General features: G+C 36.8%; 15 protein-coding genes across 19 annotated transcripts; 6 read left to right on the top strand and 9 right to left on the bottom strand.

Moving 5' to 3' along the window:
* The first annotated feature begins 4,205 nt into the window (after window positions 1–4,205).
* On the top strand, window positions 4,206–6,285 carry LOC137716507 (serine/threonine-protein kinase-like protein At1g28390). The gene has a single exon (XM_068455966.1). The coding sequence runs from the start codon at window positions 4,571–4,573 to the stop codon at window positions 6,107–6,109; it is 1,539 nt and encodes a 512-aa protein (XP_068312067.1). The 5' UTR covers window positions 4,206–4,570; the 3' UTR covers window positions 6,110–6,285.
* A 15,896-nt stretch (window positions 6,286–22,181) lies between these two features.
* On the top strand, window positions 22,182–23,357 carry LOC137717101 (zinc-finger homeodomain protein 2-like). Its single transcript, XM_068456411.1, has one exon. The coding sequence runs from the start codon at window positions 22,393–22,395 to the stop codon at window positions 23,203–23,205; it is 813 nt and encodes a 270-aa protein (XP_068312512.1). The 5' UTR covers window positions 22,182–22,392; the 3' UTR covers window positions 23,206–23,357.
* A 5,004-nt stretch (window positions 23,358–28,361) lies between these two features.
* LOC137711162 (GEM-like protein 1) lies at window positions 28,362–33,029 on the bottom strand. The gene is made up of 4 exons (XM_068450373.1): window positions 32,560–33,029; window positions 32,301–32,402; window positions 31,073–31,344; window positions 28,362–28,897 (listed from the first exon to the last, which is right to left on the bottom strand). Exons 1-4 carry the CDS (start codon window positions 32,891–32,893, stop codon window positions 28,700–28,702), a joined length of 906 nt encoding a protein of 301 aa, XP_068306474.1. The 5' UTR covers window positions 32,894–33,029; the 3' UTR covers window positions 28,362–28,699.
* A 6,055-nt stretch (window positions 33,030–39,084) lies between these two features.
* Window positions 39,085–42,614, top strand: LOC137707919 (transport inhibitor response 1-like protein). Its single transcript, XM_068446866.1, has 3 exons — window positions 39,085–40,104; window positions 40,413–40,935; window positions 41,015–42,614. Exons 1-3 carry the CDS (start codon window positions 39,479–39,481, stop codon window positions 41,783–41,785), a joined length of 1,920 nt encoding a protein of 639 aa, XP_068302967.1. The 5' UTR covers window positions 39,085–39,478; the 3' UTR covers window positions 41,786–42,614.
* Window positions 42,615–53,554: 10,940 nt separating this feature from the next.
* LOC137707900 (pyridoxine/pyridoxamine 5'-phosphate oxidase 1, chloroplastic-like) lies at window positions 53,555–59,224 on the bottom strand. The gene is made up of 14 exons (XM_068446844.1): window positions 58,826–59,224; window positions 58,530–58,727; window positions 58,386–58,424; window positions 57,885–58,052; window positions 57,672–57,777; window positions 56,993–57,156; window positions 56,602–56,844; window positions 56,412–56,500; window positions 56,150–56,200; window positions 55,949–56,039; window positions 55,617–55,721; window positions 54,421–54,491; window positions 54,105–54,200; window positions 53,555–53,866 (listed from the first exon to the last, which is right to left on the bottom strand). The coding sequence occupies exons 1-14, from the start codon at window positions 58,964–58,966 to the stop codon at window positions 53,800–53,802; spliced, it is 1,629 nt and encodes a 542-aa protein (XP_068302945.1). The 5' UTR covers window positions 58,967–59,224; the 3' UTR covers window positions 53,555–53,799.
* Window positions 59,225–59,509: 285 nt separating this feature from the next.
* On the bottom strand, window positions 59,510–61,528 carry LOC137711012 (uncharacterized). The gene is made up of 5 exons (XM_068450207.1): window positions 61,018–61,528; window positions 60,817–60,915; window positions 60,682–60,723; window positions 60,452–60,581; window positions 59,510–59,872 (listed from the first exon to the last, which is right to left on the bottom strand). The coding sequence occupies exons 1-5, from the start codon at window positions 61,498–61,500 to the stop codon at window positions 59,694–59,696; spliced, it is 933 nt and encodes a 310-aa protein (XP_068306308.1). The 5' UTR covers window positions 61,501–61,528; the 3' UTR covers window positions 59,510–59,693.
* A 10,801-nt stretch (window positions 61,529–72,329) lies between these two features.
* LOC137710745 (bet1-like protein At4g14600) lies at window positions 72,330–75,509 on the top strand. Its single transcript, XM_068449867.1, has 5 exons — window positions 72,330–72,446; window positions 73,172–73,328; window positions 73,403–73,526; window positions 74,306–74,362; window positions 74,658–75,509. Exons 2-5 carry the CDS (start codon window positions 73,291–73,293, stop codon window positions 74,814–74,816), a joined length of 378 nt encoding a protein of 125 aa, XP_068305968.1. The 5' UTR covers window positions 72,330–72,446; window positions 73,172–73,290; the 3' UTR covers window positions 74,817–75,509.
* LOC137727282 (uncharacterized) lies at window positions 75,093–76,176 on the bottom strand. The gene is made up of 2 exons (XM_068466151.1): window positions 75,910–76,176; window positions 75,093–75,485 (listed from the first exon to the last, which is right to left on the bottom strand). Exons 1-2 carry the CDS (start codon window positions 76,174–76,176, stop codon window positions 75,093–75,095), a joined length of 660 nt encoding a protein of 219 aa, XP_068322252.1.
* An 8,692-nt stretch (window positions 76,177–84,868) lies between these two features.
* On the bottom strand, window positions 84,869–89,266 carry LOC137707871 (serine/threonine-protein kinase PEPKR2-like). 3 transcript variants are annotated; one of them, XM_068446820.1, is made up of 4 exons: window positions 89,011–89,266; window positions 87,765–88,644; window positions 86,312–86,608; window positions 84,869–85,548 (listed from the first exon to the last, which is right to left on the bottom strand). In XM_068446820.1, the coding sequence occupies exons 2-4, from the start codon at window positions 88,543–88,545 to the stop codon at window positions 85,187–85,189; spliced, it is 1,440 nt and encodes a 479-aa protein (XP_068302921.1). In that variant the 5' UTR covers window positions 88,546–88,644; window positions 89,011–89,266; the 3' UTR covers window positions 84,869–85,186. The 3 variants fall into 3 exon arrangements, with proteins under 3 accessions (XP_068302921.1, XP_068302912.1, XP_068302907.1); XM_068446811.1 differs by having other exon boundaries at window positions 87,765–88,562; XM_068446806.1 differs by having other exon boundaries at window positions 87,765–88,565; window positions 89,011–89,265.
* A 4,999-nt stretch (window positions 89,267–94,265) lies between these two features.
* Window positions 94,266–99,062, top strand: LOC137749511 (phosphoribosylaminoimidazole-succinocarboxamide synthase, chloroplastic-like). The gene is made up of 12 exons (XM_068489613.1): window positions 94,266–94,622; window positions 94,809–94,910; window positions 95,107–95,236; window positions 95,595–95,687; window positions 95,764–95,852; window positions 96,034–96,114; window positions 96,557–96,646; window positions 96,749–96,838; window positions 96,941–96,991; window positions 97,078–97,124; window positions 98,550–98,607; window positions 98,692–99,062. The coding sequence occupies exons 1-12, from the start codon at window positions 94,305–94,307 to the stop codon at window positions 98,752–98,754; spliced, it is 1,212 nt and encodes a 403-aa protein (XP_068345714.1). The 5' UTR covers window positions 94,266–94,304; the 3' UTR covers window positions 98,755–99,062.
* Window positions 99,063–99,684: 622 nt separating this feature from the next.
* On the bottom strand, window positions 99,685–102,520 carry LOC137713993 (pentatricopeptide repeat-containing protein At5g27460-like). 2 transcript variants are annotated; one of them, XR_011065349.1, is made up of 4 exons: window positions 102,214–102,520; window positions 100,741–102,013; window positions 100,402–100,572; window positions 99,685–100,236 (listed from the first exon to the last, which is right to left on the bottom strand). XR_011065349.1 is itself a non-coding variant. In XM_068453359.1 (2 exons), exons 1-2 carry the CDS (start codon window positions 102,508–102,510, stop codon window positions 100,781–100,783), a joined length of 1,530 nt encoding a protein of 509 aa, XP_068309460.1. In that variant the 5' UTR covers window positions 102,511–102,520; the 3' UTR covers window positions 100,654–100,780. The 2 variants fall into 2 exon arrangements, 1 of the variants encoding a protein (XP_068309460.1); XM_068453359.1 differs by lacking the exons at window positions 99,685–100,236; window positions 100,402–100,572 and having other exon boundaries at window positions 100,654–102,013.
* A 171-nt stretch (window positions 102,521–102,691) lies between these two features.
* LOC137744907 (chaperone protein dnaJ 1, mitochondrial) lies at window positions 102,692–110,534 on the top strand. 2 transcript variants are annotated; one of them, XM_068484724.1, is made up of 20 exons: window positions 102,692–102,853; window positions 102,942–103,047; window positions 103,139–103,207; window positions 103,313–103,404; window positions 103,830–103,913; window positions 104,090–104,128; window positions 104,435–104,590; window positions 104,681–104,722; window positions 104,812–104,899; window positions 105,942–106,006; window positions 106,160–106,222; window positions 106,313–106,385; window positions 106,844–106,935; window positions 107,184–107,255; window positions 107,643–107,699; window positions 108,493–108,541; window positions 108,626–108,695; window positions 109,386–109,481; window positions 109,936–110,105; window positions 110,261–110,534. In XM_068484724.1, the coding sequence occupies exons 1-19, from the start codon at window positions 102,827–102,829 to the stop codon at window positions 110,033–110,035; spliced, it is 1,440 nt and encodes a 479-aa protein (XP_068340825.1). In that variant the 5' UTR covers window positions 102,692–102,826; the 3' UTR covers window positions 110,036–110,105; window positions 110,261–110,534. The 2 variants fall into 2 exon arrangements, with proteins under 2 accessions (XP_068340825.1, XP_068340833.1); XM_068484732.1 differs by having other exon boundaries at window positions 109,900–110,105.
* A 330-nt stretch (window positions 110,535–110,864) lies between these two features.
* Window positions 110,865–114,585, bottom strand: LOC137709447 (purine permease 3-like). The gene is made up of 2 exons (XM_068448540.1): window positions 113,729–114,585; window positions 110,865–111,473 (listed from the first exon to the last, which is right to left on the bottom strand). The coding sequence occupies exons 1-2, from the start codon at window positions 114,452–114,454 to the stop codon at window positions 111,057–111,059; spliced, it is 1,143 nt and encodes a 380-aa protein (XP_068304641.1). The 5' UTR covers window positions 114,455–114,585; the 3' UTR covers window positions 110,865–111,056.
* A 7,963-nt stretch (window positions 114,586–122,548) lies between these two features.
* LOC137727272 (uncharacterized) lies at window positions 122,549–123,000 on the bottom strand. The gene is made up of 2 exons (XM_068466141.1): window positions 122,844–123,000; window positions 122,549–122,760 (listed from the first exon to the last, which is right to left on the bottom strand). The coding sequence occupies exons 1-2, from the start codon at window positions 122,998–123,000 to the stop codon at window positions 122,549–122,551; spliced, it is 369 nt and encodes a 122-aa protein (XP_068322242.1).
* A 4,177-nt stretch (window positions 123,001–127,177) lies between these two features.
* LOC137714579 (purine permease 3-like) lies at window positions 127,178–130,066 on the bottom strand. The gene is made up of 2 exons (XM_068453767.1): window positions 129,157–130,066; window positions 127,178–127,792 (listed from the first exon to the last, which is right to left on the bottom strand). Exons 1-2 carry the CDS (start codon window positions 129,874–129,876, stop codon window positions 127,394–127,396), a joined length of 1,119 nt encoding a protein of 372 aa, XP_068309868.1. The 5' UTR covers window positions 129,877–130,066; the 3' UTR covers window positions 127,178–127,393.
* Window positions 130,067–141,404: the final 11,338 nt, after the last annotated feature.

The following is a 141,404-nucleotide window of genomic DNA, read 5'->3' as shown; positions in this document are numbered from 1 at the left end:
CTCTACACACAAAGGCCATGCACAAATTCTTAATCTACGCGAAACCCTTTGAAACCTTTGAGAAAACACTAACTTCCTTAACTTCGTCAACACACATTTGGTTTGGATCAACAACATTGTGTTGACAACCAACGACATCTTCAATTTGGATTAGCAACAACCGTAGAATCAAGTAATCAATGAGCATCTTCAATTTGGAGCAACAACATTGCTTCGAGTTCGACTGCTGATCTCTCAAAGTCTCTGTCAATAAGGATTTTTTGGCCTTCTTATTGAAAGAGGTCATCGCATTAGCCTCTCGACGAACTGAGGTGTTACCAGGTTACTTAATGTTTGGTACATTGAAAGCCGAACCTTATTTGAACCTCACAATGACTAGTAGGCTTGTCTTCATGCTCTATAACCTAAAGGCCAAGACGTGTTCCTTTCTCGGTCATGATCACTTAGATACATAAGTCATAAGTGCGTTTGACACAACAATAACATTCATTATACTCGCCAGCCAAGCTCGGTAGCGAGTTGACACACCCACATTCATAAAAAAGAAGTAGTTAGCTTGTTAACTATTCAGGTTGCGCACCATGTGGACTAAAAAAAATTTTAGAGTCAACAATATAACATGCATAGAATAAATAAAGCGTTCAACCGTACATACTAAAAGATTCGAGTCATAAGTTAGTTTTCTTGGACGGGACTGGAAATCCAACTTACTGTTGTTGTTTGGTTGGAAAAATACGAAGCCATAAGTTAGTTTTCTTGGACGGGACTGGAATTCCAACTTACTGTTGTTGTTTGGATGGAAAAGTACAAATGGTTTCATGGTCAAAACGCAGAAGGCCCCACTCCCAAGTCCCAAACGCAAGTAGTTCATCCCACGTTTTGGAGTGCCGTTAAAGCCAACTTCATCATGCCTCCCACTCACGCTTATGTTTCGTTGTGTTCTCTATTTTTTTTATTTGGGTTTTTATCCATACTTTATTTGAAAAGATCCAAGTTATAATCCAAAGGGAAGGTCACATATTTTTACTTGTTTAGTAAAATTCTGTTAAAATGGGGTTACTGACAATTATAAAAACGATCGTGTAAGACATAAAAATTTGGGTTGGAGAAACCGACCAAAGTTATTAGCTATACCAAAGCATATACATTGATGAGAGAAATTGGTACACTAATTTTGTTAGAATATCAAATGCATGATTGTTCATGTAAATTCTTGTTTTGAATACTATAATTCTTGATCATTTGGAAAAAAGGAATGAGAATTGTATGACAAAAGAAACTTACAAATAATTTTGATTCGCTTCATTTGGCATATTATTATGTAAGAGCACTTATTTTGATTGATTTAATATATGATACTCACATTGTGAAATAAATCGTACAACTTTGTAACGGATCTACTCCTTTGAATTCATTTTCACACAACGATTTCCTTCAACCAACTACATGCCTATGAAGATAACAAGCACGCAACCATGAGAGCAATTTTTTAAGGGATGTGTTATCCACACACTCCGTTTTACTTCTCATATACCCTTAATAATTTATGTCCGTTGATCTTCTTCAATTCATCCGATCCGATGACCGAAAATTAAAAAGGTGTGTGAGAAGTAAAATGGGGTGTGTGGATATCACATCCATTTTTTAGTGTACTGGGAACACGACTTGTACATTACATGTTATAATATAAATGGTTGGAAATTTTATTTTCAAGTATCCAACTACTTGTATTACGACACTTATTGTACCAAAACGTATTACTTGTACATTGAAAAATCCCTCCAACCACAGACTTAAAATCTTCATCCAACGTACAAGTGACGAGACACCAAAATTGTGTGAGACGTGCACATTCTTAGATAGCTAGTAACAATTTCAAAACATTTCTTCAAATTAGTGAAGCTATATTTATGCATCTTACCTCTGTTAAATTTCATCCTTTTTTTTTTTTAACAAATGATATTATCTACACTAAGGGAGTGAGAATTTAAATTCATTTTTTGACAACAATCGAACTTAAAATCTTTCACTTACAAATGAAGATGAAGTTTCATACAATTTTTTCTTGAACATAATAAAAGGGTACCTACTAACGAGAGAATACCTCAAGACAAAAGGTCTCCTTTGTCCCTAAAATAAGGTGATTGAATTGATGAGCGACTCATAAAAAACATAGCCGACTCTAATAAGTAAGTTAATGAATCATGAGTAGGAGATGAATTACCTCGTTTTGTCACTATTCCGTACCTCCCCCATAAATTAAGTTGCCCTCTCATCTCACGGTCTCACCGCCACCCCCTTTATCCACTACTCATAGTCTCGTACTATCATGTATATCATGTTGAAAATGTACAAACACAATTTATTACAATGTGATTGTCTCTGTCTCACCTATCATGCACGGAAAACATCAGGGTCCCAGACTTCTTCTCTCGATCCTATATCTTGGGATGGAAATAGTAGTACCATTATCACAACTTATGATTAAAGCTAGGTAAACCGACTTTTAAAATCACGTTTTTTAATTATAGATGTGTTACAAATTAAAAATTAAATACTTTAATCGATACTTATAATACTTCAATCATCAACAACACATCATGTGATCTGTTTATCATTATTCTACAATCATATTTGTTTGGACTGCTCTCGCTATGTGATGATAAATGAAATAGTGTTAATTCTGAACAACATGTTTGTTTGGAAGTTCAATTAATTTATGATTAGGCTCCAGAACAATCCGTGACCGCTGCCGATAATGCTAGGGGAGTATCAAACAAAAGCAAAGAATGATACCAAAGTAAGTAATTAAGATGCTGAATTGGAAGTGATGGCTGCATTTGTTTGTTTCAACCTTGAATTTTTATGGATGGTGGTTCGAAGAAAATATAACCAAAAAAAAAGGGTAAGATGGATTATCAATCAAATCATTCGTAAAATCATAGACGGTGCTACTTTCCTAAACCAACCTACCAAATCATCCGATGACTGAATTTATTAAATGTAAACTGAAAAATGCATTTCAATCCTCCATGCTTTTTTATTGGAATTCAAATTCTACCAACTACAAAATAGAGACTAGGCACCATTAAGTCAAATTTAGGCTTATATTTCCCAAGGCTTCTTGAAATTTGAATTTTCTTTCTTTTTTGAAAAGACTTGAAATGTTATTTTCATTGGTCTAAAAATTCCTACTTAAGCATTAACTGGCTAGGCATCATTTATATTAATCCTTAAAAGTTTGAAAATTAAGAAATGTGCCTAGACCTACTTAAGCGTCGGTCTAACCGCCTAGACTACGACTCTCACTTAGACAGAAAATCATATAGCTTTCATTTTGCATTTTATTTTATTAATAAGTTGTAATAGATTTGTTAAATGTTTGGATGAGCACTAATTATATCCTTATTTCTTATGTTTTCAATATGTTCTAATACTTTATAATTTATATATCATTTTCTTTTGCAGTTTTTGTATCACAATACAATTATATGTTTCTTTAGAGTATTAATAAGCACTTATTTATATAATATATAATAAATTTATTTGAATTTGCCTATTCCACCTAAATCCCCGTCTCACCTCACCTAGCCGCAAGGCCCCAACCTGTCATCCGATTAGTACCTAACGCTTTTTAGAACCTTGGTTATTTTAATATCACTCTCGCCAACGGAACAAAATTGTTCCACTTTCCTCCTAGAACTTAATAATCTTCGTCCCACGTTGGATTCTATCAAGTTTGTTAAATGTTGCGATTACTATATTATTTCCACATAAGAAAAGTTATCATAAAGGAGAATTCAGATAATGTGAAACAAAAATTGAGTTCTATAAGAAAATGAAACAATTTAAATTTTAGGGGAACTGAGACTAAAATCTAAGTTAATGTAGCATGGCAACAATTAAGAATCAAATTTTAGTTCATCATGAGGTGTCTTTTAGAAAAGTAGATGGAGCAAAAAAGCATATCCCACAAGGCCCCAACTTCGCGGGATTTTTTAATATGACGGTAACACAAAATAGTACACTACGTGTTCTTATAGAAATGGTAGGTTATGTGTGTTAAAGCTTAATAATTTAAAAATTAAAAAATTTTACTATTTGCATAAAAACACATGATGTATCATTCGTGTTCCCGTTACAACTAAAAAATTTTCCCCAACTTCTTCATTTAAATAGTTAAAGACCAACAACCCCAAGAAATTCCTCACAAAGATGCACACTTTTGCATGTAAAAAAACCTAAAATAATAAAAACCCACTTGCCAAAAGTTCAAAATTTGCACACTGCCTGTTTGAATTGCTTTCACATCTTTCCTTTCTACCCCAAAACCAAAGGCTGTAAAACACATAACCATAGTCAAGGACTTTAAGCACCGCAACCCCCATCCCTCTTTGCAGTAATGGCTTTTGGCGCTCTCCACCACCTCCTCCTTCTCCTCCCACCTTTACCTTTATCACCTCCCTCTCCTCCTCCCCACTACCTCGAAAAACCCACCAAAAGCATAAGCCCATCATTCTTTGCCCCATCAGGTATTTGATTACTTGTCACTGAGAGATTAACAGCAAGCATGGGTTTCCTCTCTTGCAATGCAGAGTCGGCAATCGCCACCTGCGATCCATACAACTGGGACCGCAAGAGAAAACCCAGAACCCACAAAACCCAACACATCAACAAGCCCATTAAGATCAGACACTTTTACTACGACGACCTCGTCGCCGCCACCAATGGGTTCGCCGCTGACAGATTTCTGGGCAAAGGAAGCCACGGAAGTGTCTACAAGGCCATCCTAGACGACGGCAGCCTCGTCGCCGCCGTTAAGAAGACGAAAACCACGAAGCCGTCGTCGTCGGCGAGTCTTCACAACGCGGAGAACGAGATCGAGATCCTCTCGAGAGTTCACCACCCCAGGCTCGTCAATCTAATCGGATTCTGCGCCGATGGAAGAAACGATTACGACACTAAGTTGCTCGTCGTTGAGTACATGCCCAACGGCTCCCTCTACGACCTCCTACACTTAAACTCCCAACCGCCGGGTTGGACCAGGCGAGTCCGGTTCTGTTTACATGTGGCGAGAGCAGTTCAGGCGCTCCACTCGTCGAACCCGCCCGTCATCCACCGCGACATTAAATCGTCCAACGTTTTGATCGACAAGGACTGGAACGCGCGGCTCGGCGACTTGGGGCTGGCGTTGAGGGGACACGTGGAGGACGTTCGGGTTAAGTGTACACCACCGGCGGGGACGTTAGGATACCTCGACCCGGGCTATCTTGCGCCGGGGGATCTGAGCACCAAGAGCGACGTCTTCAGTTTCGGAATACTCCTGTTGGAGATTCTGAGCGGGAGAAACGCCATTGACGTGAACTACAGTCCGCCATCGGTGGTGGACTGGGCCATGCCGATCATAAAGCGCGGCGACTTCGCCGGAATCTTGGACCCCAGAATCGGACCGCCGTTGGACCCCGCCGTGATCCGCCGCGTGGCGGTGTTGGCTGCGAAGTGCGTGCGATCCTCGGCGGAGAGGCGGCCCACAATGGCGGAGGTGGTCGAGTGCCTCAAAATCGTGAGGAAGAGAGTCCACGCGCCACCTATCTGGAGCAGATTCAAACGGCGGGTGAACGCGAAGCGCGTGGAGAATAAAAACGATCGTCATGACCACCACTCCGGCGAATACGAAGAGGTTGTGAACGTGAAGAGCATGAGAGGAGGGAGTAGAAGGAAGTTGAACGGGAAGGTATCGAGTGTGTTGGGCGCAGAGTGCGAGGGTGAGGAGGACGCGATGATTGGTGGTCGCGTGGCGAGGTCAAAGTCAATTGGGTCGGTGAATGAGATTAAGGCGGGAGGAGGCGGGAATCGTGGGCGGAAGGGAGCAGGGGGTGGGGTGGCGGTGAGGGTGGCGCCGTCGGTGGTGAGGCTGAACAAGTCGAGGTCAACGGGGTTATTGAATTTGAGAAGTCCGAGGGTGGTGCGTCATCACAAGAGAGGGTTTGTGTTTGAATTTGGAGGGAGGGAGGTTGATTCGGTGGAACTGGATATGTCAAAGTGGGTGATTAGTTTGGATAATCATAACAGTGAGAAAATGCTTGAGAAACCACTGGTTTCTATCTGACTGATGATAGTTTAATGAATTTTTGTGTTGGAAATTGTAATGTTGTTCAAACTAAAAGTTAGGGTTTGTAAAATAAGTCCCAAGAGGTAATGTGGTGGTGGTACATGCTTTCTTGATTTACTCAACATGTTGTATCCTTGTAGTTTATTCTCACGAGAAAAAAGAAACTCTTACAAGTTGCATTTTTGTATTTGGCTTGTATATATTAGAAGAAAAATGTTACGGATATCTAAAAATGCATTAAAGGATAGGAGAGTGGATTAATTCTCAATGAATAAGCAATAATGTGATTCATATTCGTTTTTGGCGAAATCAAACCTAAGATGTTTCACTTACGAGTAAAGAGAAACATTACTAGACCGTATTACTAAGTGACGATTGAGCTTCTTTTTTAATGATCTAAAGAATGAATCCAACCATCAACCGTCACATCTAACATCACATTTTTTATAAAAATTGTTCAAACGAGAGTTAATTAGTTATCTGTTTATGATAAATAAATAGACAAATACAATATTTTCAAAAGATGAGGACATGAAAAATCATTGAAATTGTGTTATCTTGACAACTAGTTATAAGTAGGCTCCGCACAATTATATAGTCGATATTCCAAGTCAAACTAAGCAATGCAAGTAGGGAGACAAAGTTTTGCACAATTATATAGTCAATTTTTTTAAATACTATAAAAACCCCAAGAGGCAATGTATATACTTCAAATATCAAAAAATTGTTAATGGTCCAATCAAGAAAATTACTTAATTATCTAATATTGATTAAATCTCTAGATTTGGAATTACTCTTTCTAATAGGTCTTATGAATTTACAGAGACAACTCCCAAGTGAACATAGCAAACACATGCATTGTATGCATAAATTAATCAGCAGCATTCTGCAAAACCAAGAAAGATGACTGACTGTTTGGTAACTGGAGTAGGTCAGTCTCTGAAAACGGAAAACCAGGCAATGGCGCAATAGCTTGAAAGTTTTCCCGATTTGTGGCTGCTATCATGCGTTTGCCTACTCAGTAATCACTTGCCAAATGGTCCACCGAGGCATCGAGGCATCCCGCATTCAAATGCAAGCAACGGTCACATCTAAAAGCGTTGGCACCACTCCAAAAACTATTTAATGCAGTGCCCGTCAGCCATGCCTAAGGTAAGATTCTGTTTTTGTCTGTTGGATTTGATCGCAGTTAATGCTTCTTCTTCCGCATTGGATGCTTGTTAATGCCTGCCAATATGGAAAGTCGCTTGGAGATGGATTGTTTGTCATCCCATTTCTATACTCTTTTTATGCTTTTTTATTTGTGTAACCACGGTTTAACTACGTTAATATTTTATAGTAATTTTTTTTATAGAAATAATAAGATAAAAAGTAATAGTAATATTAAATATTGACGTGAATTAACCGTGACCGTACAAATAGAAAAGAATGAAAATACATGAAAAGTGGAAGGGCAGAGAAGCCAGATCGTTATTACTCATGTTTTTCTAGCCAAATGCAGGTCGATGTCTACTTGACGGTCCACAAAAATTACAAATAACCAAAGGAAAATACGAAAATATATGTAGGATATTATTTTCGAGATACTTTTAGTCAAGACCTCACTTTTTAGGAGCCAATTTGTTCGATAATTGCAAGTATATCTTATTGTATCTACTGGTCCCTCGTATCATTCCATCATTTCACAGATGAAGCTTTTTAGGGAAGAGGTTTTTATTTTTATTTTATAAAATAGGGATTAGTTGTGGAACTCACACCAAATCAAACTTCTACGATCCAAATCGTCTATTTTTTAAGTTGTACCTTTTAGATTATTCTTACAAAATATTAGTCAAATAAAAAATATTTGAGATATCTAATTGAGTTTAAAGAAATTAAAGAACACTTTATTCTTTTAAGAAACAATAAAATTTCATTGTGGCAATTAAATATGAACTTTAACTTACGATCAAGCTAAATGTCATAACACATTTCTCCATACTTTAGCATTACTAAACAATTAGAACATAACCACTCTAGGATAAGGAGTGCTTCGGTCACCCTCAAACTCGGGGTCACTCTAAGATTGCATTATTAGACTGTATAAGAGTTTTTTTTTTTTTTTTTTTTTTTAATTTATTTAAGGAATCGATAGTAATTTTCTTTAAAATAACAAAAAACCATTACAGTGAAACAATATAAAGAAAGCTCATTAGGATGAGGCATAGTCCTCCAAAAGTACATCAACTATAATACTATGAGGGGACGTCATCTGTTCACAAGAATGTTCCACAGGTAGTCCAAAACGAGCAACCCTGTGAATCGCAACGTTGGCTTAACAACGAATGTGGGTAAAAGGCACTTTCATGACTGAGGAATATAGAAACTTGATGCCTTCCACAACTTGGCCAATATAGTATAAGTTAGTAGAAGAATCACGCAAAGCTTCCACAATCTGAAACCAATTGCTCTCATAAAGGAAGTTTGTAAAACCCCTGTTCATTGCCCAAATCAAACCAAACCTGACAGCCACCACTTTCGCCTGTAAGGGTGTCAAATTATCCGGCTCATTTCCACACGATGCTGTCACAAAAACGCCTGAATTTCATCTCGCCATTCCAGTTGCCGTCAAAATTTAATTTCAGGTGGCCAGAGGGTGGAGCTTTCCATTTCGGTGTGATGCACATAGATGGGTTGGTGGGGGTGAATATCTATATTAACAATCACGAAACTGTGCCGCCAGTGAAGAGTGCGCACCACCACGACATCAGGAATTTCACCTTCTTCGGTCCAAAGTTTTCCATTTCGAGTGCCCCAAAATTGCCTAACCAATCATCATTGCAGATTTGAAGTGAGCAAAATGGAGTAGATCAGCGATCTTCATAGCACAATCCAGAAATTATGCGGAGGATGAACCTCGTTACAAAATCCCTAAATGAGATGACATCCCGATGCACTTAGCAAACAGACAGTCCTTCAAAAGATGAAAAATTGATTTTGTATGATGGTTGCACAACACACATGCCAAGTCCGTAGGAATATGCCGCTTCCCTAGATTTTCCCTAGTAGGGATAATGTTTTTACAAAGCTTCCAGAAGCAAATCCTCACTTTGGGGGGAACATTAGCCTGCCAAACGTTAGCCTAGAATTTAGAGTTGTAACCCGAGGTTGCGGAGAAGGAAGCCTCATTGTTTATAGGATTCAACCATTCCCGAGAGATGTGGTAAGCACTTCTCCCTGAGAAATTACCACTCTTCTCAAAATGGCAGATTAAATGGTCAGCAGCACGGCAAAAGCTCAGAGGTATTGCACGAATCACTTCACTTTGGTCTCGAAAAAAAGGGACCCCAACAATTCCACGTTCCATGCCCTTATCGTATGAAAAATGAGTTGGAGGCGACTAACCGGTTCAAAATATCACATAAATCTTTTGGTAAAAAAGAGTAGTTCATAACATATGTAGAAATAGCTTGAGCAACGGCTTTGACAAGAAGTTCCTTTCTAGCCGCACTTAGAAGCTTCCCATTCCAACTCTGTAACCGTTTCCAAATACGCTTCTTAATATAAGCAAGAGTTAGATTATTTGTGCAAGAGAAGTTTTTTATTTCCTTTTATTTTAAAACCCATATTTTGGTTTTTATTTTATTTTATTTATTTATTTCATACATTGAGTGCAGTGTTATATTTTTTCGACCCCGAGTTCGAGTGTGACAGCTTTGGCCTCATTTGAAATTTGGAGAAATGAATTTTTTTTTTCTAGTGCTAATTAACATAAGTTCATCCACTTAGTGTGAACTAACCCATTCTTCCCAACTAAAAATTAGCCCACGACCTTAAAAACTCTTAAGACAAAGTTAATCAATTTTTTTTTATTTTATGAGTCGAGCGATAGTATTAGTAAGTTAGATGTTAGATTAGCCACCGACGGGGTTCGAATCCACACCATCATACAAGGGCGCAACACGTTTCTACCACTGTGATTAATGGCCACTTGCCAAAGTTAATCAAACATAATAAAAGCAAAATGAAAATTATAGCTCACTCTTGTAGAAACTCCCGACTCCACTATTGCTTAAGCAATTAACAACATTAATTAGTCATTCATATAATAACGGAATGAGATTGAAACGTAAACCTTTTACGAAATTGAAACGAACAATCTTACTAGGATGGTAGATGTCAAGCCCGTCCATGAAGTCAAGACTTTTAGGTTTGCCTTTCCTTGTCAAATATTGTAATTGAACCATACACATGCTCAATCTAAGTTTAAGCTATTCTTTATTTATGGGTTATGTCTACCGGGAAGAAATGTTCAAGAATGTGGCACATCTCACTTCAAAAGGTTTGTTCATGCATGTGCATCTCATGTCTACATTTATGCTACATTTTGACTAGTTATGTTGTCTGGGTCAAAATTCCTCGCTGATGTCCAGCTGGCTGGGCACACAATTTAAGATAACCTAAATGGGTTGACTGACAGGTTTTATACGAGATTGAATTTTCAGCTTTTGATTTGCAAGGATTGTTCTCTATGTTGACAAGTGTTCCTTGTCCTTGTTGCTAAAAATAAGCATCCTTTTTTTGCTTAAAACCCCTGCTTCTCTCTTTTTTTTCTTTTGGAAAGAAAGTTTATAATTTTGAGAAAGTTTGTTTTCCCTCGCCATCTCAGATCTCCCTAGGAGTATCAAGCCTTTTCTTTGGGTAATATTCTTCTTTGAATATTTGTATATCTCCAAAAATGCTTGTTTAAATCTTTTATGCTCAATTGTTTTGGTTAGGAAATTTTACATTTTCAAAGAGTGTTTTTTAAACCTTGGGTTGCCTCTTGTGTTCTTCATTAGAAACCCTAGCCACAAAACCATGTTCATGAATTAAACACCCACTCATTGTAGAATAGGGTTGCATTGTTCTTCATGGTTTTGTTTTAACTTTGTGGTCAAGTTCTTCAAATTTCAAATCTTTAAACTGACTAGTTTTGGATTCTCATCAGTTTCTTCCTTCAAGTATTTGTTTGGAGAAACTAACTGGTCATTGAATCCAGATTTTTTATAACCATCATTGTCATATCATTTGCATTGGTTGTGTTGATATCAATGCCACAAGGTGAAGAGCTCAGGAGGAGCTGCCACTTCGTGAAGACCGAAGGAGTTTTCATCTCGTGTAAGGCAAGTTTGTACAAAGGTAAAGTTGCTCCATAGATAAGGATCTAGGAATTGAGCTTGTGTGGTCTTTGTACAAACCTTGTTTACACTAGTGGATTGGACTCAGTGGAGAGTCCCCGATCTTTAAACCCAGAGGTGGGTTTTTCCGGCCAAAAACTTCTTGCGCTCCAAGTCTCTTAAACTTGTCCACATATCTTACTTACTTGTATATGTTTCATGCATCCTATGAGTTGTTTTTTGATATGTGTTAGCTACCAAGTTTACAATGCATATTATGAGCAATGAACTGAATTGTTGTGATATGCACAAATTGTACTACTTATTTTATCCCTAAAAAACGACATTTTGTAGTGATATCTTTGCTTTTAGTTGAAGTCATTACATGTTTGTATTTTTGGACTTAAATGAAAGAAATTTCATGGTTTTTTGTTTTGACGGCCAAATTAAGGAGATGAAAAAGATCCTATTATTTTCTTGTTTGTCACATATGTTGGTAGGCATATTGTCCATGTTGTGATATGTTTTTATCATAATAATGTTATGTAGTATGACAAATTAAGAGAAAAGTAGAGCATTTGTCTCACATGGGATTCTTCCTTATTCTTTTCATCAGCATGTGACTAGCACAAGTAAGGGTTGGCCTACTTTTCATTCAAACCAACAGAAGAGAGGCAAGTCTATCTTTAATCCAATTTTTCTGGAGCCCAGCCGCCGACACTCTAGCAGCAGAGGAAGAGATTTCAATCGAGCAAAGATCAAAGAAAGATGGAGAATCAATCTCTTAATTCCATCTTCAAGTCAGGGGTCTTCACCAAGAGTATAAATATGAGAATTTGGATGCTGAGTTGGTTCAATTGGTGTAGGGATTTGATCACTTTTAGAATTAGAGGATGCCCATTTGGGAAAAATACAATTACCGTTTCGAAACAACCAGGGAATCAAATAGGGCACTATGAAGGCTATATCTGCAGCGATTAAACCCAAGAGGCACAAGGTAATAAATCGGTGATTATGTTTTTGTCGGTTACAGAAAGTAAATGAATTAGAAGGGGGAAGAGAAAGGAAGGAAAATGAGTGGCTGCTTGGCATTAATTTGGAATATTTTTGCTGATCATTAAGGATATTGAAGAAGGCATCGGCAGAGCAAGAAGAAAAAAAACAAGGAGAAAAGGAAGAAGGTAGACTAGAGGTGCGGCAAAGCAGGGGACTTTTGAGGCTTTTTCTAAACTAAATTTTCTTCTTATTTCTTATGGATTAAGTACCAATTTCGATTATGTTTGGGAACTAATTTCATTTTGCTAGGGCTACGATGTAGCCTAACTATGAATTCTTAATTTCTTAGTTTAATTATTTATGAATTTTCATTCACTTTGAGTATCATTTTGCTATGCTTATGAGCTTAATTTTAATCTTGGTGATTAGCTACCACTTGGGTTTGAGTTGAGTCTATTTGATGCGAGTTAACACAGATGCCATGTTGTTAATTCGGTTTAGCGTCTTGCAAATGGTACCATGAATTTCTTGTTGTAAATGCCATACACTAGGTTTCATGCGGTCTTTTAGTTAGTTCCCAAATTGTTAATGAACTTGTGTGTGTTTCGTAGTCTAGATGCCAGAGATTATTAGCACATGTGAGTATATGTAGTAATCTAGATGCCATGGATATTATATGAATTAGAGGAACTAGACCGTCAAGTTGGATGTTTATTCGTTAACAATTAATTGTTGGAATTAAGTAGAATTAGTTATGGTGAATCGGATGCTCTAGTGTTTTTCACCATTTCAAAATTCTTATTCAAATCATCAATTTTTCTATTCCAATTCAAGTAAAACTTAAATTTAGTTAGATAGTTGGAATTACATTCAATCTTAGTTGGAACGATCTTGTGCTTGCCTACTATATTATACTACGATTCGTACACTTGCGAGCATTAAATTTTGGACTTAATTGGGTTGATTTCGATTAATCTAATTTTAACAACAAGTTTTTGGCACCGTCGATGAGGATTGAGCTCAAGAGGAGCTGCCACTTCATAAAGACCGAAGGAGTTCATCTCATGTAAGGCAAGTTTGTACAAAGGTAAAGCTGCTCCATAGATAGGGATCTAGGAATTGAGCTTGTGTGGTCTTTGTATAAACCTTGTTTACACTAGTGGATTGGACTCAATAGAGAGTCCCCGATCTTTTAACCCAGAGGTAGGTTTTTCCTGCCAAAAACTTCTTGCGCTCCAAGTCTCTTAAACTTGTCCACATATCTTGCTTACTTGCATATGTTTCATGCATCCTATGAGTTGTTCTTTGATATATGTTAGCTACCAAGTTTACAATGCATATTATGAGCAATGAACTGAATTGTTGTAAACTATGATAACTTGTAGTGAGCTTAGTTTGATTCATAGGTTTGGATTTGATTAACTGACGAATCTGTACTTAGTTGACTAGTGAGCTTGACTAGTTAATTCAGCATACTTTGTTTCATAATTACTTTGTCATTGCTGTTTGCATAATGAACTGATATGTAAATGTGTTCAAGTTTATGAATTTTTATTGTGAAACTAATCTAAGCAGACTCTGATTAGTTGGATGTATTAATCAGCTGGGATTTGTTATTGCAACTACTCTTTATATTATTGACTAACTTGTAACTAGTTGGCTAGTTCATTTGACTAATCTACTGTGCAAAGTTAAATTTTTATTTTCAAGATATTTCGCCCGATACCAATTTCACTGTCCTAATCCTAAATAATCCATCGTATCCCTTACACAGAAAACATGACCAATGAACTCTTTTTCTCACATAATGTGAACTTTTAACCAAAACTGGATGAGGTTGGTGTCGTTGTGTAGCCCTTAATTTAAGGAGGCTCAATTTTGTCTAGGTATAGCTTAGGTTTGGGAAGAAATAGGGTTCTAAAATCCTGCATGGGCTAAACCAAAAATCATTTTTAGGATAAAGAGGAACATAATCGAACCCAATAGCAAGGCCCAATTGTGTAGGAGTGGAAAGACGAATGGGCTGACATACATACAAAAGCTAACGAATTTTTTATCTATCATTGAGTTTTTAACGAGTTTGTGTCGTGTCAAGTTATCTCAAACCGACTTGTAACGTCCAATAATACACAAAAGATAAAGAGCTCGCTTGGATGTGCTTTTAAAATGGTTAAAAGCGCTTTTAGAAAAAATGTTTTTTGGTTCTAAAAGCACTTAAAGTGCTTTATGCAAGAAGCACCAGTTATGTGCTTCTTCCAGGAAACACTTTAAGTGCTTTTCCAAATTTTACTTGCATTTTACTAAGGATTGGTTCTAAAAGCATTTTCACCAAAAACACTTTCAGTCATTTTAAAAGTATATCCAAACAAGCACAAAGTGTTTTGTTCAATGCACATCAAAATTGTAAATTTAATTCAATTACATAACAAAACAAAAGTAGTTTCATCCCCGTTAGATCAAATAATCTGACTACTCTCATTTTATTGTGTAACTGAATTAAATGTGCACTAGAGAATGTCTCCTTATGATGTCATTTCAATTTACTTTGACACATTGGATATGAGATTCAAACCAAACTTATGATACTCTTAAATCTTGTATAATAAATTCGTTGTCAACTATGCATGGCTAGCTTTTGTTTTACATGGAACAAACAAATCACCCGAGACAAATTAATGTTATGATTAATTATGGTACAACATATTTGAGACAAATTAATGTTACAATAATTAAAAATGATTAATTGGTAAGCTAATGTTATACTGACGTGAAGAAGCCATCAATTAATTTCTTTTTTTTTTTTTTTTTTTAAGATGATTAATTGGTAAACGTATTGTCTTAATTGTGGATCAAAATTTGATAAAAATTTGATAAAAATTTGACAATGAAATGAGGGAGGGGGAGGGCCCTCTCAGAGAGAGTTGGGATTTGGGAGGGGGCACAGAGAGAGGGGAGATGGGTGTGTGAGGGAAGCAGATTGTCTGCCCTCTTGGTGCTCTTTTAATCTTCTTTTATTTTGTCTGGTCACGGTTAAGCCACGTTAATATTTTATATTATTTTTTATAGAGATAAGAAGATAAAAAATAATAAGAATATAAAATATTGACGTGACTTAACTGTGATCACATAAATAAAAAGGGATAGAAAGATCACCCAAACAATTAGAAAGAAAAAAAAAGATGTGGCAATGTTTCTCTGGATTTGATTAGAGAAGGAAAATATCAAAAGGCTGCCAAAGGTACGGAAATGGAAATGAAGACCCTAACCCCTCCACTCCTTTTCTCTATCTTGTCACTGTTCCTCAAGACATCTTGTCTCTTTTTCATTCTCTCGAAAAATTATACCATTGCCTTATATATCACATATATTAAAATTTTAACCGTACGGTTTGGTTACTGAATCTTTAATCAAAGATTTAACGGTAAAAAACTCTTATTTACTCCATCTTTTTATACTCAAATATCTCTCACCCACTTCACACGCACACAATTACACTGTAAAATGGTTGGTGTGACCCAAACACTAATCTACCCTGCGTTACACTATGTTTAGAATTAATGAGTTTGCTCTGTTGTTATGCTCATAAAGTGACATACAAATAACTAATTGTTAAAATCAATCCTCCACACAAACAATTACTTTTAAACATACATATAAGTCAGTGCATTCAAGTTCACATTAATCAACGACTACAAAATAGACAAATGCTGGCTAGACTCTAGCATTCTCTCCTCCATCACACATATTCACTAATATTTTGTATAATTAACACACACACACACACACACACACGCACGCACTCTCTCTCTCTCTCTCTCTCTCTCTCTCAAAGTGCCCAAATGTTGAAAAGTAGTGAAAGGTGTGGGAGGGTGTTTCCTGGTGGCTGACAGGCATTGCATCAGATATGCGCACAAGCAAACTAGCAACTAGCAAAGCACGCTTTGGCTTTGGCTTTCAGGGGGCCGGGAGGGAATCACATGACGCTCCGATTGCGTCACCTAAAGCTAGGAATTCATCTCATTTACATTTAAGTCTCTTTTCCTTTTATTTGAAGTAAGATGTTTGAAGTTTGATTCTTATAAATTACGAATTAGATACTTAATTATATTTCAAAAGCTTTCACAACCTTTAAATAAATTAATCCACGTACAGGGTTTGCATGCTCAACAGTATTTATCATAGTTCTACTTGGAAGTGATTTTATTGTTCCCTTGTTGGGGGATTAATAGTTTGAAATTTGCGAGGTCTTAGACGGTAGATTACAGATTTGAAAGCAATTTAACCTAAAATGTTTAAGCTTAATAAGTTCATAAATAAATGTATGAAGTATTACAATATATTCTCATATGCGTATGGACCCTCGAGAAATGTTTGTGTCACGTGTGAGACTATAGAGGACAAGTCCACATCAACCCTAAAGTAGTTCTTCATACTCCCATGCTGAGAGTAAGTGCAACGGACGGTCGAAGAGTCCAATCCTGCAGAAACCAATCCAATGCAATCCAATTATTCAAACTCCAAAGTTGTGTCTTTCTTATCCTGCTAAACTGCGCTATGATCGACAATCTTGAATTATATATATTCATGCACATGTTATTGAGAATGAATCTCACGTTGATGGAAGGAAGAATCTTGTATAGACTTATAAGAGGTTGGATTACTTCACATATTGCCAATTGGTTTTATGGTGAAATCTCAATTTTCTTCATGGTATCAGAACATGTTGTCCCACATGTGAAGCCAAACGACCACACACACTTCACGTCATCCCGTTATGTTGTCCACGTGTTAGATTTGAAAATTTGCCACATGTGAGGGAATGCGTTGAGAATGAGTCACACGTTAATGGGATGAGAGACCTTGCATGAGTTTATAAGAGATTGTACTAGCTACTCCTCATATTACCAATTGATTTTATAGTGGAACTTTTAACTTTCTTCACATGTAACACGCATTGCATGCCTATGAGTAACAGTTAAGAAGCAACTCACTTCATAACATGATTTGAACACCACTTAGGCTGATGGTTTTGTCATTTTTTTAGTTGGAATCTCATCAGGATCGTTGTGAAAACTTCGCGGGATTGTTTATCTCATAAGAATTCTCTTTGATCTTGAAGGAATGCCGAGTAACTCTGTGTGTGTGTGTGTGAGAGAGAGAGAGAGAGAGAGAGAGAGGAAACAGAAGATGGTTATAGAGTACATTGAATTATTTTGTCCTTTGAGCAAAATCTAATGGATTGCGATTATTAATAATCATTGCTTTAGTTATCTACACTGTAAGCTAAATATTTTACAATACTTTTGGAAAAAAAGAAAAACTAAAGAAATTCGAATCTTACTTATGAGCGTTAAAATATGATTAGCCAATATTATTTGTAGACTTTCAATAATATGAGTTGATTGATGTTACTGCATCCAGTGTGAGTTCAATAAATTAATAAATATGTATCAGTAATTAGCGGATAAAATCTGAAGTTTGGATGACCATAAAATATAAAGTGTAAGCGTAAAAGGAATCTTAATATTGGAACAGATTACCACAGGAAAAACACTAGTAGTATGACTCAACCTCAACAACAGCATTTGCCAAATCTATTTAGCTTTGACTTTGGAGGAAACTAACAAAAACATGAGGGATGGAAACTAGGCCAAAGCTAACAGAGGAATACAGAAAATTAGCAAAGACAGCCCAAGGGTTGTTTTCAACTTTATAGTTTATACTGCATTACTATGCAAAAGGAAATGTGAAGGAGTTTTTTTTTTTTTAACTTTGGGAAAGTCTATTTTCTTTTGAATTTGGTGGGTCTATGTACGTGTTTCCTTCCATTCTATTGGTCCTCTCTATTTTTTTTTTTTTTCAAATAATATTTGCGTTTTCTTTGGGGAAAGCAAATATTCTTCTTTTGAGTAACGTATATTAACCATATAAATTTTATAATTTGGATAATTTAATTCCTTAACCTTCATTTGAAGATCATTTTTACCAAAAATTATTCAAATTAGAAAATCGTTTAGTCATCCAAATGTATGGAACAAATCAACCGTGTGAGTACCAACTACTAAGTGACATATTCATGATGAACCGTTCATTTATTTAATACATTTGAATGATTAAACGATCTCTCTCTGCTTTATATAATCTTTTTGTATGAATGATTTTAAATGAAGATTAAAAAATTGAGATGTCTTAATTATAAAGTTTATACAGCCAAGATACATTATTGTAAAAGATAAAATATGTGCATTCCCCATGTCGGAAACGCAAGTATTATTCAATTTTTTTTATATGAGCATTTGAGAAATTTGCAGGGTCCATGGCCAATGTTGGACAGCTAAACATGTCTGGACGGTAATTGGGTCTCATCCTCTTCTCCACAGACCCTACAAATATATATTCTCCACTCTCATCCTTCTCCTAATTAAATTATGTTGCACCGCTAAAGCTCCTTTGCAGCACCGCCACACAAAGTGTTTTGATTTGTTAGGGACCTTCAACTGCCATACACTCCTCCACCATGAGCTGACTCCATGGAAGAACTTTGGCTCACCTTAACTACGAACTGTTAATTGATTTGAAATTTGCAGGGGCCATGACCATGGAAAGCAAGAATTATTCAATTTAGTTCTCAAGCTCACTTTAATTACTTCCAAAAGAAATTATAAACCCCTAAACTCAGTCATGCATGCCGAAAAATTCTAATATTGAGAGTACAGTACTGTAAATAAAGTCCGTGAGAAATCAAAGCTGGGTCGAATAAGTTTTAAAAGTTGTTGGGAGAAGAAGACGTCACATGAATATAATGTCTGAAAATGGAGGGCACGTAGGCAGCTCCCGAAAATGCCGACAATTTAAATCTTCCCATGTAAAATCAGTGTCCTCAGCAAATCACACCAGCCTCTGTAGCCAATCTTTAAAGCAGTAAGCATTGTAGGAGCAACCCCACCTCTCCCTTGGTTCTTGATCCACATCCAGCCTAGCTGGATCACTTATTTGATTTGCCTCATCTTCCGTTATATTTCAACTCATTGATTAACTTAATATATATTGGAAAATTTAACTAAGTACATCATATACATAATTAATGTGACCAGCTTTTTCCCCACTCTTTTTTTTTTAGTGGTTAGTGCCCTATATATTGTGGTTGGTCAAGTTGCAATAGATATTGAGGGGCTAACCCATTATACTCAATTCGAACTAGGATCCAATTTGATCTTGATCGGATTCAACCTCTGTAGCATGAAGATTAAATTAGTTCAGATTTAAATGAGTAGCATAAAAACCCTAGTTGCTAACTAGCTAGGATCCAATTTGGTATCTTCCCCTCCTTGTTTGTCCTATCTTGAAATCATTTTCAATTTTTCATCTTCCAGTTGTGGTCAGTCATTAGCTTTGGCGAAAAGAGTCTTTGTGGTTGTCTCTCTTCCAATATGTCAATGAGAGATTTAATTTGTAGCATTTACGGCTTACATACAAGTCAAACTCGAATCTTTGAGCAGCGACTGTTGTTCAGAGTTATAAGGTGGTCGTTTCCATTTTTCTTTTGAGTTTGTGTGCATTTGAAAAAAAAAATCTTATTAAGGGAAGGGGGAGGGTTTGAAATTATTACAATAATTTGGAGAGGGAGGGTAGTTTCAAACCTGGGACGTATGTGTGAGAACCCAATACCATATCCACTAGGATACTGGATCACAAGCATTTGTGTATGTGTGCATGGAAAGAACTATGAGGATGAAGCTACATTTGTTGGTGGTGATTCATAGAAGTGCTTCTTAATTTGCTAACAATTGCAAGACCAATAGTGGGTGGTGCAGTGTTTTCCTCGTGATGCCTTTACGATGGTTCTGCAACTTGCAAGGTTTAGCACTTATGAGTATTATCTTTCTTGTTGATTAGATGTGGGTCTTTCATGGTTGAGAAATTGTATTGTATTTCTAATGAGTTTGTAATTGAGAAATTGTGGTGTTTCTTTTAGCATGTGCAAGCTTGGTTACATTGACATGTCCTATGTACGTTTATAATCATTCTTAATCAACCCCAACTAGTTCAGTAGTGATTACCTTAGTTCGGTTACGATTGTTTCCGTCATTTTTTTAGTGCATTATGAGTAAAGCTGATCAAATTCACTGATATTTAAGCTTAGCGTACTCATGTGATGTCATGCACTGGATTTGTTTTTATTTTCTTATTTAAGAAAAAGTAGTTCCTTTTGGTGCTTTCTCAATTTTGAAAAAAATAATGGTATATATGTATGTAACGGCAACATGACTTGATATATACGACGTGGTGTTATATGTCCACACATACTACAACACGCATGGTGGACCACACACCTTCGTTCTAGTCAATCTTTTACGTTTTGTTAATCGATTTATCTTTCTTCTTTTGTTAGGTAATTTATATTTTTTTTTCTTATCAAGTTGTAATTTGAAAATAACGAATAAATTTATTTATTGGTGAGAAGAGAATAACCAAACAGTTACTGAGACTATATTAGAAGAATGTGCAAAAGTCTCACTAACTTGTTGTTGCCATTTAGTACCACAATCTAGTGGTATTCCTCTTCACTTAAGTGAGAGGTCTAAAGTTCGATTTTCGCTAAAGGAGAATTTGAACTACATTATTGCTAGCTCATTATGAAGTTTAGCCCTCTCCCCCCAACTTAGTGTAGAAAATATCCTTTGTTCGGAAAAAAATAAAATAAAATAAACAGCTAACCTTATTTATTTTTTTTCATTACACTTGTAAACTCAATACCTTCCAACAAAGTGGAGAGAACTGTCATTAGGGTTGAATTTGCATTGAACCCCTTCAAATATCTTATCCCTGTTTCCAAACATGAACCTTGCAACATATGCCACCTAAATCACTGGTTTCTGCCATGAGAGAATACTGGTTAATAAGTGGGTATTCCCCACTCTCTGCCATTTCCTTTTTCTATTTTCATGCTAATACTGAGAAAGTGATTCCTAATCTCACTTTTACCACAAAGATAAAAAAGAACAAAATAAAAGACTGTTTCTACATAAAAACGAAAACGCAAAAACCCAAAACAACCAATCAAACTCCATTCTCCTACCAATACAATTACCCAAGGAATAAATGACAAGAAAAAAAAGCAGAGGCTACCAAACAAATCCCAAAGAAAATAACCTTGGGAAAGGTTTAAAGAGTTAAGGCCTTCCATAGTAACTGTAAAACTGAATGTGATGTCAATAATATAAAAATCACAATCATACAATAGATCAAAATATACGAGTGAGTGATTCTTATTTTTGGTTCAATATATCAAACACATGAATAGCGTGATTTATTTGTAATAAATGACACATATTTGAAAAATAAAAAGAGAACAACCAATCATAAATTAAAGAAAAAGAAAAAAAAATGGTCCCACGATTATTATATAGAACTCCTATATAGCAAACTCGCATCACTCTGACAATAATGTTATAGAAATTAAACTCAGATCATCTGATTTTTATATATAAGAATCAAAGCACTTAAACTATTGTGCAACGCCTAACCACTCGTTAGGATAAAATGAAAGCAACTTAAAGTAAATGAAAGAGACAAACTTGAGTTTTGTCAAGTTGATTAAAACAGTGTGCTTCATTTTCTCTACTTACTTTTAAATTCTCTTCTACATAACTTAAATAAATTAAATATAATTATTATATCATTTTATAAAAAACAAAAAGAAAAAGAAGGTAAAGTGAATGAAAGGGAAATGTTTGGAGTAAGACTGGGGAATTGGAAATGTTTGGAGTAAGACTGGGGAATTGATGGCCACACTCTCCACCTTCCTCTTATCTTCTCCTCTCTAAAAAAAGTAACCATTTTACAAGATAACAAAAAAAAGATAAAAAAAATTAACAGTTATTTGAAATTAAAAAAAAAAAAAACTAAATAATTATTTACTAATATGTCATACATAACACTTGGATGTAATACAAACCAACATTTAGCAGTAGTCATGTACTTTTGTCTGTCTCCGGTTGAGGAAGCTTTTTTGTTGTTGGTGTTGATCGTCATCTTTATCAGTTCATTGGGTTCACCAGCAACCATGTAGATCTTCACTTCTCCTTAAGAATTCTGAGAGAGTGAGAGAGAGAGAGAGAGAGAGAGGACATAGAGAGAGAGAGAATGGAATTTGACGAGCACGAAGAGCAAGACGAGGAGATGGAGTTGCAGGCGGCGCCACCAGGTTACGCCTCTGTTGCGGCGAGTTCCAGGCCCAAAATGGGGCCCACAGGCGAGGGGGCTGCCCCCAGCGCTCGAAAAAGGGGAACCGCCGCAACACCCAACTCCACCACGACCACCACTGCCGTATCCACCATGGTCAGGTACAGAGAGTGCCTCAAGAACCACGCCATCGGCCTCGGCGGCCATGCCCTCGACGGCTGTGGGGAGTTTCTCGCTGCGGGAGACGAGGGCACCCTCGATGCCTTAAAATGCGCCGCCTGCAATTGCCACCGCAACTTCCACCGCAAGGAGCCCGAGGCCGAGTTAATTCATCACCAACAGGGTGCCGGTGGGTCCCACCTCCTTCACCACCACCACCATCCGCACCAATTCTCCTCAGGCTACTATCGCCCGCCGCCACCTTCGGGCTATCTGATCACCTCGCCCCACGCAAGGCCGACACTGGCCTTGCCTGCCGCATCAGGCGGCGGCGGAGGGTCTCATAGTAGGGAAGAGGGAGAGGACGTGTCGAATCCGAGTTCGAGCGGCGGTGGAGGAGGATTCGGGATGAGCAAGAAGAGACACCGGACAAAGTTCACGCAGGAGCAGAAGGAGAAGATGCTGGAGTTCGCGGAGAAAGTTGGGTGGAGAATTCAGAAACATGACGAAGCAGCGATTGAGGAGTTTTGCTCAGAGAACGGAGTGAAGCGCCATGTGTTCAAGGTTTGGATGCACAACAACAAGCACACTCTTGGTAAGAAATTAGTGCCCTAATTAACCAAATTTTATTCCATTTAATGCCTACTTAGCTTAGCTAGGTAGCTAGCTCAGAGAGAAGAGAGGTCTTGCAGTGTACTAATTACCCAGTTAATTAATTAAATTATGATCGTGTTATGATTAATCGTTAGCTTTAGTACACTTAATTCATGATCATGCAAGTAGAATGATGATTTTCTTTACTTTAGTGCTGATTATCAATGATGATTTAATTAACAGGCTAAGCTTTTTGTTTTTGTTTTTGTTTTTTGTCTGTTTTTTGAAATAATTAACATGGTAAGCTTGGTTAGCTAGGGTTTCATCACTTAGTTTCAACAAAAAAACAGTTTCATCACTTGGTTCTAACTAAATTTCCTTTCGTCTAACTAATTAGTGTTATTAGTATCTGGATTTGGTGCTAATTAGCTAATATATGTACTGATTAAGACCAACACTAACTTGTTCTGACATGTTTTACGCAGTGCACATGTTCTTACTGTGATATAACATTTGCCCTAAAAATCCAAAACGAAATGCCGTTTAGGGCAGTTTTCAATTTCGAGTAAAACAACAGAAAAAAGAAAAGGAGAAAACCAACATAAGAGGGAAAGCTTATATAACTTAAGCTAAACTGGGTTGTGATTAATTAATGAACTCTCATTAATCACATGATTAGAGACCAGAGAATTCCTAAAACTGCAGTCTAAACGTGTAATACTAATAAGCATGCACAGCAAAGCTGAAAGCTGCTCTCTGTTTTTGTTTTGTTTATTAAATTAAATTTATTATTCTGGATTACTTCTGCGGTTTGGGTTTTCGGAAGTTCATCCACATTTGTCATCTTATCCTTATTTTCGTCCATGACCACCGCCTTATCTTAGCTTGACCCTCTCTCTCTCTCTCTCTCTCGTATCACTTTCTCTCTCTTAGTAATTTTGGCTCAACCTTCATACTGCATTAATCTCTGGACGCTTCCAGCTGAAAACTGAAAGAAGCTGATAAAATTTCACCGATTTCTGAGCTTACCGGACACATGTGATCTCATGCATTGGATTTGTTTTAATATCTCTATTTTCATTTTTGACAAAAGAAAAAGGAATTTCTTTTGGTGCTTTTGTAATTTCCAAAAATTAATTAAATGCATGTAACGGCAACATGACGTTGTACAGTGCGACGTGGTGTTATAAGTCTACATTACTAGAACATGCATAGTTGACCACATTTTTGTTCTAGCAATGTTTAGCTTATCTTTTACGCGTAGTGTTATAACTGCCTTCCTTTTTTCCTAATCATAAATGATCGATATATTTATTTATTAGTGAGAAGATACATTGCATTCTTATGTAGGTCAATATAAATTAGTGTGGAATATCACTAATACTAAAAAAATTGTATTCATATTTCTCTTGTCTCGATTAATTATCAAAATTCTCTTTAGCTAGTAACTTAGACAAAAGTTTTTTTTACAAGTCTTTGGACTACGCCCGAACAAGTATAATCAATTAAATATTAAAAAAAAAACAACTAATTATTGATCTAGTGATTATTTTCTTCCATTGTTAGAAGAAGTATGTAGTTTAAATACCCCACTCACATTGATAAATAATTTTGAAGGAAATGAGCCATAAATTATTTTGGTTTTTACTTTAAGAGGGCAAAAAGTTCTTTAACAATTAAAAGAGTAAAGGGTTGATCGTGGAAAGCCTTAATTTTAGCAGCTATGGAATTGGAATATATGAAGGATAGATGATTTTTTTTTTTTTTAATATTTTATGTTTTCTCTGATTAATTTTAGCAGTTCAATCTCAAGTTCCTAATTGATATGTTCACGCTGACCAAGAATCTGGTCGACGAAATTAAGTTGCATGAACAACTGAATGAGTACGCTGTCTACAATATAAGTTTCCAAGACCTAATTAGTTTCTTGACAGTCAATTAACACGACAAAAATTAATCTTTCAAAAATTTTATGAACCAACAAATTCTTAATTCCAAATTTTTTTTTTATAGAAATCACAGAAACAATTACGTTCTTCTTAAATAAGTGGTCGATTTCTTAACAGTTTTCACTGCAAGCTCTCTTCCAGTTTGGAGTACTTATAACCAAAGATAGTACTGTATGTATAAATGTAGGGCACCGCCATCCTCAAGAGCCAGCATAATCATTAGGTCAGATTCACAATACATCATTACGTTGAACGATATCGTGGAATAATTACACACTTCCAGTATCTGCATATATGTACCTTTAAATAAGATATGCATCGTTAGTAGACAAACAAGTGTTGAATTTTCTTTATAGGCGGATTTGTTATTGATATTGTTGATCCTACGAACTTAAAATTATCAGTACGTGGTGGATATGGTTGTTGATATTGTGTTTGCAAGTAAAGTTAACTGTAACGTAGAAGAATCATTTATATAGGATAAGACACACATATATACATGATATATTGAAATATCTTTGAAGTTGTATCTAAGAAATAAATGATTTGGACCAGAAAATCACATTCTCGACAAACCCTAACAATATATATCCTATATATTTCCAACATATCAAACATGCAAGCATGTCGTATTGATGTATAAAAATACAATGGTGAAAATATATGTTAATTAAAGAAATAAATAGTTACGTAAGTGGTGGAGTGGAGGGTTGAAGGTGTTGGAAAAATTGTGTGAGGTCGTGTTACTTGCAGCTGCTGCTTTATTCTAAACAGGTGGGCTCTCCATCTGTGTGCCTCTCTATCCAAGGATCTGATCACAAAATACAAACGGGACTGACATTACAGCTAATATATATTTGTTTATATGGGTTTTATATATAAACGAGAAACATCATTGTATGTGTTTTTGTTTGTGGTAAAAGAAGAAAAGTGTTCCAGTAACTAAAGTGCGCATCCACGAACGATTCATTATGATTCCTGATTGTTGATATATGTAGGCTCGATTGGGAGACTTTGCATGCATTTACTGTTAAAAATGAGTTTAAACAATTTCTTTTTTTATCGTAAGAAATGGACATATTTTCAATACAGTAACTTCTTAATATCTGTAATAGGTCATACTTAAGCCTCGTTTGGTATTACTTTTACCACCATCGTTTGTCACTGCAGGCGTCGCCACAATCCCTATTGTCACTCTCACCATTATTAGTACCATCACCACCACCATCGTAGCCACCACCCCTACCAATATGTCCATTGTTATCATATACATAGTTATAGCATTTTTATATTAAAATTTATCAAACACTTTTACACTGTTATTCATACCCGCATCGTTTTTAAAATACAGTTTATCAAACAGTTGACTGGTATATTTTATAGTTGATTATTCTAAAAGCATAATAAAAATAGTTTTTTATTTAAGTGATCAATGAAATGTATCGTATATACACATAATCTAAATTGAATTAGACCTATATTATATACACATTTCTTCCCAAAAGATACAAACCGGATTTAGAACATCGAGCGTAAAGACAAATACTCATAACCACTTAAATATCAAGCTTAGTGTTTTCTTGTGCATTTCAAGGGGCCTCAATTGTGATTTGATTGTTAAGTGATCAATGATCATATGCACACATACTACTCCTAATTATCTTTTTTCTCAGAAGAAAAGAAAGAGATATAAAGCCGGAGATAGAGAGAAGTGGAGTAAGTTGTTGGGGAAGGGAAAGTGGAAGTAGAGTGGCCCATATTTGCTTGCATTGCATTTGGTTTTGATTAAATTGAGGGCAAAACAAAAGAAAGAAAGTAGCTTGTGTTTCAAGTGACTTCAAATTTGAAAGACTAAAAAAAGAGAGTGTGTCCATTTGTCCAATAACTTATTATTTCCTCATTTGGACTGACAACTTAACATGCCTCCATAATCCGTGACTGTCGGTGCTTAGAAGAGATCAGTGACCCACTCACTCAACTCACTCACTCACTCAATCACTCTCTCCTTTTTCTTTTCATTTTTCCAAATAATGTCAACTCAGGGCTTTTTTTTTTTCCTGCCGCCTTGGACGTAGTTGCTCCTTCCATAACCACACAATTCCACGATGCCTCATTCTTCAGAGAATCAGAGCAGTTTATGCAGTTGTGTAAATGCATCATCTCATGGGCAATGATTTCAGCACGCCATTTTTTACACTACGCATATTCCCTGTTAATTTTAACGGTTAATTTTATTTTAGTTGCTCAATTTAACGGTTATAAAATTAGAAGAATGTCTATGAAGTGAAATTATTTCCTTCTGATTATCTTATCCCCTATTAGTATTACTAATCTATGTACTTGTAATGTCAGGTTCATGATGTTGTGGTGAAGCATAGCTATCTTCAGCCAAAAATGAGAAATTAAAAATAAAAAAAAATTTAGAGATTGTTTGGTGGTGTTTTTGAAATGTTTAAAAGAAGCGTTTGACAAAAACACTTTAAAAGTTTCTCAATTATAACATTGTGTAAAAAGAAACTTACACTTAGAGAATACCTTCGACACAAGACGTTACTGCAAGTGTCATGACACCGTGGCAATCCATACCAATTATATAACACCATGTAAAAAGAAAAATAATATTATATTATTAACACAAAACGTTACACAACAGTATACTCACACAATGAAAGTTATCTGATTAACCAAATGGTGGACCCTACTACGTACATTGGTCAATCTTTAAGAAAAAATTCTGGCCAATCTATGGGCTAAGGCTTGGCCCCAAGTCTAAGTGTATGCCTTGCAGGTGCAGGTGTAGTTTCTAAAAAATGGACCTCATGGACCACAGTCCAGACTAGGCCTTAGAGCAAGTTCACTCATCAGTTTTTGCCATGGCTAGTAGATCGCAAAGTCAATCCAACATTCACCTCCACCCACTTCTTCAACATTTAACATTTCTTCAAGCCATGGTTGATGGAGCCTTGGCAACCGCCCTGTCGATTCTAGCCCCAAATCCAAATCCATGACAGTTACTATTCACAATGGATGGAGAGTAACAACCATAGTAACGTAATCATAGCAACCTATTCTAAATTAACCTCTTCCATTAAATAATTAGTAAATAGTAACCGTCATGCTAATCACAATTGGTAAAGAGCGGTAAAGGAGAGCCATTACAATTTAATGCCAAGCTACAGTCATCTTCCTCATTTGGTAGTTCTATAGAAAACAAAATTGCTTACATTCAGAATATGCAAGTTTTCATTCTTTCGTACCGAATTCTCAACAAATAATAGTCTGAAAATATCATGTAGATAATCACAAATGTCATTTACAACATATAGACTCGTCTAAAACCTCCAACGTCCCAAATTCCGTTAATCGCTATAACGGAAAAGTAAAGCCGTAATCTGTGGGTTCCGACAAGAAACATAGCACAGCAATTCCACGAACAGAACAAAAATACATACAACATTCACATTATAGCTCATGGATTCCATATTCAGGAGATAATACATCTACATAGATGTTTTCCCAACATTATGCCTCTTCCGTGACATGGCAAATAATTGGGCTTACACTCGTTATGCACTCTGGGGCTCACTCTGAGGGTGAGGCTGCACTACTTCTTGAAGATGTTTCACAGCACTATCGTAGTGCACAAAGCTCATGAACCAAAACTCATGGTTGTCAACAGAGACAACCTGGATGTACTTTTCAGCTGCTTTCACTTTGCTCGTTGATGGATTGACTGCCTTCAGTTGATGTAACGGAATAATCACCTACATATGACAGGAAATCATACCAGATTATGTTATAGCTAACAAATAACATTCTAAAATGATGAAAACATATAAAGCTTTGATTTCACTACTTGTAACCCTTAAATAAGAAAGCATGGCATTTTACGTACGGTTTGGCTTTATAATGATGCGTAGATGACAGAATGTAGGGACGTGAACATGCAAGGTTGAACTGACGCTGAAAAATGTGTCAAAGAAATAGCTGGCTTGTTAAAAGCATATTTGGAAAAAGATTTGTGTTAAAAAAAACAGATCCTCTCTCTTACAAGGATTGTCAGAGTGCACCATCTACAATAACAATGACAATAACCAGATTTTGATTGTTATCCAAAACAAGCACAGGTTCAGCAGCAATTAGACAACTAAAGGGAAGAAATTAAAATATAGGATCGTTCCCAAATCCCAGTAAATGATTTTCAAGATGTTCTATTCACCCATTAACTTGCTTGGCCAATACTTTCAAATTTCAATTAATATAAATCCTTTCATCCTCTGTTCAACCTAAAAGAAGAATTCAATCACCAAACGCTTTAAGCCTTTCCACCTACTAATATCACTCGAGTTTAACCTAAAAAGGAAGGATCCTTTTAGTTGTATTCCTAATGCCTTTCATGATTACATCATTCTCAAGCAGCAGCCTTCCCACCTCAAAAAAATTCTGCACTCAAGTCTCAACATATAAGTTATAACTAGGTATCTCACGACTAAGTTTTCAATGTAATAAAAAGGAAAGATCATCCAACATATCATACTCCTAAACTAATGTTAGAGTTCCTATAAAATCTAGTTAAAAAATTCGTAGCCCTCACCGAGATTGACCCATTAAAGTCCAGCACCACACCAAAACCATCAAACAATAGCTACACCTGACAATATGTATTGTGATAGCAATACTAAACAAAATCTAGCAAAGATTAGAGTCGGAACAGAAAATGACAAATTAACGTAAAGTGACATCATACAAATAGCATGTTTCTTTTAATAACTGTTCATACAAAGCAACACAAGGTTGAGTTACCTAACCCCGGATTTTGATTGTCATGGTCAAGGGTTGTGTTAGATCCTTATTACTTCATGAAACATGATTTCCTTTTCAGGTAAAACCAACAATGATTTCCTTTTCAGATAAAACCAACAACTGAATTGTATTGACACCTATAGGTTGGGGGTTAAATATTAACAACGGGATATATTGCTCACAAGGTCAGAGTTACACAAACACTAAGCTAAAATATGGTTGGGGGAATGGCCTGGCTATGTTAATGTGTATGTGACACTACCTACCTGTGTGTAACACGTGGTCGACACCGCTTGAAATGTAATGACACCTCTTGGAACTTAATGTAAACAGAAGAAATACCGAGTCACTCAACTTGAAATCATTTCTGGCACATCGCCATACACCATTGAATCAGAAGGTGATGTCATTGATTGAACCAAATCACCACAAAATTCAAAACCTAAAAAGTGCTTTGTTTATTTTTTCCTTCTTTTGACTCAACTAGCTCCTAACTGGAATACAAAATTGGAGGCAATTACTACTACAACATAACAAGAAACCTATAGATTACATGTACCTCTCCCTGAGGTTAGGTGGAATTACAGAAACCTCCTTCTTACTTTGAAATTAAATTAATCTCCCTTAGGGATTTATGGAAAAAGTGATCACTTGTATGTTTATCATCACCTCTATATCTTTCAGATTAAACTCAACAGGGAAGTGAAATCTCTATTTTCAATTATAACCTACCTCAGTGGTAAAATTTATTTTACACCTACCAAAACACGAGATTGGTATAACTTCTCCAACAGAGCGGAAGTTTCTTTAATATCACTAACCTCAAGAAGTTAGGTAACTTCCTCTATATTTTAAGGGAATTGTTATTGGCACTTCAAAATTCTCATTTTGCACTCCAAACTTTCTATATTTAGAAGGAAGTATACACTTGTTAGGAGTACAAAATGAGAATTTTGGCGTGCCAATAATAGTTCCCTATTATAAATAACAAATAATGTATTATGCAAGGGGAAAATCTGAGAGGAATTCAAACTGCACTATCACCATTGGGAAGCATAAATGGCTCCTAAGTCGTAACTCCAAAAAGGTGACAATCGGTGCAATAGCAATGAGCAAACAAAAGTAATCCACTATACCTTATAATAGCTCCATTCAGTGCCGTCACCTACTTTGTATGAAAGAGGATCGTCACTGCAAAATGCAAGCTTTGCTGATGACAAAAATAGAGTTCCCATTACTGGACCAGCAGATGTAGATAAGTAGCAAGCAAATGTCTTTCGAAGTTGCTCCTCTGGGACAGTCTCAAAATTTTGTCGAAAGATCTTCTCATAACCACCTTCTGCCAGTACTTTAGTGCTCTGAGCAATTCTTGTCACAGCAGCATCAGCAAAACTTGGTCCTGTCTTCACTAGTTCAGGGAAACAGCAGTACATCCATTATTTCTCACTAAAAAAACAGTAGTAAAACTACTATGAAACCCATAAATCAAAAGAGATTCATGGTTCCTGCCACTGTTCTAAAAATCTCCGCCTAGCAACCGTCCCGATTAATCCGTAGGCATTTGAAAATTAAGAAAAGGGGCCTAGACCTACTTAGGCGCCCGACTAGGCACCCACTTATGTCGCAACTCTCACTTAAACAGAAAATAGATAACTTCCCTTTTGCATTTTATTTTTTTTAATAAATTGTAAGAGATTTGTTAAATACTTGGATGAACCCACATTATATTCTGGTTTCCATGTTTTCAATTTGTTCTAATGTTTTCTAATCTATATGTCATTCTATTATGTATCCAAATACAATTATCTATTTTTAAAGTATAAATAAGCACTTATTTATACGATATATAATAAGTTTACTTAAATTTGCCTAGCCGCTAGGCCCCAGTCCGCCGCCCAACTAGCGCCTAGCATCTTTTAGAAAACCTTGGTTCCTACTATAACCACTGCAATTAGAACTAAATGTCCGATTAAGAAGAGTCACAAAAATGAAGACTCATGATGATAATGTAGCAATCAAGAAGTCAGTGAAAACGTAATCTAGAGGCAAATTCCTAACTCTAACATCCACTCAACTTAAGACACCATTCCTGATGCCCTATTCCCAACATGCAATATTGACACCATTCCCTCTTCTATGCACAAACCAGAGTGCTACGCTTAGAATGTTTGCAATTGCTTAATCGTTTCGTAAAAACACAAAGACCACAATTTAACAGCCTAGACATAACCTCCGGTCGTGGCAATCAATCACATTGGCTAATGCAGATTCTAGTGCATGCACAAAACAATTATCATTGCAAATTCACATTAAAAACACAACACTCAAAATAACCAGTTAATTAAACAGGAGTTGAATACTTACAGTGTTGCCACATGTTGCCAGCAAGATCCTCAGCCTTCTTGGTGGCCTCCGCAGCCTTCTTTCCCCATTTTCCAAGCGCATCTTTCACTGAATCCATCGATTCTAATAACCACAACAAACGATACAATATAATACAATACGAGACAAACCAATCGTCATTTTCCAACTGCCACAGTAACACTCACAAATGCATCATTTCTTCAACAAAAACCCTAACATATCAAAGAATCGAACACACAAGTGTTGGTTGGTTACTCACTCTTGACGGAGGAGGGGGGAGGCGGCGCAGGAGTGGCAACGTAGGGATTGGACTCCGCCGGCATGGAGGTGGCGGCGTCGCCGGGGATCGGACCGCGAGCCTCGGCGTGAACCACCGGATCGGACACCGGTGGAGACACAGGCGGCTGCACCGGCGGACCCTCCGATTTCGGCGGTTCAGAGGCGATGGAGACGGAGGTCCAAGTTTCGGAGTGGGGAGGCGGAGCGACGTCATTGAGGTCAAGCTTAGGGTATGGAGCGTAGTCTTGGGAGTGAGATGGTGGTGGTGGGTGATCAGGTGCAGGTGGTGCAGCTGCCGCCTTGTGGTCGCTCATATTGTAGTGATTGGGAAAATGGAATCTTTGTCTTGTTTGGGAATTCAAACGGCTTGTTCGTCTGCGAGAAGACAACTGGTGCGACCAGATTTGGTTTGGCTTTGAGGGGAGGAGCGTTTTATTTGGGATCTTGGATTTGGACACTGTCTGTCATAAGACGGAATTTTGACAGTCCATCTGTGTGGTCAAATAGTCAATAGATCTTGGGCTTTATATCTCAAGGCCCAAATGATCTTCCATGCTTATGGTTTTACTCTGAGTCTTGAGCATCAACTTTTTTGCCACGACCAGCAGTAATGTTGACTGAAAACGCTTTTAGCCTTTTGTAGAGGCAATCTCAATTAGGAGAAATTCTAGTGTCAGACAATCAAATCACGTCAATCGTACGACCTAGACACAGAAAAACCATACATGCCTCATCCCATTGATTTTCAAGTCCACCGAAACCCTTAACGCCATCCTCCCCTTTCTATTATTTTTTTTAAATGAATATGTTGTCGATTTTGTTGATTTAGAAACTATAAAAATTCTAATTGCTTATAATAATATACGGTCGATATGTCATCGAAAACAAACTTGACCTCACTTTAGAGAAATGTACTTAAATTAAATTATGAAGGAGGAACTTCAAACATGATAACTCTTCCAACATTGAGAATATCAAATACCAATAGAGCTATCAAGGTTTTTTTTGTTTATCGAGATGGACAAATGCAGGCCAAACCTAGACAGCAATGGAAGCATTTCTTCCTGATATCCGGAAGTGGACGTACAGCATGCATAGACCTATCTCTTTCCTCCTCACCGTCACGGACTCATACACATGCATAGCTCAGCTTCTGTCATTTTCGTAGCCATGCGCACCTAAAAGCCTACTCATCCAAAAGCTGATCGTCCGATTAGCATGACTTCTAGCTCCATGTAAATCCAAGTAATCACATATCAGTAAAAGTTAAACCTACAAGAGAAAAAGCTCGCTTCTACTTTTGACGATGCTTCCCAGCCAACGTTTGCAGATGAGCACTAGAAAAATTAGCTGTCTTATCACAACCTCAATTTTCAAAAAATAAAATATAAAATTGCTGCTTCAATAATTCTCAGAGATTAGGGTTTCGTTTATTGGTTTTCTGACTTTTGTCCAGTGCAATAATCAGTATTCAGCAGCAGCGACGACTGTAATGTTTTTAGAACTGTATGGTATACAGAAAAAATACTCGCGTGCGAGTAATCTCATTGAAATAGCTAGCCAGTAGTTAATTGTCTTAGTGATCGAGAGTTCGTGTTTAATCTCAGTGCACCCAGATTAAATGGAAGCGCCCCTCTTTTGGTGTAGGATTCTTCTTTGGTTGGGTGAAAACAATAATAATAATCCTATTGAAACAACTATATATACAGAAGCTTGTCTGCCATATCCACACCAGAAAACAAAAAAAATGAAGTTTTTGGGAAAAAGGAAACCTGCTAGTGGATAAGATCTCCTCCCAGAAGATTTACCAAGAGATAAAACCTATGATGCCACTTTGTGCCATTATAATTTCTACTTGTTCGTAGACTTTTACATCGGTGCATGGTTTCAACCAAATTACAGTTTATGTATCAAGTTATATTGCCTACATATACGTAATTAGAAGTTTGTCTATAATTACTTATATACATAACCTCGATGGAACGTTTACATATCCAGAATCAGAATAAGAATGATTGGAAATGAAATTGAAATTTAAGGCGTTCCATTAAAATGAGTATGAAGTTAATTCATGTTGAAATGTATATGAACTTTCAAGAATCAAAATCGAAATCAGTACTACCAAAAATAATAATTAAGGATATGGTTTGGTGTGAAAATATTTGATTACCGTTACTCAATTTCATTCCCAAAATCCTTACCTGAATCCCAGTTGTACAATGGAATCGTTGGAATTACGAGTGAGCAGTTCATATTTCAAGTAGATAAGCATATAACTTTGCAGATGTACACTATTGATGATTTAGAGTTGGAACTAGACCGTGCATGTCAGAAAATAATGTGTTTCTGTTCCTAATCAGGACAAAAGATAGAAAGTAAAAATAATGATTTTGTTATGTAAGCTAGCAGATTTACTTATCAATACCCTAAATCCTCTGAGCTGACCAAAAAGAATTACGAGATACAGTAGTCGTTCCGAGACCTACTTGTAAAAAGCGCATGTGAAATTTTTTGGGATCTTCTGAATGTTTGACGCTAGATTCATTGTGCTTATTATTAAGTGTTCGATGATATGCTTACTTGTCAGATCTCAACAAGCTACATCAACATTCTTAACAAGATGCGACAACACCATTTGGTATGAAGTCTCAACGTTATTTAGCAATTGTATCAATAGAACTCACCAGAGATTCTCAACCGCACTCGGCAAATGTCAACATTCCGCACATTAAGTGCTTGATCAAATACCTCATTGAAAAATTTGAGAAAACATGTTAATAGTTCTGGATTCACCATGTTTACCAAAAGCAGCGGCTGCAGTGCTTTATCTACACACGGGCTGTTTAGTGGTTTGCCTGTTTCGTGTTTTGCAGTTAGCTAAAGCTTCATGATCCTTCATTGTAATTTTTAGCACAAAATTCAATGAATTTATAGATCCAAGAATGATGTGGTCCTTTTTAATTTTATACAGATGTAAATGTACGAAAAACAGCACTTTAAGCAGGGTCCCCTACTCACATGGAATTGGGGGAAGTAGCTACAGCCTATAGGAGCCTTGTGAAATCAAATTAAGCAGGTTGTTTTCAACTAACTCCATTTACGGTATTAAATTGTTTTTTATTTCTTTTAGGCCATCTTCAACTCATAGAATAAAACTTAATAAGCTTTAAAACTTCCTAAACCATCTCCAATCATGTGCTAAAATAAGCCATGAGGATAAAATATATCTTTAGACTAGATTTGTGCCATGACTTTAATCTAGCTTAAATTATTTTGGACACATCACACTGTCATATTTCAAACTTTTTTTGTTTTGTTTTTTATTTATAATCTAACGACTATGATCAAATGAGATCAAATCTAATGATAAAAAATAGATTTGATGGTCCAAAATTAAATCTAACGTCTAAAATTATTTAAGAAATTATTTAAATCAAACTTAACTTAAAACTTTATAAATACATGTGTGTTTATATGATTTTAATTACTTATCATTATTTAAATATTTAAATATTTTTATATTATAATGTTCATAATAATAAATTAGGATAATTTACATAAATTTTATTTTTAAAAAAGTTACCGAAAAAATAAAGTTAGGCTAAAATCATTGTTGAATAATATCGGTCTAAAATTTTAAGCCATAAGGGTTGGAGGAGAAAAACAATTTCTGGGTTATGGCCTAAAATTTTTTGGCTTAAATTTTGAAACTTTATCCTCAAGAATTGGAAATGATCTTGGTGCAGATTAGACTAGTGATATAGCTTGTGACATTTCTTCATGATCAAATGAGAAATGTATACTGTCTAGCTAACTATTGATGAGGCTCTTGTATTGCCTTTAAGGAAATGAGTGCAATAATCACCTCCAAGGATCCAAGAGTCACCGGATTTTTTCCCCTTTATGACACATGTGTAAATATACATACTAATATCTTACTCGTTAGAAAAAAAATGACAATTAGAGCGAGCTTATACCTTAAAAGGGTGATGCTATTTAAACACCATTTTTACCCTTTACTACTTTTTTAATTTTCGATCGTCGAATAAAATAAATTAAAGAAGATTAATAGACAAATGTTAACAAGAGTTTGTGAGAAGTAAAAAATGTGTGTGAATAGCATTACCCTTTAAAAAAAAGGCTTATTAATTGATGCTCCCTGAAACTGTCATTTTGTCTCAGTTTACTCCTAACATTGGTTTTGTGTCACTTTGCCTCCTGAAACTAAGATTTTCAACTGTTTTAGTCTCACTGCACATATTCCGTTAAAGAACTTTAAATGTAAGGGTATTTTAGACAATTTTAGTTTAAATACATTTGTTTACCTCTAGTCTACACACTAAACTATTCTTAATTCCTTTTTTTTCTTTTTTTTAATACAACGATAGAGTTCAGCTAAATCACACAATGGACAACCTAATTTGGTATCAAATTCGCCATTTACAAGATTTGAATCTAAGACCTCCCACTTCTAAGCGAAGAGGAATACTACCAAACCGTAGTACTAAGAGACTTTAATGCTTTTATTTTAAAGCAATAAAGCCCACCACTAAGCACCACCACCCAGCCTCCTTATCACGACTCCATGTTCCTCCTCTCCCCATCCACGACCAACTAGCCCATCGGATATACGACGCCTCCAACCTCCCAATCCCCACCACTCATACTTTTTTATAACCAGTTTGAGCTTTTAGTTTGATTAGTGTGATTCGAGTGGGTAGATTGTTTGATTTTGAGAAGGAAAATATGCATTTCAAGACTGGTTTCATTTTCTGCAATTTTAACAACTCTAACTCAAACCCATGAGTTTTGGGTAATTTTTTAAAATAATTATTCCGAGCAACAAAATCATTATAACTAGCCCAAATTGAGACCAGAAATTTTTATGACTATGAGAAGGTTATTTCCTTATAGAGTGTGACTATAGAGATGTTTCACTGTATATGCATTTGCAAGTTACAATAAATACACTGCTTATGACGGAAAGATTTTTAAGTATGATAGACACATCTTCACATGGTGACAGATCTCAATAATCGTATCACTAGTTTCATAATCCCAACAATGATTTATATCCTATCACTGGTCTCAAGTCTACAAACCAAACGGACTTTAGTGAATAAAAGGTTTGAACTTTTGAACTTCCTTTTTTGAATACAAATATAACTAACAACTAAATGTTCAAATTTTCTTGGTACGATCCATTCATCTTAACTAAGAAATCATGCCGGGAAGTCAGATTTGGCTGCTAAAATCACATGCTTCCTCTCAATTTTTTACCAAAAAAACAAAAAAAAAGATAGAACAAGATCTATGCAATGACTTTATCGTTTCATCGATTAAATGTAAAACGACACGACTTTGTTTTTTCCTTTTTGTCAAGTATTAATAGTAAGGGTAATTAGATAATTATCAACATGCAAATTGCAAGGGCTTAAAGTTGTGTGTTGATAAGGATAATACGTACGACCATTGACATTTACATTTCAACCCCAAATCGAAAACATGGATCTTCAAACACGCTCCTCTTGTACTAATACGCGGCCATTGTCAAGATGCCCCAATGAGAAATTTGTACTTGCATTATATCAACGTCACAACAAAAATCATAGGGTTTTTTTTTTACCTTTCTTATTTTTTTTTTCTTTTTCCTTAAGAGTTTGTTTGAAAATGTTTTTAAAATGATTGAATTTATGAAAGTGTTTTTGGATTCCATGAGCACTTAAAGTACTGTTTCAGAATTCACTTGTATTTCTACTAATGATTGAATCCAAAAACACTTAAAGTAAATGCTGCTTTTTGGTGAATGTGTTTTTAGATTCCAAAAACATTTAAAGTAACTTATGCTTTTTGTAGGAAACACTGCAAGTACTTTTACAGGATCAACTTGTATTTCTACTAATGATTGGTTTTAAAAACACTTAAAGTAACTTATGCTTTTTGGTGAAATAATTTTGGAATCCAAAAGTACTTAAAGTGACTTATACTTTTGCAGGAACACTTCAAGTGTTTTTCCATGATTCACTTGCATTTCTACTAATGATTGATTTCAAAAGAACTTAAAGTAATTGATGCTTTTTGGTTAATGTGTTTTTGAATTCCAAAAACACTAAAAGTAATTGATGTTTTTTTTGCAAGAAGCACTTCAAGTGATTTTTCAATATTCATTTACATTTTTACTAATGATTTATTTCAAAAAGCACTCCCTTTAAAAACAGTTTCAATTATTTTAAAAGTATTTTAAGCGAGCTCTAAGAGAATTAGCAAGTTCAATACTAGTTAAAAACTCATTTGAAAAGTATTTTTAAATAATTGAAAACGATTTTATATCCTCAAATAACATTATAAAATATAAAATATTAGAAGAAAAAGAGAGAAAAAAGACAAGGGTTTGTAAAGGGAAAACCCCCAAATAATGGAGAAGTATGGAGAGCCATTGGATGGGAAGGATATTACAGATAAAACTAAGAGAGAGAGAGAGAGAGAGAGAGAGAGAGAAGAAGAGAGAGATAGACATAGAGATAGACAGAGAGAGAGAGCATGGAGAATCCCAAAGCTCAGATAGACACTGAGACACAGACAGCAGAACCCTACTGTTCACTCTCGCCTGTGACCAATTAAACCAATCCCAACCCACCATCTCCATTTCTGCATATCACCCACCTCCCTCCTCTGTCTCTCTCTCTCTCTCTCTCTCTCTCTTATCAAATCAAAACCCCCAAATCCAATTCACTCCCTCATGAGAGCCCTTAACATGATCTGAATTAAAAAGTTCACCAAAAAAAGGAAGAAAAAGATTCGATTTTTGATATTTTTATCTGATCAAAAACCCAAAACTCAGATCACCATCCCAGTTTCAGAGTCTGTTAAGAGGGAGAGAAGTGAGAAGGAAGGGCTTTATGAGTGAGGACCCATCAATACCTTCATCCTCCTCATCCCAAATGTCCGAGGATGACGACCGATCTCCCCCCTTGGATCTCATCGACGGTCCAATCCCCTCCAGCAAGTCCCGCAACTGCTCCGGAGTATCCGGCTCCGGCGTAGGTACCTCTGTCGAGTATACCGTCCCCTACCAGGACCAAGTCCTCGAGAATGTTCTGGAAAACGTCCTCTGCTTCCTCACCTCCCGCCGCGACCGCAGTAGCGCCTCATTGGTCTGCAAGTCCTGGTACCGCGCAGAGGCCCTCACCCGATCCGAGCTCTTCATCGGCAACTGCTACGCTGTCTCTCCTCGCCGGGCCACGGCCCGGTTCACCCGGGTCCGGGCCGTGACCATCAAGGGCAAGCCCCGGTTCGCCGATTTCAACCTCATGCCGGCCAATTGGGGGGCTCACTTGGCACCGTGGGTGTCCTCCATGGCCAAGGCGTACCCTTGGCTCGAGAAGCTCTGCCTGAAGCGGATGTCCGTGACGGATGACGATCTTGCCCTCTTGGCCGAGTCGTTTGCTGGGTTCAAGGAGCTGGTCCTAGTTTGCTGCGACGGGTTCGGGACTAGTGGGCTCGCCGTCCTCGCTAGCAAGTGCAGGTACTTTGCTAATATCTTAATTAGTTTCAGATCAATATTTTAATTAAGTTTTGATTAGTGTAAACAATGGTGGGTTAGATCCGTGATATGGGTTTTAAAGTAGAAAGGTTGAAGCTTTAATGGGTGTTATTGTTTGGATCTGATTAATGCTTTTAGATCTATTTCGGGTTTCGGGGTTTGTTTGGATACTATGCTTTGTCGTTGTTCCATATGAAGTATTTGAATGAATGAAGTGGAATAATGTGAAATTGCAGTGGGGAATCGAATAGTGAGGTTAATGTGTGTGTGTGTGTGTGTGTATTTTGCAGACAGCTTAGAGTGCTCGATCTGACTGAAACCGAGGTTATGGATGATGATGTAGATTGGATATCTTGTTTTCCGGAGAGTCAAACTTGTCTCGAATCCCTGATGTTTGATTGTGTGGAATGCCATGTAAATTTTGAGGCATTGGAGAATCTAGTGGCTAGGTCACCTTCTCTGAAGAAACTGAGGTTGAACCGGTATGTTTCAATTGGGCAGCTTTACCGCCTGATGGTTCGAGCTCCTCAACTGACACACTTAGGAACGGGCTCATTCAATTTAGCTGAGGGCATGGCTCAGGGTGATCAAGAATTGGATCAGGGTGATCAAGAACTGGATTATGTCTCTGCTTTTGCTGCTTGCAAATCGTTAGTTTGTCTATCTGGGTTCCGGGACATCTTGCTGGATTACATTCCTGTAATTTACCCTGTCTGTAGTAATCTCACCGCTCTGAACTTCAGCTATGCAAACATCACAGCGGAACAACTTAAACCAGTCATATCCCAATGCCACAAACTCCAGTCTTTCTGGGTATGCGTTCTGTGTAATAATATGTAAACACTCTGGAGACAATTGACTTTTGAATTTTAATATTGATTTCTTTGTGCAGGTACTCGATTCAATATGTGATGAAGGACTTAAGGCAGTGGCTGCAACTTGCAAGGAACTGCGTGAGCTTCGGGTTTTTCCTGTTAATGCTCAGGAGGATGCAGAAGGCCCTGTTTCTGAGGTGGGTCTCGAAGCAATTTCTGAGGGTTGTAGAAAACTGCGGTCTATTTTGTATTTCTGTCAGCGAATGACAAATGCAGCTGTAATAGCAATGTCAAAGAATTGCTCAGAACTTGTGGTGTTTCGTCTTTGTATAATGGGGCGCCGCCGGCCTGACCATGTTACTGGTGAATCTATGGATGAAGGTTTCGGAGCAATAGTTATGAACTGTAAGAAGCTTACCCGCCTTGCTGTGTCTGGTTTATTGACCGATCGAGCATTCAGCTACATTGGACAATATGGAAAGTTGGTTCGAACTCTTTCAGTTGCCTTTGCTGGCGATAGTGACTCAGGGCTGAAATACTTGCTTGAGGGCTGCCCTAAATTGCAAAAGCTTGAAATAAGGGACAGCCCATTTGGGGATACAGCATTGCGTTCTGGTTTACATCACTATTACAATATGAGATTTCTTTGGATGTCTTCGTGTTCGTTAACACTTCAAGGTTGTTGGGCGATTGCTCGAGAACTGCCTCGTCTCGTGGTTGAAGTGATGAAGAGTGAAGAAGGGGGGGAAATGGGTGATAATTTTGATATACTATACATGTATCGATCCCTTGAGGGTCCCAGGGATGATATTCCGCAATTTGTTGATATCCTGAGACCTGGCATTTAGCTTGAAGCTGTTTCATCTTCTACTGTGGTGGCTTCTGCGCAAGTTAAACGGATGTTTGTTGGGGGAAAAATGTTCTGCGGGTGACTATTATATAACCCGTGAGATGGTTCCTGCAGTGGCTCTTGAACGAAGATGAGTAAACAACTTACGGTCCTGGCCTGGGGCTGTTGCAATGACGATCAGGTGCCACAATTGCAATGGCATTCAAAGCACTTTCGACCGCATTTCGTCTCTGCTTTGGTTCTTCCAGAGAACTCGGAGGAGGGGTGCTGATGCTGAGGATCAATGGCTCTGCTGGGTATTGGATTACCCAAATGTTGTATTGGTACGCTTCTAAATTTCATGTTTGTTTTTGCTTCCATATTCATTTGATCATAAACAAAGGCTGCCGGAGGGGCGAAGGGAGGTTTTCAAGCTGATTAGAGACTGACAAGCTATCCATCTTCAGATGAACAATATTGTTTATCTTTTGTTGAGGAAATGGAGATAGGTCTCGAAGCGGACGACTGGAAAGAGTGAATTTTCGTGCTCCTCTCCGGTGCCCCGCCGGTAGAGAAGTAAAGGATAGAGAGAGAGCTTAGTCTGTTTATTTTGATTCAGACGGTAGTTTAGTTTTTAAGCTGTAGACTGATACAATCTTATCTCATTCTCTCTCTTGCCCCTCTCTTTCTCTCTCTCTCTCTCTCAGTTTCGAAGTGTTAGTTTCTTTCAGATGTGTTGTTGTAGCACCTGACTGTTGAATTTATTATTGTTATTGTTAGCAAATGTCGATCATCTGGTTAATAAATGCCAAAATATGCATGGACCATGTCTTGCCTATTCTTTTTTCCTTGAATGTGTAATGATCAATTGACAGCGCAATCCTAAATGATTTGTGTATCGATGGAACTCGCCGCGGTGTGGGAGTTTCCGGCTAAAACCCCACCCCCAGATCGAGTGATATCAGGCGGCTACCGTCGGTCGGGAACCTGGTCCTGAGATCTCAGGTGCAAAGGAAAAACCCCTAATCCGTAAATTGCCGTACAAGAAACCTTTACTTGCTCGTTGCTCCAATTTGCCTGAGGAATAAGTTTTGCGCTGACCTGTATATAGTTAAGAGTGGGGCCCTCCATCTGATGACTTGTCACTCCCCAGTGATTACGTTACAAAGCAAGCCAACTCTAATTACTCACCAACTCCTCTCTAATTTCTCTATCTCGTAATTAAAAGAAAAAAGGGAAAAAAAAAAAAATTTCTATGTGCCTTCTTTGTTGGTATTCCATCTAGCAAGATGGTAAAAGCGAAGTTGGAATCTGACTCTGCAATTGAACAAGTGATTGGTAAACTTCAATTTTTCTTCTGGAAATACTTAGTTTAGAAAATAAACAGTGAAAATTGAATCGTTAGCTTTAAGAAATTAAACGGTAAACTTCAATTGTTGAAAAAGTGATAGTCCGAACTATCAAAGACAAACCCATAGTAAAAATTAGTTAATGTGATGCCAAGCAAAGCTTGTTTTACTTTCGTGTCAAGGCATTTGAAGCTGAACTCTCACTTGTTTTAGGGTTCATACAAAAGGCAATTGGTTTCTTGGTTTTATTAGTTGTCATTCTGATAGATCATGATAATATATGACGGTCAGTTGGGATCAAATTGCTCAGGATAAACGAGTTTCATGTATAGATACTTTTCCTCCAGTACAAACGATAAAAGAAGATCGAGTTTGCGTACATTGGGTTATCCACAAGACAATGCAGCATATGGTGGGAATAGTGACAGCCAAAGAACGAAAGAATGATAACCCTTGCTTTTTGATTGTGTCATTCGTTCTAAGTTTGCTTTTATTTTGATAACCTTTGCTTTTTGATTATATCATTCGTTCTAAGTTTGCCTTTATTTTTCCTTTTTCCATCAACCATCCTTGTCCCCAGAGAAAAAGTGAAGACCCCAAAAAATAAAAACAAGAAAAAAAAATTGATAGGGACCTTGCGGAAGGACGAGGAGTGACACATCAATCAATCTCAACCGTCCATTGCATTAAACGACCCCTTGTGATTGACCCATCTCACCTACTTGCACACATCAAGCCCCATCACCTTTTTAGACACAAAACTTCACCAAATTAAATGGCCCTCGATCAAATAAGCACACAAACCCATTTGCTTAGCACACCCACACAAAAATAAATAAATAAATAAATAATAGTACGGGTTGGCAACGAGGACAATCGAGACTTGTCGTTTCTTTTTTAAGAATATTTACGTAGAATTAGTTTATAGTTAAGTAGCTTTTGATTTAATAACGTATTATTATTTAAATGTTTTATAATTCATTGTTACGTGACGTTTGAATTTAATAATGCATTGTTATGTATAAGTATTTATTCACATTACAATGCATTAGACGCCCCAAAATATCGTAATGATTGTGAGGCCATCTCCAGTTATAGAGGGATAAAGAATACTACAAGGCTGAATTTTTCCATCACCAACCATGTAGGCCTACATCTTTCCATCTTAGTTTGAATGCACTTGTTGGGGTCCCTAATTCTTTTTATCAGATTCATTTTGGCTGGAACAGGATTTTCCACAAATTTAAATTAAAAGTGGCCTACAACCTTTGACTAAAAATGACCCAATTTTATGTAAGCTTCCCTCGACTCTTTGAGGCTAATTGGTGAGGAAATTACCTAAACAAGAGGGTGGCCCACAAAACTGATGATTGAGTATGTGGGTCATGTGTACGGCATGAGAGCTTGCTGGGATACCATTTATTAATGTTTTTACCAATTAATTCAACAATAAATAATGAAAGTTACAAGTTATTAATATAATCATGCATTTATTAACAATAATATCATTGTTGTTGTTATTAAGGGAGTGGTCGGAACTCGGAAGGCAGAGAAGAAGCTACCGCACAAAACAACTAATTGTAATTGGCAGGTGTTGGAATCCAGTGTGCGACACTCCACACTCATGTGATTGTGGGTGTGCTCTTGGTCTGTTTGTGATGGAAAAAAGAAAAAATAAATAAAAGTCGGTGAAGCCAAAAGAATTAGGGTTTTTCTTAGTTTTTAATTTTTTTGTTGATAATTTTATGTTTAAGTGAAAGGTTTTAGATTCGATTCTCGTCAAAGATGAATTTAAATCACATTATTGTTACTCCATTATAAGATTAAGCACACATTTATCTTCTTTAGTGTAGATAATACTGCCGGTTCAAAAAAAAAAAAAAAAAAAACTTTATTTGTGTTAAGCACATTCATTGCTGAACTAAGCACGAGGTCAACCACTAAAGTTCTTTTTGCACCACTTGATTAAGTTTTGCCCTATAGTTTCTAACCAATCTTACTTTATTTTTGTTTTTATGGTTTGTCCACCATGCTCTTCTTGATCGGACCTGTTCCATAACCCTAATTAGTAAAGCTCTTAAGAACAATCAATTAAAGGTTATAGTTTTACACCGTCGATGACGCTTAGTCTTATAAGCACATGAAGAGGAACTCACTCTGATATGAAATTCACAGTCTCAACACTACTAACATGGACATATATATATATATATATATGTGCGGGGTGAATAAAAAAATAATCTCAAAAATTTTCGAGCGACACGTAGAATTTTGAACAAGAAGGATTTTCCACGCGCATTTAATGAATAATAACGGCTCATCAAGGAAGAGTCAAGGGTGATTTTTATGGAATTTATTCAAATTCCCCTCATCATTCCCTCGTTGATTTTATTCAATAAGGTAATCTCCAAAACTTCCTGTTTAATTAGGGAATAATTACCATGATAATTGCAAGATTCACATAATATCTTGCAATAATTCACCTGATTCCACCATATATGTCCGACCATTCTCCACCCAAAGGGCCGCCCACCCTCCTATAAATACACCACTTATCTCATTAAAATGCTAAGTTATATGCTACCCACAAACTCTTAAATACATTCTTTTTAGAATTCTAACTTTAACATTGGAGATTCTTCGGCCAAAGCCCTTCTCCCCCTCCCCCCAATTCATCGTGGGCACGGAAGGCTTTTGGTCATAATCAAAGGTGTTATTATTTTGCAGATGTATTTTCATCAAAGAAAGTGACAGTAGAAATTTACATCCACATGCGGTGTGTTGGCTTATAGAAATTATAAGACGGAGTCTAGAACCAAATAGTATCTTAAACATCCGACTGCTACTTTTGCAATACCTTCGAGGAGTTGGTACTTAACCAAGTTTATCAAACGTGAGTTAGATGAGTTTGTGACTAATATTAAAGATCCAAAGTACTAAGTAAAAGTATGGCAATCTAATTTTTGAGCATCATGTCTGCTAGGGTTTTACTAAGATAACTTAAGCTATTCAACTAGGAGTGTTCCCGAGAGGCTTCCAGTTGTAAATTACTTTCAATATAATAAGACTTGAACTCTGGATCCGATCATGGAGTTGATAATTTAATTTTAATAAGATTAAAGGGTATGCTCTTTTAGAATATTTAAGAATGCGTTTGCCGACATTTTACCTGAACAACAACTAGGTTATTTATTGATTTGAATGACAGTTAAAACTAATATTTATATATTATTAAAATTAATAGGGGTTGGTACAAAATTTAAACTTATAATGCTTGAATTTACAGCTTGCTCATTGTGGTATTTTTTAAAATGGTAAATCTCAGTTTACTACTCTTAAATTTTGTGGTTTTCAATATTTAGTACATGAAGTTTTTTTCGTTCAAGGTCATATCTAAAATGTTAATTTTGGGACAGTTTCATACATCCGTTAGTCTGATTGTTAAATCTCTCGTTTACTAATCACGTCGTAGTTATGTGGACAATAACTAAACGCCACGTGCCTTGCCTTAAGAGGTTCACGTAGAAATTAAAATTTGAATATTTTTTTTTTTTGGTCATCTTCTACGTCCCTCGATCTTCCCTTCCTCCCCTATCCCTCCATTCTCTCCTCTGCACCAACCCACCAAACCCTCATCTTCTCTCCTCTTCGACTCGTCATACACCCACCATTCCCCCTCCATCTTCGACTCCACCCATCCACCCACCCACCCAACCCTCCTCTTCTCTTCAACGGCCTTCATGAGCTCGAACCTCCGACCCCTATCTACCTGATTTAACAGCGGTGGAGAGCCACAGGGTGCTAACCAAAACTACAACCCCTTCGCCGCCGATCTTCTGGATCCCGGAGCTCCTCCGATTGCAACTGGTTCTGGTGTCTTCTCCAACACCTTCGCCTGCTCCTGGATCTCCGACGCCTTTGCTCGGGACACCAAAACCCTCGCCAAGACCCTCCAAAAGCCCTCTCCAGCAACACGAAATATTTGACCCACAAGACATTGGAGTCTGGAAGCGATGGAAGAAACAGATTTATTGGGAGAGATGAAGTGGGCTTTGGCGAGGTTCTGGAGATGTAGCGGCGGTGGGGGAGGGGGTGGCAGCTGCGAAGAACAAGGAGGTTGGAGATCTCATAGCGCCTTGGAACGTATTGGGTCTTGACGAAGGTTCCAGCTCCAAAAATGGCAATCTTGGTGCCATTTTTCAGAACTCAAATACAGCTTTTTTTTTTTATCTGCTTTTCTTGAAAATCTAGCAACTGGGATAGAGCCAAATTTTTTGTCTTTGGCGATAAGGAAATTGGCTGAGATGATTTTGGGAAGATGGTAACGAGTTAGGGTTGGGTGGGTGGAGTCGAAGATGGAGGGGGAAGGGTGGATGTATGACGAGTCGAAGAGGAGAGGTGAGGAGGGTTTGGTGGGTTGGTGCAGAGGAGAGAATGGGGGGATAAAGGGATAAAGGAGGAAGGGAAGGTCGGGGGAGGTAGAAGACGACCAAATTTTTATTTTTATTTTTTGAATTTTTAATTTTCATGTGGTGTCCAGTCATTGTCCATATAGACGCCAAATCATTAGTTAACAGGAGACTTAATAGCCAAACTAACGGATGTATGAGTTTGTCCCAAAATTAACACTTTAGGTATACCTCTAGGACGAAAAAAACTTCATATACTAAATGTTGAAAACCACGAAATTTAAAAGTAATAAACTGAGATTTATCCTTTTAAAATTGTCTCTATCTAATCAGTAGTTAAGAGCTCCTTATTCGTATGTTGAAGTTTTAGTATCAAAGTGTTCACGCATGGCTGCATGCAAGCAATTAATGCAATACGTTCTAATTACAGATATATGATTGTATCTAAAAAATTACATATAATTAAAAGAAAATTAATGAGAATGGTTTGAAAATTTTGAGTTTTAACGATAAGGAAAAAATAAAGGGTAAAGTGAATAATACAAAGATTGATTTTTTAGTGTAAAAATATGATTTTTCGTTAAAGTGAACAGTACCATAAGCTTTTCGTTAAAGTTCCCTGTAATTAATAATTAAAATCCAGAAGAAAGCTATCAAGTCGTTTACATACTTTCTCTATAGTTAATCTATATCCAAGTGAAGACTTCAGACCCCAGCCAGAAATTAGGTTTACATCAAAACATAAAATTTGTTTGTATTTGATTGTTGTGCCCACACAATTTAAAAGAGAATTGGTTAAACATCTATTCCCTCACTTGGAGTTTGGATTTGGTTTCCACATCTTACAATTTAGCAGCAACATATGTCATGTTTGGTTTGGACACTGTTTGTCACTTAAGAGGTTACTATTTTATACAAAAACGTTGCACGTGAATAGGAAAAACTCTGAGACATCTATCTGTATTCACGTGCAACATGTATATATAAAAAGGTGAACGCTAAGACACAGACAGTGGCCAAACATGGTGGAAGCCAAATCCAAACTCCAAAGTGAAGGAATGGATGTTTAACCAATTTTCTTTGAAATTCTGTGGGCATATGTAGCGATCAAATACAAACTATGTTTTGATGTAAACCTAATTTCTGGCTGAGGTCTTCAGTCTTCACTTGGATGTAGATTAATTATAGAGACAGTATATAAGTGACTTGATTTCAGACAAAACAAAATATAAATGACTTGATAGTTTTCTTCTTCTTTTTTTTCCACTTGATAGTTTTCTTCTGGCTTTTAATTAATTTGCAAGAATTAATCATATGTAACTATTTTAGTTACAATTTTATGTAATTAGAACATATTGCATTTCTTGCAAGCACCCATGTATACGGAGGAGCTCTTAACTACTGATTAGATCGAGACTACTTAAGAAAAAACCTCCGCACGGATGACTTATTTAAACAAAGGGAGCATAGAGTGAGCTGTTAATTCAAACGTTATAAGTTTAAATTTATCTCATGAATATGTACACAAAGACTAATTGTAGAGATTTTTTTAGGTTAATGATGAAAAGAGAATCGAGTTGAAGGTATGTTGAGAGTTATTTGAACGGTATATCAACCTATTGAATGTGAACATAAAATGTCAGTATCGTCGCCGAGTGAGTGCATTTTTGACGCAATGAGTGGTGCATAATTATTTCGAGAGTCTACTAAACAATGTGATTGATCTAAATATGCATTTGATAAGTCATTTGTGGGTATTCGTACTCAATAATGTACTTTTGAAGGAGGTTCAAGCACCAAATTTAAAGTAGGATTTTCCAAAAAGCAAAGGGGTTATTATTAAACTTCAGTTATATTTCTCTCACAAGAGATTGTGGAAGAAGCAAGAAAGTGTGGAGTGACATCCTGCAATAATTCACAAGCATTTGTACACATTGTCACTAAATATAATTCCAAAAAAGACCAAGCCAAGTCAAATTGTTCACTGTTAATATTCCTATATTGCTCATCAAAAAGGTCATAATACATGGGAAAATAAACAATATATATGTGTGTGTAATTATATATAGTGGTCATTTTTGTGAACACATGATATATTTACACTGAAGGGGAGGGGTAGGTTTAGCCTCACAATGAGTTAGTAATAATGTAGTTCAAATTAGCTTTTAGCAAAAATTGAATCTAAAACCTCTCATTTACAAGTGAAGATAAATACCCCTTGAGGTAGAGAAGGTCGGGGTACGTAGCAATCTCTCATATATTCTAGAAACAATAGGGGGTCGGGGGTCCTCCCCCTCCCCTCCCCTCTCTTCAATTCTTTTGTTTTGTGTTTGATGAGGGACACCCTCATATAATTTGGTATTGGAGATAAGATTGAACCCCACTTTGGATGTCATGGTTTGTACATTCAAAAAGGTATTTGAAAGGAAAAGTTTCAACTCCTTTGAAAGCTCAAGAAATGGTTGTACCTATCCACAAAATCCACAAAATCCACAACCCATCAATCATGATTTAAGCTATTGGCCACTACCATCCATCTCGATTCTATTTGGCTTTCCATATATTAATCATAAAAACCATTCAATTCTCATTAATTTTTACTACGGTAAATCTTACCAAGTTTGAAAATGTGGTATAAATATGTAGTGAAATTATTATAATACTTGTGTTCAAGGCTCCAATATAATTTTTTTTATCAAAAGGGGAGGAGGGGTTTCAATTTAGATAATTTTTTTTTACAGTTCAAAAAAGAAATACCACCAAACTAAGAGTGAGTTCATATTAAGACTTAGAGGTTGTTCGGGATTAGCATAGGAAACACTTTTATTCACAAGTGCTTCTACTTGAAGTTCTTTTATTAAGAATACGTCAAATTTTTTTTATTGAAAATCCAAGTTATTCATGAAAGAAAACACTTTTTATGACCATAGGCACATTTAAGTTTTTACAGTCAAATGTAACATAAGCACTTTCAATTGTTAGAAAGCATTTTTAGCTTCTCTAAAAACAAGTTGGCCATTGTTGATTGATTCACTTTTGTCTAATAACAATTCTTAGAAGCATATAGCAAAAACTCTTCAAAATACAAGTGCTTGCATATTGATTTGGCTAACATCTTTTTTGAAAATAACAAATGAGAGAGAGATGTTTTAAAGAACACACTAAAGACTGTTTGGGGGGGATTCTTAAAGGATTGAGGCCAATACAGTATGACATGGACTATAAAATGTTAGACAGAGGAGATTAGAAATGTCCTTTATGAGCATTCAACATTACAAGAACATGTGAGTGAGATTTGGAAATGACTACTTGAAATAAGTCGTTTACAAGTCATCATACATGTCTTCTATTCATTATATAATACATTTCTAATCTCTTTTCGTGTTTCATTTTGTACGCGAAAAATAATTTATGGAATCATTTCCCATGTTCCTCAATCAAACATGGCCCTAAAACAATTCTTTTTGCCCCAAAAGGCACTGAAAAATGCTTAAAAAACGCTTCATAAAGTTTATAAAAATTCCCAACTAGATAAAAGGGATTATCCATATCCCATAGGTGCTTGCTTACACACAATTATCATTCTCGGCAATTCGAATTCCAATCAACTGGTTAAGGACGTGGCCACTGGCATTGCAAATGGACCAATTGGATCAACATAAATGGGTCACTTGAGGAGGGATTCTCTTTTACAACTGGTAACACTGCATAACAACCGTTTAATGGAACGACGGATATACTATTTGAATACGTAACAATCATGTATGTCTTCGGTATTGCCACTAAAACAACGTATTAATTGCAAGACAGTTTCTCTCTTGCCCATGGGATCATTAACAGTGACGTTCTCGTGGGGTCAAATGGTCTTCGAATAGATCTATCTTGTAGCCTTAATTAAACTTTTCAAGGGGCCGTTCGATGAGTTTGACGAGATAGATTTGCCAACTTGTGGAATATATTAGATGAGGCCCAGGCCTTTTTAGATGCATGATTTGAAAGAAAGAGGGAGGGAATCTTCTAATCATTTCTCCTCTAGAATGCTTTTTAAATATTTCCCTACCTCTACTTCTTTAGGATCTTTCTCATATTTTGGCGATGTGTAACATGCCACATGAACGATAAACCTTTTGTTTCCGAGATATATCCTCTTGTGTATACAACCGGTTGCAGCAGAGTCTCCTTTTTGTTTTTGGGTTGGACTAAGGGCAAATTGTCTCTGGAGTCATAATCTCCTTTGATACTAGTGTTGATATCCACACCACTTTTACATTCTACAAAAATTCCTCTCAAATTCTGATCGTGAGATCGAACGAATTAAAGAAGATCAAATGACATAATTTAACAAAGGATGTGTGAGATATAAAAGCGCGGATAACATCACCCTTGAACAGTTAGTTTTGCATTCGTTGAATGTATATACACGACAGCGAAAAATCCTATTTTGCTTCGGTCTATAACATGCACAAGAACAATGGATAGTTGGATCTAACAAATATTATTCTAGTGCATACTCTACGCCGGTACATATTAGAAAAGAAATGGTGAGTGGGGTGGTCACCTTCCATCAAATTGGCATTTGAAAGATGAAGCGTCAGGCTTCAGTTTTTTCAGCTGGTCAAAAGAACCTTGAAAAGAATTTTGAGTTTGAGTTTCTTTTTTGAATTTTTTTCACGGTGGATCCCAATTTGGTCATGAATAATGATCACACTACTACCACCCTAAAATCTAAGGAATATAATGAAGAAAAGGCCTACAAATTAAAGGCAGGAAGCTTTAAAGCATTTTTAAAGTGTTTAAGCTTGGAAATATCTCAATAATTCATTGTCCACTATTTCATGTTACATTCATGTACCCATAAAAGTTTCTGCCAAATAAGTCTCCAACTTTTGAAAAGCAAGAGTAATTAAATAATTGAGAAGAAGCATGCGTTAAACAAACATAAAACAAATAAAAAGTTCGGGATTTTAAGAAGGGTTTTAAAATTTCGGAGGAGCAAAAAGAAGTTTTTTTTAATAATGGTGATATTCTGATTCTAAACTACATTAAGATGAGACGGCTAGATTGAGCTTGAGAAGCGGTAGGTTGAAGAGGAAGGCCCTAACCACCAGGGCTATCGACCGCTTGCAACAATTGTATTAATTATGCAGTTCCAACGTGCAAACTGAAGCTAGAAAGATTAAGACTCCAATTTAACCAGACTGTGTACTTGTAGATATCAAGGGCAAAATATTTGTTAGCCAATTATGAAAACAGTACAACTTTTTGATCCACTAACAAAAGCAATTTCTATCTTTGCATGCGACAAACTGTCACACTTCGAACTCCTACCACAGAAATGCGGCCAAGCCCGCATGAAGGGTGGCCGTGTCCAATGATGGCCACCACATGTAAGCCTCGACAAACTTTTGTGAGGAGACAACGGAAGTTGAAACTCTCTCACAGTTTCTGTCGCCGCCCATGCTTGCCTTATCCTAGAATTGCTACATAAGACATGGTGGACGTAGTCCACCAACTTGCGCGAGAGCTCACAGTTCCAGTAACTCCGATGACAGTGACAATTTACCCTATACTTAAGTTCGAATCTCTTCTTTCCCCTTTGGCCTCCTTTATATGGAAAAAAAAAAAGGGTTCCACCAAGCATTCGGATACCGTTCCTGCATTCAAGTGCAGGATCGGCCCTTTAATTTTCATGTAAAAGGAACAAAAAGTTGAGCTACGGCTTAAACTGATCCAAAGTTTACATGTAGAACAAGTAGTACACAATACTTTGGTTTAAGGCGCTAGACGAAAGACTATCAGGAGGAAACATGAACTTTAGCTAGGACTGGAAGATTTAGGGATTATCTGAAGACCATAAACTGAGCTGTTTCTTCCAATCATATTCATTGTTACAAAGAAAGTTTGCAATTGGGTGGCCGTTTTGACACTAAATGGCTGCCAAAGCAATGACATAATCTCAACGATTTTGACACCAATTTCGATGCTGACCCCGTAACAAATCTATTTCACTATCAAGGGAAGCACTATGCCAAAGCATGGTATAACAATCCAAAAAGATTCAATTGCATATGGATTTTGCATTGCAAGTGACAACTGACAAGCTATACTCCGTTGGCAAACAATTCTCCAACCCAAGTTTCATGTTTAATATATTCAAGCGTTCATGTTGGTTTCTAATATAAGGAGAACAATAATAAACTAACAGGGGTAGTAATTATGTAATATACAATACCCTGAATGATGGAACTTCACAATGAAGATGATGACAGTAGTTGTCATGGCGCCAACCGCTCAATTTTCCACACTTGTTGTCCATTGATCTCTTCAGGAGAATATCGCAGCCTATCAAGAAGAAAAAACATGAAAAATTTGAGCTACGTTCTGTTCCCTTCAGTAGCACATCAATATAGTTAACTCTTGTTCCATCACATCATTATTTAAAACAGAGCTAAGACAAATTCTTTTTGTAATTCCTTTGTCAGCCCATAACTGCTCCATGCATTTGTTACAGGCTATCTTTCGACACTCAAGCAAAAGAAATGGAAAAAGAACGAGCCATCATAAAGTGGATAGAAACCACCTGTCATGCAAACGAGATTTTTGGCCTTGCCAAAACTCAAACAGCTCTGGCTTAAGTCTGTATCCTCCCCAGTTTTTAGGTTTTGGAATTAAACTTCTGCACCAAGAAAAAACAAGTGGAATCTAATTTCAGAGTACATACATAGAATGCAAATTAGTTTCCAATCTATTTTTAGGTTGTTCGGACAGGAATCTAAACTTATTGCAAACAGCAGCACCTATGATCCACGCGGCACATAAGATGGTGATAGGGGACTGGAGCAAGCACAATTATAACTGAAAATTGCATAAAGCTATTAGATATCTGTATTACTTACCCATCAGAGAATTTTTCTTCTAGTTCTTTGTATTCGTCATACAGAACATGCCTTCCGGGAACAACAGTGCTCTGGAATAAGAATATACCAATTGTTTATATTCCTTAGAGAAAATTAATAGTATCAGTAAAATGGAGAGAGAAAATGGAATAATAGTACGAATAATAATCAAACCGTAAATCTTTCACCTTTTACTTCCCATAAATTGAGTAATCTTTCCTACTATTCAAGTAATTTTATAATATAGTCTTGCTGATAGGTTTAAAATTCCACCAAACAACTAATCTACCACTGGCCGTGCAATTACACTAATTTGGTTTGATAATGTAAGGTAAATTTATATTGGAAAATGGAAAACAAAAAATGAAGAAACCTACAGAAGAGTCTCGGTGAAAGAAGTTACTTACTCCCTTAGTTAAATAATGTTGGAAAATTATTTCCTTACACCCCTTTTTCTCCTTCTGCGCACACCTGTGTTACAATTTGAATTGTTTGGATCATTTGATGAATTGGGTTTCTTTCTTTCTTTGTTTTGGGTATTAATGAATTCAGTTGGAAGAATTGCCACCTAATTATGTTTTGGTTTTGAACTCAAATTTCTCCTACCCAAAAGGAAATCAAAGAAACGTAAAGAGAGCAGCAGCAGAGAGACAAAATTTGCAGCCAAAATCGTTTTACATGCCTGCAAGTCTGTGAGATGTGGGTTAGCAGTGGAGGCGAAATGAGAGTTCTCCGTTTTGCCAATGTGAAACAGAAAGAGGTGGAATGCGTTAACAGATGGAAAGTGACTAATTTAGCCTTGTATGTGAGACTCACGGGGAGCATATCGACGACGACTTAACAAAAATTATAATTTGGGGCACAATTCCTAACAGTTCCCACCACAATGGTTTAATTCCTAATTTATTTACGATAGGGTCTATCTTCCTAATTATTTATGTCCCTTGACTCTCCCTTAATTCATTCAATCCAAGGGCCAGAAATATACAGGGTATGTAGGGGTAGATAATAGGTGCGAGGAAATTACTTCCCATATTATCAATTAAAACTTTATCACATATAACTTGCCACTGATTCTCGAGGAAATTTTGCGAGCCTTCAAAATCTATATAAAATTTATGCGGCAATCGAGAAAGAACGTGTCTTATCAAGAGTAGTGAATTCATTAATATAAGAGAAGATCGAGTGAGACAAACCTGCTCGCTAACTATTGCTCCAATCTGACTGCCTCGCGGACGGCTATGGAAGTATTGATCAGATTCCTCATCAGAAACTTTCTGCACAGACCCTTCCACTCTCACCTGTAAGCCAAAGATGGTGTTATGAGACAATCTTCATACAAGCAGATCATCAAAACAGCAATCCCTCATCCAGTTTTTCTTTATGTCAATCGCTAAAATATTTATTAGAAAGCTACAAAGTACAAACCAATGTAAGGCCAAAAGAAAAGTAGGTTGACCTATGCATACAAGCACTATAGGCTCCGTATTCTAAAAGCATTAGCCACAAAGTGAAAAACACAGTTTACCTGCCGATTCAGGCCATCCCAGTAGAAAAGAAGAGATGCACGAGGATTTTCAGACAATTCATGTGCCTTTCGACTTTCATAGTTTGTGTACCTGCACAAATTAATACCATTGAATTAAGAATATTATAAGCATTTTCATTAATAATATAATCTGCCTTGTTGATATATGTACAGCCTCAATAATAACAGATGCATACTAACCAGACAAAACCGTTCTTATCAAATCCTTTGAGCAATACCATTCGGGATGAGCTGTAGAAGAAACTAATCTATGTTAACTATAACAGGTTATAATACATGCATGAGAAAAATCATTTTAAAATCCAAAACAAAAAATGCAGAGAACAAAACTTTAGGGACTATGGTGAAAGCAATAAAATAGCCATGTATAACATGTAAGCACATATGAAACATAAGTTACTATTGATAGATGAGACATAGTAACATAGGAAACAGATATTACATTTTTCCATTCTTGGTAGCCGTTGACAATGCCATAGCATTTGGTTCCCTCAATCCAGCAGCCACTACATCGTCGAACCATTTGCGGAACTGTAAAATAATTAAGGGCTTACTGTAAAAATGAGGGGCACCTTTTGCAACTAAATCTGACATAATTGAAACCAGCTAGACTTAAGACGCTGAACCTGTACCTGATCAAAGGGGTCAGCCTCCACCTGTTCCTCAAGAAACTCAGGAGAAATATAGTTCTCTCTTAGAGCTGATATATCAACTTGTGGGGGCCTTCCAATACGGACACACATAGAAGTGCCTGGATATGGTGGAAGGCGAAGCTTATATTTATCAGCAATAGATGGTGGGACAAATCTACCACCGAGAAAATGGTGTGGACCAAAAAATTTCTTTGCACACAACTTTGGAGCAGTCAGAGAAACCTGGAAAGTAGCAAGTTTGCATCAACAGGATGGCTTATTGTATATAAAGAAATACACATGTACATATAAATAGATATAAATTTTAAAGACAAATCGCAAAGTGCAATCATTTGTAGCTAAGACTAGGTTGAGAGCTACTAAACCATACCAACATGTCAGGCTTGATGCCTTCGACACCACCACCCCTTTCAACATGCCACCCAGATGGAATATCTACGGAGACAATAACAGAAGACTTTTCGCGAGTTTGATCATATTTATTTACACAAACAAGCTTTTGGATCAGGTTATCAAAGGGAGGCCTTGGGGAACCTGAAGTATTACAAAGTATTGCAGTTAGAGATATCATATAACCCAGCCAAAAATAAACCACAACATCAAGTTAAGAATCTCTAATCAGGATGATAATTATTGAGTGGTTAGATGTCAGGGTCCTGCATAAATAAAAAGGAGCAAAGACTGATAAATCATTTGTTGAGTTGAGATTTTGTCGAAGGACTATGGCTTATCTGAGAAAATTGAGCAGTCAGATTTAATCTTAGGTTCCTATGTAGTTGAGCAAATTTGGTATTTTCTATGACAATTTAGGATAGAAATAACAACCCAGACATTATCTTGCCAGAGAGCAGGGCAATGTAATCTTAGGTTCCACTGTTCATATGTTTAGAATGTTAAGGATGTAAAGTATTTCCGACTTATCATGTCAGTTCTTATACTTAGACAACAATTGAAGGAGAATCAGAGTGATTGTATCAACAAAATTGTATTGGCATCCACGCTACATAGAGAAACGTCAATTTGCCTAAAATGAAAAAAGTAGTAATTACCATGGAATGAGAAACCGAACATTGCATCTACAATAATGTCAAAGTCCTTTGACAAGTCCAACGGCAGATCTTCCACTGAGATGAAGGGGACTGACAGTGATTCCAGCTGCAAAATAATCATTATGAGACAAATCCAACAGCCCCCATATATACATGTATCTATAATATAATCCCACATTCAAGAGTTTTTTAACTTTGAGTTGTATTCCATACTTGCGTAACAAGACCAGCATAAAGAGGCTTAGCAGTACGCTTTGGATAACAAACAGACAGCTTATAACCAAAGTGATACAGGTGACGAGCAGCCACGAGACCATCACCACCGTTGTTTCCAGGGCCACAAATCACAAGGACTCGATTATACTCACTGGGTTTATAGACCTGCCAAATATATTAAGAAACAAATATGAAGCACCATATAACCCAAATGCAGTTCCTCAGTCACTCCTAAATGAACATTTTTTTGCACCTAGTAGCGTTGCAGAATACCCGGATGAAATAATCTCATTGCATCTCTCAACAGAAAGTAAATAAGTCAATTAACGATTACAGTTCGGCTGGGTAAATGTGCATGATCATCAACAACAATACGAACAATCAAAATAGTGCAGAAAGCCCAAAAACAAGAGGCATACGAATATCCGACAACAATGAGTTCACATTCAATTAATCACAAAATACATGGAAAACTGCTAGGAAAGTGAAAAACTTTACCTCTGCAATGGAAGTGGCCACGCTCAAACCAGCCAATTCCTACAAAATTAACAAAAACCCAGAATTGGGATTGTCAGTAAATGACTATGAACCCAACCCATCATACAAAAATTACTTTAAAAAGGAAAAGGGAGAGTGACTGACCATTAACTGGTCGACGCTGAAGCCGAGAGGACCCATGAGGATCTCATCGATCTCAGCAGCTTCACGCTGCGTCAGGTAGGATATATCCTCCGGATTCTGCATGCTGGGTACTGCGCCTACAGACCCAACTCCCGCTGCGCTGCTGGGGTTCGAACAAAACGCATGAATTGCAGGGCTCAGCACTGGTTGAAGAAAGGCCTGGAAATTTAACGATACAGATATAAATTTACTGAATTGTTGGTTCTAGAGAGAGACAGAGAGACAGAGAGACAGAGACAGAGAAGTAAGAAGCTTACGGAGACATTGGAGAGAGGGTTGTAGAAAGAGGTGGAAGCGTTCGAAATGGGATTGGAAGTGAGTGATTGGGTAACTAACCCAAATTGGGTAAGGAAGATGACACGTGTCATTATTCTGGTTTTGCGTGCCAATGACAACATTGGACCGCAACCGCGACCGCGACCGCGCCTGCGAGCAAAGCTTGTTTTCTTGGCAGAACTTCAACCGCTTCTTCTTCAAGCTCTTGCTGGTGAGAGGAGAGAGTGCGTGCGAGTGCCGGGTTTTAGGGGCACAACATCTCTGAAATGACACATAGTTAACGGAAATAACCTAATATCTTAAAACAAACCCTTGCTTTTGCCCTTGGATCAGCGACAATCCCTCTTACTTCTTTCCACCTAGTGGTTGCTCAAACTCGAATCCTTGAATGTTGTAATTTTAAAGGACTCATAAATAGTAAGTTCGACATTTCATGCTTTTTATCGACGATTGCAAGATCATCAGAGTGATGAGATTTTTCTTACGGTGCCTTTTAGTTATTGTAAGCGTAATCTTTTATGTCAATTGGATTTCAATTATTTGTATCTAAGCAATTATACTGTATTATTGAAAAGTTTGTAATTGCGAAATTATAGTGTTTCTTTTAGCATTCGTGGCCTGAATATTGAGTTCTTAGTTATAGTTGTGTAGTTTTAGAGTCAAAACATGACATATTATAACATATTGGGTCATTTGAGATAAATTGTAAATGGGGATACTCCAATGATACACTTTCAAAAAAATTATAACACATATTCTACGTAGAAATTAATTTGGCTTAAAATCAATATATAATATCCACAAAAATACGTAGGACTTTGTTTTACTGCAAAGATTAAGACATTATTGTCACTGTTGGTCTTTGTCCGCCAATATGTTCCGAATCTTGTCGATGAAGTTCATCATCGTATCCAAACCCTTTTGGTCAAGTCTCGGAACAGTGTGGCCTTTTGGATGATGAATCACCGAAGCATCTACACAGTGTTCCAACAGTTGAAGCCCGTACGGCTTCAAGAAATCCATCTCCCCTGCAACACATATAACACACTCGTAAATAATCCACAGATGAACACCTTAAGGCCGTAGATGATTTTAGATATTAAGTGGAGGATAGACCGTCCACGTTAACGGATGATTTTGGATCGTTGATTAGAACAAGTCAGTGTCCTACAATGTAGAACCCATAAATGAAGGGAAACAATGGAAACGGAAAATGCGACCAACCAACTAATTAAATTCATTTAATAGCGTTACAAATTTGGCCAGGTTTTGCAATAATATGTTACTCCTGCTAATTGTTGGGTAAGGAAATGTGTCACACTCACACGTCACACCCAGTCAACCAACTAATTAAAACCGTATGCATAAGCCAACAATTTTGAACCGTTAATTGAAATAAGTCCTATAAAATATAAGAATTGACAAATTAATAAAATCCGAGTCCACACGCCTAACCAATTCTAGGTAATTAATTAAAAAAGGTCCTACAATATAAAACCCATCAAAACAATAAATTCGAACGATTTTAAACCGTTAATTGATTTTGTACCTAAAAAAAAGTTATTTGTGCATTCGAAAATTGAGCAAATAAATGAAACGAAATATACCTAAAAAGTGAAGGGATGGGCACTGAATAGGAGACGAATAAGCATCCTCAGCCACCGCCGGTGACTTGAATTTCGCCCCTCCTATTATTATCAGGAATTTAATTTTGGGAACTTTAGTCAATGCCACACCCTGCAACCAAACCAAAACGACACCGCCACAATTCCCTCGTCACCTTTCATTTCTTTAAATTATATTAAAAACTTGAATTATTTGCTTCATTTCTATCTACCTTCGCTTGCAGCCCCGGCAGCCCCGCCGACAGTATTGCTCCCTGCATTCATTCATTAATACCTACTTAATACATTACTGTAAATTATAACCGACTTATAGCTCAAATAGTTAAAAACGTTAATAAAATAAATACCTGGGAAAAACCAACAAGGCCATCGAACGGTCCCTGTTTAATCATGTAATCTTCGATGTATTCCAGACACTTATCAAAGTTCGTGTACGCTGAAAATTCCTGTAAAAAAAAAAAATAAAAACAAAAAATTACGTTCCACAAAAAGATTAAAAGAAAAAAAAAGCAAGAACAAGAATCTGGGATTTGAATTTTTTTTTTTACCTGGTTGAATTGGAACCACTCGTAATAAGGAGGATCGAAAATGCCGTCGACGTCGGATTTACCTTGGGCCGGAAAGGGCCCATCGAGATAAACCATGTCGAGCTTCTCGAGCACCGGTTCCGGCCACTTGCCCACTTGCTTCCTCATTATTTCCCCGCTTGTTCGGAACCCATGGAGGCACAGAAACCTGGGCTTCCTCAAACACCCGCCGCCTTCTCCGCTTCCTTGGCTCCCCATGTTTTCTGCTGTTTTTCGGAGATAATAAGGAGAGGAAGAATATTCCGACCGGTCGACGAGGCTTTTGTTGTTCTTCTCGGCAGCTCCGGTAGTGTGGGAGGAGAGATGGAATGCGTGTGGAATTTGGCTGGATTTAAAAGGAGCAGGTTGGAGGGCAGTTTTGACATTGACGACGTCGGGTGGAAATCTCCCTCGGTCAAATTCAATGTGAACAACCACGGTGCTTGATGTGCCAGATGACGTCATCGTCACGGGACAGAGAACGCAAAAGCTTTGATTTGACCCTGCGTGGCCAAAAACTACATGCCCGCTCTCCCATGTGGGCCACTGAAAAGGATGAACTTAAAATTATTATATGGTCCTTAATATTTGGTTGGATTTCCATGGAAGTACTCATAAACTAAAGTTCATTTTTACATTTTGAACCCTATAGTTGTCTAATTTTTACAATCCCGTCCATAGAACGGCATGGTCGTTTACTAGTTGCACAAACCATGACATGGCTAGGGGCAATTTTGGCCTCCTAAATGGCTTTAGCCCTTTAAATTTTTTTCTTTTTTGTTATATTGTGAGGTGCAATAGTTTAGATTTCAAAATTTATGTATACAATATAATTTGTAATCAAAATTTTATTTCATTTGTGATTTGTGAATTGTGATACTTGTTATCTTATTTAATTTCTTATCGACATTAATCAATCTCTAATCAACATGCTCCAAAAACAATCTTTAGGCGATGGCGGTATACTAGAGCTCGTCTTCCAATTGAATTAGGTTCACAACCCCAACAATCGCTATAGGGAAATTCACAAATTTAACCTTTTAATTTTTTTTTTTTTTAAATTGGACTTGTAACGTAGCCCATATTTGATGCGCTAAAATGTAAAATCGATTGGATTTGGATCCAGCATGTGAGTCCGATAAAGGACAAGATTCATAACCTCTCGCTTGAGGTGGGTTACAAAGCGATCGAGCTTCCTTCTTGTTCGCGAGCTCTCTGCAGCTCCCTTTCGTCGATTTTATCATCTGATTTTCTCTTTTCATCATTTTTTTTTCAATCATGTCTTCTTTGGTCAAGGTAATTCCCTCATTACCCTCCTCTCTTCGAATTTGAAACATGGGTTCTTTTATTTTTCTGAATCTAGGATACTAACCGAAAATTTGGTCTACAGTTATCCTAAAATATTCTTATTTGAGGTATTAAATTTGTTAATTATTGGTGAATATTGTAATATTCTTCTTTTTCATATGGATTTCCCCTTTTGATCATGATAAACTAATTATTTACAAAGAAAATTGAAGATAATTGAGGAAAAGAAGATTCAGCTGTTAATTAGCTAGATTTAAGTCCATTCCAATCCCATCTAGTATAGTGTTGCACCAAATAATGGACTGAAATCGACACGCTTCGATCCCGACATTCTCCAAACACCAGGATAGGCATGTGTTGGCCGACACCCGAGGGTGACGAAACCATTTTAACATGCATGCAAGTTATGAATAAAAAACGAACGTAAATAAATATAAATTTAAATATAATGGAATATGCTAATGTGGGAATGTATTCAGAGCATACAACCAATCAGGAATACTATGGAAGAAATATTATAAAACGGTATGATTACAAAGAAATGGGTCTTACACCGAAAGGACTCGAATATACTGAAACGGGAGTGCCGCAACACTGGGATTGTATGCCTCAATTCTAAGTCTTGAAGGGGGTGCAATACAAAAGGTGAGTGGACCAAAGTTTATAATAATAGAACTAAGTAAAATCATTTTTCTTTTGAACATACTAACCCGTTGTTTTGAAAACACATATAATACTACTTAATAGGTTTTTCTGAAAACTCTAACATGCCATAAAAAACATTTGTAAAACATGTATATATATATATATAACAGTGCTCAGTAAAGGTAACATAGTTGCCCGAAGGCAAATTCATAAAATAGTGTGCTTAACTAAGGGTATCATTATCACCCGAAGGTATATCCATCAACCGAGGGTGAAGCTGTACGACACTAGGTTATGCCAGTGAAGAAAAATGGTAGGTCTTATCATCCGAAGGTGAAGCTCTACGACTCTGGGTTACGCCAGAGAAGAAATATACATAAAACACTGACACTAGCCGTTGCTAGTAAAGCTGGGGGTATGTCATAAAATATCTCACTACTCATCAATTGTGTCCTATGGCCATAGACAAATACATACTCGTGTTGTGTGTATTTGTTGTATGATTACCCACTAAGTAAGCACAAAAAACATATATCATATTTTGAAACCATAGAAACTTTCTATCTCAAGCATCATCATAAATCAATAATATGAAATCATTAAATCATACTCGTAAATCCATAATATCTCGTAGGGCATAAAACAGTAGTTCGTAACCTTTCATAAAATGTAAGTTCGATAAATCATAACTAATGCGTAAAACGTATAATCATGAAATCATGCTTTCCGTGGATGCAAGCCTAGTATTTTAATAAAAATCATGCAATTGGAGAAAGGGTCCACTCATAAATACTCCGTCGTTGAAGAGCCGTGCAAACTAGAGAAGATAGGATCGCCACTAACAAAAGCACCTAAGCACATAAAAGGACCACTTGTAAAAACTCTACTAAAATGATAGGATTTGAGAAAACGGACGGTGGAGTCGCAGGAAAGTTGGCTGGAAAAACGCTAGCACGGCAGCAGAGTACAGTACCTCCGGTAGAGGCACATGTGCTCCACACGCTGAGCATAACAGCCCCTCATGCACTGCGAAAACAGGCGTACTCGCCTTCCTCAAGATTCTAGTAGTTTTTCTAGATTTTTCCCCTAACTTCCAAAACTCATTCTGAGCTCGATACAACTCCAAATCGTGTGATTCAAGATCCTATGTAAATTTAGAAATGTAGGGAAGAGATATATACCCTTTTGAGACTCAATGGAGGTAGGAGCTCGTCGAAAAATTGACTGGAAAATAGCCAAACGGCCACGGTTTGGGTTTTCCAGAAAATGAATAGTGCCTTCCTTTAGGTCTTCCCTGCATCCACATGTGGTCAACACTCAAAACTACCCTAATCTAATACTAAAACACGATCTAAGGGGTTTTAAAGAGTTAACCTTCGTCGGAGATGGAGGGAACTTGCCGGAGAAACACAAGCATAATGGCAATGCTTGGGATGGATGGCTGCAGTTGCTACCAATGTTGGTGGTGGTTGTCAGCTGCCTAGGGAGGAGAAAAGAGGGAGATTTGAGAGTGGGAGGGTCGACGGAAGAGAGGTGAGGGAGAGTGAAAGGGTTCACGGGAAAAGAAAAAGGGAAAAGAGAAAAAGAGAGGGAAAAGAAAAGGGAGAAAGTTGGGAGACAAGGCAAGCAGGGGTGGGGCCCACTGGCTCACCAAACAAGGCAAGAAACGGTGAAACGTAAAATTATCTAATTGCCCTCAATGTTCAGAATTCCGTAAAATCTTCGTTCGAACTCCGATTTCAATTCTGCTTGTGCCCATGCAATCGTGGCGACAAGTGCAATAAAGGTAAGCTAAGGAAATGAGTCCTACATATCACGACATGACGGTCAACAAAGGTCAACGATTTTGGCCTCGAATGGCACTTTGGTAAAATTACGCATTTAAAATTATAAAAATCGTAAAATTAGGGATGGGCTGTTACAAAAATTCATAGCCTAGTCAATTCATGCCTATCCAATCCAATCTTTAAAATCCAATCCTATCCAAACCACCAAACGATACTTGCAACTCCTTCACTCAAACATAATATAATTCATAATTGAGTTAACCTTTGAACAAAACTATGGAGGCCACTTTGGAATTTATGAAAATAATTGTCTGGAATTCTAAGACCAATGGAAAAGAACAATTTTTTAGAATTCTTCTTTTTTTTTTTTTTTTTTTGGATATATAGGAACATCATGAGAAACATTGTACAATTATACTTTTTGCCTTAGAACATCTCCAATGGGAATTCTTAAGGACTCCCACCACCACTTTTTAGGTTTAGTGACGGTAAGGGAATATTCAAGGCCCTAAAAGAATATTGATTGTAATTGTGAAACCCTGTCCTTAATTTGTGTAATTTCATATTACCGGACTTATGAAATTACCGTTTTACCCTTAAGTTGACTTTCTTTGACCGCCTCGTTGAAACGCATAGTTCTAATCTTATTAAGTTATTTCTATTGTACTCATCGCCACGAATGGATTGGAAATCAGAGTTATAACAAATAATTTACGTTACGAAACGTCGAACGTTTTTCGAGTTTTTCATGTTTCGTTTTTAGCGTTCTTTATATTGCAAACAGTGGGACTTATATGGGGATTATTGTCCCTTTATCCCTATCCTTATCTGGATTTCCCCTACCTTTCCAGATTTTCTTAATTCATTATATATATATATATATATATATATATATTTCTCTCCCCCCATCACTATCTTTCATTCTCTCAAACATTTGATCGAGCTCTCTTTTTGCAAGCTCTTATTCTCTTCTCTGAGTCTCACTCACAAAACCACAACAACCCCAAACCACCACCACCTGGAAGTTGGATCTCGAACCCCAGACTAAACATGGAACTCCACCGTGACAGTCATAGTGCACACTCCCCCTGTGAACTCCGGTGGCTTTTGAGGATTTTTCGACTTAGGTAAGCTTCTAAAAACCTTTGGGGGTATGTTTTAAGGTTAGATAAAAGTTTGTTTTAAGTTGTACATACGTGTTAAACGCAGAAAATAGCTCGGAGTAACTTTTCCCAGTTTTCCGACAAGCATCGCCACTTTCGAAGCATTTTTTGGCCAAACCATAGCAAGTTAGTCATCGTGCAAAGCACCGTGCTCTTCATCTCGTTGAGTACTATAACTTTCATTTTTGAATCACTCGATTTGGTTGAGTATCAAAGTAGTTATGAACGTTTGAAACCTTGCCCAAAAACCGGCCAATCCTTGGCTTGAAACCAGGTCGACCCAACCCAATAACCCTTAAACCCATATCCAAACCCAAGTTGAAACTCGACCCAACCTTGCAGCCTAACCCAGATTCCTTTGGGTTAGGCTACCTAGCCCAAACACAAACCCACTAAGCCTAAACCCAAACTCAAACTGAACCGACCCCAAACCCATAACCCAGTCGACACGTGGACCTCCGCGTAGGAGCATGTCTTGGCTGGCGTGTAGAGCACATACGCCTCCACCAAAGGTATTGTGCTCATCCGCCATCCACGGCGGCGTTGGTGACTTTTCCGGTGACCCAACTCGGCACGTGGAGCACACGAGCCTCCACCAGAGGTACTGTGGCGACTTTTTTGGCCAACTTTCCGGTGACCCAACTCGGTGGGTGGCGGCAAGTGGCAGTCTAAGTTATCGCCCCATGACAGCACGTGAGGGCGCGTGCAGCGGCTTGTAGGGGTACCTGTCACGCCCGACCTATGAATAAAGATTATCCATGAATTAGGGTGTGAGCCATATCTTAGCTATAGAAATAAATTCTACAACCAAGATATGGGGGAAAATAAAATTAAATTACAACGATTTCACCGTACAACATATCAAATCTTTCGAATACGCAGCAGAATAACTATAGTGCACAAAATTAATTCATAACAAAAGTACCAACAAAAATAATAATTGAAATGAGTAGCTCTTGAAAATACATAAAATATATGCAATGAGATGCATGAATGTACTTACCCTCTTTTAATCCCGTCAACATATACCCAGGGCACCCAAGCCTGCACATCCCATACCATGCTTATGTCACTTGGCTCCAAGTACGTTATAATATGAGTTAACTCCCGTTCATCCCTTAAACCCAATTTTTGTAATTAAACTCTCAGTTTCCACTTTATTATACAAGCACTTCTCCCGACGCCCAATTGTATATGCAAGTCATTCCCCCGATGCCTGACATATACAAGATTTCATTATTTATATTCAAGGCATTCTCCAGCCTTTGAGTATCTCCACAACTCAAACACTTACACAAGTGAGCACTTGACACAACACAACTCTTTTCTTTACATGAATGTTTATGTATATGTCATGTTCATATAGATATCAATACTCACATGTTATCTAACAAATCTGCAAGTTTCAACATAAATCAACTTGATTAGTAGCAAGAGTAATAGCTGAAATTCTACATATGTAATAGGAGACAGATTGCTGAAAAACTTCCATGAAAGGGAGAGAAAGAAACTGGAGATGTTGGCCATGCAAAGAGGTTGGCAGAGAAGGCTAGCTTAACCGAATATCAGCCGTTCAAACTAGGGTACAAGTCAGCACATAGATTGAATTGCTGTGGTTTTTGGATATGTTATAGAGGAGATGATAAGGAACAACTTTTGTGAAGGAAGTGTTTTGATCGGAGCTCTAAAAAATGGGGTTTTCGTACTCATAACATGGCTGTCCAGTTTTTCTGCGGGATTAGAGACTGAGTTGGTATTTCAAATATATTGGACGATCACACCGTTGGATTTTCCTGAAATTTGGATATTTCATGGTAGAGTGCTATGATATAATCCATTGATGATGGTGTTTTAGTCTGTTAAATAGGCGGGACGAATTTCTAGTTTTTGGATATCTTTCTTTTGATAAATGAAAATGATGGTAGATTGATGGAGAGATTTGTTGGGTAAGGTCTCATGTATTTTTCTGGGATTTGTCTCACACTTTTTTTACATCATTCTCAAGGGAAATAAATAGAGATTTTTGATAGTTTGGTGGAAGTGCTTCTCATGGCAATGATTTCCAAATGTAAATGCATAAACAACACAAGATTTAAGTGGTTCGCAAAATCGACTACATCCAATGGGGTTTGCTTTCATTGTATTTCACTATATACATGAGGGACTTACAAGTACAATGAAAGATGGCTTAAAGCCGTAAGAACATTTTAAAGAAATATTAGAAGGTAATATGAAAGGGAGAATGGCTTTCTTTTTGGAGTGGTTCTTTCTTCTTCTTTTTTTCTTCTTCTTCTTCTCTCTTTTTCTCCCTCTTTTCTTCTGTTGGTTCTTGCTCCTTCCTTTATAAAGATTGCTTGACATCTTCCTCTCAAAAGAATCTCCACAAGTGTGCCAATAGGAAGAAAACAAGTGTTGTGCCAATCATTAGACATAAAATGTGTTCCAATAGAAACAATCGTTAACCTAATCATCACCATGAAATGTGTTCCAATAACAAGGCAACAAATGTTGTCCTAATCCTTAGAAATGAAATGTGGTCCAATAGAAAAACAACAAATGTGAAGCTAATTATGAACTAATGAATAATATGCATGTTCCTTGCATCAAAGGCCACATGAAATGTTCTAACCACAATAAGTTGTCATCTTCCTTTACTCAAAGTGGTGAATATCATGCAAAGTGGACAAAAGCTCAAAAGCCACGTTCAAAGTCTAAGGGATATGAATCCCACCTCTTCAAATTTTGAAGGGATGAATCATCACCAAACATTTAACTCTTAGATTCCTAATGAATACAAACTTGCCAACTCACCCTTAAGTAGACTTCCACCTTCACATTTAGAGTGGTGAGTAATCACTAAATTATTAACTCCTAATGTTACAAACTCTCCACCTCATCTTTGAGAGAAAATATCAAGACAAAATTACTTTAGTCCAACCTCAAACTCTTGGCCCTATGTGAGGACAATCAAACCAAACTCATTTAATCTCCCTTCTCCAATTCAAACTAAAAATATCTCTAATTATATATGAACATGAAATAGCTAGTTTTTTGAACTAATTTGTAAAAAGGATTTTACATTGAAACTATTTTACATATCGAAAATAGGTTTTTGTACGTAAAAATAATTACCCACATACATACATATATACATATAACCATTTTTTTTAAATACGGGGTATTACAGTACCCGAGGTCCCCCTTGTGTTTTTCGACATCCTGAATCTATTTATGACGTCTGTTTTCTAAAATTCAATTGTTATGGTAGAGTTTTATTAATTGGACCCTTTATGTCCTTAGGTGCGTTTATTAGAGGCGTTTTCGTCCTTCCTATTTCACATGGCTCTTCGACGACGGAGTATCTATGAGTGGACCCTTCCAAAATGCATGATTTTACTATTAGAAATGCATACATGAAAAGCATGATTTAATGGCTACATTTTATGAAACGTTTATGAGTAAATTGGATTTATGCTTTATGAATTATCATGCTTTACTGGGCTTATGTTTATTGAGATATTTACAAACTTGATTTGTGATATGATGTTTGAGCTGTTGAGCTCCGATGAGATATATATTGGAAAGATTATGTTCATAATTTTATGTGCTTGCTTAGTGGTTATCCATACTATGAACCTACGGGCGATTGATACTTATAATTGGCTTTGGTCGGGTGATGTAGTGGCTCCGGTTGGAATATATTTATATTTGTCTTCGGTCAGGTGATGGAGTGGCTTCAGTCGATTATGATAACACTACTAAGTACATTATATACAATATATGTTTTATGAAAGGTTTTATAGCATGCTAGGGTTTTTGGAAAACCTATTACATATTATACTACTGAGTTTTCATAAACTTTGGGGGTTAGTGCGTTGATGGATAACTATTTCAGTATTACTCATATATCAACTTGGTCCACTCATATTTTGTTTTGTGCCCCCTTAGGACCTAGGAACGAGGTATACGATCCGAGCTACGAGACATTTCCATACTAGTGACTTTGTGTCTTTCTTTCCACTTTGACATTCTTGTAATATCACTTTTTGTTACACCTTCCACTTGTATTCAGAACTACTAGTATGCTCTGAACATGTCATGCATTATCACTTTTATTTTGTTGACAATTGAACTTATTATATTATGTTGTTAAGGTTGGATTTGAGTATTATATTGCGCAGTTATGTGTGAAAGTTATATGCATGTTTTACATGTTCTCGGCATATGCATTCATAAAATGGCTTGCGTCACCCTCGAGTGTCGGCCAGCACATGGCCATCCCGCTGTCCTTTGGATACTAGGATCGGGGCGTGTCAATAATGGGAAGCCCTTATAGTATAATCCCTAAATGTAGGAACTAAAATACTAAAAAATCATTGTACATTTTGTTGGAGTATTGTGGCCATTGGTAAACAAAAACTAATTGTACTGTTGGTTTTCCAACGGTTAAAAAAAAGGGAATTGCAGCAAAATAAGAAGCTGCTTTGCAGCATTCCCACGCGGGTGGGTTCAGAAAACAAGAAAAAAGCAAAAAGAGTAGTAGCTGTGCAGCATTCCCACGTTGGTGGGTTTTTTTCCCACTCAAAAATCAAAGGAGGCCCACTCTTTGAGTACTTATATATAGTCCTCACATTTAAGAATTTCTTTGAGATATCCAATGAGTCTCTATTTATTAAAATACTTTGAGGACTTCAATTCTGATCCATTGAAAGTCTTTTGTCCTTGTATTTAGAAAATATAAGATTGTAGAGACTCGATTTAGGATCCCACAGGAGATGCTCTTAGTAAAAAACCTTGCCAAATAAACTATATGAAACAAAACTTCAAGATATAAAAAAGTGTGACACACATGCTACAATTTGAATCAATAAATTAAGTGCTCCCTAATTCCTTGTTATTGGCAACAAACTTTTGCTAAACTCAAATCAAAATACCAATACTCTCATTTAGGGAAGGAAAATTTTCAAAAATCTGATACTTAAAAAAGTATAGATTATTAAGGGCCTTTTTGTTCTTTACTTAAATCTAACTTTTTAAACTCAAAAACACTTTTTAAATTTTACACTTTAAATACTTGTTTGGTGGGACTGTTTTAAAAAATAAAACTAAAAACTTATTTAAAAACTAGCATACTTCTAGAAAAAACACAACAAGTAAGATTTTAGAGTTTTTAAACTCCAAACCCACTACTTTCTCTCTCATCTCCTCTCACTCCCAATCATTTTCTATTAGCATTCTATCTTTATCATATCATTCTCCTTCCTTTTCTCATTTGATCCTCTCTCCTCCCCTTCAAATTTCTCTCTCCTCTCTGCACTATTTCCTCTTTCTCTCTTATCTATATCTCCTCTGACCCTCTCCTTGATTCTCTGTGTTTGTCCAATTAATTTATTTATTTTGTTTTTCTAGAATGGGAGACAATTGGTGGCAAACTACAGTTATTTGCCCCTTTTGGGCCCATAAAGGCTAAGAATTTCACCCTGCTTATGGCCACAATCAAGCAGACTCACTAGCTCGGAGCATTGAACCCGGGAAGGCTCTGTGTTTGTCCAATTAAATTTAGTAGTAATTCTCAAATTCACGGGAGTTGCTATAGGGTATTTTTCCTTTTCATTTCAATTGTTAAAATTTAATAACAATTTTGAATCTCATACCAAACAAGTTTTTGGATATAAAAAAATTGTTCTTAAAAAATATTTTGAAAAATTATGAAATTTTTTAAATACGATACCAAACGTGCTCTAAAATTTTCAAAACATGACACAAAGTTAAATAATGTAAACTAAAGCAAGCACTTCTAAGTTATTGCATGAAATCTAATTCAAATACCAAATGTCATGCCAAAGAGGATTGGTTGAGTTGGTAAAGATCATTCTCTTAACTAGATCAACTCCTAAGTTTGAATCTCGTTGACGTCAATCCCTTTTGGTGAGCAATCTGTAAAAATTAAAAAAAATAAAACGGGTTAAGATCCCTCTCTAAGTCCTCAGAGAAACTTGTATTTAGTTGTATGCCTCACCTTAAGATGGGTAGCTTCCCCTCCCCTCAATATTAAAAAAGAAAAACCAAATGTCACAAATTTTATTAGCACAAATGATACTCTTACCACTTATTTCTACAATCTCTATACATGTGTTGGCAGATCCCGTCTTTATTAAAAAGATGATATAAATAATGGTACACTTAGAGAGTAAAAGTATCATTACTCTTTTATCTGAGGACTAAAACTCTAATTTAATCATAGTTTTGAGACAAGCTCTATTTAATTCTTTGGAAAAGGAAACCACATGTCACACGTTGATTGGTACAGATACGTAAGCAGCCGAACACTATTATATTTGAAATGCCATTTACCAAAAAAAATAAAAAATTTGAAATAACAGCGTCTTCCTTGTGCTGACGCGGGGTTCTTCTCCATTTCTTTGGCCGCCTCCTCTGCCCTCCAACTCGTCTCAGGAACCTCGCTGCTGTCGTCATTCGCTTCCTGCGATTTTAATCGCCGACGAAGGTACTGCAATTCGCCTCTTTTCTTTCGCTTCTTCTGTAAATTGTATGAATTTTCGTGTTGATCAGATTCGATTTGCCAGTTTTCGAATTCGAATAAATGTGGTGATTAATTATCAATTGTATTGCAATTTTGGGAAGTACTTTCGAAATTTTTGTTCGGTTTGGGTTAGGAATTTGGGTTTAGATTGGATTGAAACAGACCCTAATTTTAAGCCTTTGTTTGGCTAATACGTTGAATTTAGGGTTTCCCATAGGAGATTAGGTTTTGGGTCGGTTCAGTCATCCAATTTGGGTCTGTCTTTTTTATTTGACTGATTGTGTTGTATAGGAAATTACGTGACTTTTCTCTCAGTTTTGTGATTTTGTTATTGGGTTCAACAGGCAATGCCGCAGTTTAAATTGGTAGATTTTTTAGAGCTTAATTCTTTTGATGAAATATGTTAGGGTTTGATCGGAAACCTCGGGTCCGGATTCTGTTGCCCGGACACAATATGAATTTTATTGAAAAGGAGTGTGCATCAGTGGAATATTCACTTAAACCATCAAAATATTCTTTAGTTTTATATTATTGGTTTTCAAAGCCACTACTTTTTTGTTTAAAGCTTCGTTGTGCATAATATTTCGGCGTTTATTAAATCTCTTAAGTATGTTCATAAATAACTTATATTTGAGGTAGTTCATTTCCCTCAAATTATGGTTTATAACAAAAATCCTTTCTATGGCCAGGTATTGGAGACTCACAAGCTAACTGTGGGCAATAATCGAGATAACATAATCACCTTTCAATTTGAAATAAAAGACGATTGCTTAAGCCATCTCACCAAACTCGAACTCTAGGGTTTCTAATGGCAGGCTATGGAAATGCGGCTCCATATAGATCAAGGTATTAATTTTACACTGCATATTTGCTATTTTGTGTGATTGTGTTTGATGTATATATTAATGATGGTTTTTCAGGGAGGGTCTTAACCCAAGACCAGCGGCTAACATGGATGAAATCCAGTTGAGGATTGATCCGATGCATGCTGACTTGGATGAAGATATCAACGGCCTCCACAACCAAGTGAGAAGATTGAAAAATGTATGCACTCCGAATTTTTTAGTTTCTGTATTTTGTTTGGGCATTTGAATTCATCTTGGTGCAACTTGGAAATGTTAATGTTATATATATTGTTTTGGTCCCATCCTTGTTACATTATTGGTATTCCTGTTACCTAACCCTTTTACAAAGCTCTAGCACTTCACTTTCGGTCTTTGTTGCTATTAGCTGAAGTATGTAATGGTCTGCGTGAGCCATATGTTTTTTAATTGGATTTTTAGTCGTAATTATTCACTTGCATTGCACCTGTTATTTGGTAGATCCTATTACATGGTTATTGATTTTTTGCTTATTACATAATTCCTCTACTCTGAGGAGGCCTTCAGTGCAGTGCATTTCTTTTCTCAATCTGGAAGTGACCGGTGTTAGATTTGTGTGTTGCGGCCGTTGTCTTAAAATTATTATAGAGTATTTATGGAACCTTGTTAAAGTATCTATTCCCTGTACAGTGCTGTTTCCTCTTTATTAATTTTGTAGAAGGAAGTGCTGGGTTTGATGGGGGATGGGCTTGTACAGTATTTATTTGCTTGGTTATGGATATCTAATGGAGTTAGTCATTGAAGCCTGTTCTTTTTTGGTGTCTGATAAAAGTAATCAGCTTTGCATAAATTCCAATGCTTTCATTTCATGTCTTGCCTCTGTACATTTGTTTGTTTCATAGTTCATCTTATAGCCTAATTATGGTGCATTATGACCTGTAAAATTGATTTCCGCAATTTGATTGCAAATAAATTTAATACTGTTCTCTTATTTTGGCGCAGGTAGCTCAAGTTATAGGTACGGAAGCAAAATTCCAGAATGAATTTCTGGATCAGCTGGTATGCCATCAAACTTTAGACATTGTTGCTTTCATATTTCACTTTATTTGGAACAACACAGGATTTCTGCAAATTAAAAAATTGACGCCAAGTAAGAACTTAAAGAGATCGAAAACTGCAAGAGAAAAACTTTTTTTATTTATTTATTTTTTAACAATCATCGGAGAACCTACCTGTACTTTTGGAATTTTTTAGTGGATGGAAAGGAAGTTTCTGAAATGAAATTTAATGGCAGTATGATGGGCGGATATATACAGCTTTCTAAAACCTATATCTTTGTATGTTTTTGTTACAGCATATGACGCTGTTGAAAGGTCAAGCAGGGTTGAAGAACAATGTCAGGAGATTGAACAGAAGCATCATCCGGAGTGGATCAAACCATGTCGTCCACGTGGTGGCTTTTGGACTACTTTGTTTCTTCGTGGTATACTTTTGGTCCAAACTGTTCAGATGAAGATTGGATACTTAGTGCCTTCCAGACATCTGTTTTCTAAGGCTAAAAGAGGTTTCCTCGACAACATAAGTACTTGTTTCATTGTAAAGCTATCCACATGTTCATGTTACTAAACACGTTGAACATCTTTACAATCTTGGTTCGAGCTTCTCAAAGTACTGTGCTTAGAGCAACACTAGGGGAGAAATGATCCATTTGAGAACGAAAAGATGCAATTTTTGTCATAAAATGTTTGTTACAGATATATGGTTACGAAGTAGTGAAATCTTTCGCTAGCTACATTGGCAAACGTTTGAATCTCTCTGCGAACTCTCGATGTCTTGGTTCTAACTTGCTTGTTCTTACTTGTTTGAGGACAGTTCGTGCCAACTCTGCAAAGTTGGTTTCATTGTGACCGACTCGGCCGTCTTTGTAAAACAAAAAGCATTCGAGTTGTTTGTTAGGTTCCGCGCATTCTTTTTCGGCATAGGGATACCACCAAGCACACCGGTGCTTCATACCGGATTGATCGGCCATCCAGTGATGAGCATACCGACCTATCCCTGCAAGCTCCAGCCATCCTTTGGGAAAAAACTCCATTATGCTACTGTTTCTATCCATGAATAGCATGTTTGTTAGCTGGGCTCCATGTGGGGATGCAAGGATGTCTGTGTTTGTCATTAGTCTAACCTGTTTAAGAACACCGAGTTTGTTATGTTAAGCTACAAACTTCGACCAGGAAGCCCTAGCGTCAGATTGGACATGGGCGCATGACTTCTTCTGAGCATGTCACGTATTTACGTATGACTGACACTAATACTCCTCTAACTTGAAATACTCACTTAACACACAATACATGTAATGACAACACGATCTTCGTGACCACTTTTGCTAATCCATAACACGTATACTTAAGTCAATCCTAAATTATCAATTAAAGCTAATATGTTTTGAAATAGGAAATGCCTGTCATCAACCCCATAAGTTCACCTAATTATTGTTAACGCAACATGTTTAACCTTAAGAACTTTGGCTCTTCAGAATAAAGAAATGAAAACAACTTGCTGGAGGAAGAGAGAGAGCAAACCTGACACAGAAATCCAGATCTTCAGACTGAACCACCTTTAACGTGCACCCATCCAGACTGAACCACCTTTAACGTGCACCCATCCACCGCCGCGCACTCCCTTGAGAACACAGCAGTTACAGCCGTCGGATTCTTGAACGATCTTGGTCCTCTCCTCATTAGCAACGTCAACCTAATGCTTGGCTCCCCTCTCACATTGACCTCTCTGCGTCTGCCATTAGGGTTTATTCCACAAAACTCTCTTGCTTTACATCTCAACAAGTCGGACACTTGAAGCTTCTTCTTCTTCCCCATTTTCCCAACATTATGCCTCATCACAACCGCCTTCTCGAATCAATAAGGCCCTTCTCCCTTCTCGAACTCTTCGAGCTGCACTTGCCCGAAATTCGCTTGCATCACATTCTGAATCCACAACCCCATTTTCTCTCCAACTCTAAGCTCTCCCGAGTGGAAAAGTATCAATCTTGCCGGCTTTGCGCATCCATTTGTCATAGACCAACCGCAGAAAGGCATCATGGCAGTTAACCCGTGCCACAAGTTTCCGTAGTCATAGAATGTGTCGGACACAAACGCGAGGCCTTTCAAGAACGTGGTGGAGTATGGTAAGCCATCAGGATATGCCAAGGCATATGAGTTTTTGGTGCCATCTTTTATGTCGTTCCCTTTGATGCACAGTAGCCTTCCGTTGGTTGCCTCGGAAGGGAAATAAAGGTATTCGGATTCATTTTTCTTCAAATGTGTCACTCAAGGAGCTCATGAACCAAGTGTTTCCCTCCATTGCAGTGTTGGCAAACCTTGTGTCTTTGAGAGGAAGTAATGTAACCGAGTTTCGGAGTTTCGAGTCTCGGGGTTTTGAGGCAGGAGAGAAGGAAGGAGAGGGTTGTGCATGAAATAGGATAAGAATCAGAAAGAGTGAGAAGAGGGAAATGGTGCTGAGAATGGTTGAGTGAGAAAACCTCTTCTTTTTTGTGAATAGCTTGGCCTTGCTTTCCACTTCCATAATTTCTTGTGTTCAATGTGAATGGCAAGAAAGGGGCACATCGAGAGGATTTAAGAAATTTAAATAAAAATTTGACATCCAGATTGAGATTTTTTTGTTTAAATATTAAGATAGCAACAAATGGGTATGATTATATTATTTGGGGTCGAACGGTAGACATGCATACAACCGTGTGGTTATATTTATGGATAGGCAATAAGATTAACCGTAAACAACACATTTAGTTTGTTCATTTCTTCTTTGCAATTTGCATGATGGGGCGCCGCCGGCCTGACCGTGTTACTCATGAGTGACAAACTTTTAGGGCATGTTCGGTGAGCATGATAGGATAGGTTATTATATTTAGGATTGGTTAGAAAATCCCCAATGAGGGATTTTATATGAAGCTGAAGAAATGATGGATATATAACCAATTTAGAGTTCTGAGGAATCTTTGGAGATCTATAAAAGAATCTCTCCCAATGAGAGACTATATACATTTCAGACTCTATATGGGGCAATATATATTTAGCTATGTAGTATTTGATTACACAGTAAATTTATTTTTGTCTTAACTTTTCTTAAGTTGATTTTTGGATATGTTGTCTTAATTTTTTTATGAACTTTTCAACCTAAAAATATTCAAATTTTGACAAAGTTAGATTTCATCACTTATGCTAGTTATGCACCGTTAGATTAGGTTCTCTTATCTCAATCTCATATGTTGGTTTGTTTTGATCTAAAATCTAACAAGATAAGATTTCTTTTCATAACAACCATTGAATTGGATTATCTAATCTCAATCTCATCCATTGGTTTATTTATCTACTTGGCACATTCTTCGAAATCAAACAATATAATATTTCATTTCATAACAACTATAAGATTTCATTGCATTTCATGTGAAGGAAACCCCAAGTGTAACTGAGATCACGCAACACTTAATCAATATCTAATCAAGGTCCTCTAAATCCCTACCAATGCTTCCTCTAGACAGAGTAAGGCCAACCAACCCTGTAAGTATCTCTCTTTTTCTCCAATTCTCAGACCCAACCCTAAAACTAATAAAAAGAAAGGGGAATCATAATACATTTCCTCGAGCAAGCAAATCAAGAGAAAATGGAGAACCATCCGTAGCCAGACCATCTAAGTATGGGGAGTGCCATTACTGCTTTCATTGTTCTACTATTGAGTGCAAGTCTTGCTCATTGAATTGTCGCGGTGATGCGGGAATCCCGACCTCCATTTCTATTCGCACGAGAGTCAGCAGAAGTAGAAAGAGGAATGTTTGACGTAATAAGTAGTGTAGTGAAATCTTTGTCATTGAAGACTTTTAAGTAAAAAAATCCAAGATTTCATAGAAGAAGTAAAAATCGACATGGTGGATGAACATGAAGCTCCAAAGAACCCCAACAATACAATGGGAGTTTTTAAAAAGCCGTTCCCTAGTCACGCTCTAGTCTCAACATGTTGGGCTAAGGAAGTATTCAATTTCCAACACCATCACTACAATTAAAGCTATGAATACTCTCTGGCTTTGTGAGGAAGATCCTTCATAAAAATAAATAAAAAATAAAAAATCATTTTGGTCGAGTCTCAATAAGGTCATGAAAAACATTTCTAGTTATTTATCTCTTATTTTACCTATACTGGATTTGCCCGACCAATACATGATTTTCTTTTAGTTTTTCTGAGATTGGTTCTTATACTAGGAGTTTGTACCACTTCTGGGACCATGATATGCATCACCAGGGGCTGTTTTTCTAACAGGAGCGCTAAAGCCCTTGACTCCATTGCAGGTAAGCTTGTTCTTCTGCGATATTTTCTTCTTCATTTGCATGGATCACTTGGTCAGGCTGTGCTTGAACAACGACATTCCAAGAAGCAACTTCCTATGGTATGGAATGGTCCCCTATTGATGAATAAAATCACTCGAAAGAAAGTAATTTCACCACTCCGTGGGCAAATCCATCTTTTTTGTTATCTTCTTTTATAGTCTTTTATTTATTGGTTTCATCCCGTCCGTCCCATTACATCTAGTGCGTGTCATAATTTTTGGGTATAAGCCCCTAGCGCAAGCACTAAGCAAGTATCCCTACCCATCCCTTCTTTTTTTCTTTGTTTTTTCTTTTTTACTTATTCTTTCTAAATGAAAAATAAAAACAAATAAAAAGCAGTCCGTCTCTCCAAGTTTCTACTACTTAGTAGCACTTCTGCTATTCAATCATAGAATAGATTCTGATCAAGCGGAAAAGCCCTATATTATTAGTAAGTTAGCGCGCCCCTTTCTTTCTCCAAGTCAAGTTTCTTGCTTGTTAGTCTCTTTCACTCAGGTGACTTCTTATTGGGCAAGTTGCCACCCGTTGTTCAATACCCTAACTATAGTAAGTAGCTTAATCTGTCGAGAAGAACCATCAGAGCTATTACTCACTACATCAAAAAATTTCCATTAATGAAAGATGTAAATCCATTGGAAACTAAAAAATACACATGTCGGATGAAATGGTTATTGCTATTTGCGACAATAACGACTCATTGGTTTAACTAAATAACTAAATAAAATAGATAGACATTTCTCTTCATCTCAAGTCGGGGGCGAAGAAACTCATTCTCATACTCATGTGGTGGTTACAATTCAACCTACCCTTTTATCTTAATATCGAAAAATCCATCCACTTTCACTCGTTATAGTATGATGAAAAAGCTCTCACAAGAGCAAGGTCTACTCGACATAAATTATGAAGTTAAGGAAACCTTTCACAGGAATCTTCCTCAAAACTATCAATTAATATTATCAACTAATCAGAACGGTTCGTTATTAGACCGTGAAACCATTTATAGAAGTTCGTTGATATCTTCTTCTTATAAAGCAAATCGACTTCGATTCTTGAAGGTATATGTGCTTGGATGGCGGCTCAAGATCAGCCTCATGAAAACCTTATATTTCCTAAGGAGGTTTTACCTTGTGAAAACGCACTTTAATGGAACTTTAGATTTAGCCAGTCGTGACTAAGAAATCATTGATTTTGCCTTTTCTTTCTCTTTTAATGAGATCTCAATCCTAGCAACGGTTTCATTAGATATCTTACAACTAAAGCCCTTTTTTTTTTCGATCCAGTTCCTCCACCACTGCGAACCCTAGTTAGATTCAGGCATGATACACTTTTAAGTTATCGGGAGAACCCATTGTACAATAGATGCCACAAAGATAGCTAACTCTATTATCGAAGAAATATGGAAACGGGCGACAGTTTGGCACCATATATTCGGGGATGTAGAAAGAGCAGTTGTGAGAAGCGGAGGAGCAAAATAAATGTCAATACATGCTGCCAACAGTCTTTCTTTGGAATTATACTGAACGGGCCGATCCTCCCCTTCTGTTTGTTTTAGCAACTTATCCTAAAGTCTTCACACTAAGAGCTCCCCGGCGACAACAAAGGAACCAACTCTCCTGTCGCTGCGGGTTCACCAGAACCTATAATAAACCATCATTTCAAACCATCATATTACAAGAAATCTTTGGATATCAATTCGAAGGGAGCGCTGAACATTAAAAGTGAAGTAGCTCCTACCTACAGGAGCATCCGCACGACAGTCGATACTCAGGATTTCGTTTAGCTAAATGGCATGTATATTAGAATAGTCAAGCTTACCCTAATTTAACATTTGCCTAAACTCCCAATCTACTTTTAAATAAACAAACAAACTTCTCTAGCTAGATTAGAAGATTAGTATATGAATTCCCTAGTTATTTTATTTCCACATGAGTAAGCCAAGCTACTTATGCCAAGCAGCTAACTTCGTGAAAAAGTAGTTTACTTACTTAGTGCTTGTGTTAAGGGCTAGGGTTGTTTTCTCTATTGGTTGAATTGGCCACTAGGTGGAATCAGACCTTCAGCTCTCGATTGCTGCTGGATTACCCATATTGCTTGCATTAAGCTTTCTTGGCTTTCAGTTCTCGGAGATGCACTGGTCGTGGATTCCAAAGCCTAACAAGCTAGGCCCTATAACACCATGCAAGCCCTTTCCTTACTCCTCAATATAGTTTATGACGACGTCTTTCTAACCCACTCTGATGTGAAGAAAAGGGCCAAAACGAAGCTCAAGAAACAAAGCAAACAAGGCCGCTGATTTCACCATCCTATGCTAGTAAAGCCTCGTTGGAACTATATGATATTGGTCTAGTTTCATAATTGGACGTTGAGAGTCGCGCTACGCTATGATCTAGAAATGAATTCAAACAAGGTTACATTAGGGCACCCAACGTAATTGATCCATCTGCATTATTCCCTAATTGAAGCAAGTTAGTAACGAAGTATAGTGGAAGTTACAAATGCCCATCTCGCCCTCTGAAATAATTTGATTGCACATGAATGAAATGAACATGCACAGATAAGCTAAGTCTTGTATTTGTAGCATTTAAGTAACTACATTTTAATGACTTTACAATTTAGATCCATTTGCTTGTATATGCTTTCAAATAACAAAATTGTACTGCCCTTACAATTTAGGTATGTTGTTTGTTCATGTTTTTGGGGCTAGATGTAGCCTAAAAAAAAATGTTAAAAAAAAAAAACTCCAGGAGCATCGATCACCCTCATGACAGAACCATTAAACAACCCGCGATGCCATAACGCTCGTAACCCACCCACTCATCAAAACCACAACTCCTGCTGACGACATGCGACCCCACAATGCCATTCTGATGACCCCACAATGTTAAAATTACTCACAACGAGACCTTGAGAGAAAGAACGAGATCATTGCTCGCCAGATTGCAACCAACAATGACGATCAAGCATCGAACCGACAATCACCACCCATAACGACAACCTGACAACACCATAACCCATAGTGCGACCTAGATTTGAGAAAAGACTTGATCTAGAGAGAGGAAGAGGAGAGATGATTAAGTGAGGAGAAGAAGACGATGTAGTGATCAAGGAGAAACCATCAAAATGGAGGCACGAGGCTTCTTCTTGGACTTGTAACCCATTTCCAACGATGGGTTACGGAACCCCTGTTATCTTGAATTTCAATCCAACATATGTATCCCACCAATAATGTTGTTTAATCCCATCAAACAAAAACAGTTGAGACTTAAGTCCATTTTAGTGGATCGTATTGACACGCTCCGATCCTGATGTTCCATGGATATTGGGATGGTCACGTGCTAACCGACATTCGAAGATAACGCAAGTCATTTATGAATGCAAATGCTGAGAACATGCACCTAAATTGTAGCAAGATAAAAGAATGTGACATAAATAATATTCGGTTCAAATAATTTTATTTGCCATATTTGGTTCAAGTCAACCTTGTAGGTTAGTATGTATCACCCTGCTCTTTTACACAAACTAACCTACAAAATTGTTATAACACCACATATCAACTGCATAAAAGAGTAATTATGGTGAAGAATTTCTTCTTTTTTTTTTTTTTTTTTTTTTTTAAACAAACAATGTTCTCTATACTAAAAGGGGAAATGAGCTTAGTCCTACAATGGGCTAGCAATAATGTAGTTCAAATTCGCTTTTAGCGAAAATCAAACCTAAGACCTCTCACTTACAAGTAAAGAGAAATACCACTAGACCGTAATATTAAACAACTAAACTTAATTTTAATAATGTCCACTCTATACATAGTGTGTTGCCACCATATGTTTTTAACAGTTAGTTTTATGCTTATGGTATAATTTGCTCAAGAGTCAATACTCATGTCTCATTAAAACTTTGGGTTCATCATTCTCTTTAATTTATAATTATATATGCCAATGTGATTAGCATAAGTGTATTTTTCTCCAATTAGAAGTAGGCTGTCTTATGTTCGTTTTTGACGAGTGGTTAGTTCGATATCAAATTATTATGGTAGACTTATTTTATGACTTATCTCAAATCTGTGACATCCCATATCGTCCAGGGGAATGATCCTTATATGTATATTCCCATCCCTACCTAGCACGAGGCCTTCTGGGAGCTCACTGGCTTCGGGTTCCATAGGAACTCCGAAGTTAAGCGAGAAGGGGGCTAGAGCAATCCCATGATGGGTGACCCATTGGAAAGTTGCTCGTGAATTCCCAAAAACAAAACCGTGAGGGAATGGTAAGCCCAAAGCAGACAATATCGTGCTACGGTGGTGGAACGGACCTGGGAAGTGATTTGCTCCAGGCCGGGATGTGACAAAATCTCTCCTAAATGTAAAATTGTATCAAAATAATTATTTCTGCAAATACCCAAAAAAAAAAGCGTCTAAATTTTCTCTCTTGTAGTTTATTTAATTATGAAATAGCCTAAAAGACTCTTGACCTCAATTTCTAGCTCTGCCACCACTTATAAAACTTGTCTTAAACTAAATAACTTTTTCTACAACATAAAGAATCTTATCAATTAGAGCAAAAGAAATTAAAGGTCTACCAATCCACGGATAAATCCTGTAATATTATGTATACAAGAGTACAGTGGCATGTATTGTTGTTGTAGCCGATCATCCTATAATTAATGAATTCCGCCATGCCCACGTTGCTTCTGAAGTACTTACTCGATGTCTCTTTTCTAAAGTTGTTGGTTTCCACAATCATTTGTCACATTTTCCATCCGATGACTGGCATCAGAAAGAATTTCTTGCAACTGACATTTTAATTTTTTTCTGGCACTTAAAAAACGCATCTTAAAAAATCACTTGAAATGTTTTTTTTTTTTTTGTTTTTTTTTTTTTTGGGGTGGGGTGGTTTAAATCACATGAAGTACCTTCTTCTAAAAAACTACCTTATGTTCCAAGAGGTAGTCAATAGGTCGTCACGCTTGTCTTGAAGCAGGGTGTTTAAGCATCGATGAGGTTTCCTACTTCATTCTTCTCCCCAACGTCAACAAGTATGTCATTCATCTTTTCCTCCTGGTTGGCGAGCTTGACCCTCTCTTCTCGCCTTTTTCTTCCAAAATTCGCATCGGGTCTGCCCGAAAGGGTCTTATCCCTTATTCTTCTGCTGGTCATACTGCTCGGTAGAGCACGACCATGGAAGGTTCCTAAGACAACTTGGTCGAAAACGTAACCAAATGGTTAGTGCTTTCCACAGACGGCACCAAACTGTTTACGCTAAAACTTGGAGGAAAAAAAATATTAAAATAGTAAACCCTTTGTGGACTTGGAATACAAGCTAAAATGAAATGGACACAAATATTTAAGTGATTCACCCTCAACATTATGCTGCATCCCTTGGTGGTACTCTAATTATATTGATTGCAAAGCTAAGAAAATAGTGCTCGGTTAATGCATGAACTCTCTCTTCGGTCGTTCATTCCCCATTCCGTAAGTCTTTAGCCCTTTATTCTTCCCCACGTGGCATTTAATTAGCTAATGTAGACTAGTGTCCTAACACATTTTTACCTATCCATCCAATATTTGGCAGTGAAAGGACATGCGTTCAGTCTAAGATGGCGCGCCTTTTCAGGCAAAGAGGGCCAAGAGGTAAAGATACGGTATCTAACCCTATCTCTCCGAGCGCACTTTAAACCAACTTTAAGTCCCATTCCGAGCTCTTGCCACTAATAGAGGATCACCACATGTTTTGATTGACGTTTGAGTAGACCTATCATTAAAGACACACATCATAAAGTTGTCAGTGTGCCCACGTGCCCTTGGTGCTCGACAAGATCTTTACACATTCTGGTTGGGCTGAGCTCATAGGCTGTCGAACCTGGCGCTCGGAAGTATCTTCCTCTAAGCCCCATGGCCCTTGAGCTTGTCAAACTCTTTTGGGCTTTTCATGGCCCTTTCTGGCTTGCACCACTACGCGGGCCTACAAGTGCCTAGCATTAACACCTATATGCTACAAACCCATTGAAATGACCATAGATGGAAGGGGAAATAATTACCTGCGCTCAAGGGATGCGACCATGGCCTTCCGAACCAATAACATGCCGTGCATTTTGATTTTCATGTGATCTTTTATCTACACTGCTATACTAAGATCACAATCTGCGAACAACTCACAGGTGGAAGGCCATTGCTCAAGAAAACACTTTTTAAAACATATCAAAATACAATGCAGCATCCTATTTACACATTCATTCTGTACATGGATTCTCTCACTTCATCAGGTTAGAATCATTATTAGGTTGAAGGAAAGAAATATGAAAGAGAAAGAAGAGTTGTAGCGAGATTTCACAGGCAATATGTAAACGACACCCAAACTACTACCTCGATCCAGTCGACATATGTCAAGTTGTTATCTTTGCTCACTGAAAATTACCCGGGAGGTTACTTTCAATTCCCCAGCTTAAAAACAGTGGAGATAATGATATTGAAGGTGTCAGGTTGTCACCGGGGTCAAAACGCTTTACAGAGGTTGTTAGCTTTCATGTTAGATGAACACTGCTGCTCGATTGGACGACCTGTTGGACCGCACACCCTGCTCCGTTTTGGCTCAGAAATTCTCACATGTGAAACTGCAGTGGCAAGTGCGTCCACTAAACCAGAATCGCCCCCATCTTCTGACTTGCAGCTATCAGAAGACGAAGGGAGACCTGAAGTTTCACTGAGAGAGCCATCTTCTGACTGGTTTAGACATGCCTTGAGTCTGGGTGGAATGACAAGCTGGCGAGAAGGTTCTCCTGCTTGGTTCTTCAATCTTGATTTAATGGTTAGTGCCTTTAGTGTTCGCTCAGTATAAAACAATATCCATGGATGCCCTGAGAAAACACAAATATATGTCATTTCCTTGGACCACTAAAACTTGCAAAAGAAATACATAACATAAAGATCAACAGAAAACACAATGCCTTTGTTGCAATGTCAAGAGAGAGAAGTAACAAGGACAAAGTATTATAAATGTTGAGTAATCAGGGATGGCTTAACACTTGACTCAGTTCTGATAATAATTTCTCTCCACGAGAAATTGAGCAAAAAGCTGCCAAATTGGCCAATTTCATGCGTGTACCAATTGAAGTATTTAAAAAAAATGAAGACTAAATACTCTGTAAGAGAGAAGAAAGATTTTGGTAAACCAAAATAAAAAGAACAAGTAACATAATTTATTTATAACTATATTTATAATAAAAAATTGTCATACAGTATTTCATTTCAGTCTGCTAGGTGGTCATTCCTTAAAAATTCCCAAAAGTACTACCGTAACTAGTCAACCAGCATGTGCGTGATTGTAAAGAATGGAGGAGGGAAAGAAACGCATCTTAATATATTTCAAAAACACCATAGATGACATATCTGAGAACAAGCATCATATAGAAGGCAACGGTTGACAAGTTATAGAAGTAAACGTCCATCGACATGCTAATTAGTTGTACTTTTCCTCCAACACAAAACAGATCGCATATGAGCAACTCCCAGCTAATGAACATGAAATTTTTACAAACATGTGAAAGGGGTTGCATAAACCTAATCAAAGAGGTTGCACATGGTTAAAACTTCTCATATTACGCATGACCAGAAACTTACTTAGTACTTCATCTGCTGTTATCCGTACTGAAACATCCCTTGTCAGCATTCTCCCAAGAAGATCCCGAGCAGGTTTCGAAATTGACTCCCATATCCCTGAATGGAAATCAAGTTTCACGTTCTTAATTGCCTCAAAAACTGCTTCTAAGGAATCTCCTTGAAATGGAAGAATGCCAACCAAGAGTGCGTGTAGGAGGACACCAGCACTCCAGACGTCCACCTTCTCAGAATACTTTCCTAGCAAAACTTCTGGTGCAACATAAGCTGGACTGCCAGCCAAACCAGTCAGATTTTGACCTGCAGAAAGCATGAGAAAACATTGCAATCAGCTAATCAATATACAAAATAGAGGATACAAAATACTATGAAGATTTCCAAAGAAACATGTCGACATCTTACAAAATTACCAATAAAGATAAATGTTCTTTAATGATACTACTTGGACACAATATTCATAAATGAATGATCACAATAGGAACTCAGGCTCCCACTTATTACTATCACACTACATATTGGATCACGTCAAAAATTTGACATGGAAAGCTACCAGCCCCTGCCACTAGATCTAACAAATTTAAATACCTAAAGTTGAAAGAGTGCAGCATCAACAGAAATTGGAACGAGACCAGGAACTGTAAATGACATATCAGCACATTTCTGGTAAAATAATTATAAAGAAATATAGAAAGAGAGTCCCAATAAAATGATAACAGATGATACATATATGTCACCTGGATAAAAGAACCAAGCACTGAGTACATGTTAAGATCTCACTGTTGTAGTAGAGATACATGAGCTTAAAGGTTTAATATAAACTAAATACAGTAATTCAATCTAGAACAGGGCTCTGGAAGTTGTATCATTTCACAATGATGGACCCAGGCAAGCAGCCAAAGGATAATACTAAAGCCTTGATAGCCTTTGATTTTATGTCTTTCCTGCATGGAACTGGCAGACAAACATGTATGATTATAAACATAAAGTTCAGTAAGAAAGTCTACCCGCAGAAGATAAGAACATGTATAAGAGCACTAAAAGTCTGACAAAATTTCTCTGTCTAACAAGATAGTCATATGGCCTGCTCAGGCACAGTCACAGATCTTGCATAAATACTTCTTATATACAGGTTGAAGTTTAGTTTATCCTCCAGAAGGATACATGTCCTGATTTAATATTTCATTATTGTGTGAGCTTAAATGTAACTGGAAGGTACCATCTTACTAAGAATGCTACATTCTAAAAAATAAAAAATAAAAATCTTCCTTGAATGACCCTATCCTCACACCCTTACAAAGTGTGCTCATGATAGTTGTTGATAATATGAACATGCATTTAAAACATTTTTATAGAGAATCAGGATGCTCTACGATCGGAAAACAGTTAAGAAAAACAAAAACATACAGTAAAAAAGTAGAAAATAATAATATCCTTGAAATAGGGGCAAGGTATTCACCATTTGATATTCTCATAGCCAGCCCAAAATCTGCAAGCTTTATTTTTCCTGCTTTTGTGAGAAGTATGTTCTCTGGCTTTATGTCTCTGTGCACTACCCCCATATCATGACAGTACTTGACAACTAGCATTACTTCCTTGAATATATTAGCAGCCCGTTGCTCTGAATACTGAACCTCCTGAATCATTTGATCAATTAGGCGCCCTCCAGAACACAACTCCATCACAAGATGAAAACAATTCGACTCCTCATACACAGCCTGCAATGTCACAACCCCTGGATGACCAGACAAATGCTGCATTATCTCCACCTCCCTATGAACAGTCTCCTCCCCTTTCTTCAGAGTCTTACATGCATACTCTGCACCACTAACCCGGGACTGACACAACCAAACCGACCCAAACTTTCCATGCCCAAGTGTTTCACCCGAAACATAATCTTCTTCAATCTTATTCTTCCTACCCATCTGGGTAGCAACATCTATACACCCTATCTTCCTCTTGATACCTCTTCCGGGTGCAACCAAAGACGAAGTTCCACATGGCGGAGCAGTGGCAATGCCTGCAAGCCTACTTGTATGCGACACCACAGGTTCAGTGCTCCCATCATCTTCTTTGCACCGCTTCTTCAACCTTGTAAAATCCTCTAGAGAATAATGCGATGTAAGGGCCGATGATCTAGAGTTGCACGACTTCGATGTCACATCTTCCGCCTGTGATGTCACATCTTCCAATGGATCTGGGTACGGGTCAGCCTCACCGCCTTTCCTCTTCTTCCTCATCAATTCAGAGTAACAAACTACTTTAATCCAGAAGCACAAAATCAGTACATTGTAATGGCAATTCACGCTTCTGGGTTTTTTCCTACATAACCAAACTTTCTTCTTTTTTTTTCGCATCAAAACAAAAAAAGCAATACAAAATTCAGTTCAATCAACTAAATTACACATTTTTTTGGCTACCCAGAATAGAAATCCAACATCTAAAGAATTCCACTGTCTTAGAATCAAATTTCGAGTAAAAAAAACAGACGAAAATCTCACTCAACTCCGCGACTACATTGTACCCAGTAAATCCAATAAGTAAAATTTTAAACTCAATCACAAGGCAAAAAAAAAATAAAAAAATAAAAATTCCGAGCAAATAAACCAAAAGCCAAATCCACGATTTCATCTAATGACCAACAAATCCATAAAAAAAAAAAATTGAACAATTGGGAAAAAGAAAGAAGCTTTGAGTTAACTAACCCAATATCCGTCACATTTCAGAGTTGTACAGAGAGATCGGAAGGCAACCGACAAATCGTAAACAGCCAGCGGCGTTCGTGCGCGAGGAGCGGCGAACACCCGCGACCGAGAAATCGAGAAATCGATCGAACCAGAAACCCTAGAAATCCCGGGTTGCAAGATTTGATGAGGGAAATTCCCAATGTTTTATTTGGTAACAAAAATAATAAGAAGAAGAGAGAAGATTGAATATTTTTATTTATTTATTACGTCGAAAGGTTTGGTCGGGGTTTTAGTGTTTTGCGCCTTTTTACCTCTGCCGACGTGTCCTCTTTGTATACGGCTGGTTTCGGAATCCGAGGGGTGGAAATGGAGTGCGTTTTGGGGCGGATCGGGTGCGGGCGGGAGTACAGCGGTGAAGGTGGGAAATGAGGCGGTGGATTTGGTGTGACTTTGACGACACTTTTGGGAAAGAGTGGCAGTGAACTTTTGACGCATGTGATGTGAAAAGTTGTTTGGCATGGGCGCCACCACCTACACGAGGTAGTCGTGTCCTAAATTGTATAGTATTACGTTATTTTATTAAAAGTAATGCTAAAGATACTAAAGTTTTAAAAATCAAGTTTGTATACTGAATGATATGTCACTAATAAAAATAAACATATTAATTAATGCTTAAGTAATAATCTAACTATCAGTAAACACATATTTTAGACACTATGTTGTTAGTTAAAAAATGAGAAAATTGTAGTAATCGACCCTCAATTTTAATCAAATTGGAGCAATGATCATTCAATTAAAAACTCATGACCATTGATCTCTTAACTTATCAAAACCTGCAACTATGATCCTTTTTGTCTACTTAGTCAGAATTCCGTCAAAATGAATCATGTTGGAAAGATCATTGCTACGATTGGGTAAAAGTTGAGGGACTATTGCTTCAAATGAGTTCAAGTTGAGGGACCATTGCTTCAAATGGGTTCAAGTTGAGGGACCATTTCTAATTAGGTTAAAGTTAAGGGATCATTGCTACAATTTTTCTCATTTGGTTATCCATATTTGCTTGTTGATTCAACTCATGTGTGTGGCACTTGACTCGTTTTGACAGAAGTTCTAACTGAGTTGAGGAAAATGACTATATCTACACGTTTTGATAAGTTAAGGAACCAATGGTCATGAATTTTTGGTAGAGGGATCATTGCTCAAATTGGGTTAGAGGGCCTATTGCTACAATTTCCTCTTAAACATTTGTTTTGCATTGTTAAAGTGTTTTTCTTTTTTTTTTTTTTGGTTAACAACGGGGCATAGACCCGAAAGAAGAGGAAGATTACAATAGAATATCACGAGGCCACAAGACCCTAACTATATATGCAACTAATAATTGATGACAAGAAGGATGAGCTTGCTCAAAAACATTGGACCCAAACTTCATAACAAACCCAAACAAGCCAAATCATCAGCAAAAAATTCTTTTACGATAGATATGACGAATTTCACAAGACCAACTTTGGTGCATAAGGGTACGACAATTCAGTACTAAACTTCCCAGAGGGTCATTATCCACTTTTGCATTTGAAATCAATTGAATCGCAAGAGTAGAATCCGATTCTACCATAATCTTCTTAATTTCATTATTCCATGCAAGTTGTTGCCCAATAAAAACACCCAAAACTTCAGTACACAGAATCTCACCTCGACCAAGATTAGCACAAAAACCAGAAACCTATGCCCCCGGCGAGTTTTCTGAGGACACTGCTAACACTAATGAAGTTGACCTCTCCCTTGCGACACCCATCAACATTAAGCTTTACCCAACCCTCAGGATGAGGTTCCCAATAAAGAAAAACATGTGTTCGAAGAGGTTCTACAGAAGAAACCATATTCACCCGTAGCCAATCTTTCAAGTAGGTAATGATCACAGATTTTGGGTCATTAGGGGAGCAAAATCATGTTAAAAAATACTTTTGTTTCGCTAGTGGTATAAGAACCAGCAAGTAATGCAAAAAATAAGTCTCCATGCCAAATTATCCAAGACTTATATAGAAATTTTGGAGTGATAACATCAAATTTTTTTTATCGAATAGGCTACTAAAGATTTAATTCTCTATTAATTAAAAATTAATGTGCACAAAAGTTACAAAATTTAAAATGCATGAATTACAAATTATGTATGAGAATTATGAGAGAACATTGGTTCAATATCCTAGTGGACATTGGCTACCTGGAAAGGTCGATGTGTATTGCATTAAGGTTAACATGGTCTTGTGCTACGTGATGGACACATGATAAATGTACAGATGCTTGTCTGTTGAGCAAGTTCATTGAACACTGACCGCTCAAGAGCTTAAACATGTGCTTACCACATGTCAAACATTAAAAAGCTTCGAGTTGTAGTATGCAAATAGCTCTCAGACTTGATACATCATAGGTATCTTATGCTTATAGACATGAACTTAAATTTCTCCTCTAATACCAATAGTAATATCGTATCTTATTCTTATGTTTTTAATGTTTTTGATTGAAACCAAAATTCAAGTGTGTGTGAGTAATGATTTAGAAGGAACGTGGCATAAGTTGTAAATAATTTGTAATCAAATTTTACTTATATTATTGTATGGCAATTTATTTGAATTTTGAGTTTTTGTTGGATGTTTACATACATGTAGGTTTTTTTTTTTAGAAAACATGAGTTGCAAGGGCTTATCTCTAAAAAATTATAAACAAAAAGCTTGCTGTCATATAACTGAAGCAAAATTTTATGGTATTTGATATTGGACTTGAAAAAATTCAAATTTTGGCCCAGATAAAATGGCTTAGTGTCAAAGTTTTATTGCTATTACCATATCATACCAACCGATTTGTTTGGTATATCGAACTTCAATATACTAAAAGTTTGACATGACAATGGTAATTGATTTGAGATGCCAAAAATTTGGTATAGTAATTGATATAATGGTTTTGGTATGGTAATCGTACTAAACCCAGCCTTACTCAAAACCACTTGAAGATTCATCTTAGAAATCTTCAGCCGAAATACTTGTTAATAAAACTCTGTTTGTAAGATCTACTTCAACATGAGATACGTCGTAGCAATCATAGATGACAACATGTGATTTGACATAAATTCCTATCACATAAATCTTGGTTGCGATATGGATAAAAAATCGACTTGCATTGTAAACTACTATTAAGATTTGAAAGAGTATCATGATTAGTTCGCATATACTTCTACTAATTAGAATAATGATGAAATGTAGTTGTTTATTATTTTTTTAGTTTTTTTTTTTTTTTTTGTCAAACTATAGATTTTATTCAATCAAGTCTAATTGATAAGTTCACATCCTCATCAAGAATATTAAAAAGAAAATCGGCACCAATACAATTCCAAATAAAAGTTCCCACTATAGATTGCATGAAAGCTACAACAACGTGCGATGCTCTGTTGGTTTCTCGATGAGAAAACACAAACTCCACAGATTCCATACCACTTGCAAACTTGCAAGGTTCCATATATCGTGCAAAATACCTTCCAGTTGCGCATCAATAACCATTTTTCGATTAATCATACGAACAAGCTCTGATGAAATGCAATTAGGTTGCACTTATAATTTGTAAAATTACATTAATTCATTAATTAATAAGTCGTTTTCTTTCCAAACTGGGCTTTTGTCTGATGGTATATTCATGCAGTCGTCGTCACCGTGCTTCCCCTTCTCCATTGCCTATCCCAATCCTGAACCCACACCCTTCCATTTTTCCAGTCTTCCTCAGCCGCCCCCGTATTCGGAAACCACCCATAACCGCCCCTGACACTGCAAGCTTTTTTCAATTGATTTTTGGGAGCTTTAATGAAAAGGGCTTAGGCCAACAAATATTTAACCAAAAACCATCCCAAAATGTTATTTAACCAAAAAGGCTTAAAGTTTAATAAAAAACCATCCAAAACTATTGTCCACAGGTCAAACTTACAAGCCCAACCCGCTACAAATCTACACTTTTGTAAATATCCCTAAATGATTTTATACTGTCCTGACTCTTCACCAACGTCAACCCAGCACGAAACTGCCATAATAACTCCCTGTCTTCTTATCAAATCCAATTCCCCCATTTCAAAAACAACAAAATCAAAAGTTGAAAAAGGAAGCATTCGTCGGACCAAAGCAGCCAAAGCAAGTTCAAAGAAGTTTAATGGCAGAAACCGACGAAAAAGTGTTTGGAAAAAAAAAAGAACCAAAACATAAAACTGTTTATGGAGAATCCAAAACATAACACTGTTTCTGGAAAAAAAAAAAATTAGATACAGTGTTTGTTTGTCTTTGCACAAACAAACACTGTATCTAGAAAGAAAAAAACCAAAATTTAGAAACAATGACTTAAATTTCAGAAACAGTGACTTAAATTTCAGAAAAAGTGACTTAAATTTCAGAAATAGTGATTTAGATTCCAAAAACAGTGACTTAGATTCCAAAAACAGTCTATGTTTTAATCTTTGATTGTTTCTTTTCTTTCATGCATCAGTTGATTATATTTAAGAAACATGGTGCTTATTTTGCTTTGAATCCAAATACAGTGAATTTCACTATTTCTTTTCCAGCTTACATTTAAGAAACAATGTGTATATTTTATTCGGATCCATAAATAGTGACTTAGATTCCAGAAACAGTGTTACTTAAAATCTAGAAATAGTTTATTTTTACAGTCTAGAAACATTGACCCGTCGTTATTATTGAATAGCATGTAGATCTTAAATTTTTTTCTGGAGAAACAAACGATGAACTCCACTGATGAAGAAAAATTGAAAAACAGTACCTCGAATTCACTATGAATGATAACGACGATTACATTTCAACGAAATAATACAAAAGATAAATTAAATAGAATGAAGATCTATATTTTTGTTTCAATGAAAAAGAAGAAGGTATGCAAAACAATGATGAACTCCTTTAACGACAAAAATCTGGAACTCAACCTAAAAAAGTTATGGGTAAAATCGATAAATCATAATTTATTATAGTTTGACCATTTTTAGCTTTAATATGGGCCTTGTACTAATCATTAAACTAAACTTATAACATGATTCTTTTTATTAAAACTAAAAATTTTCAAATCATTTTCATTATTTTTCGTTTGATTTTTGTTCGTTTTTTTTTTCTTTCCAAGTTTTCTGATCCTTTAGATCAAAGCATACAAATCTAACCGTTGAAAACCAACGGCTGATGCCTCACGCAATTAAAAAGTAAAAACCAACGACAGTACATAACAGCGCAACGGCTGAATCTGCGGCCACCGCGAGACTCCAATTTCAACCGCCGCAAATGGCTCAGTATACTCCAACCATAAACCCTCCCAAAGCCCTAATCCCCAGGCACTCAAATCCCGATACCTCTTTCTCTTCCTTCTCAACATTCACAACCCCAAAACCCAAATCCATTAACTTCCCAAAATTCTCCATGTCAGTCACGGCGGCCCAAAACCAGCAGCACTACCAGCAACCGCCGTCCTTGGAAGCTCTGATCAACGGTACTCGCAAAGAAGAGGTGCTTGGCGTTATCAAGAGTTCGTCGTCTCACTGCCTTTCCGAAACCAACCTCCACCTCACAGTTCCTGGCCTCAAATCCAAAATTAGAGGCAAGGTATGAAAAACCCAAATAAAAAAAGATGACATTTTTTTTTATTTTTGCTTCATTTGTTTTTCATATATTTGTTCAATGCCTGTAGTGGATTTTGCTTAACAAATAACTTGGGATTTTGTTTCTCAAGAAACCAACTTTTGGGTTTTTTAATTTAAATGGGAATAGGAGTAATTCTCTGTTTTACAGGTTAGAGATGTTTATGACAATGGGGATTATCTAGTTATGGTTACGACGGATAGGCAGAGTGCATTTGACAGAATTCTTGCTTCCATTCCCTTCAAAGGACAGGTGTGTTCCCAGTTCATACCCCAAAGGAAGTAAATTTCTTATACGTGAGTTTTCTGTATTGCGTTTAGTTGAATTTGTTACGGGAAATAGAAACAGAATCATCACACAATTTTTTATCGAAAATACAGTATTCAATACATGGTTGATGGATAACTAGTAGTAGTATCTGAAATGTCATTGTTTCTATGATATTTAGGTCCTTAATGAGACAAGTTTATGGTGGTTTGACAAAACTCAACACATAACTTCCAACGCAGTTGTTTCGGCTCCAGATGAAAATGTAACAATTGCGAAGAAATGTTCTGTTTTTCCGGTTGAGTTTGTGGGTAAGATATTAGATTCATTGTGTTTAGCACTTTTTAAATTATCTATTTATGCATCTGCCTAGTCTTTCGAGAGGTATCCTATATTTTCATCTTCATAATTATGGAGGAAAAGTATGATAGCTTAAACCTTTTTCTTTACTTCTTCTCATAATTATGAAGGAAAGTATTTTAATTAACACTGCAGATAAAATTTTGGCGATGATGATGTCATAATAAGTTTATAACCGAAAGCCATGAGTTTATTGGCTTGCTCTTTTTTCTTTCCTTGTCACGTAAAGTTAGTAGTTGTTGAGTCAAAAATTTCATACGTTCATTAAGTTATAAAGTCATTACACTACTTTTGCTGCTAATTTTGCAGTCAGAGGTTTTGTGACGGGAAGTACTGATACGTCATTATGGACGGTCTACAAAAATGGTGCTCGAAATTACTGTGGCAATGTACTTCCAGATGGTGCGCTCTCTGATTATTTATTTATTTTTTTAAATTTTAAAACAAAATTTTGTCTCATTGTTTATTCATGTTCTAGGCTTGGTAAAAAGCCAAAAGCTTCCTGCAAATATACTCACACCGACAACTAAGGCTGCAGATCATGATGTTCCTGTAACCCCAGATGAGGTTTGCTCTCTTTGATATCATTTGTTATCTAACTGGGACAAAAAGGGAAGGAGAAAAGAGTATCGTAATACTAATAACGGATAATCAATTTGTGCTGTAGATGGAACTAGGTCATTATGTTGTGCTGGATTTTCTAGTGGGTTTGAATGTATTAATATAGCTTCATGCAATTTTCTCGCAGATAATTGAACGCGGACTAATGACTGAAGCTGAGTATGATGAAGTAAGCAGGAAAGCACTAAGCTTGTTTGAGTATGGACAGGTAAATTGCCTTTCTTCTTATCGTCTTACTGGAATGAACCTCTTAAAATGTAATATCTGAAAGCATATTGAGACAAGAGACGGCTTTAAAAAAATTCTTTTGATCAGTTTGAAAAGTGTTTAATTTATTTCCCCTCTTGTTTCAGTTTTTTTTCGTTTTTCTGGTTCCTTATTGATCATGTAGGGTCACAACTCTTTGTTGTATGCTTTGATCTTGTCTTTAATTTTGTATTTGGTGTACTGCTTCCTTTACCAAGGATTTTGTGTGTGTGTGAGTGTAAGTTTATCGAGCATAAACATTGAGCAATCCAAATAAAATTGGCCAAGGTAACCAGCTGTATGTTTTTGTGGGGAATTATCATAATTGAGTACAGATACTGACCGAGTCAAGTTCTTGACTGTCAGCCAGGCTTACCAGTTATACCATTTATTTCATGCTGCAGCGTGTGGCATTGGAACATGGCTTGATATTGGTAGACACAAAATATGAATTCGGAAAGGGCCAGGATGGTTCCATTCTTTTGATTGATGAGGTTTAGCTTTCTCTTCTGTAAAGTTTAATAGTTCTCTCAGACTCATAGTACACTTTTTCAAAGAATGTAATGAGAGTTGATTTCCACTCCTTTCCATTGTAGGTGCATACACCTGATTCAAGTAGATATTGGATTGCACATACTTATGAGGAGCGATTTCAGAATGGTCTTGAACCCGAAAATGTTGATAAAGTATGCAATGCATTGATACTGTTATGTTCTATTCGCCCTTTTAATCTTATGATCTTATAGACAAATTACATTTTGTCTGATGTTTATATCTTTAATTTTTAGGAGTTCTTGAGGTTGTGGTTCAAAGATCACTGCAATCCTTACAAAGATGAGGTAGGCACATGAAGTTCAATTATATTTCTTTTTTTGCGTTTGCATGTGAAAATTTCAAATCTCACTCTTCTGATTCAAAAATTTAGGTCCTCCCTGATGCTCCTGAGGAACTTGTTTGTGAACTAGCTTGGAGGTATGTCACTTCTTTACTGTGCCCTTATCATAATTTATCGTGTACTCTATTATAATGCCTTCTACATGCTTCATGGATGTAAACAAGGAGTGTTAACCCGGCCAGCCGATCCAGCAGGTCAGGAGTGGGTTGCTGTAGGCTTGATTCGAGCCACTTAAATCCTAAAATACTTGATAAAAACTACTAATTGACTTGTTAGAAATTTGTACTTGGTAATGCATTTTATGATGGAATGTCATCTTACTTGAAAGACATCTGATTTTCCTACGTTGTTGATGAGGGGTTTGTTAGGGTATTCTGTCTAAGCAAAACATGGACGGGTATCTGACGGTAGTATGTATTGTCCTTTAATCCTTCGTCCCTCTGCTCATATTGTGATTAGGAATGTTTCGCTGATGTCAATTCATCCTTCGTTCCTTCCTCCCTCGCTTTCCTGGGTTTCTCCTCCTCCCCTATCTGTCTTCCCCTTCAATCTAAATGGTGTGTTTGTTGCACCGGATTGTCTCGGACTGGACTAGCTGCAGGGACTAAGCTGGATTGGATTGGCTTAGACCAAGTAGGATAAAAATAGTGAAGTGTTTGATGTAGTGCTGGACTAAATCTCGGACTAAAATATTTTAGTCCCAATATTTTATTTTTTCCATTTTGCAATGGAACTAGACTTTGTAATTTGCTAGTATCCTAGAAAACTTTGCCGTATTACCCTTACCCTCTCCCTCTCAACAAAAAACATCACCCATAGCCTCTGCACATACCAAACTGATTCGAATTTCACCTCCAGTTTTTCTGAAGTAATTTGTAGTTTGTAAAAACCATGCCATTTCCGATGAGATCCAACCGATTAATATTGATTCTGAGAATTTGATCGAGCCAAGTCGGGTCAACTCGGCGCAACCCATCTTCAAATCGCGGCTCAGGAGGCTCTTTGACCAGCGGTTCCCGAGCGTGCTTAGAATATTCTCTGCGCAGGAGAAGCCGACTGCTACTGAGTTGCCGCCGCAGCAGCAGAACTACAGTACCAGCAGGATGGAGCAACTGTCGCCATCGCAACCGAGTTTGAGCCGAGCTCGGATCTTGGCCGAGCAGAAATAGAAGAAGAGAGAAGAAGAGGAGAGAGAAGGAGGGGAAGGGGGAATTGGCGAGGGGGAATGATGGTGGCTCTCGGTGTTTGTGAAAACATAGGAGCAGAGGAAGACGCGAGGGAGTTAGTCCCCGCTAATCCCATGGTTCTCGACGGGTCTGCTAGTGAGGGATTTAGTCCCCGCGAGTCCCTTCTAATCTCATTAAACTTAGTCCCGGACTGTTAACAAGCCAGCGAAAGCTAGTGAGCTCAAACAAACACACCCAAATAGAATTACCCTTGCCCTTATTGTACCTACTACTACTACTACTACTACTAAAACTGATATTATTCTTTGATGACAGATACATTTTCCTGTACGAGACAATAACAAAATCAAAATTCAATTTGCCCTCCACAGAGGTAAAAAATAAAGATACTTAATTTAACATGTTACGAGTATTGTGTAGAGATTATTGTAACATAATTTTTGGCTTTTTCATTCAGGAACCAATACATGATCGGATATCACGAAATGTTGCACAGGCGTTGTCATCTCTGGCTCGATAACTTCGTAGTGTGAAGAACAAATTTTGTACTGGAATTGACTTAACCCTTCCTTTCCACCCGAAAGAGGAAAGCACCCGAAATGATTGGATGCAGTTGGTTGTGCTGTTTCATGGATATTGTCTCTAGGTTAGGGGTTTAACCAGTGGCTTGTATCCATCAATAGGCAAGGTAATACTGGGCATAATTAAGCCAAAAGCATTTTAAGCTACCATAAGCTTTGCTTAAAGTGTGCTTGCGTACTTACATGTCATGAGTCCTTATATTATTGGTTCCTCCGTTACAATAACAACCAAATTAACCTTGTTTTTTCTGACCTAGTACAAAATCGACATTATGAGTAAGTAGCCCTTTATCACAGTGGTAGAAAGGAGTTGAACTCGTTAAGCATGTTCATATCTAATTTGAGAGACTTAAATAGACTTAATGGATAGTTATCCAAATTTTTTCACCACGAGGCTATCTTCTGATTATTCTATTATCACAGAGATCATTAATATGATTTAGCCTTTTATATCTGTTTTTGGACGATTATCTCTCAAATTAGATATAAACATGCTTATTTCTTTCCCAAACTTGATATGAACACAAGTTTTATAGGTAATTAAGTTTCTAATTCCATCTATTTAAAGGATTCATTTCTTGTTGAGGAACAACGTAAACATGCATAATGTCGATTTTGTACTAGGTCGTAATTTTGGGCATGAATTCTAATAGACTTCACCATGATGGTTTTAAATCCGATTTTTTTCACCACAAATGCTATCTTTCGATTATCCTATTACCAACGGGACTATTAATCCAATTTAGCCAATATAAGGAGTAAAGTATCTATTTTTAAATTCACATATAATTAAATTCATACAAAAAGGGCACGTGAACGCTTCTCGGCCAAATTTGCAGATGAAAATGTAACCGAATGAGCAATAATGTTTCGTTCAAACAATTCACAAGCACCAATTGGCTTAATTAGCATTCAAATGCAGGACTACTAGGAAATTTCTTGCACGACAGAAAAACTCACGACGACTTTGTAATTTCCACAAAAACACAAGCATTCAAAATTTGGTCATCCTCTTGACGAACTAAGGACCATTTATTGTTCTTGGTTTCAGTGTGTGCCGGCAATTATGAGTGCATTCACCAGGAAAGGGGAGGACAAAGAGAATGTTGCTGAAGAAGCTCGACAGAACCTTAAGATCTTGGAAAGTGCACTTGCATGAAAGAACTTCGGAGGAGGAGAAACAATTGGCTTTGTGGACATAGCTGCCGGCAATCATTGTTCTTCGTTACTTAAACCTAATTGATACCGAGACCCTGCCACTGCTCAACGCTTGGTTTGGAAGAGTTCTCGGGGCTCCTGTTCTCAAACAATGCCTGGCCCCTCAAGAAATATTGCTGGAGCACAAAAGAGGCTTTCAGGCTTTCACAAGATCTTGACAGCTCCATCAAGTTGAAGAGTTCGATGGCATCTCTCACTGGTCCCTGCATATTTTTATCACCAATTCATTCACAAAACTGGTTATGTACGAGGAATAACATGGGCATCAGCTCAGTTCAGGATATCATAAACAAATAAATAGGTAAAATACGAGTAAAATGCTTGCATTTCAGCAGCGTTTTAAAGAGATAATAGCAGGGAAAATTAACCTTAAAGTTCATGAACAATGAGAAAACTGGAGAGACTAGGATCAATGTTTCTCTCCCACTTTAAGTAACGAAGAACAATTGCTGCTTTGAGTTTGATTCATCCACAAACAGTCAGAGAAGCATTAAACTGTCCCCTGAGCCTTCACAGGAAGCCTAAGTTACCATGCAGAACTGTTTACCATAGTTAGTAAATTCGCATATAATACGCATATTATAAACATATTGTATAATTAGGTTTGAATGAATAAATAAATATTAAAATTAAAAAATACTCGCCGAATTTTTCAAGGTATTATTTTAGCAAAATTGCCGAATAATACAGGTATTCACGCACTATACCTGCTTCGTATTTTACTAACTATGCTGTTTACAATTATAGTCACACCCTGAAGGCTTGAACAAGGGCAGAAGTCTCTTCATCCATCTCGACTTTGTCCTCCTCCATCATCTTCAGGATGTCAGAGGCTGATCTCTGAGCAGAAAGGTGTATTCTAAGCAGTGATTTGTATAATGTCAAACTTGCAAAACCGAATGAACGTATAACTCTGATATACCAATTTGCATCCTCAATGTTCCCATGCTTTTCGAAATAATCGGCAAAGGCCATTACAGTTTCCTCCGATGGCCTCCAATGACAATCTTGCAACATACGAAACCCATTTTTCATCGCTTCAACAGCTTTGTCCATGTTCTGGTTTTTCAACCGTCCTTCCATAAGGATCTCCCATGTCTTATAATTTGGTTGACCGCCTCTCTCCAATGTGTGTAGATGCAATGCCTCAGCTTTCTCAGTCATTCCATTCCGCATATATGCACCAATAAGGACGTTGGAGACTCGAATATCATAACTAAAGCAATTGGACTCCCACTCCATAAAAATCCTCTCGGCTTCCACAATATCACCTAACTTCACCAAGCACAACAGTATCTGCATGTAATTGGTACATGGAATTCTCCCAGCTACTGCTTTACTAGCTTTCCAAAGTCGCAGAACGTCCTCTTTACTATTTAAAGACGCATATTGTGTAATGAGGAAAGAATAACCAAGGCGATTGCAATTAGACAGCTTCTTTTCAGCACTTCTCAGGGCGAAACTGGCTTTCTCAACAAGCCCTGCCTTCATATAGATACCGGCTAAAGTAGACAGAGTGCTCCATCCAACCTCGACGTTGTTATCATTCAACATTTCTTTATAAACCATCTCCACCGAACCAAAACCAGATAGCTTTGCATTTGCATTCATCCAAAGGTTATAGGATAAAACAGTTAAGGGTATCTTGTTTTTTTTCATCTGCTGTACAACAAGGGGCACTTTCCCATATTCAGATGTGGACATATACAGCTTCATCATCTCGTTATACGGGTTAGGGTTCACAATGAGCCCCAACCCGCCAAGCTTCAGCATGAGCGCCTCCGCTTTCTCCGTGTCTCTCTCCACAACATAACCATGAAGAAGGGGGAGACAAGCAGCTTTTTTTGAAGCAGTGCTAAGTTGCTCAAAATACTCTTCAGCTTCCAACATACCATTCACATTTATGATTGACTGCAACCTCATTGCATTATCACCCGGCGACATTGGAAAATCGCTTCGGGTTTCCATCCATGTTAGCACCTGATATCATCAAAAACACAATCTACAAATTCAAAACTAACCCCATTCAACCATGGATTATGCAACGCTTCTCCTTCTAAATTGACAAAGTTTCCAAATTTTTATGTAAAGATGGAGGACTTCAACTATAAAAAATCTGCAGAGTGTCCCAATTTACAAACTTTAAGAACATTTTGAGCATACATGAAAAAAATTGAAACCTGGAGAGCGTGGTTGAAGCGCTTAGACTTCAGGAGCTGAACGGAGACGCGGCGGAGTTCGAGAACGGAGACTCCGTGGCCTCCGTCGACCCAATTCTGAATCACGGTGGTTGCGCTCCGGTCCGGTTTTCTCAGCCCCAAAATCTTGCTCTGAAGCTTGCCGTCCCTGCGCCTATCTACTGACGAAAACGAAGGCGAAGACGAAGAGCAGAGAGATGACAGCGGCCTCCGCCTTGCCGAGCTTGCAAAATGCGGGACCCATCGTCTCACGCCGGCGAAGATTTCACGGCCAGCCATGGAAGTCCAAGACGGCGGAATTCACAGCAAGTCTCTGCTGGGGTTTATGGAAGAGCAAGGACTGTACTTGGTGGGTCCCAGTCCCAGAATATGTTACACAAAACGGCACCGTTTTCGTGGTTTTAAAGACTTAAACCCCCCGGGCACGCAAAGTGTTGAAACAAAACCCCGTCGGTGGCGGGTGAAATAACCCGAATTGGACCGTCGCTCTCGCTTTCCGATTCTTCTTCGTCTCGCAAATTGCAAACAAAAATCCCAAAATTAAAGTATTTGGAGCTTCATCGATCACAGTATTCGATCCAAACACCTCTCGAAAATGCGAAGCTCAAGCTTCCTCGGCCTGGTGAGCGACGCGAACTCGACCACTGATTCTGTTATTCTTCATGAATTTTGCTTTATTAGCGGAGTTTATATATGTATTGGAAATGCAGCTTCGGAGGCGGCTGGTGTCGTCAGTGGCGGCAGAATTGCCCATTGATCAAGCAGATTGGACCCGGAGCCTCTCCTCGCTCAGTGAGGCATTTTATCGAACACCTGGTGAGCTTTATCAACTTCCTGTTCTTACCCGATTGTTTTGTGGTTAGGAGAACTCCCAATCGGTCTTAATTTCTATGATCTTTGAACTTAGGTTCGAGCTCCGGCGGGTCGGTGGCTGGCTTGGCTAGCGCATTGGGAATTCGTTATTTCCATGCCTCAGGTTTTCGCACATTCTCTCTCTCTCTCTCTCTCTCTCTCTCTCTCTCTACAGGGAGTAGGAAACAGAATCTTTTGGGTTTCTGGCTTAAAGTTGATATCTTTGCAGGGTTTTGCCGAGCAGCTGAACGAGATTATTATGAGACTCTTGGTGTTTCGAAAAATGCAAGCCGAGATGAGATTAAAAAAGCATTTCGCACGGTCAGTTTTATTTTCAGTTGCATGTATGTAGTTCTATGAAGGATTTTGGGTGTAATTTTGAGGTCTGGTTTGAATAGAAGGAATGCCGTGGCGAAAGCTATTACATTGCATATAGTATTCACCATATACATTGTAGGAACAATGTTGATAATTTAACATGTTAATTCAGCGTCTGGTTCAGTTTAAAATGCATTTGCTTGTTCGAAAGAAAAAAGTTCTGGTTGGATGTGGACTTGGAGGAACTTTTTCGACACAAATGAATATTGTACGAAGTATTAAGTTGAATGTAAAATGTGCAATAATGCTGATCATGTCATTTCCCTTTTCGTGTTTCTTTCCACTCTTCTTATCTGATTATATAGTAACTTGTTGCGTAATTCTCCATGATAAAAGTATCTTAATTTTTTACACTATTATGAATGCAGCTTGCCAAGAAATACCATCCAGATGCAAATAGGGACAATCCTTCTTCTAAAAGAAAATTTCAAGACATAAGAGATGCCTATGAGGTTTGACTTGTGGCCGGGTTGCATTTTACCCAAATTCTGTTTCTGTATGAATTTTTCAAACTGGTCACGCTGCTTAGTAATCCCATAATTACCAAAACTTGTAATATTTTTTAAGCAGTCATAAATTTTGATGTGTAGGATTTCCTTTAATCTTATTTTTTCATTGTTAAATCCAGACTTTGCAAGATCCTGAAAAGAGGGCACAATATGACAGGGTAATAACTCCGTCTCTCTCCGTCTCTCTCTCTCTCTCTCTCTCTCTCTCTCTCTCATACCCACACAAACACTACACATTGTTTTAGCTAGTTTTTGTAGTAAAAAAGTTGAAAATCTATTTAGTGAGTACTCATCTTTGATTATTCTCCCTTTTTTTCAGTTTTTATTTTTCTTGTACATGGAAGAAAGTGGTGTGCATGTTGTGCTTTTTCCATCAAAAGTTTAACAGCTTCTTTGCAATAAAAATCCTTAATCCCATATACTGTTTTTAGATCTAACTCAGTTGTTCTTTCTGTCCAATGAAGAAGCGTTCAAGTGGGTCAGAAAACGTAGGATATACAGCTGGAGGTGCAGACGGTTTTAGGTATAAGAATCAGAGTCACAGTACTGCTGGTGCAGAGGGGTTTAGATATGGTTTTGAAACTAATTTTTCCAGTTCATTCCATAAAATATTCCAAGAGGTATGTCAGTGCCTGTTCTATCATCAAACATAATTGCAGCATGTTGAAACCATTAATCTTCGTTACTCTGATAGACACTTGATACTGCAGATCTTTGAACATGAGTTTGATCAAGTTGGATCAAATATCCAGGTAAGCTTGGTTTGCTTATGGTCACACTTCTCACGTGGTTCACCTTCTGTATTTCCAAGATGAAATGATTAATGTTTTTAATGTGTTAGGTGGAGTTGTCACTTTCTTTCTCTGAAGCTGTTAAAGGATGCACAAAGCATCTCTCTGTCAATTCATACGTTCCCTGCGATTCTTGCCGTGAGTAGCTTAAATATTTTAAGATCTGATTGTGGGTTTTAATAGCAAATCTCTAAATATAGCATAGATCTCAAAAATTATCATTGTGTCTTTTGAAAACTTTCGACCATAAAGATGACCACTATTTATTTACTCTTTTATATGGAAGATTGGTAATGGATTTCTCTTATATTCTTTTTCTTTAATATAATTTTATATTATTTGGTTGTAAAGAAATTAAGAATCATGGCTAGTGTTTAGCATAAATTCTGTTGCTTAGTCGTAGAAGGAACCACTTTTTTGGACTCTGATATTTCCCATTATGTGTGACTATGATATTTCACGATGGGAAGTGTGTTGGAATTTCTCATTCTTGTTTGGTCTGGAATATGTGTCCCAGTTCAGGGGTCTGGCTGGACATCGGGGTTTGTGTCTGAAATCCAGGGTTTATGTTTGGGATGTTGTGTTCAGTTTATGAGGTTTAGGTTTGAGTTTGTCGTGTGGGATTTGTGCATAAGGTCTGATTTTTGCGCTCTAGGGTCCACGGCTTGGGCATCTATGGACTTGGGAGTCAACTGTTAGGGTTTCGAGGTTTGGGTGTGATCAGAGTCCAAGGTTCTGGCTATTAAAGTCCAATTATCTTTGAATTCTGGATTAACAGCTGTCTTGGTCTACTTTAAGATAAGATTTTGAACTTCTACAATCCATTTTAAAGTTCCCTCCCCAAATCACAAATCTGATCTTAAGTTCCCAAACAAAGTATTCTAGCGACATGCTATCATCACCTAGGATAGAAAAGAACATGTGTGAAAGAAGAAATGACTGTAAACTAGAACCATTATGACAGAAAAATTGTCGGATGGCATTAAGCAAAACCCTGCTATCAGGAGAGTGACGAATAACTCCGCTGTTTAATCGGAATGACAAACAATAATTCAAACAAGATTATTGGCGAAAAGTTTGCACACATCTTTGGATTCATAGTTTTGCATTGTTTGTTTTCATGATCAATTAGTCCCCTGTTATAAGTAATTTCTCTAGTACCTTATATTTCATAATGCAGATGGGCGTGGCTATCCACTAAATGCCAAGACGAAAGTTTGTCCTACTTGTAGAGGTATTGGGAGAGTAAGTCTTAAAGATCTACACTGATTATGATTATGGGAATATTTCTTCGAAAGGGAGTCAGTTTAAGCAGATGATTATTTTATATTTTTCATTCTACAAGTGCGACAAATTATTAACTACAATAGTCTGTTCTGACGTTTAATCTCCTACCAGGTTACAATTCCTCCATTCACATCAACATGCAGTACGTGTAAAGGATCCGGCCAAATAATCAAGGTTTAACTTGATTCCCAATGAGAAGAGTATTTTGGTAAATTGATTGATGCAAATAATATTGTTGGTGTTTAATTTATCTACCTGTCGCAGGAATATTGCTCGTCATGCAGAGGAGTAGGGATTGTTGAAGGTGTTAGACAGGTTGAAGTTTCAATACCAGCAGGTTGGTAATAGATTGTTTGATTTGATTAACGGGGGTTGAACAATGGGTTTTCTGATCAGTATACTCTCCCATTTGTGTTACATAAATATCATTTGGCTATAGAGTACTGGTATCGTATATTTATATGGGGAGACAGAATTAGAAGGTCAATTGAATATAAGTTCAGAAAACATGGACAATCTTGTCAAGAATTTATACAAAAGAAGCTGCTTTGCTATGCTTGTTGCTATTATGTATGATAATATTTGGTTTACTCTTATTTTTAATTCTATCTCCAGTGGAAAAAAATGATATAACTGTAGACAAACATATTGAGTGCACTCAATGTGAAACTGAGTGCCCTGGATTAAGAGAGGGTAGATTCGAGTCATCATGATGTAGCAATGTCCAGATTTTATGATATGTTGTGATTTCAAAATTGAACTTTCATAATCTCTCTATCTCTCTCTCTCAAATAGGTGTGGAGTCTGGAGATACAATCAGCATTCCAGAGGCTGGGAATAGTGGGGCACGAGGAAGTGAGGCAGGCTGGCTATACATTAAAATAAAGGCACGACTTACTCTATTTCTTTTATAGCATGTTCTAATAAAGTGTTGTGGAGGACTTAATACTTTGCTTGCCCTTAATAAGAGGACAAGCTGGAATTGTCAAGCTTCTGGAATTTTATCACAGCATATGATTATTTGAACTTGATCCAATGAAGGCTTGCATTCAAGTGACCAATTGTATAGAAGCTAGTATGGTTGCGAATGTGTATCCTGATATGCCTTGTCAAATTCCCTTTCTCTTTGGTGTAGGTTGATGAAGATCCTATCTTTGCTAGAGATGGTGCAGATCTTTATGTGGACTCTAATATTAGCTTTACACAAGTGAGAATGATTCCTTGGTTTGATACGCCTAACAGCCACCTTATTTCCACATGATGATATACGTTCTTTTGGCAACTTCTGGTGCTTTCCTCTTAGTATCATATGATGTTATATTTTTGTCTTTTTTCTTTTCCAAATTTTCTTTTAGCATCCTCATTATTGTTTTCTTTTCTCTTTCTAAAAACTTAATACTATTTCTTTTGTCAACTTCCATGTTTGCTCTAACTATTTATTCGTGCCCAAAAAAAAAAAAGGGATAAAGTATCTAACGCAAGTTATTTTCCAGTAGGCATTGAAGGCAATTTTGTTGTCCTATTGTCCCATTTAGATATAGTGTTTCTACAAGCGTTAAATATTACTTTTGATGCTGAAGTTTGAATATTTCAGGCTATTCTTGGTGGTACGGTTGAGGTACCAACTTTGTCTGGGAAGATAGAAGTAAAAGTAAGAGTTTTCTCTTTATTCTAACCTCCAGTATCTAAATAACTTGAAACTTTGTTGGCAATACTTTTCTGTGTAGCCACCAAATAAGTGAGCTTTGTTAGTTCTGTTAGGCAACTTGATACTTTATGAAGTACGCCCAACTACATGGCATGAGTTTGGGGTTTAGGGATCTTGAATTGGATACATTGGATGTGTATGATATGGTCTAAAGCTGAGTATAAGATGCAGAGTAGCTCTGGAGTCTTCCCATCCTGCTGATAGTTGAAAATAAAATTAATAAATTGTTAAGGTCAGGAATCTAATGTGTTGTATGCCAGTCTCAGCATGATTTTTAAGTTCTTTGTTTCTTCCGTGTGGGCAATATTGAATTTTAAATGAGGATTTATGTACTAAAACAAATACTAAAGAATGAGAGGTAAACCTAATATGCTATATGTTAAAAGAAACATATGTAGTTAAATTGGAAAACTGATCATTTATCCTTTGGCTAATCTTACAACCGCCCTGTTCCCACTATGATGGCGGTCATTGTGGCAACGTTCTTATTTGTTTAGGGGCAGATTATAGTGTGAATTAGGCTGAATATTTATTTTATGGATTCAAATATTGGTGTTTCCAAATGAGACTGTATAGCTGACTTACCATATAGATTGGCTTCTTCTTGTGATTGGATTTCAGTTTTGCCTATTGATTACTTTTCTCTTTCAATTCTGCTTGTCTTCATATTTCTATCTGTTCCACTTTCTTCTTGATCCTACGAACTGACTCTTCCTTGTAATCATGGACCTGTTAGATACCAAAGGGGGTTCAGCCTGGACAACATCTGGTACTAAGAGGCAAAGGTAACTAAATCATTCTTTTCAACTGCTGAAAATTTAGTACCTTTTTTTTTCCTTGAAATTTGCTTAGCCATTATGTTGTTGCAGGACTGCCAAAACATGGTTTCCTAGTTAAGCATGGAGATCAATATGTGCGATTCCGTGTTAAATTTCCCACGTAAGCTGTCTTTATGATTTTGTATATCATATGTTTACGACTTAATATGATGACTTTTTCCTTTTTTGTTGTCTGCACATTGGTTTTGGCACTGTTTGCAAACGTAGTACATTTGTAACGTGATTATTACTTGAGCCCTTTAGATCATACTGTGTTTTAATTGGTGTTTGTTTATACTTTTTTTTTCCCTAAATAACTGTTTAGATTTATGAAAATGCGCGTTTGCACTGATCAAGTAAAAACTGAGCTACTTGCTGATTTACCCCTGTGCTCAAGTACCTAAGTTGAATTAAAATCAGCACCCACCTCTGCTTTGCTCTGAATGATTTGTGGCATTATCTGGCAGAGACTACTGACTAGCATACTCTTGGTTAAACTTGTAACTGGCCCACAGGCTTAAGGCATCACTGGAGCTCATACACAGTTCTGTCAATTTCTTTTCCTGGTGTTGGCTGTCATATGGCTTCTAGATTAATGTCTACTCAACTACATATATAATCTTTACAGACATTTAGAGGAAGTTCTTTTGTTGCATGATGAGTACATTTTAAGACTGATATGATGTTCTATTTTACTGTAGTTTAACGAATTGTAGATCTGGGTTCAATGGTTTTTTGACGTTGCAGTTAGTTCTACACTACTGAGCTATGAGAATGCTTTTATCTCATTCATCTTTTTTCTATAATAAAGTGAAATCAACGAACGGCAACGTGCTATATTAGAAGAATTTGCGAAGGAGGAAATTATTCATGGAGACGGTACTTGCAGTTCCAATGAAAGAGATTGGTAGGCCATTTACTCATAAAATGCTTGTTATATGATTGTTTTCCCCCCAAGAAACATATATATTTTAAACAGTACTTAGTTGCTTTTGTAATGTGATAGTGTTTAAGCCACGGATTAGATTCTAGGGTAAGATACACGTATCACCCCTTTAGTTTCTTAACTGTTTTAAAGTTCCTGCTTTTCTAATATGAAGAAAATGTTAACCTCATGTCCTTAATTTGTGTCAGCCAAACCCTCTATTCATGTTTGTTAAATGTAACTGGTGGAAGGCATTGTAAAATGCTCATCCTGTGAATTCTATGTTCAAAACAGCTTGGTGGAAGTCAAATGAGCATATAGATCAATTGGCTGAATTACCGATTATCGGTGAATCTTTGTCATTTTCTGATAGTGATGATTATCTTTAACTGGATAACAGGCTTTATCAGCAGCTATCTACTGGTTGAACTTACAGGTTTCAGAGAATCCTTGAACGTGTTTCGAAGCCTAGGTTTATGCTTGAACTGTCGATATTCATATTGATTCTTTTGTTGCTGAACAAATCCATGGGGTGAATGCTGGCCCCAGGCAATTTTGATCGAGATACATAGACTTTTCCGTTCTTCCGAGTTCTGTTAATTAAAGGTACCAATCTTCTCATGACTAGCCAGCACATTCCCCACCCTTTTATTACCGTCCATTTTAATCTGCTCAATTTGGTTGTATAGAAGTGCAACTTTGAAATCTCAAAGTTTGAAAATAATGATTGTCCAATTATTGGCTCAATGATTCTTTGGCAGGATGAAAGTTCGTACAGGTTAATTGGAGTTGTTGAGGATTTACATGAAGGAAATGTACATTGCAAATATTTTGGTGACCCATAATTGAAAAATATGATGCCCTGTTTAAATGCTTTAACATTCGATTGCGCAAGTTCGGACTAGTATATATGAGCCATTGATGAAAATAAAAAAAGTAATTGAATAAGATTGGTGCACGTGTTCATTTTCGCTACTTAATTGACTGTAGCTGTCTAAGAGCCTCTTTCGGAATGCTTTTGTAAGAAACCCGTATTCTCGTAAACGCCTTTTTTCTAGATGCACAACAGGATGTTACTAAAACTCCGAAGTTTTGGAAAAGTCCCCTTGCATTGTCGCTTTTATGTTTTGGACGGTTAATACTTGAATAATAGCAACAAACACTAATATGAAAAATGAACGATTTAAATCAAAAGATTGAATATTTCCTAACGCCGTACTGGTACATACTTGTATATTATCATGTGGAGGGGTTAATTTATGCTTCTTGTCATGCATGCTTGTTAGACAATTTGCTATCGTTTGGAAATATTCAAACTGCAGCTGGCTATCCTTCAAATGCCTAAAACAATTTGCTAATTTGACCTTGGTCATACTAAGATTTGTTTTTCATAATTAATCAAGACATGCACACATAACTAGAGCTTAGAAATTCTTTAACGCATAAAACGTTGCCTAATAATTTACAACTTATTTTCAACCAAAATATGAATACCAAAGGGAAATGATGATATGGGTGCTGCCGCCCAAACGGCAGTGGTGGCCTTCCCCCTCGTTCTTAAACTCCAAGTAGGGTTTGTGACTGCTGGGTAGCTAGGGTTCCCTGTTGAGGAACTTGTATTGTTTCTGGTGTGTCTTTCTTTTTCTCTGCAATTTCGGTTTCCATTTTCTTTTCCTTTTCCTTTTGCTTCTTGTGTTTTCTCTCGCCATAGAAGTAAGAGATAAATCCCCAGAGATAAAGTGCAAGAGAGACTCCCTTTTCTGCTTGGAATTTTTCATGGTAAAAAATAACTGCTAGGATCTGAGTTACGGGGATTAAAGAAGCAATCACAATTCCAGAAAGCAAAGATGAGGCGCAGAAGATGATTCCTATGGCTCCCAGAAAAAAACCTTGCCATAATATAGCACTAAATACCAGCACCACATAGTATCTGGTTTCCCCAAGATCGAATTTTCTTGCTTCTCTTGGAATAACCTGAAAAAGTTGTAAATAAATTACACTATTTACCAAAAAATATCCTTTTTATATACCAATGATTTTCTATACACTCGAAGTAAATTACTAGAAGTAAATTCTGATTTTTAACTTAAATGAGAAGGATGCTATTCCAACCAGCTTATCCAAGAAAGATTAATCTATCATAAAGGAGGATAATAAATCACGTATATACAATAGTTAAAATTTTATCAAATGACTTAAACTACGCTCATTTATCTTTTTATTTATTTATTTTTGATACACATCATGAGATTAAAATGTACAAAAACGCAAGCAAGATCTCATGTCCAACAAAAATCTTTTATATAATAATGATTAAATAATTAAAACTAACTTCTCAATTTTATGATATGGCTGATACAGTGTTGAAAATACATGCATGGTATCTAGTGTACCAATACATATGAACAAAAAAAGTAGAATAAAGTCACACTCATTAATTGATAGTTGGTACAATAACTTTAGATTGATTCAAAGCATGAAGTAATCGAATTTTAGTAAATCTAACTGAGGTATTTGTGGATTGGTAATTCCTTTTCAACTTTATTTTAGTTGATTACTCTCAGAACATTTATAATTAACCAATTTCCTTACTTACGTTAAATTTTAGTATCTTACATCTAATTCTCTATCAATTTTGGTCACATGACAAATGTTTGAGGGCCATAAAGTAATTTTATCCCTAATATGGACAACATATTGCTTTCTCCTTTTCCGCTAGCTAACTCCGTACAACTTTTGTTTGATTTAGCCATTGGGGTCCAATTAGCAGTTGCATTGTATTGGCTTTTATGCCCAATTTACCAAAACAAAATTACCTTTTGCCCTAATACAGTTGCCATGTGTTGTCTGCGTGACCAAGATGAATGAAAAATTACAAAATCTAATAGCAAGAGGGAAATTGACTATCTATACAAGGAGGTAATCGACGAAAATTAAAATTCAAAGATTGATAATTCTGTACAAGTTTGAGAGTCAAATCAACAAATCAATGAATAGGTCAATCTAGCTCAGCACTCCACTATAATCAGGCTCTTTAATCCTTTTGTGAGGACTGACGACTGAGGATATACTTCAATTAAGGAAAAGTAAAAGGAAAACTTGTAGATTTTCTGTACTTTATAAACTTGAAAGTTGGCTAGCCAAAGCTTCATTATCTCCTCACAATTCTAAAGGCACTTTATAAATTTTTCGTACTTGTTCCACTTAATTAAGTAAAAAAAATATACATGTATGTGACATCCCACATCGCCCAGGGGGGTGATCCTTATATGTATATTCCCATCCCTACCTAGCACGAGGCCTTTTGGGAACTCACTGGCTTCGGGTTCCGTAAGAACTCCAAAGTTAAGCGAGAAGGGGGCTAGAGCAATCTCATTATGGGTGACCCGCTGGGAAGTTGCTCGTGAGTTCCCAAAAACAAAACCGTGAGGGAATGGTAAGCCCAAAGCAGACAATATCGTGCTACGGTGGTGGAGCGGGCCCGGGAAGTGATCCGCCCCAGGCCGGGATGTGACATGTAGGTACTATATTAACTCTTTTTGGCTATACCATTGAGTAAAAAAATATCCTTTTTTTATTTATTAACATTGTCATGATTTCATTGCTAAGGTAAAGGAGTGAGGATTCTCGCCGAATCCTTTTTGTGAGGATCTCAGAGATCCTCAAATTATATCCATTCATCGTACATTGTGCGGTTAGTTTTTGTTAGGTACTGTTTATATTCAATTTTAAATAAAAAAATTATAATGATTTCTGACCGCACGATGTTTGATGAACGGATGTGATTGGAGGATCCGGCGAGGATCCTCCTGGAAGGTAAAGAACCTAGTTGGTTTATTACTGAATAACAAGTTATATGAATAGCCACTTAGGACTACAATCTAGTGGTATTCCCCTTCACTGGTAAGTGAGAGGTCTTAAGTTCGATTCTCGCCAAAGGTGAATTTGAACTACATTATTGCTAGCCCACTCTCCCACCCCGTTAGTGTAGATAATATTTTTTGTTGAAAAAAAAAAAAAACAAGTTATATGACTAAATTGATTCAAATTTAGCTAAGTTTTTGTAAAGATAACATTTTAAATGTGACTTAAAAAATAGATGATTCTGATCACGTAATATTAACAAGCAAGAAAACACATTAACAATGAATTGAAATAGAATCTCCTATAAGGCTATAACTATGATTGATTGGATGAAGATAACTAAGGAGAGGCCAAATACAGCTAACCTTGAAGTCGTTGTCGATAAGCATTCCCACAGTGCAAAAAAGAGTAGCAAACAAACACATAACCAATTGAACCTCCAGAACCAAAGCATATGTAATGGTCTGCTTGGCCCTCTTGTATGTCAACTCTATCAACGGCAACACAAATCCATACAAAGCAGCCGCCGCCACCGTCATAAAAAATCCGGCAATATACTCCTTATTCGATTCCCCCTCTGGACGATCAGAGCTGGTATTCAACCCCAAAACAACCGCGCCAATAGTCAACAACACGATGGCGTTTATGGAGAATGAGGTGAACTTCTGCTTCACAAGAATAAAGGCAAAAAGGGCAGTGAAGGCTAGATGGCTAGCGAGGATTAGGGCTGACGTGGAGATAGGAAGTCGGGCAACGCCGTAGGCGTAAAGGTAGTCGTCCAGGCCGGTGAGGACGCCGATGACAGCGGAGGCTGTAAAGAGTGGGAGCTTCATGAGGAAAAGTTTTGTTGATGGGCCTTCAGTCTTGCGGCGGTAGCAATAAGCCATGGCTATGGGGATGAAGATGATCGGCCAGCCGCCGGTTTCGAGCCAGCTCGAAAGCCAGACACGCTTGCCTCCATGGATGAAGTAGAGGCGCATTACCAATGGACCTCCACATGTGCCTACGGATAGAAGTGCACAGCTTATAATGAGGAGGACGGTTTTCATGGCAGCGTTACGTTTTTCAACATGATCGGCTTCCATTTGCATCTACGTGAGGACCTAGCACAGATGCTGAAATCTCAGGACCAGCCCGGTAATGAATATGTGTTTCTCTGTGATGTTAAGTGTTTTAGATAGGAGAGAGAAGGAAATGATCCGGCTGTGTGGTAGTGAAATAATGGAGCAATGGATGGTGACACACGACAGTGTGAAGAAAGAAAGGGACTCGAGCAATGCTTATGTCAAGGTATAGCCCAATACGAGTCCATCAAGGCCGGGTGAGAATATTGAATAGTCAATGACATACATATAACTTTAAGTTGTCTCATTGAAAATTGGTTTTCATGAGTGTAATTTTCTACTTACATCTAACTGTCAAAGTTAGAGAGAGACTTTGTATTTGACTTATTAATTTGTGATCATGGAAATGTGGACCTTTCTAATGCACACTTAAAATCTTGTGTGTCTATGGCTTATTTTTCTTTTTGTTTTAAGGTTGAGATAACCTCTTTTTATTTTTTTATTTTTTTTTATTTGAGGGATGCTAACACCTTTTCTTCTTATCTTTCCCTACTTGCCGTTCTCATTCATTTCTTGCCATATGGACTCCATTATTATCACTTTAAACTCTATTATTAATGTGTTAAAATTTTAAAATATTAACTTTCAAGTATACCCCCAATTAATCTACCAGCTCTCCTTCGCAACCCCAATTAATTTAACCGTTCCGCTTCTTCCCATCTCTTTTTCTTCTTCTCTCCATGTCCCTTTCACTCATGGATTGCCAAAAAAATTACAGAAAATGAAACCAGTCATGAAACTCATATTTTCCTTCTCAAAATCAAGCAATCTACCCACTCAGATCACACTAATCAAACTAAAAGCTCAGACTTGTTATAAAAAACGTATGGGCTGGTTGGTTGTTGGATGGGGAGAGGAGGAACATGGAGTCGTGCAAAGGTGGTTGGGTGGTGGTGCTTAGTGGTGGGCTTTATTGCTTTAAAACAAAAGCATTGAAATAAAATAATGATAATGTATTTGATCAATAAAAACGGAGGGAATTAAAAGAAATCAGGGGCATATATAAAAGTTAAATATCTAAAATTTCAACACATTAAATATAGAATTTAAAGTAATCGTAGGGTCTTTGTTAAAAAGTGGTGTTATACCCACCCTATTGTCTTATCTTCCCACCCACCTTATATTCCCACCTCCATAAAAAGTGAAAAAACACAAACTCTTTCCTCACCTACCAATATTCCCAAAACAACCCTACATATATATATATATATATATATATTTTTTTTTTTTAAGATTTAAAATAGTTATATAATTTTAAAACGCAATTATTATTAAGACCTTAGTTTAGTTATAGCAATGGAGGATGGGTGCCATTCTCACTGACGCGAATTGTTCTCATCATCTCTTTACACCCCAGCCAAACTGCCATCGACACCCCCAAAATCCTCAGCCCAATCGCACCACCCCGCAAAAACCTCATCTCAAACGTACCAACACCCTCAAAACCACGCCACATTGACACCCTGTTCCCCACCTCGATCGCCAACCATTGCAATACCACCATGCCTTAAAACCGTTCCGGTGCAGAATCTTTATCATTATCCACTTTAATATAAATATTTTGTGAAATCTTATATGAATTCCTCTGTGAAAACCTTGTGATGAGAATTTTAACAACTCACTCAATATTATGTTTACCTTCCTCCACTTGGTTCCTTGGCAACCAAAGAATACGAAACCAGTAAATGCAAGGATGGGAAAACCAAAACCACCAGATCTTATTGCAATGGCCATACAAATGCAAATCCTAACAAGGATTTTGTCATTGCATTGAACTCAAGTTATGTGTATTAACACCGTGATTTATTTAAAGAATTCCAATCTGTACGCACACTATGAATATTTCTGAACCTTGTGCTGCAATAAAATGAAAGGAAAAGTTAAAAACATTCATAAATCAACTGAAGAACACTTACCAGTAATCTCCACAAGAAAAGTTCCCATCTTTAAAGTGATGAAATCTACTAGCATCACGTACTATGATCTCTCAGTTTTTTATTAGAGATATCTACTTAATAGCAACATGACAATCAATAAACCCACAAATTCTTTATCACCCTTTTTGGTACATCCTCAGGAATATTCATTAAGGCGAAAACAATCGTCAACTTCTCACTATGATGTTTTAGGTTTCAAAACTTCATCTTCTAACTCTCCATGTAGAAAGGCATTTTTGATGTCTAATTGTCTCAAATTCCAACCAAATTGAATTGCCAAGGAAAGAATCATTTTCACAGTAGTATGCCTTACAACATGATTGAAAGTTTCAGAGTAGTCTAACCCTTGCTCTTGATTGAACCCTTGTGCAACCAACCTTGCCATATACCTGGAAATTGATCCATCAGGGTTCTTTTTAATTTTGTATACCCATTTGCTTCCAATAATGCTTCTGTCAACATGAGGAGGAACTAGACACCAAGTTCCTAGTGCTTTTAAAGCATCAAATTCATCTTGCATGGCATTTTGCCATTCTGCCTTAACACTAGTAGTTCTAAAGGTTTTAGGCTCCTCAATATCATTCACATCAGCTAAGAATGAAAAACCTCCAAAGAAATCATCCATTACATCCAAGGAAGTGATCTCAGGTAAAGTTGCCATATATGCTGCATAATTTTTTTTTTTTTTTTTTTTTTTTTTGAGATTGCACCAGTTTGCAGCCTTGTTTGAATCCCAGTATATTGATTCACAAGACTAGATTCAGTTATATGAACTGAATCAGATGGAGAGGAAGATAAAGTGAATGGAAGTAGTACCTATAATTGGTTTGGATGGAGGACATGAAGCAAGGGAGTTGTATCATTTGCTGTGGAAAGAGTATGACCTAAAGTATCTTGAACTACATTGTCTTGACTGTGAGAATGCCCTGTTCTTGAAGGTGAACCTGAACTTGATGAATTTAACATCTTAACATGATCTAACGAAGAGGAAGTAGCTCCAGCATGATCAGTAGACACCTGAGGTGACATATGTTGCCTATAAATCTAAGTAACAGGAATAGGGACCAATATTGGTGATTGTACTGCTTGCTGATGAACAACAGGTTCTATAACTTGGTTTACAAGGAAACACCATCTCATCATGTATAACATGTCTAGAAACTATACACATCTTGGTCTTTGAATCATAGCATATGACTCCCTTATAACCTAGCAAATATCCAAAAAACACACATAGCACTGATCTTTGTTGGAGTTTATTTGAATTAGAAGGTCTAAGCCATGGAAACACAGCAGTGCCAAATGTTTTTAAAGATTTCAAGTCTGGAAGTTTCTTGTATAGAAGACTATAAGGGGATACCATAGACAGAGACTTGCAAGGCATTCGATTGATAAGAAAGACTAAATGTGCATAGGTAAAGTACCATAATTCCATTGGTAAACCAGCGTTAGAGAGTAATGTGATTGATGTTTCAATTATGTGTTTGTGTTTCCTTTTAGCAATCCTATTTTGCTGGGGGGTATATGGACATGACAACATCTGTGCAATTCCTTTATCACTTAAAAACTTTGTAAACCCCTTATTAATGTACTCTCATCCCCTATCTGTTTGTAGGCACTTAATTGAGATCCCAAACTGATAAAACTTTACAAAAATGGAGAAAACATCTGATTTATTACACATTGGAAATACCTAAGTGTATCTTGTATATTCATCAACAAATAGTACATAGTATATATAACCATCTATGGATAGTATTGGAGATGATCCCTAAACATCAGTGTAAACCTTATCAAAAGGAGACAAACAATTTTCATCCTTTATGGAAATGACATTCTAGACATCTTTCTATGAACATATGAAGTACATACACTATGATCACTATCTGTGCTAACTGGAATACTACACTGTTTTAACATACAAGAAAGTACTTCATTTATAGGGTGACCCAATCTTTGATGCCAAAGACTTGACTTCACCAATTGACCAAGCAAAGCTATTGAACTATCAATTGTAGATTGCACACTTTAGCATTGTGAAAAACTAGAATCTGGAACAACTTTGTATGCCTACTCTTTCCTTGATACAAAATCTCCCTTGTCTTTTTTTCTTGTAAAAAGAAGTTGGATTCATCACATATAAACCAGCTTTTGTTATTAGCACACATTTGTTTAACAAACAATAACCTTTAACAATTTTTGGAACATGCAGCACATGATTAAGTAATAAAGAGTGACCCTTTGTATGAAGGATAGTAGAATCAATATTCTTGATTGGTGTACTTGTGCCATTACCAATGATGATCTTGTCATTCCCTTCATATGGAGCAACTTGAGTTAGACCATTGACATCAACAGTCGTATGGTGAGAAGCCCCAGAATCAACAATCCATGATCAGAAGGCATGAATTGAGATGATTGTTGTGCATTGAGAGCATTCATTGATGATGGTGGTGGTTGACTTTGATATATATAATTGCTCATTTGATAGTAGTCAAGTGTGGCATGACATCTTTTCCCACAAATTTGGCACTCCACCACAAACCCAGTTGAAGAGGTATTGGTATTTCGATGAAAGCAATTTGCTGCCATATGACCTATCTTGTTGTAGATTTGACATTCAATAACCACACTCATTCTTGTATTTGTATTTCCAAACCAACTACTATTATTTGAATTCTGTCTATAACCTCCAGAGTTGAAATTCTTGCATTTGTATCCATTATTTGACCTATAATTGTGATGACCCTTGGGATTAAAACCATTGAAAGATCTGAAGCCAGAGTTTGAATTCTGGTTCCTTGTACGAGAATGAGATCCAAAATTACCAAGAATCCAACACCATATGGTGCAGAAGGATAAAATGGAGCTGGTGATTGTGGTAATGGATAAAATTGTGAGGGTGGTAATATCAGGTTGAAATTGTGATGAAGGTTGAAACTGAGGTGGAGCATTATAAGGAACTTGTGATAAAACACCACTAGTTGTAGAAGGGATGTGACTGTGGTTCTGTGGATTAGAGGAAGAACCAGCTACCATTGAAGAACCATGATTGGTACCTGTCTATTTGACATATAGAGCTGATAAACTTTGAGACAGTATGTTAATCTCTCCCTCAATTTCCTTTTCAGCACCAAGAAGTTATGCTCTGAATTCTTTAATAGTAATTGATGATTCTCTGGTAAGAATAACAGTTTTTATTATTGTATATTCCTTTGGCAACCCAGCAAGACCATCAATTATAATATCATTATCTGAGATAAACTCCCCTGTAGTACTTAATTGCTCTCTAATATTCTTCAATCTCAGCAAATACTTGTCAGTTGAATCATCTCCCTTTTGTATAGTATGCAACTCAGTATTTAAGTGATTAACTATGGATTTCGAAACAGAAGCAAACCTATCTACAAGATTTATCCACGCTTCATAGGCATTCTTGCACCCAAGGACATACTCCATGGCCTCACTTGATAGAGTTGCAAGTAAAAGACTTAATAATGCCATATCAATTGACTCCTAATCAATATAGGCCTTAGTAACCTCATCAATAACTCCAAGATCAGAAATAATCACGAACTTTGGTGGACAGACATCAGTTCCATCAAGATGCCCAAACAATTTGTAACCCTTTATAACAGTCTTAAACTGAAATGCCCATTTGGCAAAATTATCTTCTTTCCATTTGATTGTAAGCATCCCCAACAAACTTTCTACTTTAACATTCGAAGTAGTCATCTTGAATCACAGCACAAATACCCAAATGACAAACTTTGATGAACACAAAGAGATTAACACTCTTTTTCCAATCAAAAAACTGCAGTACACAAGGAGATTAACACTCCTTACCAAGAAAGATTGACACTTTCTTTATCAAGAAAGAATGACAATTTCTTGAATACTTCAATTTTAATTTAATTTCTTCAACAACTGTCTACACTTTGTACTATATGCAATCAAACTATAACAAATTTCGTAGAACAAAATTCACACCAAACATCGAGGATACGAACTATTTCGTCAAATATCTTAAAGAAAACATAGGAACCCATAGTAAAAAACTTCATCGAAATTAAAGAAAGATGTCACCTTTATCTATTGCAACGCCTATACAGTGCAGAAATCCCCAATAACCTAGAACAAAATTTGTAGAAAAGACCATAAATCTCCACGCAGAAGAGCTTTCAAAACCTTCAGAACCTTTCTGACGATGAACTATGAGAGTAACTCAAGAACTATTAGAGTAGCGGAAGAGCGCCGAGGATCAGAACAGTGATGAACCTTTCCAGCAATGGTACCATCATAACAATTGAGACTTTAAGCTTTGAAAGAAATACAGAGAGAGGAAAAATGAAGCTTAGGGATGAAGGAATCACAATAGATTTTCATTACTTGATATTTTTTCTACAAGCTTTACATTGTATTTATATAGCATCCATATCCTTTTACTATTACAATAATAGCCCTTCCTAACTAACTTCAACTAATCACCAAATTCTAACAACCAACACTCACTAACAACTCTAACCAATTGAGTGATGATAAGTGTAACCGATAGACAATAGACATATGTTTATTCGTTAATACATAGTCCACGTGACAAAAAATAAATGAGAAAGACAAGTGGAGAAAAGTAAAAGGAAAACCTCATTTCTTCGTTGTTATGTATATTTGGCACTTCCCTGGGTATTTACGTGCGTGATATGATGATCTTATCATCTTCGACTAGTAGATTCCCAGCTCATCTTTTGGGTAACTATGTAGTTTCAAATGTGTCCTTTACTTTTATTGGGGAGAGTTCTTGGCCTCATTTCAACTCAATAATGGTGCTTTGTCTGTCGAGACTAATCGGCTTTTGGCTTTGCTTGTGGAGGAGACACCTTGGGTCAAGGGATCTGGTCCCCCTTTTCCCCCGCAGCCCTAATAACTGAGTAAAGGTCCAGGAAGATGCATGTTCATGATGCTCATCTTGCCATGCTTCTTGGTGCTACAAAGATACTTCATGTTGCCACGAATTACAATTTCCCTCTTATTCTTCTTCTTGATTTTTCTTTTGCTTTTGGGATTCTTGGATTGTGTGGTTTTAATCTTTAACTTGTTTATTTTTTTATTTTTTTAATTTTTTTTAAAAGGATCAGCTAGCCACGACAGTCTATCATTCTGGAGAGGCCGAAAAGTCTCACAAAGACATATCAAGAATTTTTTATTTTTTTATGCCGCATACGTCAATGTTGACACTTTAACTTTTTTTTTTCTTTTTTTTTTTTTTGTGTGTGTGAGTTATTTAATTGTAATACACTTTTTTGAGTTAATAAATGTTATGTTGATTAGTGATGCTTTCTTGTAATGTGAATAAGGATGGTTATTAAGTGTCACACAAAATAATACTTAAGTGCTTTTATACTCATTTGTTTTTTATTTGGCCTAATTAAAAGATACAACATGCTTCTTACTTTTCCTAGATAAAGAAAAATTAAATAACATGTCCATTATTATTGTGAATAATAAAACATGTGTTAAAATTTTATTGGCCAAATTAAAAGATGAGTACTCGTACTTAAATATTATTCTTTCAAATATATGAGAAGATTGTTTTGGTGTCCTCTAACCATTATGATGACATTTTTTTGATACAAGGACTCAATTTTTGTGTAATGACTCATATATTTCCTTCAAGCACGTGTTTTAAGAATTTAAGACATAATTTTAGTGTAAATTACATTTTAGTCCCTTAAGTTTGAATGAATTTACAATCTCGTACAATATCTTTAAAATATTTCAATCGCATATAGTTACTTATCATTTATTTCAATATTATACATCCGTTATATAATCTATTAATTTAGCTGTTAAGTTGATGACGTGCCGAATACCGGTCCACAGTTTTAGTGACATGGCAAATAAAAATAAAATATTAATAAAAGTTAATTTAAAAAGAAAAAAAGGGCCCTTCCTCTACGTAAACCTGCACCGCCTCCTTCCCTTCTCTAACTCCAGATCCGCAATTTATTTGCAAATAACACGTACTGCTTGATTGTCTTTGGATTTTCCCAGAGCTGCAACCATAGCTTTTCACATTCCAAACGCAACAATCAATTTCAAAATTATACAAAAAAAATTATTGAAATCAGAAGCAACGAACACAAAAATCAACATCCCAAAACCCCACCTCGTCGGACATGAAAGGCGACACCTCGGGTGCATAAACTGCGAGAACGGCGGATATGGTAGCCCAAACCACGCCTTTGAGAACTGTGAGCTCAGAGATGGCCTTCGAAATATCGAGGAGAGACCGAAACGCCTTTTCAGAGGCTGATTTCACCACGGAATCGTCCAAGGCTGAAACAATCCAACAGATGTGGCCTCAAATTCCACAATTTTACATCCACATTGGTACAACATTACTGTATGTAAATCAAGACAGAGAGAAAAGGAGGAGTTATCGCCATTTGCCGCGGGGAGATTCAAGCGCATGAGGCAGGAGAGCTGAAAGCTGGTGATGAAGGGGTTAGGGTTTCGGTGGCCGAGAAGAGAAGAGGAGGGAGCTGGCGGCTGTAAAAGTCGTCGAAGAGAAACCATATCGGGTTTTTTGAGCGATTCGATTGATGCGAGAGGAGTACGAAGACAGGGCTTCTTTAGCACAAATGGAGGATGTATAATTGAATCAGAGAGGAGTGGGAGGGGGAGTGGAGTAGCTGATTTACAGGGTTGGTTAGTACAGAAATGGGAGCGCTGGATGTATGATCGGTTCCAGCAGCTGAGCCGGAGAAGGGAAGGAAGCGGTGGAGGTCCACGGAGAAGAAGGGCATCTTTATTTGAAGTAGGATTCTCTCCGTTTTTTTTTTTTTTTCATCAATTTTTCTCCTATTTGAATAATTACGGTTAAATCACGTTAATATTTTATATTAATTTTTTTTTATAGAAAAAGAATAACAAAATAGAGAATCTAAAAAGAAGGATGAAAGAGAATGGAAAGAGGAGGGATAGAATCCCAATCCTCTTTGGCCTTTTTAAATTAAGTTTTTTTTTAATATTTAATTTTTTTATTTGCCACATCATTAAAAATGTGAATTCTATATTTACCACATCATTAGTTAATGATCAAGTTAACATATTAGTTAACGGAAGTACGATAATGTAATAAAAAATAAATAAATGTTTGAAATTGAAATATTTTTAAGATATTTTATGAAGTTGCAATTGTACTTGAACTTGAGAAAGTAAAATATGATCTACCCACTTTTTAATGACAAGTTTTATGGCATTCGAGGACACAATTTTAACGTCTTGTATAAACTTCAAGGACACGTAAAAAATTCGAGGACCCTCGATGCCCTTCTAAGATACCTTTTTTAATTTTTAAAAGCACTAAAATAATCATTCATGTATAACTTTCCATGACATCGTAAAGGACACATTTTATAGTCTTCTTTTGTGTCCTTAAATTAAATCAAGGACATTAAAACCGTGTCCTCAAAGGGAATTTTAAGTGGTGGCATATTGTAATATACTTTTTCCAAAGTACGAATTTCATTAAATTCAAATAGAAATATTTATATCAAAAGTTAAAGTGTTAAATAACTATTATGGCTCAAATCAATATCTATTATGAAAGCCACATTTTTTAATGGTGGTATGTTGTAATATTAAGTTGGACAAGATTAATGAATATCCAAAGTCTCTGCAATTTGTTATGGATGCATGTTATTCTCATGCAACGACTAATGTTAGCAATTAAGACAATGTGCAGCATCTCTACTTCAACCAAAATAAGGTACAAGACGATCCTATTAGATCACCTCGTCTAGCTATATCTTTGCACACTTCCATACATTGAAAAGCTTCCGTTGCTAGCTTATCAGTGGACAATGCCTGACTGGCTAGTTCCTACTGTAATGGAAAGTCTCCTGTATCCAGTAAATCAATGTTATCTCTATCTGTCGGAAAGGGGCCAACCCGGTCCTCTATTGCCTCTCTTGTCGCATTTGTGCCTTAATTATTTTGAATCTTTTCAAACTACTTCAAACAAATATGTCATTAGTGAAAAATAAATACGTATTTAATTTTATTAATACTGAATTGTTAATATTTATCTATCTATTGCTAAATTTAAGAGATAATTTTCTTCTTTGTTCTAGGGAAATATTATTGGCACTCCAAAAATCTCATTCTACACTCCTCACAAGTGTTTTTTTCTTTCCTAATAAAGAAAGTTTGGAGTGTAGAATGAGATTTTTGGAGTGCTAATAACAATTTCCTTGTTCTAATAGTAATACCATGTAAAATTATGTAAATGTGATGATTTATTTATTACAATAAACCATCTGTATATACACGCAAGCCCTTGAACAGCAGTGGAAGGATCCTTTTAGTCACAAGAAAAGAAAGTAAATCAGGCACAAAGAAATACAAGTCATATGAAACAAAGAACCATGCATTAGAACGCATTGTCCTCGAATTAACTATTAGAACGCATATCTAGCTGTAAAGCACCATCGATGTAATTTGGAAGATGTGTAGTGCTAGCTCTATCTTGTATGTGAGGGTTATTTTCGTTCTGAAAATGGAAAAGATGGGATACATTATACCTATACTAAACCTCAGTTGAAAAATACTGTCCATTGACAGTCTTTTGACAAAACTGCCTTTCAATTGTTGCCCATGTTCGGCTTCTTTTTTGTGTAGCACAATGAATTTACATGTGTGGATTATCGTAAAAAGGGAAGGGGACGGGTGTCACTCTGCTTCTTCTTCTCTGGAGTTTTCTTTTTCTCGAAAAACTAAAACGCCACTCTTGAGTTCTCTCTAGCAGCTCCTCCACTTCTTCCCATCAAACTTGGCCAACTCCGACCACCCCCAACGTCAACGTCGGGTAAGTTATCAATCTCTTTCTCTCCTCGTGGGATGTAGTTTCTTAAGCTTTCAACTTCCAGATTTGAGAATTTCAAATTTGAATTTTTTTTCTTCAGATTATTTTCTGCAGGGGTCGTGTTACTTTTCCTTTGACTTGAAATTTGAGTGTTTCTTAAGGTGCAATGTTATCAAATTAGAATTTTCTAATTTTCTTTATGCGAATTATTTTTTATTTGAGGAATTGCAATGGCATAATTAGATAAGGAAACTAGAAAATATTTTCTAACTAAAATATATAAAAAGGAATTAAATTGAGAGGCACAAATGTTTCCCTTTGTTAGACATATTGAAACTAGTGGCAAAAAACCTTTAAACCCCACTAATAATTTTCACTACCAGAAATTTGATGTTCACCTACGAATTTTCCGGCGACGGACAAAATTTGGTCCGGCAAATCTTACTTACATGACGGACATTGGCAGTGGTAGGACAAAAGAAGTCTCCGACATGGGCTGACTAAATGGTCTTACACGACGAACACAGTTCGCAGGCAAAAAAATATTCGTCTGATAAACATTTGGCGCCAGGCAGGAAATTGTTTAGTCGACAAAGATGTGTCTCGTCGTGATAAGAATATTTACCCGACGGAGGTATTTGTTGGGAATTTTTTCCCGAGGTGGTCAAATTTTCATTTGCCACATGTTGAAACTGTTCCCTTGACCAAAATATTAACCGACGCATGGATGAGTTTACCTGACGGAGTGGTTCGTCAGTTAAACCTTCAGTTGTGGTTTATAAGTTTTGTGTCTCCCTTCATTTTTCTCATATTCCTTTGGTCTTCACGAAATGGCAACTTTTCTTGAGCTCTTCATCTTATGGCACCGAAACCAAATCAACTTACGCAGATGATGTTGTGATGAAGTTGATGCAAATCTGGATTAATGTCCAATCAATTTCACTAGTCAAACACTTGAAAGATGAAACTGATGTGAATCCAAAAAGAGGTCAGTTTAAGGATATGAAACCTGGAAAATTTTGACCACAAACTTAAAACAAAATCACAAAGACAATGCTACCCTAATACACAATGATTTGGGTGTTTAGTGCATGAATATGATTTTGTGGCTAGGGTTTCTGATGAAGAACAAAAGAGGCAGCTCAAAGCTAAAACACACTATTTTCTGGAAATGCAATTCTCCTAGCCAAATTGAAATGAAACCCTAGATTGATTTTTTAAAGAGGGCTTGATGTTTTAGACAAGAAAGGGGATCAAAAAAGCCACGTGTTATGTGCAAAAGCAATCTGGAAAGATCTAGGATTGAAAATCCATTTTCAGGAAAAAGTTGTTAGATGACCCATGTGGGTTGTCTTAAAATGTGTGCCCAACTCATGTGAAAGCAATGAGAAGTTTTGACTAGACACATTCACTAGACAAAATAAACTAGAAATAATGGCATGAAATGCATATGAATGAATAAACCTTTGATGTGAGAAGTTAAGCTATTGAGAGAATATTTTCAGTAGCAAGATCCCAAAAGTAAGCACTTTAACCCTAAAACTATCTAGAGTTTGGTACAATTTACAAGATTTGACAAGTCAAACAACAATTTTGACTTTACAATATATAATTCAATAATAAAAAAATTATTCACAATATATAATTCGATAATAAAAAATTAGGGTTCATGTTCAATGGTGAATGTTGCATGCAATTACAAATATCGAAAATTTAGACCGTGTTTTAGAAGACCTGGGATTGCGATGATGAATCTTGTGAATGGGTTTGTAGTAGAAAAACTTTCAGTTCCTTAGCGCAACGACATGAGCGTGCTAATAACATGTTGTGGCCTATTTTACTAAAAGGGTGCGTCAAAGAGAGAGATGAAGAAAGACTTCAGGAGTTATGTATTATTCCTATGCATTGTGCCTTTATTTATAGTAAATTAATGAGGATTTCTTGCCTTGCAAATACTACAAACATAAAGGGATACAATCTTCTAATATCCTAAATACAATTTATTAATAATTTGCACAATCACACATGTGCTAGAATTTATGTCACAGCAAAAATGATAGTATTGGTGTTGCCGTCCAACTAGGGTTGGTGACTACTGACTAGCTAGGGCTCCAGTAGAGGAACTTGTGATGTTTCTGGTGTGTCTTTCTTTTTCTCCGCAATTTCGGTTTCCATTTCCATTTCCTTTTCTTTTTCCTTTTCCTTTTCCTTTTGCTTGTTTTGTTTTATCTCACCATAGAAGTACGAGACAAATCCCCACGCAGAGAGTGCAAGAGAAACTCCCTTTTCTGGTTGGAATTTTTCATGGTAAAAAATAACTGCTAGGATCTCAGTTATGGGGAGTAAAACAGCAATCACAATTCCAGAAAGCAAAGATGAGGCGCAGAAGATGATTCCTATGGCTCCCAGAAAGAAAGCTTGCCAAACTGTAGCACTCAATACCAGCACCAAATAATATCTGGTTTCCCCAAGATCGAATTTTCTTGCTTCTCTTGGAATAACCTGAAAAAGTTGTAAATAAATTTGACTATTTACCGAAAAATATCCTTTTTATATACGAATCATTTTCCACACTAAATCATCTAGCTAAATCACTAGGAGTATGTTCTGATTTCTAACTTAAATGCATAGTAAGGAGCATACTATTCTACCAACTTATCTAACAAAAAATAATCTACCAAAGGGGAGAACATACAATGGTTAAAATTTTAAATGTACAAAAACGTATTTATCCCTTTATTAATTTATTTTTGAAACACATCATGAAATTAAAATGTACAAAAACGTAAGTAAGATACCATGTCCAACAAAAATCTTTTATAAATAATGATGAAATAATTAAAAATAACAAAGCCGAACTTATTACAAGTTAGTGAGCACGTTCAATGTTCAATAATGCCTTGAAGAGGACTCGAACCTCTACACTCTTTACCACATAGTTCTAGCAACTACAAAAATGGCAAAAAAATAGCAGCAGTACTAGAAGGGATGGTTTTTCTATGATATTACTACTATTTCAATATTGAAATATTTCATTTCGGGATCTCGGAACTTTAATTTAGAAGGGATGAAGAATAAACCTATGGACATACCGTATAGTACTGATACAGTTTGTGAAAATATATGGTATCTTGTGCAACATCAATACATATATATGAACAAAAAAGGTAGAATAAAGTCACTCCCATTAGTTGGTAGTTGGTATAATAACGTTAGATTGATTCAAAGCATGAAATATTCGAGTTTTAGTATATCTAGCTAGCATATTTCTCCACTATTATGGCTCTCTAGTCCTTTTGTGAAGACTGATGACTGAGGATATATTCCTCACAATTGTATAAGTCACTTTATAAATTTGTTGTACTCGTTCCACTTACTAAATTAAGTAAAAAATATACATGTAGGTATACCATTTGATCTTTGGCTATACGAGGATAGATCATTTCCCTTCTCACATTGGCAAATGAGTGTTGCTATTTTAATGATATTTACTAATTATCATGTGTTGCTACCTTTTTATGTCTCTTTCTAGGAAATACTATAAAGATGAGTTTTGCAAAAAAAAAAATCATCCAAATTAAGAATCGTTTTTCGATTAACATTTTCATGATTTTGTTGTTAATTAAAGTGAAGAACGTAGTTTGTTTATTATTGAATAATAGGTTATATGACTAAATTGGTTCAGATTTACCTAATTTTTTTTATAAAAATAATATTTAAAATGTGACTTACAAAAGTTCAGATCATCACGTGAAATTAACATTATTACAAGCATGAAAACTCATTAACAATTAATTGAAGTAGAATCTTAGATAACTATAATTGATTGGATGATGATAACTAAGGAGAGGCCAAATACAACTAACCTTGAAGTCGTTGTTGATAAGCATTCCCAGAGTGCAGAAAAGAGTAGCAAACAAACACATAACCGATTGAATCTCCAGAACCAAAGCATATGTAACGGTCTGCTTGGCCCTCTTGTATGTCAACTCTATCAACGGCAACACAAATCCATACAAAGAAGCCGCCGCCACCGTCATAAAAAACCCGGCAATATACTCCTTCTTCGATTCCCCCTCTGGCCGATCAGAGCTGATGTTCAACCCCAAAACAGCCGCGCCCATAGTCAACAACACGACGGCGTTTATGGAGAATGAGGTGAACTTCTGCTTTACAAGAATAAAGGCAAAAAGGGCAGTGAAGGCTAGCTGGCCAGCGATGATTAGGGCTGACGTGGAGACAGGAAGTCGGGCCACGCCGTAGGCATAAAGGTAGTCGTCTAGGCCCGTGAGGACGCCGATGACTGCGGAGGCCATAAAGAGTGGGAGTTTCATGAAGAAGAGTTTGGTTGATGGGCCTTCAGTCTTGCGGCGGTGGTAATAACCGATGGCTATGGGGATGAAGATGATTGGCCAGCCGCCGGTTTGGAGCCAGCTCGAAAGCCAGATATGTTTGCCTCCATGGATGAAGTACAGGCGCATTACCAATGGACCTCCGCATGTGCCTATGGATAATAGTGTGCAGCTTATAACGAGGAGGAGCTTTTTCATGACAGCGTTACGTTTTTCAATATGATCGGTTTCCATTTACATCTACGTCAGGCCCTCACACAAATGCCGGAACGCTGAAACGCCGAAATTTCAGGACTGGCCTGGTATTAGTGAATATGTTTTTCTCGGTGACGTTAGTGTTGTAGGCAGTAAAGGGCAGGAAATGATCCGGCTGTGTGGGAGTGAAATAATGGAGAAACGGATAGTGATACAAAGAGTGTGACAAAAGGAAGGGAGTCGAGCAATGTTTATATCAAGGGTAGAGTAGGTGCCCATCAAGTCGATGAGAATAGTGAATAGTCAATGGCATATACGTAATCATCTTGAATTTGTCCTATTGAAAATGAGTAAGGCTATACTTATTAAATTTTTTTATACCACGTTTGTATCACATTTCTAATAAAAGTAGAACCTACCAACACATGTAGGTTCCATTTATATTATAGATGTTGTACAAATATTGTATGGAAAATATAGTAAAAATTAGAAAACTTGGCATTTTTGTCATGTTTTCCGTGTTCGTGTTGTTTTCGTGATATATTCGATATCTTAACGGGTCGTGTCGTGTAACACTCATTAAAGTAAACGGGTAATATGACCCGACCCGAAATTGACCAATTAATATTATCAGGTAATATGACCCGACCTGTTATTTGTTAAAGAAAATATATTTTAAATCAATAAATAATGAAAATGAAAAACATAAAACATAATACTAAATTAGTATATGCATACCATATTGCCACATAATTGTTACTTCAAAACATATAAATAAAAAAAATAAATAAAAAAAAAAACTTTTGTCTTTCAAGTATGACATACCCCAAAATAAGAGCGTAATGAAAAAAACATTAGTACAATACTACAAAATACCAAATTTTCAAGGATATACAAAATGAAGGGAGTTGCGCTTCAAGGTTGAGGATGCAATGATGAGAGTTTATATATGCTTTCACATTTTTCAGACTAGTACATTAATGATTACGAATTTTATTTATTTTGAACTCCCTTTAAATACTATTCATGAGGGTTTGTATACCCATCCTCAAATTTTAAAGGATGCGATCACGAGTGTCTGCCCATTTTTTTTTTGCATTTTTTCGCACTTATAAATTAATTATCTTAACAACAATGAAGAATTCTATAGAAATCAAGAAATGTACAGATGAAGGAAGACTGGAAAGAAAACTGAAGAATTTCTCAATGTATTTCTTTCACTGTTTTTGTGTATAACCATCACAAAACCGACTACAAAAGGAAAGAAAGTATTTATACTCTCCTATTGAGACTTATGACATACACTTCATGCGCACATGTTTTGCACATGTAAGTTGATGACTTGGCATTCTTTTTTACTCATCCAATACCCCCCCCCCCCTCAATCTTAGCTTGGATAACCAAGCTTAAGATTGAAACAGTGATTACCGGAGGAAGGATGGTCGTACTGAGAAGAAGACCCACCAGATGATCCAGACCTAAGAGTGGGAGAAAACTGAGTAGCAGAAGAACTATTAGAAGATCCAGAATAACCACCATCATTGGTAGTAGAAGAACTAGCATTCACAAACATGGCAGACATCCCTTGAACTAAAGAATGCATTCTGGCTTCAATATTCCTCTCTACACCAATTAATTGATCACGAAATTCCTTAAGAGTAATAGGAGACTCTCTTGCAAATATAACAGTTCGAATCATATCATAATCCGAAGGTAAGCCTGTGAGTGCAGCAATAATGAGATCATTGTCTGACACTTTCTCTCCAGTAGCTTGTAGTTGATCTTTAATAGCCTTTAATCTCAGTAGATACTTGTCAATAGTATCCCTCCCTTTTTGCATAGTATGTAGTTCGACTTTTAAATGATTAACACTAGCTTTAGAAACATACATATATCGATCATGTAAAGCAGTCCATGCCTCATAAGAGGTCTTGCAACCTACCACATGTTCGATTGCATCATCACTGAGTGTGGCAATCAACAAGCTTAACAGTGCCATATCAATCTTAACCCAATCTTTATACGCAACATTGATCTCAATGGTAACACCTAATTCAGGGGTGAGCACAAACTTGGGAGGACAAACAGAATCACCAGTGAAATGATCAAGAAGATCATATCCACGCAAAACAGAACTAAACTGAAAGCTCCACTTATGAAAATTATCATCATTCAATTTAATAGTGAGCATACCCAATAAACTTTCAATTTTCACTTGATTCACCATCGTTATCACTAAACACCTTACACGGATATCACCAGATATACACAGAACAACAATGTCGGTGAAAGAATCCGGAAAAACCCAGAAGAAAGTTAAGTCAGTGGAAAGAACCCAAATGAAAATTTCAAGATCTGATATCAAACCAAGTACCAAATCACAACCAATCACTATACTATTGCACAATAACCAAGAATTACAATCAAATCTCAACAATGGCAGCAGCTTTTATGCAATTCAATCAAAGCAAGAAAAAACCCCAAAATCAATCGCAACAAATCTGGCATCGGCCTTTCATCAAATCAACTTGTAAATCTTCAATACACCAAAATCTATGGCATCGGCCTTCAATTATACTGATATTCGAAAAACAATTCCAGAATCAATCAAAATTCTTTCAAGATTTGTGAAAAGTACAGAAACGATATCACTTTATTATCAATCGTAGCAGCGTATAACAGAAACTGAATCCATTGCGCAAGCAAGATTGGCTCTTGATACCATCTTAACAACAATGAAGAATTCTATAGAAATCAAGAAATGTACAGATGAAGGAAGACTGGAAAGAAAACTGAAGAATTTCTCAATGTATTTCTTTCACTGTTTTTGTGTATAACCATCACAAAACCGACTACAAAAGGAAAGAAAGTATTTATACTCTCCTATTGAGACTTATGACATACACTTCATGCGCACATGTTTTGCACATGTAAGTTGATGACTTGGCATTCTTTTTTACTCATCCAATAAATTATTATAATTTTTTAATGTGTTTGGTATTTTTAAATTACTTGATATATTTAATTTTAATGTGTTTTATAATTTTTTACTCTCAATCTTTGCCTATCTTATACTATAAAAATAAATAAATAAAACTTAATTTTTTTTAATTTATATAGAATAATAATACAATAATACATATTTGATATACAATATATGCATATACACTATGACTATTGCATTTTATAGTAAGTTTTTTTAGTAGTTTAAAAAATTAAAATCATTAAATAACATTTTTCTTAACGTGTCGAAATGGGTTACCAGCGTGTCACCCTCGTGTAAACCTGTTAAGGACATGTTATTAACGGATTCTTATTCAGTGGCAGAGCTAGAAATTCAAACTTTATTTTTTTATTTTTTATTTTTGAAAGATAGAGTTTTATTGATTAAAAACGAACAATTACATTTGCATTCTCTGCTAAAATATTAAAAAGAAATTTTGGACCCAACTCATCCCAGCCAAATCTCCTGCTATGCTTAACGACGTACGCAGCCACTGAATGGGCTGCACGATTGCATTGCTGAGGGGTAAAGCAGAACCTTACCAACGGGAATAAGCTCGCCATCCTCCAAATATCTTGGAGATAAATTTCAAGAGTCACATCAACCATGACCTTCTTGTTAAGCATATGTTCATGGCTTTTGAATTCACCTCTAACTAAAACGAATTTAGTTCCTCATGTTCGCAAAGCAAAGATAATTAAATTTAAACATTGAAAACAAAAAATAGAATACACCTAGAAACGCTCCAACAATCCAACATCTTGAATGGCAAGCACGGCTCCAGGTATGGTAGATGGTGTGGTGTGAAATTGTGGTAAAGGGTGGTGATGAATGAGTGCTACAACATCATGTATTTATAAGGAGAGGGAAGGCACGAAATTAGGTTGAAAAGGAGAGGAATTAGGACTCCAATTCACCAAAGAACAAGGTCACTTTCAATCAAATTCCAGGGAGGACAAGGAATGGTCCTTGTGGCAGATTTTAAAACTTCTAGAAGGGTTACATGTGGCATAAACTTAGGGCATGAAAATAGGGTTCTAGAACCTGATATTTAGGTGATTTAATGTGAAAAGGAGTCCTCTTTGCAGCTAGAATTAAGGTAGGAAAAGATTAAGATAGGATAAGATAAGATAAGGTTGGAATAGGTTTAGATAAGATAAGGTTGTTTGGATAACGTTCCTTCTTTGTAGCTGATTCCTTATCTTCAATGCTTTTAAATTTGTTTCTCCAGATATTAAGCACATTCTTAGCCTCTCTTGATCTTCAAATCCATCCATTCACCTTACTCCATGCATGTGTTATCTATACCAAGCCCAAAACTGCTCTAAAATGCTCCAAATTGTACTTTCTTGCCAACTTTGTTATTTAAACCTACAAACACACGAAAATAGCTTGAAACACTATAATAAATGGAAACTAACTATGTAAATGCAAGAAAACAAGCTAACTAAGTCGTATAAATATGCTCCTATCAGTTAACAGGCTCTTCGCTAAACGGTACAAGCAGTGGAAGAGCGACCTGCACCAATATTTTCAAACATTTGATGATCCGCAGGTCACTCTTGAGGAGGGTTGCCCGAAGGAGTTTGAGGGTTGGGAGGATAATTGGGCATCGTTTTGCGGTCATTTTCAGGAGCCTGGCTATGTGGTATTTTTTTATATTAAGTTTAAAATTATTATACGTTTTTTACTAATGTTTATTGATTCTTTTTATATTTCATTTCAATTGAACTAATACATTTATTTTTTTGTATAACAGAAGAAGGCGAAAGCTAACAAGAGCAACAGGGACAAGAAGACTCTTCTCCATCATTCCGGTTCAAGGGCCTTCTCATATAGGATGGAGGCGCGGTGGCAGGTAATAATAAAAGTTTTTTATATTCAATTTTTAATATGTCATTAATATGAATTTTTTTTTTCGTACTAACATTTTTCTTCTCTTGTTCTATTCAAGGGGGGTTCAAAATTCCTGGAGATCGATGTCTTTAGCGAAGTTTATGTTCAACCTGGGGATGAGTTGGCCAAGTCCCTTCATGTAAGTATTCTTTAATTTTAAATATTATCATGCGCATTCAAGTTTCATGGTTGTTATATGAAAGTTTTAATTAGTATTTTATGTTATATTACACAAGCGACGATGATGGAGAAGAGGCAATTGGTTCTCTAGGAGTCCGCCTCCCAACTTCCTCCCGATACTTCGTTGGAGTCTGTGGATCCCCCAAAGGATGCGGGGTTTCAGATCCTTAGAAAGATCTTGGATCAAACTCTCCGACGGAGGCCAGGGACATATTGTAGGGGGATGGGGAATGCCCGGCGGTGGGAAACTAGAACCCCTTCATCATCGCAGTCAAACAGTCAAATGACAGCTTTAATAGCAGAGGTGGCCGACCTTAGGACTGAACTCACCTCGTATAGGAGCCAGATGTCACAGCTTGTACAGGCCCTCAGTCAGTCCGACATTCGTCTCTTAGATTTACATCCCCCATCGACCTCTAAGCCCCTCCAACCCGAGCATGGCCACACCTCTACCCTTCGACCTCTGCCCCTGTCAACAACCTCGAGACCTTCCAACCGCCTTTGCAAGATGACCATGTAGATTATGCCGCATTATTTTCTTAGTTTTTTACTTCCTTACTTTTTAAACATTTTTCTCGAACATAGTACATATATTTATATTACTTTTAAATATATTATTTTTCTCTTCATTACATTTCTTAATTGCAATTTAATTTTATTACCAAATTTATTTTTATTACAAAATTAAAAAAAAAACGTAAAATTAAATTTAAAAAAAAAAAAAAATTTATTTTTGTGCGACAAAATCCTTCGTTCCGCAAAACTCAAGCGACAAACAGGGTTTCGTTACGCAATAATCAATTGTCATCGCGCAAAGTTTAGAGAGATGAACAATGGTTGTCCCACGTATGCATCTTGGTATTTTGTGCGATGAAAACATTCGTTCCTAAACATTTTGTGCGACGAAGGGTAAACCGTCGCGTTGTGTTTTTGCAACCAATGATGATTTTCATCGCACAAAGTCTTTCTTCACGATCTTTGTGAGATGAAGTTTCTGTCGTGCTGAAGTTTGTGCGACGAAAATGCACTTTGAGCGACCAACTTTTGTTCGTCATGCAAATAGTAAAATGTAGTAGTGGATCCTAGAGAGGATCCTCTTCCATTTTTTATTATGTCTAGAACATAGGACGGTACACAATATATTATTATACAAATTGAGGAAAGTTTTTTTATTCAAGGGTCATTCTACTTGTATAATGATATACATCATACGTATCCGTGTTCCACGCACACTGAAAAATCTCTCATCATCGTGAAGGTAGTTAGGGCTTGGTACTGGGTTTCCACCTTTATGATCCAAAACTTCGAAAGTTAATATTGGTTAGCCCAACATTGGGTGGGCTCTCATAACTTGATGTTAAAAATGTTTTCTTACATGAAGTTGTCCACGATTCAGTGAAGACGTGTACATGGCTCAACCTCACAGTAATCTTGACACTTCCCATCCCACTCGCTTCAAGTTTCATAAGGCCATTTGTGGTCTCATGCAGGTCCCTCAAGCATGGGTTCAAAGCTTCAGTTCCTTTGTTTTACATCATGTTTCATTTAAAGTCAAGCTGTTCCTTTGTTTTACACCAAGATGAGTCCCACTCGTTCCGATATTTCTTTTACAATTACTCTAGTTCATATCCAAATTTGTGCAACTAATCTCATTGTAGTCAAACGTATTTTATGATATATCAAACGCTATATTTACTTGGGTTTTGTTTTTCATTCTTCCTCGAGTCCAGTCACCATTCTCCAGCTTTCTATCTCTGATGCTCGTAACTAGGTCAACTATATAAATACTTCGTCAATTCAATTCTAGATTATTTATTTTTTATGGTCCAAATCTAATATCATGGAGCTTTACCAAGCAACCTATGGTTTCTCACTCCGTACTAACTGAGAATACAGTGGTTTGATCAATACATGTAGTTAATGTTAAAAACCGGGAGGTCAACCAAGGACTAGTACGGTCAACTCTTGACGGGTTCAAGGGTAAAGCTATTATGAAAACGACAAGATTAAAGTGGTTCACCTTTAAGAATTGGCTACGTCTACCTGCCGCTAGTTGGAAAAACACAATTGCAATGGAAGCATTTCTGACAACCTAACAAGGGCATTTTCTCCTTGAAAAAAAGTTTTCCAGCAGCAAAATTCATTTCCGACTACATTTGACCCTCGCTTAATGACAATTCGTTTTATAGTATATAGTGGTGTATTCTATCTTCGAGCTATCGTGTATTGTCTACAAATTACGTCCAGATGGTCCAGACAGTTATCTTCACCGGGCATGCATTGCCATTCCAAAATTTTGCAATCTAATTCCAATTTCAATACAAAGTTGATCAAAGCTCACGTTGCAGTAGTGCGGGTCGATGTCATCTTTCATATACCATATTTAATATAGCCAAACCTTATTGGCTGTGCATTCAATGAGATAAGGAAACAAGAAAAGAAAAAAAGGAAAAAAAATAATATAAGAAAATACATGAAAAGAAAAGGACTAGTCACTAGGCGTGACACAATCAGTCGATGCATTATTGACCATTTACATAAATCAGGCGTAACACAAATAGGTGGCCAGTCATATCTAAAAATACCACTTCACATCTCTACAGTTGGGATGCGTATAGTGCATATACAAAACGTTGAAAGGTTGCCATGCATCGCTTCAAGTCAGTATCTGCTTTGAGTTTGTTTGTGAAGGAACATTTGATAAAATTAAGTTCGTGGAGCAACATACATACATGCATTTAATAATTAAATAGCAAAAGCATGTTTGTATGCACTAAAAAATAAAACTCAACTTGTGAAATTCAAAGCCTAGTAGTTGTGAACCAAAGACTCAACTCAAATTCAACAAAGAAAGTGGAGATTTGTTATACGTTTATAGATCCTCGATCCATAAGCAAAAGATAATCACCCAAGTGAGAGTTTTCAATTTTCTCTTTGATTTGGACTCCATAGCCTTCATCTTCGTCATTTTAGGTCCTTGAATTCTTGGATATGGATGCTTGAATGGATTCTCCAAAGCCACCAAACTAGGAAGTCTCCAAGAATGATTTTGGAAGAAGATGACTAACATGGGAGGAAGAAGATGCTAGTGTTCCTCCTCCTGTGTGGCCGGCAACCAAAAGAAAGAGAGGGAGCTTTGTGTTTTCTCCTTCCTTAAAGAAACCCTAATGACCTCAAAGCTATTAATCCTGTTGTATAGTCACTTCCATTAAGCAAGTTAGTGGGCCTTTGTGTCTTTTTGTGATTCTAGTTGTCACACAACTTAACTTAATGGGCTTGATGATTCGAAGCCCATTGGATCTTGAGGCCTAATAATAACTCAAGGTCTAAAACGATGAAACAATTAAACAATTAAACCACTTAATTGTCCTTACTTAACTCCGTTTATTCTTCAATCATTACCTTACACGGGATGAGATGCATTATGTTCTAGTTAGCGAGGCAATCAGCGATTGGAAATCTTATTAAGCAATTATGAATTCAAACCATCTTTCAATTCTCCATTTAATGATTATTAATCTTTAGGGTTTCCACCAACCACGAGATACACTCTGTAGTATGTCATGGCTACAAAAGCTAAGCAGAAGAAGTGAAGAACCTTGTTTGGTTGATAATTTATTCATGTCTAATCCAATGTGATTCTCTTGTCTATATGATTACCTTCAATGCGAATTGGAACGTACTTTCTAAATTTTATTCATACTCTAACCAAAGATTCTAAATCATATCATAGAGTATTTCCCTCAACGGGTTGAATGTTAAAGGTCCATTGTTGTACACTCAAATGCCTCCATGATTAGGTAGCTTAACCTCAACGATATCGTGGACACCCTCTCTCATCAGAGTGCCTTTAACATAGTAAAAAATTAAAGACCTAACCACAAGACAACTGTGATGCCTCATGTCAAAAGACTACTTTGCATTATCCCAACTATTGAGTTCTCATATGACATAAGTATGAGAACTCCTGTTTGATCATGTTCAGTGGATTCACTCTCTATTGAGCACCTACATACTTATATTGGTGTGTTTCACACCAATAACTCGAGAACATTCACTCTCTAGAGAAAAGACATAGTATGCATTTATCTCTCCAAATTGTCAATTACCAGTCGGCAAATCCTATGATCAGAAACGTTTACAATATGTGTATGGAAGATAGATTTCATGAATCTAACTTCTTTAGATTACACTCTCTTAATTACATATTTCTTGGGGTTATTGTTTAGACGTATAACATTTAATGAGATGATTTTAAATAATAACCTTTGTCCTTAAATTAATCATATGATAATTTTTTTTTTTAACATTATTGCTAGCCCATTGTATTTTAATGCACCGGACCGCAATTATCAACAAATTGTACGTGGATTTTACCAACTATCACCTCTAGGAAATGGACCGCGTACTATAGGTCCCTTTTTTTCAAAGAGGAGGGACAAGAACATTCTTAAGTGCAATAATTATAATTCCTTTTATTGGTAATAAGGTGGAGTCATTATATCATTCAATTATAAAGTTCTAGCTTGTAATATAAAATGGGGGAACGATATATATATATTTACACAAGTAATTTTAGGTAGATTAACTTTTTAGGTAGAAATAAACACGTTAATGAACATTTAAGTATTAATCCAACCATCAACAACCATGTCATATGATTAAATTTGATTAAAATTTTTGATCTTTCTAGCATTAACCTATTCACACATCTCCTTTGCACTTCTCCATGTTCTTATTCCATTGATTTTTTTTTTTATTTTTTTATTTTATTTTTAAAACCTTATAATCTCAACATGGTCCACCATCAACATCACCCGTGATGTCTCCACTTAACCATCTATCCGTAAATGTTGGGTTTTCTCTCAAAAAATCTTGGTTTATTATGGATGGAAACCCCCTTATATATTGATTGTGTATTATTTTATCATATGACCGATGCTAGATCCTATTCTCCAAGTTTTAATATTTGGGTTGATATCATCTCAATTGCTCAAAGTTCTAATAAATAAAGGCTGCAAACCAATCTTTATTTCCCAAGAAGTTAGAAACGTCCACATGTCCATTATCCCAAATTAATTAATCAAATACGAAGTCTCTTTCCAACTTTGATAGTTACACACAATGACACAAATGAAAACCAATTTTCAATAAAAGAAAGCTATTTTTACTAGACTTGACAATTTTTTACATGTCTCATTAACACGACATTTAAACAACACGAAGATAATAGATTTCGGGTCGACACGATAACTATTTAGGTCATTATCGGGTCACACCATAAGAATAGTGGCGGAGCCACATAGAGGCCAATAGAGGCCTGGACCTATCCTGAAATTCCATTTTATACGTATTATACAATAATGATCATGTGGGTCGTTGGTTATTGGGGTTTGCAGTTACCACTGGTCTTGGGGTCGAGACTTGCTGCCGTGTATCGAGTACCAAAATCTTAAAAACCTTATAATTTGCCTTCTTTTTTAACCATATAAGAACCAACCCCCATTTTGTTGTTGTCATAATTTGCCTTCTGTGTTACCATACAAAAACCAAGCCAACATTTTTTTTAATATTAGCCTTAGGTTTTACCATGTAAAAACCATACCTTTTTCTTTGTCAATTAATATAAAAGAAGACCTATAAAGTCTAGAACAAGATATAATTTTAAGACTTAACTGAAAATTTTTTGTTCGAATCTAACATATTAATCTTTTATTTATCAAAGCTCATAAACAAGTTTTGTTCTTATAATATACCTTTAATTTTTCTCCCATTCAATAAGATTTCAATTATTTTATTTAGCTTCTTTTGTATGGCTTAAAGGCCCTTCCTAATAGTCTGGATTTCTAGTCCTCGCAAGGAGGTTTTGGTCTGAGAAAGTCGAAGCTTAGAGTTTTGATGATTTTGCACACGAAACCCTAAGGAAATGACAGCAGGCTTGCAGTGTTTGTCACAGGGGCTGCTGGTGTGCTTAACGAGTGGGAAGACGTTATTGCAGAGGGTGGGTGAGATACCTTGGGCTTTTATGGAGAAATCGGATATGAAAGACGTTATGGAGGAGTTAGGGAAGACCTTAGGAGACAAGCTTCACCTTACTGATAGGGAGAAGGATGGAGTCGTGATTGGTAGAAAGGATGTGGAAGAGGCATTGATCGGCTTTCATTATATGCTATTGGCAGAGGTTTTGATCGAGAGAACGGTGCATGGGGAGGCGTTCATTGATCGATTCACGTCATTGTGGCAAGGGAAGGAAGGGGTTTCGATTAGGGACATTGGTGATCGGAGGTTCTTGATCAAGTTCATGGCCAAGAGGGATATGCAGCGGGTTCTAGATTCTGAATTCCCTTGGACGTTTCGGGATGACTTTGTGATAGGGGGTGATTGCACAAATAGAAAGGAGGCACGGTGGAATGCTTTATCATTGGGAGATATGTGGATTCAGATTCATAAGGTGCCACCATTAAGTATGAGAATTGCAGTGGCTATG

Source organism: Pyrus communis, chromosome 1 (genome assembly GCF_963583255.1).
Source record: "Pyrus communis chromosome 1, drPyrComm1.1, whole genome shotgun sequence".
NCBI classification, from domain to species: domain Eukaryota; kingdom Viridiplantae; phylum Streptophyta; class Magnoliopsida; order Rosales; family Rosaceae; genus Pyrus; species Pyrus communis.
The sequence above is the reverse complement of the archived record's forward strand: the minus strand, read 5'-3'. Positions and strand labels throughout refer to the sequence as shown.

What these genes read in the sequence shown, in the direction of transcription:
- LOC137716507 (XM_068455966.1), top strand. Translation starts at nt 4,571, where the DNA reads ATGGGTTTCCTCTCTTGCAATGCAGAGTCGGCAATCGCCACCTGCGAT.
- LOC137717101 (XM_068456411.1), top strand. Translation starts at nt 22,393, where the DNA reads ATGGAATTTGACGAGCACGAAGAGCAAGACGAGGAGATGGAGTTGCAG.
- LOC137711162 (XM_068450373.1), bottom strand. Translation starts at nt 32,893, where the DNA reads ATGAGCGACCACAAGGCGGCAGCTGCACCACCTGCACCTGATCACCCA. An exon ending in TCCCCCCTCCTCCGTCAAGA is followed by an intron (nt 32,403 to 32,559) that starts GTGAGTAACCAA and finishes TGTGGTTATTAG; the next exon opens with AATCGATGGATTCAGTGAAA. An exon ending in TGGCAACATGTGGCAACACT is followed by an intron (nt 31,345 to 32,300) that starts GTAAGTATTCAA and finishes TCCCTGAACTAG; the next exon opens with TGAAGACAGGACCAAGTTTT.
- LOC137707919 (XM_068446866.1), top strand. Translation starts at nt 39,479, where the DNA reads ATGAGTGAGGACCCATCAATACCTTCATCCTCCTCATCCCAAATGTCC. An exon ending in GTCCTCGCTAGCAAGTGCAG is followed by an intron (nt 40,105 to 40,412) that starts GTACTTTGCTAA and finishes TGTATTTTGCAG; the next exon opens with ACAGCTTAGAGTGCTCGATC. An exon ending in ACAAACTCCAGTCTTTCTGG is followed by an intron (nt 40,936 to 41,014) that starts GTATGCGTTCTG and finishes TTCTTTGTGCAG; the next exon opens with GTACTCGATTCAATATGTGA.
- LOC137707900 (XM_068446844.1), bottom strand. Translation starts at nt 58,966, where the DNA reads ATGTTGTCATTGGCACGCAAAACCAGAATAATGACACGTGTCATCTTC. An exon ending in AGGCTGACCCCTTTGATCAG is followed by an intron (nt 56,501 to 56,601) that starts GTACAGGTTCAG and finishes ATTATTTTACAG; the next exon opens with TTCCGCAAATGGTTCGACGA. An exon ending in AAATCTCGTTTGCATGACAG is followed by an intron (nt 53,867 to 54,104) that starts GTGGTTTCTATC and finishes TCTTCTTGATAG; the next exon opens with GCTGCGATATTCTCCTGAAG.
- LOC137711012 (XM_068450207.1), bottom strand. Translation starts at nt 61,500, where the DNA reads ATGACGTCATCTGGCACATCAAGCACCGTGGTTGTTCACATTGAATTT. An exon ending in GCCTTGTTGGTTTTTCCCAG is followed by an intron (nt 60,724 to 60,816) that starts GTATTTATTTTA and finishes GAATGAATGCAG; the next exon opens with GGAGCAATACTGTCGGCGGG. An exon ending in CCCATCCCTTCACTTTTTAG is followed by an intron (nt 59,873 to 60,451) that starts GTATATTTCGTT and finishes TATGTGTTGCAG; the next exon opens with GGGAGATGGATTTCTTGAAG.
- LOC137710745 (XM_068449867.1), top strand. Translation starts at nt 73,291, where the DNA reads ATGGCAGGCTATGGAAATGCGGCTCCATATAGATCAAG. An exon ending in GCGGCTCCATATAGATCAAG is followed by an intron (nt 73,329 to 73,402) that starts GTATTAATTTTA and finishes ATGGTTTTTCAG; the next exon opens with GGAGGGTCTTAACCCAAGAC. An exon ending in ATGAATTTCTGGATCAGCTG is followed by an intron (nt 74,363 to 74,657) that starts GTATGCCATCAA and finishes TTTTTGTTACAG; the next exon opens with CATATGACGCTGTTGAAAGG.
- LOC137727282 (XM_068466151.1), bottom strand. Translation starts at nt 76,176, where the DNA reads ATGGGGAAGAAGAAGAAGCTTCAAGTGTCCGACTTGTTGAGATGTAAA. An exon ending in TGCACGTTAAAGGTGGTTCA is followed by an intron (nt 75,486 to 75,909) that starts GTCTGAAGATCT and finishes GTTCTTAAACAG; the next exon opens with GTTAGACTAATGACAAACAC.
- LOC137707871 (XM_068446820.1), bottom strand. Translation starts at nt 88,545, where the DNA reads ATGAGGAAGAAGAGGAAAGGCGGTGAGGCTGACCCGTACCCAGATCCA. An exon ending in GGCTATGAGAATATCAAATG is followed by an intron (nt 86,609 to 87,764) that starts GTGAATACCTTG and finishes TGCTTTCTGCAG; the next exon opens with GTCAAAATCTGACTGGTTTG. An exon ending in AACAGCAGATGAAGTACTAA is followed by an intron (nt 85,549 to 86,311) that starts GTAAGTTTCTGG and finishes GTGTTTTCTCAG; the next exon opens with GGCATCCATGGATATTGTTT.
- LOC137749511 (XM_068489613.1), top strand. Translation starts at nt 94,305, where the DNA reads ATGGCTCAGTATACTCCAACCATAAACCCTCCCAAAGCCCTAATCCCC. An exon ending in CCATTCCCTTCAAAGGACAG is followed by an intron (nt 94,911 to 95,106) that starts GTGTGTTCCCAG and finishes TATGATATTTAG; the next exon opens with GTCCTTAATGAGACAAGTTT. An exon ending in GTTTGTGAACTAGCTTGGAG is followed by an intron (nt 97,125 to 98,549) that starts GTATGTCACTTC and finishes CTTTGATGACAG; the next exon opens with ATACATTTTCCTGTACGAGA.
- LOC137713993 (XM_068453359.1), bottom strand. Translation starts at nt 102,510, where the DNA reads ATGGCTGGCCGTGAAATCTTCGCCGGCGTGAGACGATGGGTCCCGCAT. An exon ending in GCTTCAACCACGCTCTCCAG is followed by an intron (nt 102,014 to 102,213) that starts GTTTCAATTTTT and finishes TGATGATATCAG; the next exon opens with GTGCTAACATGGATGGAAAC.
- LOC137744907 (XM_068484724.1), top strand. Translation starts at nt 102,827, where the DNA reads ATGCGAAGCTCAAGCTTCCTCGGCCTG. An exon ending in GGCATTTTATCGAACACCTG is followed by an intron (nt 103,048 to 103,138) that starts GTGAGCTTTATC and finishes CTTTGAACTTAG; the next exon opens with GTTCGAGCTCCGGCGGGTCG. An exon ending in CTGGGAAGATAGAAGTAAAA is followed by an intron (nt 107,700 to 108,492) that starts GTAAGAGTTTTC and finishes TGGACCTGTTAG; the next exon opens with ATACCAAAGGGGGTTCAGCC.
- LOC137709447 (XM_068448540.1), bottom strand. Translation starts at nt 114,454, where the DNA reads ATGCAAATGGAAGCCGATCATGTTGAAAAACGTAACGCTGCCATGAAA. An exon ending in TTATCGACAACGACTTCAAG is followed by an intron (nt 111,474 to 113,728) that starts GTTAGCTGTATT and finishes CAACTTTTTCAG; the next exon opens with GTTATTCCAAGAGAAGCAAG.
- LOC137727272 (XM_068466141.1), bottom strand. Translation starts at nt 123,000, where the DNA reads ATGGTTTCTCTTCGACGACTTTTACAGCCGCCAGCTCCCTCCTCTTCT. An exon ending in TAACTCCTCCTTTTCTCTCT is followed by an intron (nt 122,761 to 122,843) that starts GTCTTGATTTAC and finishes GGATTGTTTCAG; the next exon opens with CCTTGGACGATTCCGTGGTG.
- LOC137714579 (XM_068453767.1), bottom strand. Translation starts at nt 129,876, where the DNA reads ATGGAAACCGATCATATTGAAAAACGTAACGCTGTCATGAAAAAGCTC. An exon ending in TTATCAACAACGACTTCAAG is followed by an intron (nt 127,793 to 129,156) that starts GTTAGTTGTATT and finishes CAACTTTTTCAG; the next exon opens with GTTATTCCAAGAGAAGCAAG.